The sequence below is a fragment of the Ictidomys tridecemlineatus genome, chromosome 6, assembly GCF_052094955.1.
Source record: "Ictidomys tridecemlineatus isolate mIctTri1 chromosome 6, mIctTri1.hap1, whole genome shotgun sequence".
In the NCBI taxonomy this organism is placed as follows: Eukaryota; Metazoa; Chordata; class Mammalia; order Rodentia; family Sciuridae; genus Ictidomys; species Ictidomys tridecemlineatus.
In genome coordinates, this window is record NC_135482.1 from 28,606,595 (window position 1) to 28,750,773 (window position 144,179).

The 144,179-nt window shown below is 38.3% G+C and overlaps 1 protein-coding gene and 2 pseudogenes across 7 annotated transcripts; 1 reads left to right on the plus strand and 2 right to left on the minus strand.

Moving 5' to 3' along the window:
* Positions 1-1,434: 1,434 nt before the first annotated feature.
* Positions 1,435-83,068, plus strand: Poc1b (POC1 centriolar protein B). Of its 7 annotated transcripts, none has more exons than XM_078053034.1 (12): positions 1,435-1,587; positions 2,259-2,343; positions 23,456-23,627; positions 27,548-27,727; positions 42,872-42,979; positions 43,368-43,483; positions 44,842-44,975; positions 46,927-46,995; positions 47,771-47,923; positions 54,014-54,094; positions 77,607-77,825; positions 81,821-83,068. In XM_078053034.1, the coding sequence occupies exons 1-12, from the start codon at positions 1,573-1,575 to the stop codon at positions 81,923-81,925; spliced, it is 1,437 nt and encodes a 478-aa protein (XP_077909160.1). In that variant the 5' UTR covers positions 1,435-1,572; the 3' UTR covers positions 81,926-83,068. The 7 variants fall into 7 exon arrangements, with proteins under 7 accessions (XP_077909160.1, XP_077909161.1, XP_077909159.1 ...); XM_005324428.5 differs by lacking the exon at positions 1,435-1,587 and adding an exon at positions 1,664-1,989; XM_078053035.1 differs by lacking the exons at positions 1,435-1,587; positions 77,607-77,825; positions 81,821-83,068 and adding exons at positions 1,658-1,989; positions 53,745-53,772 and having other exon boundaries at positions 54,014-54,098.
* On the minus strand, positions 14,912-15,037 carry LOC120888821 (U4 spliceosomal RNA; annotated as a pseudogene).
* Positions 35,143-36,195, minus strand: LOC101957813 (nocturnin pseudogene; annotated as a pseudogene).
* Positions 83,069-144,179: the final 61,111 nt, after the last annotated feature.

The following is a 144,179-nucleotide window of genomic DNA, read 5'->3' on the forward strand; positions in this document are numbered from 1 at the left end:
TTCTTCTTCTTTTTTTTTTTTTTTTTTTTGGTACTGGTGATCAAACCCAGGGCCTGTATATGCTAAGCAAGTGTTCTCTGTATCAATGCTCTAGGCACATGCCACATCATCTCAAAGATTAGAGTAATGTTTCTTACCATTATAGCTGACACTAACACAGCAATAATCTAGGGAGCTTGTTACATGTGCAGAGCCCTAGATTTCACTCCATATATGCTCTATCAGCATCTCTGACAATAGAGCCCTATATCAGCATTACACGTACTAAAATATGAGTGAGATTCATCAACCTGGACTGTTGAGTTTTTTAGGTCAGGGAAAATATTTCAGTCATACTTGTATCCCTCAAGGTTGAACATACAGCAAATGTTTAACAGACATTCTTGAATTAAACTAGTACTGTATTGCAATCTAAAGCCACTTTCTACCTGTTTAATCGCTAAACTCAGTCACTACGCAACCAGTTAAGAGAACTGTAATTAAAGCATGTAGCATGCCTTTTGTTTGCACAGAATATGTACCTTATCATGGTCTATCATGTCATTTTTTTTTTTGCCAAGAATCTTTGTTCTATAATTTTCAGCTGTACCCTTCATCCTTTGAGGCAGTTTGTTTTTTTTTTAAGGTATGTACTAAGAGCTATCTCCGTATGGCCTATAAGATCAATATCTAAGAATAAAGTTTCAAATTTGCTAACATTGGTAACATTTTGTAACTGTGCCAACTTCATAATGTTGCTGAAGTACAAATGATACTAGGTGTAAGAAAACTTACTGTAGAAATTGTTATAGTTACTATGTGGTCTAGTAACTGAAACCAAAAAACACGCTACTAAGTCATTAAAGACTTTAAGTATGTGTAATTTTATTATTCTAAACATACACAAACGAGCAGATGAGAATAGACACAAACAGCAGGAAAACACTAAAATGGATGAACATCACAGGTGTCCGGTTTCGGGATCTCTCGTAGGGCACGGCGGGTGGAGAAATGTGATTAAACTACTTCAAATCTGTCCTCCAGGGATTTAGATACTCGGACTATACTAATACCTAGCAAGCTGCTCCTCTTCATATCAAAGCTCCCTCTCCTGTCATAACAAGCTGTAGGGGATGAGTTGGAAACCCGTGGGCGCGCGCGGTCTCTTTAACGTGTAATAGAACACTGATTGCATCGATAGAAGGCTCACAGCCCCTTTCCTTTTTCGTTCGTTCTCATTCCGGACCTGGTTACTATCCCCTTCCTAGCATCAAACCCGGGAGAACGCTGGCGTTAATAAAAGTGGTTGCCTAATAAACGTTGGCTTTAGTGTGTGGCAGCACTCGGTCCCGGAGCGGCCCGCCCGGCGACAGGGGGCCCGCAGTCCTCGGCGCGGACAGAGACTCGGGGCTCGTCTGGCCACGCCTGGAGCGCGGGGTTTGATTGGGCCGCCGTTGTTGTAGTGACCGGGAGGCGCTGCCGCTCAAGGCAGACGGTTCCGGGCGCCGCACGGTCCCCCCCCCCTCCTCTCCTACCCCTTCCCCTCCCCCGATTCCCCACTCCGGCAGGAATCCGGAGCTAACCGCTACACCCATGGCCTCCGCTCCGGTAAGGACCGGCTGGCCGGCACTTCCCCGAGTCGTCCCCGCGGGCTGCGCGGGCCAGGTCGGGAACATGCCCACACCTGGCGGGAGATGGAGGCAGGTGTCAGCAGCCGGCTCTGCCGCTGGCCCCTCGCCCTGGGGCGTCGGCGTCTCGCTGCGGCTGAGCCGCGGGAATGCCGAGCTACAGGGCGAGCTGCCCGACGCTCCTCCCCGCGTCCCGAAGCTCTGGGCAGAGACCCGCCGGCCCATGGCCCCCCTAGAATTCTCGGAGGGTCTCGGTGGAGCGCCTGCGTCAGAATCACCTGGGAGGTGTCGGAGAGCGCGGGAGCCGGGGCGCCGACACGCACCTGCGGATTCCGCGCCCGAGGGCGGGGCCGGGGAACGCGCGTTTCGAATGAGCCTTCAGGTGGTCCTCCCTCGGATGCTCTCCAGTCTGGGAAGCGCGGATGGAGGATTTTGCCAGCTTTGCCGGGGCAGCCGGCGCCCAGCGTCTCCCCGTCGGGGTGCTGGGTGCCGCGCCCGAGCGAAGGCTGCTGCCGAGCGCTCCGATTCTGCGGTCCGCCCTCCTGCGGCGGTTCCCGATCCGACCCCCCCGGGAGGGGCAGCCCAGGTTCCCCGACCCCCAGAGTTTCCGATTAGCACCTGCTTTCTGAACTTGACAACTTTCCTTCCTAGGAGGACCCCGTTCTGGAGCGTTATTTTAAAGGCCACAAAGCTGCAATCACCTCTGTGAACTTCAGCCCCAACGGCAAACAACTTGGTAAGTTTTCTTCTTCTTTTTTTTTTTTTTCTTTTTGTGATGAAACAACAGTTTAGTTGGCCATAAACTTTTCCTTTTGTCCAGATTGGCCCCCAGGAGAACCACTGAGAACCTCTATGGGGGATAAGAAGGGCTGGAGATTGGGGAGCCTGGGGCAGCTGGTCACCCCACTTGGGTCGGACCAAGAGCCGCCTGCTGGCTGGGCCTAGCAGACGACTTTCGCAAAGTAACCACCAGGAGGAGTGAGTGGGAAGGGGAGGGGTTTGTCCTCGGCCCGGAGAGGGTGGGGTGTTGGCTGGAGAGTTTGTGAAAAGTTCTGAGAGCAGCAGGAGGAAGTGGGAAAGAAGAGTTGCGCTGTGCCGGAGGCTAAGGACCCAAGGGTCTCAGGTGGCCTCTGGGAAACTCTCGGTGGCTGGAAAGAAGCCGAGCGCCTGCATGAAAAGAAGGACCTGCTGGAAAACTCACCCCTACCTGAGCCGGGCATTCAAGTTGCGGGTTTCGCAGCGCTTCTGCGTGGTGGCTTGGTGGCCGGGTCTACGTCCTAGCCTGGAGGATCCGGATGGCTGTGAGGTGGACGTGGGCAGGCAAGAGCTGCCTGCTGCTGGCGCTCTTAACAGTGGCTTATATCCTGGTGGAGCTCTCGGTCACTACCTTCCACGCTTCCTCAGGAGCCGGCCTTGCCAGGCAACGGGGGTCTAGAAGGCACTCAAACTTTGCGGAAAAGACTGAGGATTTGTCTCGACCTCTTTATGAAAAGCCTCCTGCAGATTCCCATGCCCTTGGGGAGTGGGGAAGAGCCAGCAAACTCCAGCTCAATGAGGAGGAACTGAAGAAGCAAGAAGAACTCATTGAGAGATATGCTATCAATATTTATCTCAGTGACAGGATCTCTCTGCATCGCCACATAGAGGATAAAAGAATGTATGAGTGTAAATCCAAGAAGTTCAACTATAGGAAGCTTCCCACCACCTCTGTTATCATTGCTTTCTATAATGAAGCCTGGTCGACTTTGCTTCGCACCATTCACAGTGTTTTAGAAACTTCCCCTGCAGTCCTTTTGAAGGAGATCATCTTGGTTGATGACTTGAGTGACAGAGTGTATTTGAAGGCACAACTTGAAACTTACATCAGTAAGCTTGATAGAGTTCGCTTGATTAGAACCAATAAGCGAGAGGGACTGGTTAGGGCCCGCCTAATTGGGGCCACTTTTGCCACTGGGCAGGTCCTCACTTTCTTGGATTGTCACTGCGAGTGTAATTCTGGTTGGCTGGAACCACTTTTGGAAAGGATTGATACAGATGAAACAGCAATTGTTTGTCCTGTTATAGACACTATTGATTGGAATACTTTTGAATTTTATATGCAGACGGGGGAGCCCATGATTGGTGGGTTTGATTGGCGTTTAACTTTTCAGTGGCATTCTGTCCCCAAGCATGAAAGGGACAGGCGGCAATCAAGAATTGACCCCATCAGATCACCTACCATGGCCGGAGGACTGTTTGCTGTCAGCAAAAAATATTTTCAGTACCTAGGAACCTATGACACTGGAATGGAAGTGTGGGGAGGTGAAAACCTTGAGCTGTCATTTAGGGTGTGGCAGTGTGGTGGTAAATTGGAGATCCACCCATGTTCTCACGTGGGCCATGTGTTCCCTAAGCGGGCACCATATGCTCGCCCCAATTTCCTACAGAATACTGCCCGGGCAGCGGAAGTATGGATGGATGAATACAAAGAACATTTCTACAATCGAAACCCTCCAGCACGGAAAGAAGCTTATGGAGATATTTCTGAAAGAAAATTACTACGAGAACGACTTAGATGCAAGAGCTTTGACTGGTATTTGAAAAATGTGTTTTCTAATTTACATATACCAGAGGATAGAGCAGGGTGGCATGGGGCTATTCGCAGTATAGGCATCTCCTCGGAATGTTTAGATTATAATTCTCCTGACAACAACCCAACAGGTGCTAACCTTTCATTGTTTGGATGCCATGGTCAAGGAGGCAATCAATTCTTTGAATATACTTCAAACAAAGAAATACGGTTTAATTCTGTGACTGAGTTATGTGCAGAGGTTCCTGAGCAAAAAAACTATGTAGGAATGCAAAATTGTCCTAAAGATGGGTTCCCTGTTCCAGTAAACATTATTTGGCATTTTAAAGACGATGGAACCATTTTTCATCCACACTCAGGACTATGTCTTAGTGCTTATCGGACACCTGAGGGCCTACCTAAGGTACAAATGAGGACTTGTGATGCCCTAGATAATAATCAGCTTTGGCGTTTTGAAAAATAGAAGAGCACAACAGCACTTTTATCTTGAGCTGACAGTAGCCTCAGTGAAGATTATATTTTATCAGAAGTCACTCAACAGACATCTGTGAGAGCACTAGAAATTCTGTGGCTCATTTTGGGGTATTACACTGAAACTGAGTACACAAAGTGCTGCTGTTTAATATTTCAAAGTGCCTTACTTATGAGTTGTTTTACTTAAGAGATTTGTCTATATGGTCTCTTCTCCTTAAATTGACTGTGAATTGAGATATACAGAACACTTAAGTGCCAGACTTAACATTACAGAATGTAAAAGTCCAAGCAAAATTGGGTATGATTTATGTTGATGGGTAAATTCACTGCACATTGCATTTTTTCCCCTAAAAACTCATAAATTGAGCTATTGCTATTTTGATTGCATAGAATTTTAATTTCTTTCAGCCAGCACGTTAAATTTTAGGTTTTGTTTATTGTTTAAACTAATTTTCCTTTAGTCAAGTAGAAATCAAAGAAAGTTGATCATAAGAAGAAAAAGGTCTAGTTTAGATATATTGTCATTGGAAGAGGGCATCAGAATGTGAATTTGGAAGTCTTTTTAGCATACAGCATCTCAGAAAACCATACCCACATCTGAATGAAAGGGGAGATATTTACATTCCTCTATTTGTAAACTTGAGCTGTTGGACTTAACTGACCTATACCTCGAATCATTAGTTTTGTAAGCTGTCCTTTCTGTGAATTTATTTGTGAGTCTAGGGCGTTTTCTGATTGCACTTCCTTAAGTTATGAATGTACTAGAAAGGGACTCATTCAGAATACCGTGTTCCCCTTTGTTAATGCTTAATCATGTAAAGCAAACAAGTTGAGGCCTCCCTGAAATTAAACCCGAGTGTGTTTACTGAAATGTGTGAAACTGAAAGCAAGCCAGGTTCTGCAAAAGCCTCTACGATCTCTTGCTGATCTAAAAACTGAAGAATTTGTCTTAAGATCACAGGTTAAAAAGACTGTCTTGACAATTATGAATGTTGCCTTCTATCTCATTTTCAGCACCTAGCAGCCTGGCACTTAGGTATCTTTTAGTAAGTGAGTAAATGAGTGACCGAATGAATGAATGGCTCAGACAACGCACGTAACTTTGATCAAGTCATTTAACATGCTTGGGCTTCAGTTTCCTCATCTGTGAGTACTGAACTGGAGCTTGATGATCCCTTCCAGCTCTGAGATGTTGATTGTACATTCTCCCTTTCTCAGACTCAGTCACTGTGCAATTTCTACAATACTTTTTATGTCTTCGCTTAACATAGGTAATGTTGAACAGTTGAGCAATGTTCAGTCCAGGAGTGAGTCTGGACAAAAGAAAAATTTTTTAAAGTGAACTGAACTAGTATATATAAAATAGTATATTTTTGTGGATATAAAGTTGTTGTAGTTTGAGTTTGTAGTCATTTCATTTTGACAGTTGTTGAACCAATTTTGTTTTTAAATCTTTTAAGGTCTAAATGTAATCTTTTAACTAATAACAAACATTTTCCAAACTAAATTACTTCAGAATTAAACATACATTTGTAAAAGTATTTTTCACTGATTTTGTACCAGTGTTGTATCTAGACATCACAGACAGAATTTAGAATTAAATCTAAATTTACTTCACTTTGGTCTAGAATTATTAAAAAAAATGCATGACATTCCATAAAAAATTAGTCCACAATATTCATAGATGATGTTGTTTTTAGTGTTTGATGACTTGTCAAGTAGGAACTTTACAAAATCTGAATTTAAGAAAATTATTTAGGATGACCATATAAAAAATTATAATTGTTGTGTAATTGTGACTATTTTGTTTCTCTTTTGCCTGTTAAAGTGAAAATGTGTTGATAGTTTATGTGCATTATCCAACAATCTTAAACTTAATCAAAAAATTGTTTAGATCTTATGTGCAATGTGTTCCACCTTGGGTTTAATTTAAGAAGAATTTATAATAATAATGCTCTGAATTTTTCGAGTTTCTCCCTAAATCTACCCTCTTCCCTTGCCCAGTCTCTTTTTTAAAATAATTTTCTTTATTTTTAAACTTATTTTAAATTTTTTTCTCTTTTTATTTTGTGTGGTTCTTTTTAGCATCCTATAATATGGGAGAACTAAAATGGTTATATTCTGGAAGTACTTATTGAAATTATTTTATTTCAGTATCCTGATGCTCATATCAAAAAGGAGAAAGAGTGTTTTATTTAATTCTTTGTTTACCTTTTACCCTAAATTGTGATCTTTTGGTAGGAACATTTGGGCTGATCCTTTATTTATACCAATAATTCAAAAGAGTTAGCCTGTTCATTCCTCAAAATATTATATGTAACAGAGAAATAAGACTTTGATTTTTTATATGTTGGTATGTTTCAATTTAATTCCAAAAATACACTCTAATACTACATATAAAATACATTTTGATTCCCTAATTCTAATTTATTGGTACCAAAGCATTCTCACTATAGAGAATTTAAGAATTGACTTTTAAGTTAATTTACATACATAGTAATAATATTATGAAACTACTTAGTGGGCAAGGAATTTCCACTTTAAATGTTCACTCTATTAGTGACCAATTCTAGGAATAGATTGGCTAAGTAAGCTTTTTCAGCAGTCATTTTTATTTTTAAGAAAATGATAATGTAGTCCTTAGAAGGATCTCTGTAACTCAAAATAACTTGTTTGTAAAAGAAAATTTGTTTACTCACCCAATAGTAGGCTTTTGTGTATACATTTTTGTTAGTAAATCAGAATTTTCTAGATTAAAAACAAGAGATTTATTTCTAAGTTGTATAATCTTAGTTGTTTGGGGGACTCAATTATAATTAATAAAATATTTAGTTTTGACTTTTCTATTTGAATGGCTGTTTGAATAATATTTTTTGAATGAGCACAGATAATGTTGAGGTTCAGATTAATCTCTTTTGAATGATGAATTTTTTTCTGTGTGATGAGAAGTTTTCATCCTTTTTTCCTTTGTTAAATGGTATTTGTAATGTTGATTAAGACATAAAATAAAACGTGTGCCTAATTATTTTTGCAAATGCATTCTGATGACTTTAGTCTATGGTATTACTGCTCCTGTGTACACATTTATAATGACAAGAGAGGTAAGTTAAGCTGTTAGTTTTTTTTACTTATCTGAAAATGCAGACAGAATATTAAAATTCAAGGTTCCTTTTTTTTTTCAAGGTGTCATTAACCAGTAAGTATTTTGAAGTGGTTTTAGTACTCTTATTGCATTAACTCTTCATGAACAAACTAGAAACAATCTAAAGATCTATAAGACCCTGTGGGGCAACTGTATAAGGAAACAAATAGTAAATGGACTCCTGGGCATAAGACCACTAATTTCTTCATCTCTCTCTCTCTCTTTTTTTAACTTTAGAATGAGTTTTAATTCGTTTGTTTTTCTCATGTGCATTTATAGGAGCACTAATTTCAAAACCCTTGTTTGAAAAGACAAATGTTTGCCTTAAATCACATAACCTCATACTTTCCCTGTTCATAAGTACAATTCCCTTCGCCCAGTAGGATCTCTCTTTCTTTTTAGTGATTCTTGTCTAACATCTTTGCCTGTCCCTAGCGAGACAACAACTAAGAATGGCTGTTGTAAGAACTCTGCTTTTATCGGATGTCTTCATATTCTAGATATGTATAGGTACAATAAACATTTTCACTTTGTTTTTATACACTTAGAAATATTGTAAGTAGGTGTGCCATAACCCTGCTTTCTTACTAAGTGACTCTTGCAACCCTATGCAAAATTACCTCTCTCTGTGTTTCAGTTCCATGAAAAAAGACTGGAAAATCAAAAGAGATAATCTATTTGTGGTGTTCATGGCTTAGGGGAGGGAGAAAAAAAGAACAATTGCTAGTGCGAATGTTTTTTTTTTGTTGTTGTTGTTGTTGTTGTTTTAATGGGAGTCAATGACAGTGTTCTGGAATTAGTGATAGTAGGTGCACAGCTTTGTGCAAAACACTGAACCAAAAATACTTTGTTTATTTTTGTAAAAATACTTTGCTATTTATTTATTTATTTATACTGGGGATTGAACTCAGAGGTACTTAATCACTGAGCTACCTCCCCAGTCCTTTTTAATTTTATTTAGAGACAGGGTCTTGCTGAGTTTCTTAGGGCCTTGCTAAGTTGCCAAGGCTGGCTTTGAACATACAATTCTCCTGCCTGAGCCTCCCAAGCCACTGGAATTATAGGCATGTGCCACTGCACCTCGCTGAATTTACAAGTTTACAAGGGTAAATTTGATGGTGTGCAAATTATATTTCAATTTTAAAAATTCTTCAGGAAAATAAAAAAGATGCTGAGAAGTTTTTCTCTTCATGTTTTACTTTATTTATTGTTTTTCTTTTTTTGATTTACATTTTGCTACCAGGGATTGAACCCAGGGGGCACTCAACACTGAACCACATCCCAAGTCCTTTTTATTTTTTATTTTGAGATAGGTTCTCACTAAGTTGCTGAGAGTCTCGCTAGGTTTATGAAGCTGGCTTTGAACTTGTGATCTTTCTTCCTCAGTCTCCCAAGTCGCTGGGATTATAGGCATGTGCCACCATGCGTGACTAGCATGTTTAGAACAGCCAGTGGGCTTTATTATTAATAATACTTGAATCAGTTTGTAGTTTTCAGAATTAAGAAAGTTTGATATGTGTGTGTACTCTTCAGCTTAGTTTTAAGTGGAACGTGGAATCAATTTATTGGAGTTTTTCCTAAAATTTCTGAGAAACTTCAGTCAAAATGTTTGGACAGGAGAGAGACTATTATAAAAGGTGAAGTGAGTTCCTGAATTGTGTAGTTTTTCATGACATAATGAAAGAATAGAGAAGTCTTTCTGATTTGCTAATAATTGGGTACACTTTTTTCCCTTGGGTACCAAGCCTTCACCCGAGAGATTAAGCACTGCAAACTGGTGATGTCCTCCTCAGCTATCTGGTCACTATTCTTGCTCATTTATTCACATTTATCTTATCCTTTTCAAAAGAGATGAAGGGTTTTGTTTTGTTTTTTTTTTTTCCTTCTCATTTCTCCTTTACTAAGTTACTGCTACTGGGTACCAGATACTATACTCTGGGTATACATACAGAGGTGAACAAAACAGATGTGCTTCCTAAAATTATATGTAGAGTTCATGGTCCAGTCATGCAGGCAAATATTAGCAAACAAATCTGTAAATCCATGTATTAAGTGCAATTTGATGGAACAAAAAAAAAAACTAAACAATCAAATGTTGTGAAGTAAAGAGAAAAAGGATGTATTGAGGAGTTAATACAGTGAAGACATTCTTAAATGATTGAGGTCAAGGAATAATTCTCTGCAGAAGTTAGGTTTAACTGAAGGCTTGAAGACTGAAGGGAGAGTAACATAAGCAAAGACCAAGGGTAGAAAAGAGCTTATCCTAGATCAAGGAAGAAAAAGGATGCCAGAAAGACGCAGAGCCTGATGAAGGAAAAGAGAGATGAATTGCAGAGGCAGCTTGGGCAGGGCCACAGAGGCTGCACTGGGTTAAATGGTGGCCCTCCAAATGATGTATGCATATCCCAATCCCTGGAACCTGTGATGTGAGTTTATTTGGGGAAAAATATTTATTTGGTACTTGTAATTAAGGATCCTGAATTTAGGGTAGACTCTAAATTCAATGGACAAGTGCTCTTAAAAGAGAACCACAGAGGAGATAAGGGAGACCAAGTGAGGCCAGCCAGGAGATAGTGATGCAGCCACAGAGCCACCATTGCCTGGAGGCACCAGAAGCTGGAAGAGGGAGAGGAATCTACTCTAGGGCTGTTGGAGGGAGTGCCTCTCTGCTAACACCTTCATTTGGGACTTCCAGAACTGTGAGAGAATAAATTTCTGTTGATTTAAACCTCTAAATTTGTTATGGCAGCGATAGGACACTGGGACATGTTTGAGAATTTTGTTCTGAGAGTTGTGGGAATTGTTGAAGTGTTTTAAGTAAGGGAATGACAGGATCTCATTTAGACCTCAGAAAGGGCACCCTGGCTACTAGGTAGAGACTGAACTATTAGTAGAGAAATCTTCTAGGAACTTTTATAGTAATATCAACAAGAGATAACAATGATTCACACTAGCGTGGTGGCCCTCAAACTAGAATGGTTGTCTTGGGGCAAGAGAGAGATTTGGGGGTTCTAAGCATTGTTATAGTTTAGATATGAGGTGTCCCTCAAAAACTCATGTGAGACGATTCAAGAAAGATTAGAGGTGAAATGATTGTGTTCCAAGAGTATTAAACTAATCAGTGCATTAATCCCCTCATAGGGATTAACTGGGTGGTAACTGTAGGCTGGTAGGGTGTGACTAGAAGAGGGAGGCTATTGGGGGGGTATATATTTTGTCCTTGGTGAGTGAAGCTCTCTCTGCTTCCAAATTATCACATCCTGAACTACTTCCCCCTACTTCTGTCATGATGTTCTGCTTCACCTTAGGCCTTAGAGCAATGAAGCATGCAGTGTATGAACCTCTACAATTGAGGTTTTCCTCTAAAATTGTTCTTTCAGGTCTTTTGATCATATAGTGGCAAAAAACTGACTAAAACAAGCATATGGGTGATATTTAAAGTCATGGGAAGGGATGGGATCACTCAAGAAAAAATAGAACATTAACAGCAAATGGCCCATGTCTAAGTCCTAAATAGATACAACCTTCAGATCAGAAAAGGAAATAGCAAGAGAATCTAAAAAAATAATCAGATAGGAGGGAAAGACATTTCACAGGATCTTTGAAAGTCAAAGTCTAGAGTGGGATAGAAATGCTGAAGAAATAGGAAAAGGTATTAGTTATTAGAGAGTGGGGCAGGAAATTTATAGAGAATTGCACCACACTTTGCCTTATAGAAGATCTTTGTGAAATGAGTGATTGTGAGTTTACAGTGTTTCCAATCTGTCAAATGAGAAGTGTTCAGCAAATTCTTATTGGAACAGTCTGTCTCAGAAAAAGTAGAGTGATTGGGATTTTGCCAGGGGAATTTGAAGAAGGGAGAATCAAGGGACTGAAGGTATGTGTAAGAGATGGGCTGTAAAGTGAATAGTGAGATGAGTGAAGTTGATGAGAAGGGAGCCTTGAAGGAGCCTTGAAGGAGAATACAGGTCTTTGGATTGGAATTCTATGGAAGCTATGGAAAAGGAAAGCAAGTTGTAATTGGGAGTTTTGATTAGTGATTTGCAAAGTGTTCAGGTGCTGCTGGTGACAAGGTAAGGTTGCTGAGTAGGCATGAAATAAAAGTCGCTGGAGAGATAATGTTTCTCTGTTCCAACTGTTCACCACCCCACCTTTTGCTCCTTGTCCTTCATGCCTCCCCCTAAAATACCCCTGATCACTGTAGCTACATTAAGTATTCCACTCCCACACAAAATTCTCATTATGACTTCCTGCTTTATCTTCCAGTTCCCTTGATACAATTTAAAAATTTAAATTGAATACTTAAAAGTAACTAAAAAAGAGGACTTTGAATGTTCCTAACACAAAGAAATAATATATCTGAGTTGATAGATATGCCAATGACCCTGATCTGATCATTGCACATTGTATACATGTCTGCAAGTATTTACAATTATATGTGTCAATTTTAAAAGTATATTTTGAAAAAATAAAATAAAATTATATATTTATAATTTATATTTATATATTTTCCCTACTTATATATGATCTGTTTGCCTGGTTCTCCACTTGAATCTTAGCTCCTCATTTGGAGATTTGATACTGAGCATTATGCCCTTCCCCCACATGTCAAAAAAGTCAGATATCTGTTGAAAGAACTAATAATGCTAGCAGATGGAACAGAGAGAAAGACTGTGACCTGAAGTAGGTGAAATGTGGAAGAGAAAATTATTGTTGCTTGAGAGAAGTTCAGGAAACTTGATGTCCCCAAGCAGAGTCAGAGTCAAGATGTGAATAGCTAAGAAAGAGGAGGAACTTTCAGAGAGGAATATGTTGGCTGTAAGGGAGGTCATCCATGTGGGGGTTCCTCTGGCGCAGTGGTAGCTTTTGGGAAGAACAGAAAACATGCTAAGGGAATATGGGAGTGCAAGTTTGCACAATGATTATGACCACAGAGACAGAAAACTCAAACTTCTGTCCATAACTGTGGGAAATGGAGTGTGGAACATGGTAACCCCTGCCTCTCCTTGGCCTCTTGGAAAGTGTGGGATCTTGGATTTCATAGGCTGGGGAGGGACATGATGAAAAGGAAGAAATGGGAGAAACAACTGTTTATGGAGATATGGTCATCACTTTTTATGGATGCAGAAATTGAAAATTTAGTAATTTGCCCAAAATTATATAGAATAACAAGTAGAGGTGGGTTATGTGTGGTTCAGAGTCTGATTCTAGAGTCATACTCTTCTCTTTCCCAGAGAGCCACGTTCAAGTTTAAACAAACATTAAAAGATTTTCACATGGTTTGCAGAATCTGAGCTGGACTTTGAAAGTTTCCATTTAAAATATATAATTTTAATATTGACTTTGTCACTTTTTCCCCTTTTCTCCTTCAAGTTTCATCATCATTGACTCAATCTCTGCTTTACCATGTGGGATGTTTGTAGAAAGAATGATGGTAAAGAACAAGTCAGTCTCTCCTTTTTTTCACTGAATAGCAGCAGAGTCAGATTTGGGATTTTAAAAGTTATTTTCCCTACTGTGAAATCATACTGAAAGTTTCCTGAAATTCTCTTTCTTTATGGTTCTTGAAGGTAGCCTATCTGTGTAATAGCTTTGTTGAGCTTCTGTTTTAGCTTTAATAATTACATTTAGGTGCTAAAGAAAATCACACAGTGAGAAGCAATCTCAAAGTATTTCAGTCAGATTTTGTGCTTCTATGACCAAAAGACCTGACAAGAACAATCAGAGGAAAAGCTTATTTGGGGGCTTACAGTTTCAGAGGTCTCAGTCCATAAGTGACTAGCTCCATTCCTCAGGATTTGAGGTGGAGCTGAACATCAAGGCAGAAGGATGTGGTGGAGGGAAGCAACTCACATGATGATCAGTAAGCAGAAAAAGACTCCACTCACCAGGTACCAAATGTAAACTCCAAAGGTTCACCCCCAATGCCATACCCTACCTGCCTTCAGTTACCACTCATTTCACTTTCAGGCCTTCTTGCACTGTTTCACACAAGAGCTTTTAGGGGCTACCGCACATCCAAACCATAACACAGAGTGCAGTATTTCTCGTATTTCAATGTGCATCAGAAGTGAGAAACTTGTCAAAAATTTATTTATTTATTTATTTATTTATTTATTTATTTATTTATTTTAGTTCTCGGCGGATGCAACATCTTTGTTGGTATGTGGTGCTGAGGATCGAACCGGGCCGCTCGCATGCCAGGCGAGCGAGCTACCGCTTGAGCCACATCCCCAGCCCCATCAAAAATTTATATTCCTGGTTTTCACTTTGAAGAATGTCTGACTTTCCTAGAAATGCACATTGTTAACAAGGTCCTCAGTAATTCTAGTCAAGATAATCCATAAATCCTCTGTACTTTGAGAAGTATTGGCTTCTTGGGTGAAAGCCCAGGCTTTGGAGTCTGATAGGAGTGGGTTGAAAGTTGAGCTCTACTACTCTCCATCTAAAGATACTTAACCTCACTAAGATCCTTTCTTTATCTATAAATAGGAATAATGATATTTACCTGCCTTGTTGTGAGGATTAAATAAAAGAATGCCCATGAAGTATTTAAAAGTACCAGGCCTATAATAATAACTCAGTGAAGTTCTGTATGCGAGTCTGCAAAGACATGTGGAGCTTGAATAAATTAAATTCATTTTCTCTAGATTGTCATTACCAAAGATTATTTTTAGATTGCCCGCGGTTTCCTTTAATCCTACTTAACACTAGCAAGCTAATTATAAAGTATTAGCTAGAAAGAAACATGCATTTTATTTCCTCATTCAGGGTACATTAATTGTAAATTAATGCCACCACTAAATTGTTATACAGTACATGGATAGCACAAACTAATTCTGACAGTATTAGAGTGTTAAAGTTTATCTAGTTCAGATTGGAGTATTGTCATTTTATTGTGCAACCCTCTTTCTTAGTTCCATCCTGGTTTATAAAGGTGTTTGCCTGGGGATTACGTTTTATTTTTCTTTTCTTAAAGTGTTTATAGAGATCTCCTTTCCACTGATTTCCTTAGAATTCCTCATGTATTTGTCCCTGAAAAAGGCAGTCCAGCATCTCTTTTGTAACCCAAAGACCAGCAGGAAGCTGGAAATGCACCAGAAAGTATACACCTCTAAACTAGAAAGCTAAGTTTCATTCCAATAGTGGATTTTATAGTAGAATGTAATGGGAAAAGTTTTCAATTAGCAATAGTCATGCCTGAGATAAACCTCATTGGCTACGATACTGCCACTGCACAAAGCTTATAGTAGCACGGAATGGAAAAATAAAACATATAAGAAGACTTCTGATATCCTAGAAACACCCAAGGATTTCTCTCTGACGGTAGTGGAATTATGAGGATTCTATTGAATGAAAAGGCCTGAGAAGGAATAGAATTCAAATTTGTGAGGTTATGTAAAGTACTTCATTATGGACATGAACCTTTTCAGCAAATTCTAATGTATATGCTCTTGGACTCAGCCCCAGCAATAATTCTTCTAGGAACTTGTCATAATGATATATTTATACATTGGAAATCACACTTGCACATTGCAGCATCATTTGTAAAAAGCTCAAGATTGCAAACAACCTAAGTACGGCGAACTGGTTAAATAATTTAAGGCATAGCTACACATAGAACACTATACAGCTATTAGGAGGAGTGAGTCAGATTTATGCCTCCAGCCACGACAGTAATTGGTATATGAAACAACTGTAAAACTAGGCAAAATATATGAGACAGCTGTTTTCAGGCATTGAGCTTCAGAAAGTACAAAATGATGATCCTTGCAAGAAGACGAACATACCAGGTGAGTCTCTGGATCACCTTGACTTTTTTTAGAGGGACACTTTTCCAGCAACACAGTAGAGAAAATAAAACTGAAGCAGTGACAGCCTAGCTGAGCTGAGGAGGCAGACTTCAGAGTTCTGGGACAACTGATGAGGCTGAAATTTGTATGGCAGGATTCCTGAGAAGCAGCCACAGAAGTATGTATGTGAGCACACACATGTATGCCCATGTGTGTAGGGAAGGAAGCCTTCACAGTCTTCAAATCACTCATCATCCCAGATGCTCTTAAAGGACCTACTACCTCTTTAACACTCTCATGTTAGGCACCAAACCACAGCATGAGTTTTGGTAGGCACAAATCACTTAGTAGTAAATGGTGTTATGTTTCTAGTTTCATTGAAAATTGTTATTAAAAAATACACATATGTAAAAGTACTTATGTAGGGAGAAAATGATAAAGAAAATGAACAAAATGTAAAACATGGCAAAATCTAGGTAGGAATTGTGTGGAAGTTTTTTGTGCTACTTTGTAATTTTTATTATGTATGATTGAAATTATCAAAATTATCAAAATAAAAAATTTACCAAAAATAGAGGAAGAACAGACTAAGGGAGTTGTACAAACGAAACATGATCTCCAAAATATAAGTGGTACTAAGCAGGCAGAGGGAGGGGAGAATTGAAAGGCTAAATGCAAAAGAGCAAGTACAGTTTACTGTCATTTGTGTAAACAGTACATAAGAATGGACACACCCATTCTTAAAAGCTCAGAGAGATTCCCAAGGAAATGATAACGCCAAAATGGTAATGTGGGTTGCCTCTCAGGTGATGACCATGGAGTGGAAAGGGGTTTCATTATGTACGCTTTTGTAATACTGGAGTTCTGTGTCAGGTGCATGTTTTACCATTTGAAAAGACAAATAAGTTATTTAACAAAACTCACAGAAACTGAAGGCAGTACTATTTCTTTTTTAGAAAATAGTACTCCAGACAGAGCAAACTTCTAAGTAATTGCAGTTGGTTTCAGTTAAATCAAGGAATGAGAGAGCTTGGGTTAACTAAATTTATTGCTATTCAAGATAACACAAAGCTTTGGGGACAGCATGGATAGAATCATGGTTCTCATTAGTAGGTTCTGTGTTGTCACTTCCAGCACCAAAGCAGTAGGCCAGGAGAACATGGGATTTGTTCTTTCAGATGTCCTAATAAGGATTTCTTGAAATAATGCACTATTGTTTCAAGAATGTATAAGCATATACAAAGAAAATATAAAGTTTTTTTTTTTGATTGGTAGGTTTTCTTGCTAATCTTTTTCTTAACTTCCTTCTTTTGATATTTTATCTCAAAATAGACCAGTTGGGTGATGAATGCTACAAGCTTTGACATTTCAAGTTATGTGGTAATGTTTATATAGGGTGTGGTTCCATGGAAACATGAAAGGAAATGCCACGTTGACACGGTACACCATTCACATCAGAAATCAAATACCTTTTATCATAATGGTATTGAGTTTGGTGGGGTAATTCTTTTATAAGAGAGAAGGTTAAGGAACTAAGTAGGAAAATTCAGCATTGGTCCTTCATAATTTTTAGTAAGAATGCTTCATGGAGTTTTTATATATTAGTAGTCTTTTTTTTCTCCCCCTTCAGTGTTCCTGTAATTTAGAAGAAAATATAGAGTGTGCCCTGGGCTACACTTTTGTAACTGGGACATTTTTGTTTCAGGTGTCTCATATTTAGTAGGTCTCTGAAATGCCACCTTACCTAAGTCTAATTCTATAGTTTGTCCTTTTAATTACCATAGTGTACAGTCAAAACCTCTCTCTGAGCCCCAGGTGGGTATATCCATCTTCCTACTTGATGTTTCTACTTGTATGTCTGGTTGACATCTCAGACTTACTATTTCTAAAACTCTGATTTTTACACCATCCCGCTTCATTCCAGACCCCTTTCTCTTCTGGCCCTTCCTATTTCATTAAATGGCTTTAAGATTTTTCTGGGTGTTCCTTCCAAAAGCTTGGCACTTTTGCTGCTTCTCTTTTTCTCTCCCTCACTACTAATTCCATAACAAGCCCCCAGACTCTACTTCTACAATGTGTCTTGCTTTTAACTATCTCTCCCATTTCCATGTCCTCAAACTTAGTTTGGACTCTATTATGATTTGGATATGTAGTGTCCCCCAAAAGCTCTTTTGTTACTGCAGTAATGTTTGGAGGTGAAATGATTGGATTGTGAGAGCTGTAACCTGATCAGAATGTTCTAGTTCAAATGGACTACCTGGGTACTAACTGTAGGCAGGTGGGGTGTGGCTGGAGGAGGTGGGTCACTGGGGGGGGGAGGGCGTGCCTTGGAAGGGTGCGTCTTCTCTGCAGCCGCCTCTCTTTTCTCTCTGTGCTTCCTGAACAGAACAGCTTCCCTCCACCATGCCCTTCCACTGTGATGTTCTGCCTTACCTTGGGCCCAGAGCAATGAAGTCAGCTCCCTATGGACTAAATCTCTGAAACTGTGAGCCAAAATAAACTTTTCTTCCTATAAGTAGTTCTCATCAGGTATTTCTTACAGTCACAGTAACACAAACCTGATTAACACAGATTGCTACCTTACACTGACTAGATTATTGTAAAACCTCTGAGTTGATTTCCTCCTTCAGTTCTGTCTCCCTATCCTCACTATATTCTCCACACAATAGCTAGAGTGATCATTTTTATATCTTTTCTAACTCTTTTTTTGAAAAATAGATATGTGCCCAAGATTTGCACAAATCATAAGTATATAGCTGGATAAATTTTCACAGTGTGACATGCCCATTGAACAATACCTAAAACAAGAAAATAGCATTACCAATATTGCCGTGCATTAGCTTTGTGTTACTATGATAAGCAACTTTTAAGGAGGATAAATTTATTTTAGCTCATAAGCTTCAGAGGTTTTCATCCATGGTTGGTTGACCCTGTCACTTTCAGACTTGTGGTGAGACAGCATTTCGTGGTGGGAACTACTCACATTGTGGCTGCTGGGAAGCAAAGAGAGACAGGAAGGGGTTGAGGTCCCAATATCTCCTTAAGGTCATATCCAGATAACCTAACTTTCTTCCCCTAGGCTCCACATCTTAAAAGTCCCACCACTGCACTATAGTACCATAGGCTGGTGCCCAAGCCTGTAACATGTGGGCCTTTAGGGGACACTTATCCAAACTGCAACATTATAGAAGTCCAAATAATCTCTTTATTTACTTCTGACTTCATAGGTTAGTTTTGCTTCTTCTTAAACAGCATGCAAATGAAATTTAATCATACGGGAGTTATACAGCATGAGTGTAGGCAGTTTGTTTTGATGGACAGTTGGTTTCTAGTTTTGATCTGTTTTGAATAGTGCTGCCACCGATGTTATTGTGCATGCCTTTTGCCAAACATGAATTTCTGCTGCTTATGTGTCTAGAAATGTAACTGTTGAGTCATATGAGAGTACTAGTCATTCTGCATCCCCACCAAGGTTTGAGGATCACTTTCTCATTAAACTAGGAATAAAATGGCTACTTTTGATCTTTTTCACTATGACCATTCTGAGTGAGCATGTAGCAATATATCATTGTGATTTTGTGTTTTATTGATCACCAGTGAAATTGAGCACCTTTTCATATGTTTATTGGCTATTTGGATAGCCTCTTTTTATGAAGGCCTGTTTTAAGCCCTTTGCCTATTTTTCAATTGGATCATGTACTTTTTTATAGATTGGTAGATTCTGTCTAACCACACTTTATTATATGTTGGATGAATATATCATCTCTGTGGCTTTCTTTTTCACTTGGTTAGTATTTCTTTCAATGAATAATTTTAGTTATTTTAGTATTCTACAAATTGTTATTTTTTTCACTATGATTAGTAATTTTCATGTTCTTCTTAAGCAGTCTTTGCCTAACCTAAGGTCATGAAGATAACTTGTTCTCTTCTAAAAGTTTATTGTTTTACCTACCACATTTTTTTAAGAGACAGAGACAGAGAGAGAGAGAGAGAGAGAGAGAGAGAGAGAGAGAGAGAGAGAGAGAGAGAGAACGAACTTCAATATTTATTTTTCAGTTTTCGGCGGACACAACATCTTTGTTTGTATGTGGTGCTGAGGATGGAACCCGGGCCGCACGCATGCCAGGCGAGCATGTAATTTTTATTTATAATACAAAGTCAAGATTCATTTTCTTCTTAAAATCTAGTTTACCCCACATGATTTTTTGAAAAGACTCTCTCTTCCTAATAGCAGAATGAAAATATTTTCAAACTGTATCATACAATGGTTTTCCATTGCACTTAGAATAAATAATTCACTTTCTCATTAAACTTAGAATAAAATAGCTACTTCCCTTCCACTATTCTCTCCCCTTCCCTTCCACCATGGTACTCTGGCCTCCTTACCATTCCTCATTCTCCCAAGTTCATTATTGTCTTCAGTTTTCCACATGGGATCATTCTTCATTTCACTCAGCTCTTGACAGAGATGTACTTTCCTTAGAAAGGACCACTTAAATCACCTCATCCACTATTCAAGACTAAATAATACATAAAAGTCCTCTGAATGTGTATGATATTAGCGATATCTCCCCTACTATATTGCGATTCTTTGCTTATGTATATCTTGTTGCTGCATGATACTTAAAACTCAGTAGAGTACTAAGCATGACACATATGATAACTCATTGTTTCCCTGTTTTGTCTACATTAGTCCCAGATAATTTAGACCCTGGTTTGAATATTTTATAATTTGGATGAGCTATAATGGAACATCAACTTTTTGTGTTTTTTTAAAGGTTGCTAAGTGGCATTGTAGTTTAACATTTATAAACTCATGTTAACTGTTTACATGGAAATAAGTTTAAGCTAAGTCCATGTGAACTTTACATATTGACTAACAAACTTATAGGGCTTCAGTAGCCTTATAAAGCCAGACCCTGTTTCTCCTCTACTAGTGATGCTAATTGTAGTTTACAAAGTTATATCCTTTCTCAGCATTCTATAGACTTAGTGATTCTCATTGTCTGATTCCTATTATTGGGACTTTTGGGGAATTATATGCATATCATATATAGATCTGTCTTTCATTTGTTTATTTGCTCATTCCTTGCTAAGGCATTTATTTTCACCATTGATCACATTCATTTTCCTTCTCTTAAGAGCTTTTTAACTTTTTTGATACATGTTGTGTTTGTGTAGTTCAGAAACAAACCAATGCAGAATGTATACAGCATGTATTTTTTAAATTTTTAAAATTTGTTCTAATTAGTTATACGTGACAGTAGAATGCATTTTGACACATCATACATAAATGGAGTTTAACTTCTCATTCTTCTGGTTGTACATGATGTAGAATTACACAGGTCATGTAATCATATATGCACATAGGGTAATAATGTCCTATTCATTCTACTATCATTCCTATCCCTATACCCCCTCCCTCTGTCTAAAGTATCTCTAAAATTCATCCCTAGCCTCTCCCCTCCTTTATTGTGAATTAGCATCTACATATCAGTAGAAACATTTGGCTTTTGGTTCTTTGGGATTGGCTTATTGCGCTTAGCATGATATTCTCCAGTTCCTACCATTTACCAGCAACTGTCATGATTTCATTCTTCCTCAAGGCTTAGTAATATTCCATTATGTATATATACCATAATTTCTTTATCCATTCATGTGTTGAAGGGCATCTAGGTTGGTTCCACAGTTTAGCTATTGTGAATTGTGTTGCTATAAACATTGATGTTGCTGTGTCACTATAGTATGCTGATTTTAAGTCCTTTGGTTATAAAACAAAGAGTGAAATAGCTGGGTCAAATGGTGGTTCCATTCCAAGTTTTCTGCAGAATCTCCATATTGCTTTTCTTAGTGGTTGCACCAATTTGCAGTCCCACCAGCAATGTATGAGTGTACCGTTTTCCCCACATCCTCACCAACATTTATTATTGCTTATGTTCTTGATAATTACTCTTCTGACTGGAGTGAGATGGAATCTCAGTGTAATTTTTTTTAATTCCCATTTATTTATTTAAAACTTATACATTTATTAAAATGTTACATGTTCCATGCCCATCCTATGCTGCTCAAGGGGATTAAACATATTACTTGCCAACATTAATAATAATAATAATAATAACAACCTGTACAAATGGAGAATCAAATCTAAATGGAATTCAGAACACCAAAAGAACACATCCAACTAAGAGCAGGAAGACATAGAACTTGATAAATTCTATGTTGAACAATTACGCTAAATGAATGTGCTTTCTCTAGAAGATAAGGATTGGGCTAGAATTCAAGATTACTGCATTTTAAATCAAAAATTCAACTTGTTAGGGAAATTCATGGCTATAATTAGAGTATTAGCTTGATTTTTGAAACATTTCAGTCTGGCCTGATTCAGAACTTTATTTTTTTTTCTTTTTTCTTTTATTCTATTTTTTTTTTAAAGATTTTTTTTAAGAGAGAGTGAGAGAGGAGAGAGAGAGAGAGAGAGAGAATTTTTTTAATATTTATTTTTTAGTTCTCAGCGGACACAACATCTTTGTTGGTATGTGGTGCTGAGGATCGAACCCGGGCCGCACGCATGCCAGACGAGCGAGATACCGCTTGAGCCACATCCCCAGCCCCAGAGCCACATCCCCAGCCCCCTATTTTCTTTATTAGTTACACATTACAGTACAATGATCTTGACAATTTATACATTTGAATCAAATGGGGTATAATTTCTTATTTTTCTGATTGTACAGGTTGCAGAATCACATTGGTCATACAGTCACCTATATACATACAGCAATAATAATGTCTATTTTATTCTGCTGCCCTTCTTATCCCCCCTTCCCCTCCCTTCCCCTCCCATCACATCTCTCTACCCAATCTAATCAGTGTAGTTTTGATTTGCATTTTTCTAATTGCTAGAGATATTGAACATTTTTTCACATATTTGTTGATCAATTGTATTTCTTCTTCTGAATTTCTTAGAGCTAATATGTGACATTGATTCTTTATTAAATATGAAATGTCATAAAATTTCAGAGTAGAAGACGACTTTTAACATCAGCTTGTCCAGATATAAGAGCTTTCTGGATTGATTGACAGAAATAGGATATAGTTGGTAGATTAAAGTATTGCATCTGATTAATTTTTTAAACTGACAGTTGTTCTATGGGTAGGCAAGAATAGGTCCTTATTCTTAGGAAAACACAAAACCATTGAGGAATTAAGGTGTCATTATTTATATAACTTACTCCCCAATAGTTCATGAAAAAATTTATATGGGTTTTTTTTTTTGTCTGTGTGTGCATATAAGTGTTCATGTACAAAGAGAAAGGGGAAAATTATAAGCCAAATAGGATAAAATTTAACAGAAGTATTTGGATAAAGGGCTTTTTTATGTTACTTGTTATTCTTATAAACTGTCTGTGACATTATTTCCAAATAAATAGTTTTTTAAATTATCTCATCTCACCGTCTCAGAAACAAAACAAAACAAACAAACAACAACCAAAACCACACGCAGCCCTCATCAGGAAAATCAGGTAGCTTCCCAGTTACTCAGAGGGTAAGAGACAGAGCTGACCCTCAGTGTTGAGCACTCTGTTCTGTTGTGCTGTCTTCCTCTAGTAAATAGTTTCTAAGCTCTTATTTAATCCTGGGCACAGTTATTCTGTTGTGTGGTAACACAGGACACAGCCAGTTTTGCATAGTCATGATGTAGCTTTGAGTATCTTTAAAAAATAATTTTGCTGTTACCTGCTCAGCCCTGCAGCCTGCCCCTGCCCACTTGTTACCAGGACACCTTGTTATTAGACGTGTCTCCCATTGTAATGAGATCTGCCTATGTTTGCATTTTAACAAACAGTGGTTTTATTCTTCTGTTTCTTGATAGTTACTGCTTCTTGGGATACGTTTCTCATGCTATGGAATTTGAAGCCGAACGCTAGAGCTTTCAGATATGTGGGTCATAAGGATGTTGTAACCAGTGTGCAGTTTTCTCCCCTTGGAAACCTACTCGCATCTGCCTCAAGGGACAGAACCGTGAGACTCTGGATTCCTGATAAGTAAGAGAAACAAATGCTTGATATACTTTGGATTTAGGAATGTGAAAGAAGGCTGGAACGTGGCTGCTCCCAGTGCACTCTTTGGGAAGGCCTCCACTCCCAGCTACTTGCACTGAATCTGGTCACATACCAGGTGTGCTGCCCTAGTTTCAAAGTCAAACTATTTCATACAAGTTTTTCCTCTTTAGTTCATGTCTTCTTTTTGAAAATTGTTTCTGATATGGAAATATGCATAATATGTTTCAAGTGTTTTGGGGGTGGTGGTGGTTGTTAGCAATCTCTTTGTAAATCTGATGTAAGTTTTCGATTATCTCCCCAGAAAGCTATACATCAGCGTATGTCAAAAGTTCATGTTTTTTGAACTTCCTAATGCCCATTCATGAACCCTTCAGGTCTTGGATCTCTGTGCCAGGACTATTCTTTAATCAGTATCATTTATTTTGGGGCTCCAGAATTTTTTAATTAAAAAACATTTCTAACAAAAGTGTCAATTGTGTTTGCTAAGGTCATATCCTGTTATGCCGAATCTCTCTGTAAGAAACTTTTCAAGCCATAGCTGATTGCCCAGTTATTTTAAACAATTATGAAGCCATGATTTTTTTTTAAGTTTCAAATTTTTAAGTTTGAAATTTTTCAAAAATACAGGAAAAAATAAATAGCATAACTTTCCCACCATACTCATCAGCCAGCTTCAACAGTTATCTGCCAAGCTTGTTTCATCTCCCCCCACTTTTTCTGAAGTATTTTTAGAACAAATCTCACACATCATATCACTTCCCTCCATAAATATGTTAGAGGATAAGAATTTGAGGACTTTCCTTGACCCTTTTGTGTTAGAATTTGATTTGTAGCATGTGACTGAACAGGCCTAGGTACTACTAAATGAAGGAAAGCTCACAGGGCTTTCCCTTGCCAGTGGGCACATTTTTCTGCCACCACCTAAGGGAAACACCATGCTGAGAAATCTGATGGTAGTAAAAACTATCAAAGAGAAGTGACATGATGAAATGATAATGTGGATGATATTGTAGAAGAGGGAGAGACTGGCTTGAAGTCCTAAAGGAGAAGCATGTTCCAAATCCTTAACTTTGGGGATTTAGGACTAGTTTAATTGTTGCTATTTGTTTTTGTTTATTTGTTGTTGTTGTTTTTTTGTTGTTGTTGTTGGGTTTTTTTTACTATGTTGGGGATTGAACCCAGGGCCTTGTATACACCTTGCCCTACCACAGAGCTATATCCTCGATGCCTTTTCTTATTCTTCTTTATTTAAATCTCCAGTACAGCATAGCCTCAATTTCCTATTGCAAATTCAAGGAAAACTAAACAAACTGTATATAGATAAATGAGATAAAAGCACACTGAATCATTAGTTTGGAATACCTAATCTAAGTACAGTTATTATGTTTGTGTAGATGTCTGGTTGCTCTTTCTAAATGATGTTGCAGTGGGGTTAGAGTAATGGTGGATCATGGCAACAAGAAGAAAGCTGATGTATCAATGATCAGTTGTCTATATCTGCATAACAATCCCTAAAGCCTAGTAGCTTAATATACAAGAACTATCATTTCTCACAATTTCATTGGTTATTGGGTGGTTCTTCTGCCCCATTTGAAGTATGTTGAGATTACTCACACAGCCTTGTTAACCTGGAAATATATGGTTAGATGGGTCTAAGGCCTCCCTCATGGGCCTCAGGCCTTTGGGCTTGGTGGCTGCTTTTGGCCTGGGTGCCTTGGGTTCTCCCCCTCCAGCAGGAGGACCTCAAATTTATTATAAATGACAGGTGAGTTCCTAGAGAATAAAGGGAGAAGCTGCAGACTTTTCAAGGTAGGCCTGAAGCACACAGTGTCACCTCTGCCCTATTTTCTTGCTCCTAGTAAGTCATAACTCCAGCCCAGATTTACAGGGAGGAAAAACAGCTGTGATCACAGCACTTCTATCTTTGTTTCTCATTTGCTTACTGTTGAGACAAGATGCAGTGGTCAGGTCAGCCTGCAGCATAGAGGAGGGCCTTCAGAAAGAGGCCCTTCAGAAGGACGGCCAGCAGATGGGCTGCTAGAGTAGGGGGAGATTTTGATGGTACTAGCTGGCCATCTCGTAACTTCCCATTGCAGATGCCAAGTCTTGTCTTTGTTATCTCCAGGATTTATGCTTGAATTCAGGCCAAACTATACTTTCGATTTCTGTTCATGGAAATCTACTTGAGACCTCACTGAACTAGTCTCTGAATGCTCCCTCTTAACTTTTTTTTTTTTTTTTTAGTTGTAGATGGTCACAATACCTTTATTTTATTTTATTTATTTTTATGTGGTGCTGAGGATTGAGCCCAGGGCCTCACACATGTGAAACAAGCACTCTACCACTAAGCCACAACCCCAGCCCTCCCTCCTAATTTTTGTTTATACTGATTTCAGTTACTCCTGATGGATTATCAGATGTTGGGTGGTAGAGATTAATAATTAAGTCACCTTTGCCTTCTCTAGGGCACTAGACAAGCAAGCCAGGTTAAATCTAAGAACCTTTAAGTGTTGATTCTTCCCAGTGGAATTCAACAAAAGTATTGAGTTCTTTTCAATGTCCCACATTGTGCTAGGTGCTGGTCTTAAGGAGATAAATAGATCATCATTTTTGTCCTCAAAAAACCTACTGCTTAGTAAACAGAAACAGGTCGATTTTTTAGAAGTCTCCATATAGTGTAGGTATAATAGTTACAGCAGATGGGGAGCAACTGAACCTGTGCAGCTTGGTCAAGGAGGTCTGGGGACAGGGAAAGAGTCTTGCCTGAGAAGGCAGAGGTGTGTTTGAAGCACTGTGACCATTCTGAGTACAAAGTTCAGTGCAATGGTAGGATGCCTTGCCAAAGAGCTCGGTGTTGCATTTTATGATGGAGGGAGCCAGTGACATGTTTACACTGGGATTTATTTGCTTGGAGTGGCACTTTTAGCAAGGTAATAAGCACAGTATGTAGGTGACTGGAGGAGGGGATAGAAGATTAGAGCAGAGAGGCCAGTTAAGAGGCTTTTGCAATAATCTAGATGAAGGGTATTGAGGATATATATGTACCTGAAGGCAAGCAGGGCCAGGATATAAAGCAGAGGGTATTCAGAGGATATTTAGGAAGTGGTAATTAACAATAATATTTATTGACTTACTGGGTATAGGAGGAAGTGGGGAGTGGCAGGAGTTGAGAGTGACTTCCAGGCCTCTGGCTTGGAAATAGGCGGATGTTGCTCTAATCAGCCAAGGTAGAAAAATACAGGGTGAAGGTCAGATGATGGGACATCAAGGTGAACATTTGAAAATTCGAGACAGATGTATATGTTTGACTAAATTCTGTTGCCCGACCTTTTTCAAACAGTTATGGAAATATTCCCATCATGTATCATTAATACAAATATGATTTTCTAAATGGAAAAATTGTTAAGTCCTGGATATAGTGTCATCTGAAGATGGCTTGAGAATTTAGGAACACTGACACAAAGTATTATTTCCCAAACCTATAACTCCAATACTATGTAGCCTGATCCTTTTAAACTATTTTTATGTTTCTTTTCAAATGCCTTAAAATACTTCTTCCATTTATTATCTTTTTGCCTCCCTATACCAGAAAAAAAAAAATCTGAAATTTCAGAGTGTTGATGTAGATTTTTGCTGTTATCCTTTTGTTTTGCTCGTGCATGTAAGATTGCTCCTACAAGGTAAGCAAGGCCTTAGGTATATACTGGGACTGCAAGTTGTGTTACCTCATCAATATTAGATAATATTTATGAAGAATACAGCACAACATAATTTTCTCATACTTCTGTTATTTTTTTTACAAGAGTTAATCTGTTTTGTATGGTTTCAAAGTCTATACACCGATTAAATATTTATTATAATTAAGTTGAATGAGTTATTAATATTAAATGGTCTCTTTCTAGAAAAGGGAAATCTTCAGAATTTAGAGCTCATACAGCTCCAGTTAGAAGTGTGGACTTTTCATCGGATGGCCAGTTTCTAGTTACAGCTTCTGAAGATAAATCCATCAAAGTATGGAACATGTTCCGTCAGCGCTTCTTATATTCCTTGTACCGACATACACACTGGGTACGCTGTGCCAAGTAAGTACAAAAAGTTTCATAATAAGACTTCTACTCCCCACCTTTTTCTGCTGCAGCCCATGTTTGCTTCTTAACCTTGAGAAAGAGGATTGAAGCTATATTCATTCAGTCACTCAGCAAATATTTACTGTGTGACGGCTCTGTGCCAATAGTAAACAAAGCACTCAAAATCACGTGCTCTCTGGGGCTGGGGATGTGGCTCAAGTGGTAGCATGCTCGCCTGGCATGCGTGTGGCCCGGGTTTGATCCTCAGTACCACATACAAACAAAGATGTTGTGTCCACCGAAAACTAAAAAATAAATATTAAAAATTCTTTCTCTCTTTCTCTCTCTCTCTCTAAAAAAAAATCACTTGCTCTCATGGAACTTCATTCTAGACAGACAATTAAAACATTAGGACACTAGATACTGTATGTCAGATGGTGGTATATAACATAGAGGGAAACAGAGCTGGGATGGAAGTGGATGTGAAGTTTTAAATAGGTGTTCAGTGGTGGCCTCACAAAGCTAGGGGAAGGGAGGGGGTGAAGCCTGAAGAATTTTGTGAAAGGAAGGGGGAACCTGGTGTTTGTTGGAGGAAAATCAAGGAGCTGGGAGCATGGAACTGGAGTAGGAAAGCCCTGCACAAGGACAGCTCTGACATGTACCTTAGTAGAAGAGATGCCACTGTAGCATATTCCTTTCTCAGACTTCTACTTTCATGGGATGGGATCATCCTGACAGCTACGTGAATAACAGACTGTCAAAAGAAGAGACAGATTGCTAGGGAACTGTTGCAGTACAAGTCCCTACCTGAATCCTTTTGGGGGGGTAGTGGAGATTATGAGAAGTGGCTGGTTTGTAAATAGTTTGAAGTTACAACCAACAGTACTTGCTATGACATTAATGTGACTGAGGCAAGAAGGACTCCAGGATCTTTGGCAACAGTCTGATGATAAACAAATGCTACTGTAGACATTATTGTTAGCTGTCTGCTAATGGCCATGAAGCCCTTCCTGTGCATAAGGTACACTGCCAAAGTATTTCACACACCCATCTCATTTCCTTATCAGAACTTCCTGGGCAGGAAGGGCTCTTTTATTCACCTCACTTTGCAGATGAGGAACATGAGTTTCAAAGTTAAATTTTGTAATCATCTAGTTGAAAATAGTAGAAATCCAGATAAATTCAGTTTCTCTTCCCAAGGTGGTTAATTAATTGGCTAATGTGTTCGATAATCTCAGAGTGGGGAAGGAAAGACTAGAACCAGGGACTTTGTATCCTATCTCTTGGCCTCTCCATATGGAGGCTTCATTCTGTCAATCACACCAGTACTGAGGCCACAGCTAGCTCCAAATCCTCATAGCTTTGTGACTAGAGAAGAAAAACCCCATCCTCTCTGCTTCTGCTAGAAAAGGGCCCTGGTGACTGGGCTCAGGTGGCGTGTTGTGCCCATCCCTCCACCTGGAAGTGAGATGCTGAGGTTTCCTCAATTCATCTCCACTGCCTGACTGGGCCAGTTTCCTTGGCCAGAAGCAGTGTGGTACCCACTGTAAACTCTGGGTGTTGGGATAAAGGACAGTCTTCACAGAAGGGGTGCTTCACAGGCATGGTCACTGGGAGTGTGGGGGGAGGAATTCACCCTTCACCCTCCCTGCTTGTGCCTGCTATGTGAAATAGCATGCCAAGTGTCCCCAGGTAGGAAGCAGTAGAGTGGGAGTCCAAGTCCAGCTGGCTACCTGTTCTTACAGCCTATACTCTCCTCTGTTGTTTTGGTCTCAATGGGACATTGTTGCTCAGGAGGTGTTGATTATAACTTAGGATAATGAGCTGAGATAGAAAAGTATACTGTTAGTCAATAGATTTTTTTTTCCCTAAAGATCTCACCCACTTTTTGGCTCTGGCAATCTCAGTGTAATTTTTATATATAACGTATAAAAGTATGTGGTTAAGAACATGGATTCTGGACCTCAATATATAAGTCAAAACCCAGGCCTACCACTTATCAGCCATGTGACCTTTGGGGAAATCACCTAACTTCTTTGTGTCTCAGTTTCCTTCCCTCTAAATTAGGATGATGATAACAGTAACCTACCACATAGGTTGCTAAGATATTTAAATGAGAAAATATAGAGATAGCACCTAGAATAGTGCCTCCCACATGCTAGTCTCTACACAACTCTTAGCCATCTCTCTCATCACTATCACTGGACATCTTCCTGAGTTTTTAAAGACATTATGTAACTTGAGTTGATCATGACTTATGTCCCTCACCCGAGCGAGTTCTTGGCAATAAGGAAAAACATTGAATATTGACTTAACTAAGCAAACAGAATGTTTCATTTACACTCTAATAATAGGTGCTATTTATCAAGTATATTCCTTCCAGAAAGAATGAAGGTAGTTTAGTTTATGATAACTCTCAGATCTATGTATATATCAGTCATTGGAAGAAATGGAGAAATGAAGCAGCCTCCCTGGAGGAATGTTCTTTGGTAAATAATTTGGTTAAATTTAATGATTAGGGATTTCATCTTTTTGACTACTTTATATGTGCCCTACAGCATTCTTGAATTCTTTCTTATATGTTTATTATAATCTTTCTTCTTGACTCCTCTTATTGTAGTTAGGACAGGACAGTACAGATGAATGACTAGTTGGCCCAAGTGACCACTCAGACCCCCAGACTATTTATTCATCTTCCTTTGAGAATTTAACCTTGATGAAATCATCCTAATCCAGTACTTTCTTCTAAAAATCTACAAGACTTAAAGTCCTTTTTTCAGACTGCATCCAGAGGTGAGAAAACTCAGCAGGAACTGAGTCATGCTTAATAAATTTAGCAGACTCTGAAACAAACCAGATGCCAGTTTACTTATTTAATGATAGTGGTAACTGCAAGAGGGCCTAGAACTTTTGCATGCCTTAATTAGGGCCTTCTTACTTTGCCAACAGAGTCAGAATGTAGAGGTTGTTTAATGAGGCCTGGAGCTATAAAGCAAGAGGAGTTTGTTGAAAAAATCTTGATGGATAGTTTCCTCATGTTCAAAAGTGAGATGGGCCCACCTTTCCCCCACACCTGCTAGAATGATGCATGACTGTTTCTGCTGGTCAGGTACAATCCAGTGGCCAGAAGGGAGACCTGCCCACTGACTCTGCCTCCTGCTATTGCTGGACACCTCCTTTCTGTGGATATAGTATCTTCCATGGATTCAGTATCACTGTCATGTGATTCTGGCCACTTAGCTAACCTCTCTAGGCCTTAGTCTTCTCCCTTATAAAATAGGTATGAGGAGGTACTTTCATTATGTAGTCATTTTGAAGATTAAAGTTAATGAAGAGTCAATTAATGTTAACTATTAGCTTCTCTCATGTTTCAGATCTTCCTGATAGATATTTTGTAGTTCCTCGTAGGTGGTATTCAAGTCATTTCACACATTTGCACCTAGTTTTGGGAATTTGCTACTATCAGTAGCTACTATCACCTGTTGAATGCACTTTATGTATTTGACTGCCAGAAGGTAACTTTATTAGTAAGTAGTTGGATCTGCAATCTCTGCTATTTAATTTGAGTTCATAGTCATTTAAATGTATGTAACTATGATTAGACATAAGTCTACCATCTTACTGTTTTCTATTCCATTTGATTGTTGTTTCTTTATCTTCCTTTTGTACTGAGTATTTCTTTGTATCCCATTTTATCTCTTCTACTGACTTTATAGCTTTTTTCTTTGTCCTATTTTTGTGTTCAGTGGTAACCTCTAGAGGTTATAGTATGCTTTCTTATCACAGTCTACTCTTAAATTAATTTTGTGATATTTTATATATAATATTTCAAAAAATATATTCACCAAAAAACAAGTCTGCCAGCCCCTTGAGCTTGGATTTCCTGGCCTCCAGAGCTGTGAGAAATAAATTTATGTTGTTCATAAGCCCAAGTGGTATTTTGTTATACAGCCCAAATGGACTAAGACTTTGTTCTATTCTCTTCCGCTTTGAATTATCTTTTTTTGTGAGTCATGTTTACTGTAATGTATATGTATCTTTTTATTCTGATGCTCTAAGATCTTTTGTTTTTAGCAATTTGACCACGATGGACCTAGGAATTATTTTCTTGCAGTTTATTGAACTATTTGGATCTAAAAATTGTTATTTTTCATCATATTTGGAAATATTTTTGTATTTTATTCATATATTTTTCTTCCTTAATTTGTTACCACTTTTTGATATTCCAAATTCACATATTTGGACCACTTGTCATCATCCCATAGTTTATTGAGACTTGTTCATTTTTTTCAAACTTTTTTTTTTTCCCTGTGCTTAGTTTGCATAGTTTCTTTCACCTCTCTTCAAGTTCACTGGTTCTTTTTTATGTAGTGTTCAGTCTGCTGTTAAGCTTATTCATTAATTTCTCTGGTGAGATTTCCAATATATTCATTCATGATGCCCATCTTTTCCCTTAAATTCTTGTACATATTTGCAAAAATTATTTTACATCCTCATCTGCTAATTCTAACATCTATGTAGTTTCCAATTGAAAATTTCCTTTTTTGTATGTCCTGTGATTTTTTTTATTGTGTTCCCAAACATTGTTAAATGTTTGAGAATATATATTCTGCTGTCATTGTCTAAAAAGTATTGTTTTGTTATGATAAGGAACTAACTTTCTGTTGACCCAGCTAGATTCTGCTGAAACATGGATCATTGAGCTTTTGTAGGAAGGATTTAGAGTAGCTTTTATTTGTGGGGTATAGTGCCATTGAACTTTCTAGGGTCTCAACTGAATGCCTGGTGGTCAGCAAACTGTGGATAGAACTTGAGCATCAGAGCGGAGATGTAGTTCTTCCATACAGCACTTGCCTAACATGCATGAGGCCTTGAGTGTGATCACCAGCACCATGATAGAGAAAAGAATGAATGAATTTGGGAGTTTTGAATTCTGATTTCTGTTTCTCTGCCCAGTAAGACTTCTATTTTCTTGGGCTCTACTTCCATGTACCATAGTTTGGAAAGTACTCCCAAGAAAGAAATCTGGTATGAAATGGATTTTATGCTCATTTCACACATTTCCTGTCTTTCAAGATTCACAGTTCTAAATCTCTTCCCAGTGCTTAAAAATAGTTACTTCATGTATTTTGCCCAGTTGTATGATTGTTTATCATTGAGGAGCAAGTCTGATAACCATTGCTCTCCCCACCATGGCCAGAACTGGAAGTTCTCTTAAAGGAAATTAGTGGAAACTAAGGAGCTAATTTCAAGTTTACATGGATGTAATATATAAGTGTGTAAGATTAGCCATGAAAAATATTGACAAGAACAAAAATTTAAAAGAAACTTGTTCAACCAGTTCTTAAAACATACTATAAAATTATAGTAATTAAAATATGGTCATAATGGTGCAGAATTTAAAAAAATAGGTCATGGAAAGCTCAGAAGCAGACTCATGTGTATATGGGAACTTGTTTTAGATAAAGATGACACTTCTAATTAGTGAGGAAGTCTACAGACTATTTAATATTTTTTTTGTTTTGTTTTGTTTTCTTCAGTGCTGGGGATTGAACCTGAGCTTTGCACATGCTAGGCAAACTCTCTACCACTGAGCTACATCCCCAACCCTTAATATGTAATGAAGATAACTAGATTTCTATTTGGAAAAATATAAAGTTGGGTGTTTATTTCATATCATGTATTTTACAAAATTGTATATGAATTAAACAAGCAAACATTAAAAATTGGCTAAGTGATACCACTCCCAGGGAATGTTCAGGGTATCTAAATGAATGTAGAGGATCAGCGGAGTCATTTCTTCATTTAGTATGAGGATTTTAAATGTGTGCCATGGGCTTACATAATTAAATTTCTGTGTCTGTCTGTGTGCCCAGTACTTACCCTCCTCCTCCTCTTCTTCATCTAGCTTTAAAAGGCCATTTATTAATCTTAAATATTTACAATTCATACAATAAAATATTTACCAGTTTATTACTGATGAATTATGTTGTTTGGAAGAGGATTCACCTGTTACCTTTATCACTTTTATTTCTGATGGTTGAGAATTACAGGTTATTTTTTAACTTCTTACAGTCTTCTTTGTAGATGTTTTAAACCACAGTCATTTGGCTTTCTTAGAAACTTTCTATGACAGCCCAATTACAGGCTTTCTATAAAGTTTTCCATCTCTGGCTGAGGGTGGTGGTGCCTGTAATCCCAGCAGCTCAGGAGGCTGAGGCAACAGTATCACAAGTTTGAGGCCAGCCTGGGCAACTCAGCAAGACCCTGTCTCAAAACCAAAAAAAGAAAAAGGGCTAAGGATATAGCTCAGTGGTAAAGCACTTGAGCTCAATCCCCACTATCAAAAAAAAAAAAAAAAACAACCTTCACATCTCTGAAAAGAAGTTCCTGGCTTTGTTAGCCACTGCCACATAACAGCTCCTAAATAATTATTGTGAAAAGCACATTCCAACACAAGTGATAATGACACTGAGTAACTTTCAAATGTATGCCAATATTATCCCAATGGAAAAAGTACAGTACGTAGCAATGATTATATAATGGAACACTAACTAGAATTTCTTCAAGAAACATGATAATGGGAAACATGGAGGCAGAGTGAGGAGTATTGATGAAGAATTTGTCAGAGTTATGATATGTAGACTTAAATAACAAAACCCCCTCCAGGCTGAACAGCTGCTGTGTACACAGACCACCAGATGAAAACTTTTTAAAGCTTTAAGAAAATTACTATAAATTACTTTATAGCTTGTGTTTTGTATGGTTCAAAAATGTTCATAAATTGGGCTGGAGATGTGGCTCAAGTGGTAGCACGCTCGCCTGGCATGCGTGCGGCCCGGGTTTGATCCTCAGCACCACATACAAACAAAGATGTTGTGTCCGCCAAATACTAAAAAATAAATATTAAAATTCTCTCACTCTCTCTCACTCTTTCTTTAAAAAAAATGTTCAAAATGCTATAATTTAGTTTTACATGAAGATATAAAAATAATAAATATTGCCATGCATACCTTGGTGACATTTTAAAAACTCACAAATAACTTGAAATGTGATCTAGGGAAATTTTTCTACATACTTAATGTTAGCTACGGAGGACTCAAGCTTCAGTCCACAGGTTTTTAAAGTGTCGACAAACTGAAAAAGCTTCAAAACAAGCCCAGCTGAATGCCTTAAATGGCAGATTGAAAATGTAATGATAAGGGAGGGAGAATAATATAAGCTAAAACTGGAGTGCAAACATCTTTTTCACTACAGGTTTTCTTTGAAAAGGTTTGTGAACTAACAGGATCCTTTCCCAAGGGCATGCTGGAAATGTAGGAAGGGACATGACAGAACCTGGGAACCCTTCCTTAGGCAACTTCCTATATTTCAGTTTCCTGAAACATCCCTGGGTAAGATTCCTGTGATTAAAAAGACCAGATCAGCTTTTAGAAAAGTCTGCCAGGTTCCTCATTAAAGCTAAAGTTATATACTTGAGAAAGGTGGTCTGAGGGGTAATTGAATGATGGAAGCCAGTTGGGTCACTGTTCTTCAGTGAGAGCCGACTGCAGGCTCAGAGCAAGTTTGGAATACCATATGCAATACAGGGCATGCCTGCATTCCCCCCAGGTCCAGATTTTCAGGTCATGTACAGAGGCACTTAGCAGCTTGAAGGCGCCGTTCAGATTGAGGATGGAAGAAGCAAAGTGTTTGTAGACCTTTTTGTTTGGCTCTGTGTTGAAGTCCCCATAAACTATCAGGGGAATCTTGGCACCTTGGGTGATGTTCTGCAGGTTATGGAGAAGGTCACAGCCCTGAGCAGATTGAAACCGCTCCCAGGCAGTGCATGCTTTACATTAGGTGACAGCAATGCAGAACTGTGCTCCTGATTCCTTGCACTCTAGGGTCTGAGCAGTGGCCACCTGATTGGTTTTCAGCATCGTGGCTATCAGCCTGATTGGCACTATTGACGGAGTTTGAATCGGTTTTGGAGTAAAAATAAGGCACATCCATCTGGTCCATTGTTGTGTTTGACATCTAGACAAGGTGACTAGGGCTTCAGGAAAAAGGTACCTTGATAGCCCAGTCGACTGAGGAGCAGATGAAAGTGTCAAAATAGCGGTCTACCTCTTGTAGGCACAGTATATCGGGCTGGTAAGCAAGGATTTCCTCCAGTCTAAGATAGTTCCTCTCTTCCCACTTGAGAGCTTCAGCAGGGCATTGTACAGAGTTGTCCTTGCCTTCTCCAAGAGCTTGGGTGAGGATGTTCCATTGCATGACCCTAATGGGTGAGTGGCTTTTGGGGCAATCTGTCCTCAGATCCACAAAGTCCCTCTGGAACTGGGAAGATAAGTACAGCCCTGCACTCCTAGCTCTTTAGGATCAATGGGCTCCAGATGTTCTGAGTCAGGTGACACCAAATACTCTAAGTGCTGAGAAGCAGTGCTGCTGTTCAGTGTCTTGGTGAGAGCACTGAAGAGTCTGCTTATGCCGTTTCCCATCGAACATGCTGTCTGGGAACATGACCTCTCAGTGCCAAGGGTCTTGGGAGCGGGACAATCACAGGTGGGGGAACCCCAGTACTTTCTATGAAGTTATTATACGTGGCTACAGAGACAGCAGCCATTAGTGCCAGAAGAAATGAATAGTTGAGTTTTCTGGACTAACCATTGTTTATGACCATGTATCTTAATTTAAATAAGTATTTAAAAATAGTTGTCCTACTGGGAAATATACTCACACTTTAAAAATATATATTAGTGTTGGGCTGGGGATGTGGCTCAAGCAGTAACGCACTTGCCTGGCATGCGCAGGGTGCTGGGTTCAATCCTCAGCACCACATAAAAATAAAATAAAGATGTTTTGTCCACCAAAAACTGAAACTGAAAAATAAATATTAAAAACTTCTCTCTCTTCTCTCTCTCATATATATATAATTTATAAATGTAGTTTAAAAATGTTTTTCTGAAATTCATTTGTAAAAATATTGGAGTTTTGTTGCAGTCATTCCTCAACTAGGAATTTATATTGAATAAGTCCTTTTTTGTAATGAAAGTTATTGTTGTCAGTGTAATTTCAATGACAAGAAATTAGAAAGAACCAATTTGCCAAATTAAAAAAAAACAGTTAAAAATACTTAAGATTATTATGAAGCCATTGAAGTGGTGGTATATAGAAGTTATGGCATGAAAAAGTGTTTACGAGGAGCACAATTCAGAATTTATGATTATAGTATAAAAGACTATACATGAGCAAAAGATAAGGTGCTGATCATTCATAAAATATAAAATGTGATTGGGTTTGGGTGATGAGATTCTGAACTTTTAGACTTTTTAATATTTATCAGTTTTTTTAAATGATTTTTCTTTAATGAAGACATTTATGATTTTAAATATATGAATAGGTACAAAAATTATCTTCTTTTAGTTGCATTAGACTCAAAGTTTAAATTACTGTAGCCCTATATTTTTTTAAAAGAGAGAGAGAGAGAATTTTAATATTTATTTTTTAGTTTTCGGCGGACACATCTTTGTTTGTGTGTGGTGCTGAGGATCGAACCTGGGCCGCACGCATGCCAGGCGAGCCCACTACTGCTTAAGCCACGTCCCCAGCCCTGTAGCCCTATATTTTTTAAGTGGTGTATATTGTGACATACATGTTTCTTTATGATGTCCTTAGAGAAAAACAAGTAGAAATTAATGATGAGAGAACTTTTCCAACATTATTGCTTATCCTGTATTAATTTTAGGGGGAAGGAGATGGGCTTTTGATTTTCATTTGGTAGTATTACAAGTGAGCTTTTGACCTTCTGAATTACAAAGATTTTTTTTATTATGGTAAATATATAGAGATGCTTCTCTGTTTTGATGGAATTACATCCCAATAACCCAACATAAGCTGAAAACATTAAGATGAATATGTCTGTAATACATCTAACCTACTGCACACCCTAGCATCACAGCACAATATGTTGTAGATTGTCAGTTGTTGTTCCCCTGATCACTGCATCGATGCCTAGGAGCTCCAGTGAACTGCTGCTGCCAAGCATAGAGACAGTTTGTACCTCATATTTCTAGCCTGGAAAGAGGTCAAAATTTGAAGAATCATTTCTGCTGAATGCATGGCCTTCACACTATTGTATAGTTGAAAAAATCATAAATCCAGCCATCATAAGTTAAGGACCATCTATATAACCATTACCATTTACCATTTTAACCATTTTTATGCATACAGTTCTATGGCATTAAGTGTATTCACATTGTTGTATCCAACAAATTAAAAATATTTTAAACATTAGCTTTCATTGGCTATATATAATATTAAATTAGTCTCTATTCTTTTAAAATACTTTTTAATTCCCTAAATATTTACCAAGGAACTTTTCAGTGCCAGGTACTGTGTTGGGATATAACTATGAATGAAGCAGGTATGGCCTCTCGTCTTCTGTTGAAGGAAGCAAACAGAACACTCAGTGGCGAGTGTGATGTAAATGTGAATCTGGGCCACTGTGAGACCACATCCTGGAGAGCTAACCTATTTGGGGCAGGTGCTAGTACTGAGAAAGGCTTCTGAAGAAGTGACACTGAAGGATATATAAAATCCTATTGTGTATTTTAAACTATATGAAGAATGAGGAACAGGGTTTGAGGCACCAGGAACAGCATGTGAGGACCTAAGAGAAGATGGCACAGTGCCAGGAAGAGTAGGGCAATGAAGATGAGACAAGAGGCCGGTCCAGGAGGACCTATTGCAAGTCAAGGGAAGGATGTCAGACTTTTGCTCAAGGCAGATATGAAACCAATGAAGGGTTTAAGCAGAAAAGTGACCCAATTTTAGATTTAAAGATTACTTTTGTTGCTGTGGAGATCAGAAGACTGAAGGGCCACTTATGGTAAAAGGAGTCAAGACCTGATAATGGATTGGGATGTGGGGAATTGGAAGAAACAAACAGAACTCCTCCTAAGTTTCTGAATTGAGAAACCCATTCACTGAGAAAGAGAATACTGAAGGAGCAGAGGGGTAGGAAGATTAGGACTGATTGGCTAGTTCAGTGTTGGAAGCACCTGCAGGATACCTGAGAGGAGATGCCCAGGGGTCAGTTGTACTCATGGCTAGAGATCCCAAGAAAGAAGTCTTTGCACATAAACAGTAAATGACCCAACAACCTATTAGCATGTTTCATGGTACATTTGTTCTTTTTATATCATTTTCATTTGCTTTTTTGTCCCTTAGCTGTTGTAGGAATTAATCCTGTTAACTACATTCAACAGATGGTTTCTCTTCTAATACTGACCAACACTTTAAAAAAAAAAAATCACTTTGTTGATTGCCTTGAATTTCACCTTCCATAAGTAAACACCAAATTCTGTTAAAGCAGACTTTGAGACTGCCAATTTTTTTAATGCATATATGAAAATTTTAGGTCTGAGTACAATCCAGACTCCCTCATTATGCCTATATGTTTGTGAGTTTCACAAGATTTCATAGTTGGCTGGTTGTAGTTCCAGCCCTAGAATTCAGGACTCTGCTTACTGGGCCATCTTATTTTACTACCTTTGACTGTTTCTCTTCCTATTGAAAACCTGTTGGCTTCAGAGTTCTTCATGCTCATGATTTGTTTCTTATGAGACATGGAACAGTAACTGCCTTGTTTCATCTTAGAATCCTGAAGCCTGGAAATACGTTTTCATAGAAAATTTATTTTAATGATAATAAATTTCCAAAGCAAAATTGGGACTGTCGCTCAGTGTTAAGAGCTCTGGTCTATGCACATAAGCAACATTTTCTATGCTGTTTCAGGAACTTCATAGACTCCAAGTTAAAGAACTTGTGTTATATAATTTGGGATACTCTCAAGGACATGTGAACCAGTTTTTCTAGAAAAAAAAAAAAGTACAAGATTGTCCTAATTTCTTGAGGGATTAGTTCAGTTGACTTCACAGGTGCCTTTCAGACAGTCCCTGTCTGCTGATCCGTTAGTCACCATTGACTAATATCCATGTCGGTGACACACTCTCAGGAAGTTTTAAAGGCGTCTGGGTGGTACTGAATTGGATAGTCAGAAATCTGCTAATTCTTCATAGAAATTTTATATCTTAAATTTTATATCTTAACATTCTTGAAATTAGCAGCTCTATGAGAAGCCTGGTTTTTGTTGTTGCTGTTTTTTATGCTAATCTATTTTTGATGTCTCTGATTAAAAATAAAAGGGAAGAGGAGATAGAAACCACCATTTTTACTTTCAACCCCTCCAAAGGTTAAGAAACAGATGCAGGAATTGTAGTATATAGAGAAGGGCAAAGGCCTTAACCCTGACACCCGCTGTGGGTGTATTATGTTGAACATGGAAACTCACTCCCTCTGGTACGGGTTTCTCTCAGCCTCCACCTCCGCTCATCTCATTCTCATCTCTGTCTCTGGGTTGGATCAAACCCAGGGATGCTTTACCATTGAGCCACATCCCCAGCCCTTTTTTTATTTCTTATTTTGAGACAGGGTCTTGCTAAGTTGCTGAGGCTGGCTTTGAACTCATTAGCCTCCTACCTTAGCCTCACAAACTGCTGGGATTACAAGGGTGCACCACCATGCCTGGCCCCCACTTATCTCTTTAGTGTGTGGAAATTACTCCCAGACTTTGAACCCTTCTGCTCAGAATGATTTTTTAGCTAATCAAGATCACCTGCTTTTCCTTATTCACAAGTTTCTTTAAAATTCTGTTTCTTCAGAGAAGCTTCTGTTGACAAATTACAACTTTTTTTTTTTTTGGTATTTTGGGTTTTTTTGTGGATTTTGTTTGTTTGTTTGTTTGCTTGTTTTTAAACTGGGGATTGATCCTAGTTCTGAACCACATTCCCAAGTTCTTTTTATTTTTCATTTTGAGATAGGGTCTTGTTAAGTTGCTTAGGTCCTCGATAAGTGCTGAGGCTGGGTTTGAACTTGTGATCCTCCTGCCTCAGCCTCCTAAGTTGCTGAGATTACAGGCATGCACCACCATGCCTGGCTTGGTACATTTCTTGTATCACTATCTAAATTATATCTTTTATATGTCCTTCCACCTCCCTAGAATGAAAGCTTCATGTGAGCAGGGAGCTTATTAATCTTATTCACAACTATATTTCTGTTATCCAGGGTCCTGCCGGTGCTGGCTACTGGCAGGTGCATAGTAAATCTTTGAATGACTCAGTGAATGAATATCTCCCCCCTAAAACTCCTCAAGGACAGAAACCATGCTTGTTCTCCTTACAGCTTGTGGCAGCACACGTGCACTTTTATTAAAGTATGGTTTGGGCCCTCTTAAGCTCACTGCCTCACCATATCCATCTACTTTAGAGCAATCTATGGTTTCCACAGAAGCCACCTGGAACTTTCAGTGTTCTAGATAATTTGGGCAGTAGAAAACACTTTCTTTTTTTTTTTTTTTTTTGTCAGAGACTTTAGCAAATTAGTTCTGAAGTTGGGCTATGGAAACAGCCTGGTTCAAACCTCGTTCAAACTCTCCTTATTGACCACATGACTGGCAGTTCCCTAAACTTTATGTGCCGAGTTTATTCAAATGTAAATCCAGGCAAGCAATAGCACCTTGTTTTATAGGATTATTTTGAAAATTAAATTAGTTGCTATAGGTAAAATATTAAGAACCATTCTAGAACATGTGCTCAATAAATGTGAGTAGGATGATAATGTGATGATAGAGGTAGGATTTGCTCTGAAATTTCTATACTTTGTTATTATATAATCATTCCATTTTATTAGACATTTTTCTTTATTGTTTTCTCAAAATGGCATCATTTAGAAATATTTTTATGATTCAACTATTCACATTGTCATTTTTTAAAAAGAAGAGACAATTTGATTCCTGCATTAGTTATTTATAGTTATTATGCTAAGTTTATTTTCATGTGGCTATTGAGTAGATTTTTCTTCCCCAGTTTCTGTAAGTTTCCTCTGGTTAGTGCATTTCTGTAATACTATTCTCTGTATTTCTTTTATTTTTATTTTCTTATACATTTTCTGGAGAAAAAGATTAATAAAATACTATCAGTTATAAAATAAGATGGATTTTATACAGCACGGAAGATTAACTTACAAGACTATTTTCATGACTTTTGAAAGATTATTTCACATAGAACTTAATTATATTTCTTTCTTTTTATCCTTCTTCTTACATGGTGAATCATAAATGCCAGATTCAAAGTTTCTCTCAGGAAGAATTATTTTTAGGTCAACCTTAAGAGTGGGATGGGGGTGTTGGTTCGAGAAGAAACTTCCAATTATGTTCCACACCCTTAATTAATGACTTAACAATAATCTGGACTCTGGGTGTAGAAGGAAACTATAAAGGAAATTGAAACGTGATCAGCCTAAGGCTTAAATCTGTTTTTTTGTTTTGGTATTGCTGAATGTTAAAAGTAAACATACCTATTCATAGTTTCCTAATAGTCAAAAATTTCTTTCATTTTCTGTTTGGCCCTCTTTAAAAAAAAAAAAAAAGGATCTGAGAAGAACAGACAGCTGAAAAGCAGTAAGCAGTAGAGGAGGTGTCTGAGATCTTCCTCGTGTTTGCTAATAGAGCCTGGGGGATAGGTTTGTCCATGGACGAGCTTCTCTCCTGTCTACACGAGTTGTCCTACTTTCAGTCCACTGGAGCTCTCTGGCCTCCCCACATCCTGGAAGTTATAGGCTTGAGGAGTTAGGTTCTTTTTTGGTTGATGTCACTTAATTTAATTCTCACCAATCCCTTTCTTATAAAAAGCTTTGCTGAAGATTGGTAGGATGAGTAGAAAAGGCTCTCTTGAGTCATATGGATAATACTGAAAAATGACAGAAAAAGAAGAAAGAAATACAGTACTTTAAAAATACAAGGTAGTTGGCTTGGAAGCTGTGCAGAGTTGAATAAAAAACTAAATACCATAAAACTAAATTATTTGAATAAAAGAATAAAAAGAAAATTGGTTAGTCTACATAGCCTATTTTGACCTTTCAGGGTTTGTTAATATTGTTCATCATATGATATTTGGTTAGAAAGATGCTGGTTGCAAAATATGACTTGGCCCATGGTGTGGTAAAAGTAGCCTGGTGTGCCATATGTACAGCGTGATTTGCATATGCTGTGGCAGTGTAGGGTGGTAACTGTTGGGAGCTTTTTACAAACAGAATCTTATTTCCTCTGCTTTCTAGATTTTCACCTGATGGAAGATTAATTGTATCATGCAGTGAGGATAAAACTATTAAAATATGGGATACCACAAATAAGCAGTGTGTTAATAACCTCTCAGATTCTGTAGGGTAAGTCCCATCCTTTGTACATGTTTGTATGGATCAGTTTGCTAAGGAGACATGTCATTGTAGCATTTTTAAAAAGAAATGAGGATAGGGAAGGGAAGTATAGAAGCTCATTAGATTAGACAAAGGAGAATAAAGGGAAGGGAGGAGTAATAGGAATAGGAAAGATAATAGAATTAATTGGACATAAAGTTCCTATACTCATTTGAATACACAACCAGTGAAACTCCACATTATGTTCAACCACAAGAATGGGATCAAAATTGTAATGGGTTGCACCCCATCATGTACGTATAATATGTCAAAATATGCCCTACTTCATGTATATCTAAAAACAACAAATAAAAAAAAAGAAATCAAAATATTGGTCCATCTTAATCTTTCCTCATAGATTTGCAAATTTTGTGGACTTTAATCCTAATGGTACATGCATAGCTTCAGCAGGTTCTGATCATAGTGTAAGGATCTGGGATATCAGAGTGAACAAGTTACTCCAGCATTATCAAGGTAAGTCAGCTAACAAAAGCATGCAGGTTCTGAATGCTGCACTGGGAAGCACCCATTCCCCTCTTTGGTGTAGTTTGGCTCTCTACATGGGCGTCAGGGGCTGCCTTTGAATTGGCCATGAACTGTGTAGTAGCTCCCATCAATAGTAGAAGCAAGAGGGAAGAGGGAGGTAAAGGGATTTTAAAAAACAATATTAGGGCTATTTAAAAAGAAGAAGTTACTGTAGAGTTTTTCAAACTCTAGTTTGCTACTTTGTGTGAGAAGTCAGGTATAGAAACTGACATTGAATTCTGAATCTCAAAAGAGTTATATGAGTCCAACTAGATATCATAACTGGTAGAAAACGATTTCCTATTGTGCCTATGTATTGAAACTAAAAGAGAAGTGAGTGAGTTTTCTTGGCTTATATTAGAATTATATAAATCCACAATGTTATTGCACCTGAGTATAATAATAGCTATTGCTTACTCATTGTTCACTATGTAGCAGACACTGTGCTAAGTCCTCACAGTATTCCTAATAGGTATCATATTTCCTCCATTTTAAAGATAAGGAAATTGAGTCTTAAAGACAGTAACTTTCTTAAATAATTGCTATAACTGTCTTAGGTCTTTCTGCTGACAAAGTGCAAGGAAGAACCAAGTTTTGATCACTGCATTGTACTGCCTCCTATTGGAAGGATGGTATCTAGAAATGAATTCTCAGACTCGGTGGCAGGATTTTGCCTTTCACATATATCTCTACACTCTGTTACCCTTAATCCCAAACCCCTAATTGGTTATTAAATTTAATTTGAGGCTAGGTTATATACCTTATATGAGCTGTTTGCAATTAACTCTTAATTATATAGGTGATATAGCCAAAGACTTTACAGTTATGTGGTCAATAAGATTATCTTTATAACTCACTTCTCTTTTAGTTTCAATACATAGGCATGGTAGGAAATCGTTTTCTACCAGTTATGATATCTAGTTGGACTCATATAACTCTTTTGAGATTCATAATTCAATGTCAATTTCTATACCTGACTTCTCACACAAAGTTATTCTGTCTCATTAACCGGAAGCTTAATGTTGGGTATGGTCAAAATATTTATCTTAGGTATAAAAAATGTTGGTGTTATTGGAAAATGGCCTGTAATTGATTCTTGTTTTCAAACTAAAATTGATATAAGGTAAAAAGGGCCTTCTTTTGCCTTGTAACATACATATAATTATGTATGTTATAGTCCATATGTATAATTATTATAAATAAAAATAAATTGTATTGAAATGCAACTATGAAGTTATTAAAGATCATATGACATAATAAAAAAATAATTGTTAACTGAATTTTTGCTTTGATTTTCTACAAATTAGTTCACAGCTGTGGAGTTAATAGTATATCATTCCATCCTTCCGGTAACTATCTGATCACTGCCTCTTCAGATGGTACACTTAAGATTCTGGATCTCTTAGAAGGAAGACTCATATATACACTTCAAGGACATACGGTATTATTAAGATTTTTGCTTTTTAAATAATATGTATTTTAAAATCTTGATCCATTTTATTATATGCCTTTATTGTTTTTCTAGGTTGTAGCATACTTTGCCATTATCACCAAACCAAAAAAAAAAAATTTATTTCCAAGACTATGTTTTTTTGCTCTACAAATAACTCTTAGAAACACCATTTATTGTAATTCTTGTCAAAATCAATATCTTTCAATGACCATTAAGTAAATGGCACTGTCTTCATTAGAATGTAGCACAGTGTGATTAGTTAAATGGTGGTTAGTTAAATGGTGGTGGGTAAGTTTATTTATTACTTCTGATCTTTCTATCATGTGGAGCCTTTTTCACTAGCTTTAATAGCCTCCCACACCCCTTGCTTCCTCTGATTGGTGAATTTAGCAGGAGAACCCTGGTAAGGTAGCCCAGCATTTTCACTCTCCAGCCTTAGTAGTGAGCCTGACTTCACTGTTTTTCTGTGATACTTCTTAGGAGAGAGTTGTCCTTATCCAGTGTTGCCTGTGACTCAGTCAAACCTGGCTCATTGTGGGCATCAGTTCTAGAAAGCCTTACATAAAAGCCACATTCTCTTTCTATAAGCTTTTGTTAGGTTTTTTTTTCTTTCCTTTTTAAAAAGGTAATATTTTTCCTCCCATGTGCCTCATTTATTTCTTATTTCTCAATGTGCTTAGAACCAAGTAGGGAAGAGGAATTAAGAATTTTTTGAAGTATATAAAATATTCCTCCTTTATAGGTAAATATTCAGACTTCTCTGATTTTTTAATAATATTCTCTCTCTCTCTTTTTTTTAAATTATACTAGATATTTCCTTTTAACCAAGTATAAGCTGTTTAGGTAAAAAAATAGAGTGAACTTTATGGGGTTCTTTCCACCATTGTATTTCCTGCCTTGCTTTGCTTTATCGTTTGTTCTGTTAAGGGGAAGCATAAGTAGACTAACCAGCTCAGATATATGCATACATATAAACTTAAGCTGAATAAACACAACCCATGAAAGTGGACAAGGACTTAAATATTCATGAAAGAAGTACAAAATAATGAAAAAGATAAACTATTTAAGAGAAAAACACTATACATGAAGATGGAATTTTTCATAATCTGAAGATGAGGATGTTGATGAAGCTTTAATATTCTTAAGTCTGGAATGGTCTATTGAAAAATACCAAATGTTTTTCCCCCAAACTTGTCTTATATAGGTTAAAGGCATATTAAAATGAACAGAACATATTAATATTTGAGGAGAAAATAATCCCTCTTATCTTGACTGAAGACTGACCTGGAGGCCATGCATCTGACGGCTATGCTGAATTCAGTGCTGAATGCATCCCTCACCTGTGAATCCCTTATTCCTCACCTAGGTGGTGGCAGTAACTGCCACACTGGCTTCCAGTCATTCACTCTTGCTCCAGTTCTTCATTATCACAGTTGTGCTATTGATTTTCAGAGTCACATCTCCTATCTATGCCCTGCTTTTAGTAGCTCACAACTGCCTACTTCAGAAGGGAGAACTCATTTCCCATTGTGTTCAGGAAATGACCTTTGTTTATGTAGGCTCCTTCCCATCCCCTATAGATTTATCATTCAATTTCTGCTAAGTTTTCAGTTAGTTGACTACAGAATATAAAGGCAGAAGATCTTAGCAGAAATTCTGATTAACTTACACATGTACAAACTTGTCTTTAAAGGAGATTTTTTTTTTTACTAACTGTTAGCATTCCTTTTTTGTTTAGTATTATTTAATTGGGTTTTAATTGAGTTGGTTCTTTTACTGTCTTTCCTCTGTAAGCATTAGTTGCTAGAAACTAGATATGTTCTGTCAGACTTACTGCATAAGTACTCTATATAAATTGTGATGAAAAATTGGTACTCACAGTCTTCTTTGCCATCAGGAAGCATTACCAGTGTTTCTTTTGTCTCCCTTTATGTCTCAGGGACCTGTATTTACTGTTTCATTTTCCAGAAGTGGAGAGCAATTTACATCAGGAGGTGCAGACACACAGGTTTGTACATCTTTCCGCTCTCTCTTTGATGGGATAGAGGAATTTGATTTGAATAAAGCAATCTTTGACCTCTGTTGGGATTTTTATGGCCAGCTAGTTTGTGTATGTTAAGATGATTAGCCATGGGTTTATATTTCAATTTAGTGACAGGAAGTCTGCTATCTCATAGCTGAAACAGTTCCAATTATAATAGTTTTTGGAATTCAGCAGTTATTTTCTTTTTCTGATTTCACACTTAATTATGCATGTAACTGACATGGAATGTGTAGTTTTATGGTATAGTGCTTTTGCTTGGATTATTTCCAAATCTTTTTCTATATATCTTGTTTTTGTGGAAAACAAATGTTAAGCTTCTTGAGGGTGATAAGTATTAATCATTTATGAAGCTTATTTGCATTTATTTGAAATGGCCAAAATTATTTATAGTCAGATTTATTAAATAAAGTAGATGACCTAATCAAAAGCATGGTTTGGACTTTTGGGAAAACAAGAGAATTTTAAGTTAATATAATATTATCTTATTATGAATTTTAAGGCAGACATGAAAGCAACTTGAAATACTAAATTTCTCTCCCCACTATGTCTAAAAAAGTATGGAGAAACAGTAACACTGCTGAAATATACATGCATGTGTATGTGTGTATGGAGATAGACATATATCCTTTTTGACTAATTTGAGGGACAATTCTGTATATTTGGTTTCTTATAAATAAGTCATTTATGTTGTTTATACATTACAAGCAAATAACTACCAACATTATTGACTTTTTTATAGGTCTTATTGTGGAGGACTAACTTTGATGAATTGCATTGTAAAGATATTAATAAAAGAAATCTCAAAAGACTGCATTTTGATTCACCACCACACCTGCTTGATATTTACCCAAGAACACCACATACTCATGAAAGAAAATTAGAGACTGTTGAAGTGAGTATTTTGTGCATATTTGTCCTAAAGTTTGGAGCTTTTATTCAAGTAGGTGTTTGAAATTATATTTAGTTATATAAAACCTAGTCCTACCCTAAAATAAAGAAAGTCTATTGTTTTCACTAATAAAACTATATGCATGTGGTAGTGTATAATAATGTGAAAGCCTTTTATATTCATTTCTTGAAGGCCTTGAAATAAAGCTAAAAATTGTGTGACAATACTATAAGATAAGAAATGAAATCTAAGGCCTCAGGTGACTGTGTGGTCTGGCTGGCCTCATATTCGAGACATTTTTAGGGAGGTCATCATATGAAGTACGTCAAGGGACTGGGAATAAAGGGTACAAATTTTCATTACAGTTGTTGAAATAGGTATCTTAAAACCCTTCTGTAGTTAAAAAAAAAAAAAAGAAAGAAAGAAAAGAAAATCTTATGACCAGAAAAAAAAAGAGAGTTAAGCATAAGCCTAATAACTAAAACCATTTTATTACCTGCCTACATATGTTTTTGGATATGTAATTATTTAACTCTAATTTTGTGTTGTTTGTTTTGTTTTTCTCAGTACTGGGGGTTGAAATCAGGGCCTTGCACATGCTAGGCAAACACTCTACCTGCCACTGAACTTCACCTGAGCCCTTTACCTTAGTTTTGTTTATGTGTTCCCTTAGGTCATATAGATTTACATATGCTCTCATCAAAGAGAAATTCTTTGCTGGATATTTAGCTGGTGTTAGCCTGCTGATTGCCATTTTGTATAATTCTTCTTAATCTCTTTTCTTTTCCAAGAGCTAGTATCAGAAATCACTATTGCCTGTTTATCTTTTTATCTGATTCTTTTTCTTTTTTTTTTACCATTTAAGAGATTTTCTTTGCATTTAGAGTGGGTATTTTGAGTTCTGAAACTTGTTCCTGAGTGGCAATGCACAGTAGCTTGTCACTATTTCAGGCTTTGTTCTCAGGTCTGTGGTCTTCCACATCAATTTCTTCTCCCTCCTCTTCTTCCTCTTCCTCTTTCTCCTCTTTCTCTCTTCCTCCTCCTCCTTCTCTTCCTTCTCCTTCTATCCCTCTCCTCCTTCTCCTTCTTCTTCTTCCCTCCTCCTTCTCCTCCTCTTCTACTTCTTCCTCTTTCTTTCTTCCTCCTCTTCTTCCTCCTCCTCATCCTTCTTCTCTTTCTCCTTCTCTTCCTCCTCCTCCTTCCCTCTTCCCCCCTCCTTCTCCTCTTCATTTTATTTTTAATATTTTTAAATTGTAGATGGACATAATAACTTTATTTTATTCATCTATTTTTATGAGGTACTGAGGATCAAACCCAGTGCCTCACTTGTGCTATGTAGACACTCTACCACTGAGCCACAACCCCAGCCTCATCAATTACTTTCTTAAATTTTGATTTCCTTAGTCTTGATCCTCTCTGTTACCTCAGGCATTTCTGTTGGCCTCAGTTGTACAAGTGTATATATGTTTTTTTCTTTCATAATTTTTTAAACTATTTTTAAAATTTTGTTTAATCCATTTATATCTTTGGATTTCTGTCATAGTTTTTCCTTGATTGTATTGGTTTTCAATTATTTGCTATAATTTTCTTCCTCTTTAGTCTTTCTGTTCTTCTAAAGAATTAGCCATTGTGCTTCATTACTACTTCTTTTTTTTAAAGAGAGAGAGAGAGACAGAGACAGAATTTTTTAATATTTATTTATTTATTTTTTAGTTTTCGGTGGACACAATATCTTTATTATTTTTTATGTGGTGCTGAGGATCAAACCCAGCACCCCCTGCGCATGCCAGGTTAGCGCGCTACCGCTTGAGCCACATCCCCAGCCCTTTATTACTTCTTTATGCTACTTCTTTTTTTTTTTTAAAGAGAGAGTTAGAGAGGAGAGAGAGAGAGAGAGAGAATTTTTAATATTTATTTTTTAGTTCTCGGCGGACACAACATCTTCGTTGGTATGTGGTGCTGAGGATCGAACCCGGGCCGCACGCATGCCAGGCGAGCGCGCTATCGCTTGAGCCACATCCCCAGCCCCATATGCTACTTCTTATATCATTTTTTTTTCTGTTTTTTGAAAGAAAGAATATAATTTGCTTATTGTTCATCTCATTTTTTATTCAATGTCTTCAGCTGTAGGTATGTTTATTGATCCCTGCAATTACATATGTTAATATAAAATAAAGGTGAGCTATATTTTAATTTAACTTGAGTATCCTTATGTTACTAAGGCTGATTGTATTGGCTTTTGATATCTTAGCATTTCTGTGGCTTGGCTGGGCATGATCAGGAAAGAGATACCCTATTCCCCTATCATCTACTTAGCCACCTCACCAGAGTGGTGAGGCCAGGCCTAGATCTCCTCACTCCTATTCAGTATTTTCATGACACAGTGCTATCTCAACATAGAGATGCAAGCCATTTTCTCTGTGATTTACTGGCAGCCCATGTCCGTTTAAGAAAGCTAGACTTTCTTTAAAATGTCAATAAGTTGTCTGAGTAGCTCTGACCTGACTGTACAGCCAGAAAGCTGAAAAATCCACCTGGGTTATTTAGTATTTCGAGGTCAGGATGACCCAGGCCATGCAAAGCCTCTCTCAACTGTATTTTTCAAATATAAACTTAAAAATTCTATTAAAAACTGACTTTTCCTTCTGGAATTAGAGTTCACTTGTACTACAGAAAGAGCATTGTGATTGAAGGGTTTTTGTTATTGTTCTTTTTGTTTTACCTTAAGGAAGTCAACCTTATATATACAGTTTAAATTATCGTCAAACTCTCATTACTGCTTGAATTTAAGTATATGGCTTAGTTTTGTAAATCCTATGATATGAATTGCCAAGGAAATAGTAAGAGTCTGCATATGAACATCTAATTGTTCAGGGTTTTTTGTTTGTGTTTGTGTTTTTGATAAAAATTTCATAATAAAGCAGAGGATAATGATTATATAATTATATATTATATAATTATAATATTATGAGAAAATTATTAATTGCTAAATTTTTTTCTTTTATTTTGTGATTTTCTATCTATTTATTTATTTATTTTCCTTTTTGCTGTGTGTGTGTGCGGATAGGGGGTTGGGGGGATGGTACTGGGGATTGAACCCAGGGCAGTCTGCCCTGAGCCCATCCAAAGCCTTTTTAAAATTTTATTTTATTTTATTTTTGAAATAGGGTCTCAAGCCTTCTGAGTAGCTAAGATTACAGGCATGCACTACTGCCCAACTCAAACTGTTTTTTTAAACACTTTACTTCAAATTAAGGCATATGGAAATCTCCAGAGCCAAAAATCTATTTAATTTAAAACTTTCACTTAGAATGAAAGAGTATGAATCAGGATAGAAACTGTGCAGTGTCAATTTATGATTAATAAACTATAGTGCTTGTAGAAGGTCAAGGTTTTTACTATGAGGTGCTTCTTCTTTTCATGTGATTTAATTTTTTTTAATTTTATTTTTTAGTTGCAGTTGGACACGACATCTTTATTTTACTTATTTATTTTTATGTGGTGCTGAGGATCGAACCCAGGGTCTGATTTAATTTTTTTGAGCAATTCCAATTTCAAATGGTTAGACCAAATTGTATTTTCATTGGTAAACGTCTTACTATTTACGCTAGGTGGCAGTAGATAGAAGAGAATAAAATGTCTGAAAGCAATCTCTGGACAACTAAACTAAGACTGAAAGGAAATTAAGTCACCCCCAGGTTACTTGTCTTTGCCTTCGATGCAAACTCAGTTTACAGCTGGAGGCTTGGTTGCTTTCTGCTTTATGGAACAGCCAGAAAGAAGCAGAGTGCCGGCTGGCTGGACAGTAGTCCCTCATGCTCATCCTACACAGATTTTTCCCTCCTTTACTGTAACAAGGCAATTATTGGACACATGCAACTCCATGCCTAGCACTGTTTGGCTGGATAATTATAAAATGTTCTGTTTCTGAAACGACAGTATACCCATCAAGACTGATAAGTGTCTTAAAAATCATTCTAGTCTTCTAACTGCCAGCTCAGCCTTTCTTGCAGCAGTGTTGGACTACCACAGTAGTGTCTCCGCTGCTACACCAACTTATTCTTTATATTCTACACATCCCTCCCAGATTAACCTTTCTAAAGTATACTTTAGATATCAACTTTTTCTGCTTTGCCAAATCCCTTCACCCTTTATAATTTGACCCTTGCCAACCTCTCTAATTGTCTCTTTTTTCTACCCCGTGCAAAAAGTACTGTCAGCTTTCTGCCACTGTGCTGAGAAATGCTCTTTAACTCATCTCTCTGGTTTTGTCTTCTAAGCCTTTTTAAGGCCGCATTCAGCCACATTTCCTCCATCGGAAGCAGCTCTCACTGTCTAAGCACTTGGGCAACAGATTCTTCTGGGAGGTTCTTTAGTGCCTTCCTGTTAGGACCATTCATTTGACATAAAGTTCTGCATCGGTCTTTTCCTTTGTTTACTTCTTTGTATTAATGTTGTTTGAATTTTTGTTTGTTTTTGGTCTGTTTGGATTTTGAAATAACTTTCCTCAAAGGTAGTCATCATTGTAGGTAATCATTTCCTTGTTTTTCTTTGTGTTTTTTCTATATATGTTTAAAATATGTTATTCACCTATAAATGTTTTTGGACTTCATATCGATGAAATCATATTGAATATTTATTTCTGTAACTTGCTTTTTCATTTAATATTAAGATTTTTAGATTTATATATATGAATTCTGAATTTATATTTTCAGATGTTGTACAGAGTTTTTTTTCATTCATTTTTTGCTGTGTAGTCTTGCAGTTAGTTTGCCACAATAGTAATCCTCATAATCTATTTTACTATTAACAGACATTTGAGATATTTCTAGTTTTTTGGGTTTAAGACATTTAAACAATATTAAAAACAAAGGTGATATCATTGAATTTTCTAGTTTTTGTAATCTGATAGGTGTTAACTGATATTTTCCTTTAATTTTATTTAATTTTCTCATTACTAATATTTCTGAGCATCTCTTCATATGCTGATTAACTGTTACATTTTTACTTCGATTTTTTTTCTTAGGGTATAGCCATTTGTCACAATGATTTGTTTGTAGATTTGTGTATTTTAGATATTTATCCTTTTTCCATTTTAGGCATCATAATATCTCCTCCTTTATTATCTGATTGTTAACTTTGTGGTGTCCATTGTTAAAAAGAAATCCTGATTTTTTATATAACCACATCCATTTTTTTCTTTATGGTTTTGCTTTCTCAGTTTTTAAGATGATTTTCTCAGCCTGTCTTTACAAAAATATTTTTTTACTTGTTTTATAGCTTTAGCATAACAATGAGTTTTCTGATTTATTCACTGCCTGCCTTTATAGCCGTATTACTTAGGGATTCATACAGTGACCTGTTTTTCTCAAGTATAAATCCTCTGTCCTCTCTTATGTTCCCAATGTCTCTCACTAAATTTATTTCCCATATATATTTCTAAACTCTTTATAGCATAGCTTTGTATTTATTTGACTCTTCTTTAATGTCAATATAAGTTTTATTCATTTTCCCCCATAAGGTCTTATATTTTTGTATATTTATTCTGATATATTTTAAAATATTTATGTTATCATAAATGGTGTCTTTTTAAATGTCATGTTTTCTAACTGTATGCTTGAATGCAGAAATGCAGCTGATCTTTGTATCATGATTTGGGGACTAGTGGTTTTGTAAAATTCTCTTACTAGTTTCAGTGATTTAGCAATAGATTCTTTTGGGATTTCTTCCTAGGTAGTAATTTTATATATCAGTGAAAATTTATTTAATCTTTTAAAATTCTTATATCTTAATATTTTATTTCATTTCTTATCATAATGAACAGACTAGGATTTTTTCTTCATCTTTTTGAGGTGGGTCATTTTATTTTACTTTTAATATTCCCTTATAGGTAAATTACATTGATTTCTAATGTAAAAATTACCTTGTGTTCCTGAGATAAATTCAACTTTTTAATAGTCTTTTTTTAATGGATAGATTTGGTAGACTACTATTTTACAAACGTTGTATGTATCCAGTTTCTGTACACAAATAGCATCCAGTTTCTTGTGGTATCAAAAAAATTCATATTAACTTTTTTATGTATATGCACAGATTAATCCAAAGCTTGAGGTAATCGATTTGCAGATTTCTACTCCCCCTGTTGTGGACGTCCTTTCTTTTGATTCTACCACAGTAAGTTTTTTGTTTATTTGTCTGTTTGTTTTACAGTTAACTGGAATTTAATCATTTGACACAATCTGTATCCTTAAAAAGTATATAAGGGAGAAGATAAAATGTGGGCTAAGTAGCCTGACATTTTAGCCTAGAACAATTTTGTACAAAAAGTCACATGTACAATGTATCTTAACAGCCACAAGGGGGAGAAGTGCCAATTTTCAGAATAGCTTTTACTTCAAAGGCCTTGTGCTCTGTCTAGTTGGTTACCTATTAAGGAACCATGCAGTTACTTATTACTGCATAGTAACAGGTACCTGCATAGTTACCTATTAAGGTGACATTTCATACCTATTAAGGTGACATTTCACTTGCTGTGGCAGAACATATCCCCCACTTTGTTTCCAGATGTGCTAAACTTACTTCTAGACTTTTCCTTAGAAGCTATAGGAATAGCAGTCATTTTGTTTTATTAATCTCTCGATGTATTATCCAGAAACTAAATATATCTAATTCTTGGAACTTATTCATTTTGTCCAAAGGCTCCAAAGATTGAAAGTTTGAGCCTTTCAATTTAGAAGTCAGCTTAATCTTTTTGAGGCAAATTATTGCCACAGTCAATCCCGCTAGTTAGTACAAAACTAGTGTTAAGAACAAATGGGAAAAGCAGCGTGGCCTTTGGTGACACTGCTGTTATGATGTCAGTGTTGTTAAATATTTGGGATAAATTTTCAGTGTATGGCCAAAAGAGGAAACAAGACTAAACAAGTAAACAAACAGAAATTCCTGACACTATAGCATGGCAAACTCTCCAGTAGATCTCAAGAATGGTCATTTCTGTAGAGGAATTCTTTGGATTACCAATCCATTTTATAGACTCTATCTTATACCAGAAAACATTCTAATCATTCAAGGGTCTTCTAAGTACTCTTTCAGCTTTGCAGGTCCTCAGGCCCCGGGGAATGCAGATGTTCTTGATAGGCAATGTGCTAGGGAGGTGGGCAAAACTGCCACCCGGAAATGAGCAGTGCCAAAGTCAACTAGTCTACATCTTAGTACCCTAACCCAGGGAATGTGGTATATGTGAGACTTTGAGAAGACTAGTTTGAATAACAAGCACATGACAAGTTTAGCAGTTCTCTTATAAAACAGAGTGTGATTATCCACAGAAGGGATAATATTACCGTGCATATGTGAATTTCACTGAAAGACACATAAATTGACAAGTGAGATTAATTTTTTAAATGTTTGCCTTCCCATTAATGTACTAGAAGTAATTCTTGATCTGTAGTGTTCTGTATCCATTGACTGTTTTTCTTTTGCTTCTGAAAAACAAATCAGACATATCTATAAAAGAGATTTTTTTTTCTGCTTTCACATGGAGCACAATTGTACTAAATATTTTTGGCATAAACTTTGTATGTGATTTAATTTAAAAATCCAGAGAAATATTGGAAACCAAAAAAACAAACAACAATAAAAACAGTGTTTATAGATAGTTTTTGTTGTTGTGATTACTCTTTCTCTTGAGGGTTTGTTTGGTTTTTGTAGACTGGAAAATTTTCCTTAGAAGTTCATTTCATTAAGATAGGACATAAAAAGGTAATCTTTAGCTGGACCTGGAGGCACACACCTGTGATCCCCAGCTACTCAGGAGGCTGAGGCAGGAGGATTACAAGATCAAGGCCAGACTGGGTGACTTAGCAAGACACTGTCTCAAAATAAAAGATAAAATGAGTAGGAATGTAGCTGGGTGGCAGAGTATTTGTCTAGCATATACAGGGTCCTGGGTTCAATCCCGGGACACCCCCCCACACACACACACACACAAATTATACTGGGGCATTTAGCATTAGCATTGATTTGGCTTCATGGAATATCCCAGGCTCCTTCTTTATTCTCTCCCAAAATGGATGAATATGAAGTAGTTTTGTTTTTTGATTTTTTGTTTATTTTTTATGCTGTTGGGGATTAAGCACACAGCTACAATCCTGGCCCAAGAGAAGTTGTGGCGGTTCTTTTTTAACTTACTATAAATTATTTGGAAATACTCTAGGACTATTGCAATTTGTTAGCTTTGGGTAAATTGTTTTCTAAGTTTTGATGTATTAATTTTAATAGTTTGTCATACAAATGAACAAAATGAAGTTGATAATCTTACTCTTCCTTTGATTGTCAAAGCACCAGGCTGTTCTTAAAGAGCTGACACAGTGTTCTTATCTCTATCCCGGCAGCTGTGCAGAGTGTGAATGTAATGTATATACTTTTCTTTAGAATTAGGAATAGTGTTTCAGGTCCAATTGATTATTTATAATACATTGGAGTCCTACATTATAGAATGAAAAATTCAATGATCTACAATGCATTGTTATTCCATTATCAAAATAAAAACGTACCTCATGAAGACATTACCTGAGATGCTAAGGAGGGTGTTAAGATGGTTGCCTGAACTCAAGAAGCATGCAGCCTAGCCAGGTAGAAATAATCATGTAGGAAAGAAGTCACTTTCAAGACACTTGGTGCCAACAGTACATGATTGTCAGAGAATGATTGCTGTGGGAGTATTCAGAAGAGGTCATTATTGGACTAGAGGAAATGGGAGGACTTTTATAGAAGAAAATTGTGGTGAGTCCCTGACCTGACTCATTCATTAAAAGTAGATGCCTCCAAAGAAAATGAAAATATGTACCATGGTCATAAAAGTGTGTCATTCCAGGTTGGGGTCTTTATGTTGCTACCTCAACAAATGGCAGATGTGATAAAACCCAGGAAGGATACCCATTCATGTACATCTACACTTATCAATAAATATTTATTAAGTAACGGTTCTGTTCTTTAAAGAAAGGAACAAAACAAAGATACCCGCCCTAGGTGTTCTAGTCAGGAAAGAAGCAGTTTACTAATCAAAAAATAAATAAACAAACAAACTTTATAATATAGTGGACCAGAAAAACATAAAGGTAAAAAACGTACTAAAGGCAGATGGGAAGAGGACTGCAGTTTCAGATGCGTGGGCAGGCCAGGATGTATATGACAGGTGACATTTAAGTAAAGAACTACAGGCATGAAGAGAGTGAGTAGAGTGGGTATCTGGGAACAGCACTCCAGGTGAGCGGGTACAATGATAGAAGGCCAGACCTAGAGTGATATAGGAGCTACCAGAGGGTTTTCTGTAGAAGAGAAACATATTTGACTTATACCTTAACAGGTTCACTATGGCTGGTGTGTGAGAACAGGAGGCTGCAGGTGGTGATGGAGGGATAGGTGACTCATGAAGAAGTTAATAGAATAATCAGACAAGAAGCCAAAGCAGCTTGACCCAGAGTGGTTGCAGAGAGGAGGTGGTGATAAAGGATCTGATTCGGGATATATTTTGAAGGCAGAGCCAAGAGGATTTCCTGACAGATTGGTTGTCAGTTGTGGGTTTCCCTATCTCCTTTCCGCAAGGACAGCAAGGTGTAGCCCTAAGTAATCCCAGGGTAGCTGAGAATATCTCCTGGCTCTTCTTCGTTTTTGCAAAGAGGCTGCTGGGAGAGAAAGAATCGTGGTTTTCCTGTCCTCAGTTGTAGGATCAGGAAAAGCAATCAACTAAGTCGGCGCAAGAGATATTCTGCCTTTTCCGTGACTTCGGGATATACACCCCTTCCTAAATGTCATTTAGATTTACATTTTTCAGCAAAATTTCTATTTTGGAAAGATTTTTGCAGTGGCCTATTTTTTAGGGAGAAAAGGTCATTCACTTTCATGGAGATCATTGTGTGGTATATGCTGCCTGAAAAATATTAATGTATTGACAAACTGTATGGACACACAAAGAGTAGACTTGCAGATACAGAGAGAATCCGTCCATGGATGTTGTGGCAACAGTGCATCCTGGTTACCAGACAACATTGCGTAACTAGTTCAGTTATTTCAGTTCCTAACTGCTTATGTAAGCAAAGATTTGGAAATACTTACTTGAAAGAACACAGTGTATGCAAACTTAAATGTCTCAAAACTAAAATTTATAACTTTAAAAGTATAAAATGGCATATGCAATTTATCGTCCCTAGATTTCCCCTTTATTTTTCTAGGAAAGTTCATAAAAATCTTGCTGTACAAACCTCCTGAATTCTATACTTTTCCATATGCTAACTTTCCTGAATTTACATAGAGACATTTAAATTTGAGGTATATAAGATTCTTTTTAAAGTTTTTAAACATTGTAACAGCTTATAAGGCTACACTGATTTATAAATTTAGTGCACAATGAATTCTAAAACTAAGTGTGTTTGTAACTTTGTGGCCGCTTAGTAAGCTTTGGGAAACAGGCATTTTTATGGTATCTTCAAGCATTGGGTCAGTGGTCCTGTACTATCTTTCTCCTGCCCCTGTTACTGTGTGGGTTAGGCATTTGTAAGATCCAGGCCTTTGGACTCACTAGTAGGTGCCTCCCTCAATTTATCCTCTTTCACTAAGAGAATGTTAGTCTTATAACTTCAAATGATAGTAAATATGCCATTAATTTTTTATGCATTAGTTCAAAAAGTTAAATGTTATGTACTAAGATACTTGACGGGATAAAGGAATTCTTAGAAGATTTAAGAAATAGTCTAAAAATATGGCCTTTTGAGATTAAAAGATGTGAAGTAATTGTCAAAGGCATTTAAAAATTAGAATATACATGACATTAACAGAAGTAAGTAAGGAAAAATACATTTCATAGCTCTCCTGCCATTTGGAAATAGAAAACACATTTAATATTTCCTCAGGTACAATCTTTAAAATAGATGAAATAAAATATTAGGGATGGGGAAGAAACTATTTCCAAATTGGTTAGATCCTTGCTTTTGAAGCACATATATTATAAAAACTACCAACAGTTGTGAATGCAAGGCTGACCTTTAAAAAAAAAAAAAAACATGCTTGAAATTTCAACAATAACAACTAAAATTGTCAAATTCATTAAAGGAACATGGCACCTTTTTTCAAAGAGATGTGTGTAGCTGATGCTAGCTGTAAAATTTATAAAGTTAGTGATACCGAAACCGAAATAAGTAATGGATCAGAGGCTTTCTTTTTTTTTCCTCCAAATTAAATGTGCTCTTTAATAAAAGTGATGACAATAACTAAGTCCTAAATGTTTAATTAAGATTCACTGAAACATTTACTAATTTGAGTTTCTTTCCCTTTAAGTTTCAGAGTCACAGGGAAAGAAAACTTATTAATTTACCAAAAATTTAATATGAATTCAATTTTTAAAAAATTATCTAGTTAACAAATACTTTATGTAGTGGGACTGGTCCTTATTCCTGCTGACAAAAGTGATTTAGAACTTAAACTTCTCTATATGAAAGGTGTTCTTTTTTTTTTTAAAAAAAAAAAAAAAAAAAGGAAACTATCCAAAAGGATTTTATAAACCTATTATTTGGAAGTCCAACAGAATAAATACTTTTTTCAATTTCCTTTAGAAAATTAGCATCACATCTGGGAACTGGAGGTGTTGAAGTTTCGGGCATTATTTCTGCCTTCCAACTTCCTGAGACACTATATTCCTAAACTGTAACTCTTGACTGCCTCAGCAATAGTGAGGGTTCCAGGCCTGGGAATCTAAGCCACATCCCGGGTTCCCACAGCTGAGACTGAGGCATGCTGAAAATGCCCGACAGCTCTCAGCCCACACATCCAGCAACAACTGGTTCCTTCCTCTTCCTGTGGAAGAGCAACATCCTCTGAGATGAGAAGAAATGCAACCTGAGGAATGCAAGAACAGCAGTGAGCTTTTCACACAGGAAATTATGAGGGTGGCACTCTGGAAAGTGCTGTCTCCCGGACCATCAGCGCAAGAGCTTCCTGCTGACCCAGAGCACAGTTCACTAGGGAGTCAAATGCCATTTGTGGGCTGTTGGAGTTTCAGGAAAAGGTGTGAACTTAGCTTTCAGCTCTTGTGTTCTTCTCTGCCCGGCTGGTTTTTAATTGTTTGGTACTGTGTAGACGGTGAAGCGGATTGGCTGCTCCTTTTTCATTTGGCCACTTGAGAGTAAATTAAATTATCTGGTAGAAATACTCCGCAAGTCTACTAAACAAACTTTCAGTCAGTTCTTTGTGCTTTATGAAATCAAGTCATGTAAAATATATTAGGGCTTCAGAGAAATTAAAACTTTATCATCTTGGTTAATTGGCTCTTAAGGCCCAGTGCTGGTCCTTGCCTCAGCCCTTCTGTCTTTTTCAATTTCCTTTCTTTTGCTTTCTAAGGCAGTCAGACATTAGTAGAAGCCATCATACTATGAAAACATCATACATTCTCAAACACAAATAAAACTATGTTAAAATTTTAACAAAATTTAGGTTGACTCAAAGTGACTTTTACATTTAATGAATGTTTTAAAATAACTTAATTTCCTATTTTTTCCTAATTTCAACAGTATTTTGATTTTCATTCACTTAAGATGATGTGACCACTAGAAAACTCAGGTTTTATAATCATATGTACTCTTTTTTATTAGAGCTTTATGGTTATACATAGCAGTTGGGAATCATATACTTTTAAAGCTTTTCTGAACCACTGCAGAATTTTGGTGTAGGTTTCAGTGTTTATGATGACAAAATTCTTTTGCTTTTTATGTATTTCTTTGGAGTATTTTGCTAGAGCACATAAGAGTTCCTTGTTTGTTTTAAATTGAAGAGGAGATGAAGAAGGAATGCCAGGCATTTCCTTTTCCTTTTCAGAATGTCTTTTTAATGAACATTCCTCTTTCCTCCTTGTGAACAAACCATTTCAGTTCAGCAAGGGCCCTCCAACCTTTTTGTTTAGTTTCCTGGCCCCAGGGAGGTACTTGTTTCATGCATTTACTATCTCTTCTCCCTGTTTTTACAGACTTCTAAGCTTATTACTTATTAGTAAGTAATAGTAACAGATGGACTAGTATATACCTCATTCTTTGTTTAATGACAACTAAATGCATTGGAAATTGACTCTGGACTAATGGAAAAAATGTTTTGCAGGATATTATCCAAATAAGTGGCAAAAAAGTTAATATAGATGGAAGAGTAGTATCATATTAAATTTCCTTATTTTCATAATCATACCATGATTATGTAAGGGAATGGTCTGGTCCTGAGCACATACCCACTGTAGTATATGAGGTTAATGGGCATGGTGTCTGCAACTTCTCAAAAGATTCAGGGAAAAAAAAAAAATTACCTAGATAGGCAATTATTTCAAAATCAAAAATTAAAGAAAACAAAAACTGTATTTCCCTATGTCACAGGTAAAAATACCCCATGCATATGAATATATATACCATCATATGAAAAAAAAAAGTATATAACAATTTTCTAAAGAGAAAGTGTGTTTATTCATTCAATAGAATTCCTCTACTACCCAGGCATTGGAATTTGTCCAAATTCATCTAGCCAATAAGTAACAGTGCTGGGTTTTGAACTCTATTTGGTTTTGGAATATGTGCTTTTAACTTCTGTGTGTTATGTTTCTGAGGAAGTAACTTCCTTAATTTTACAAAGAATAAATGCTAATTTTAAAAATGAGAACACATACATATATCCTCTCACAAAATGAAAAAAAAAATGTATTGTCAGGAGACAACCATTATTAACTTTTGAAATGTAGTCTTCCAGGAAGAGGTGGGGGTTATTAGAGTCTAGAAACTAGGACAAGAGGCCTTGTCCTCTAGTCCCACAAACTCAGACTCTATGGAACTGAAACCAAATGTACAAGGGGCAGCAGCTAGGTAATGCTGGAATATCCAGGGTGTTAAGGGCTGCTGCAGGAAGGGGCTGAGGGAAACAGCAATCAGACAGGGAGAAACAAGTCTCCCCTCTCTTCTCTGGCCTCTGGTCTCCATCTCATGCCTCCCATTGGCAGATTCTGATAGGAAACCAAATGACAGGAGGAGTCTCTGTGACACAGAACAGAGACTGGTAGAGTAGATTTGGAGTCAAGAGACATATTCTGTATTACAGGTAGGCATTTTTTAAAAAAGCTTTATAAGGCAAACTCCACTTTAGAATGAGCAAATAAATATTGATTCCTACTAGTACCACATGAAATTTTCTATTTCCTACACTTTTAAATATACTAGGCATTGTATTTAATTTTTATTATTAAATGTACTTTAAAAGTTTCAAAAGCTTCGTAAGAAATATTATCAAGTGAATCCCATTTTTTTTAGTTACTTGGCAATTTTAACTTTTCTCATTTTCCTATTGCATTGTGCATTTAAAGATTCGATCTTCAAGTCATTTTAATTCAAAGCATTAACCGTTGGCCGTATTCTACAAATATGTTTTTCTTGTTTGTCATTTCTATTTGAATTTTGTTTCTGAACATTGATAGATTTATCTGCATTAACTATTTGAAAACAATATATTTTGTTTCTATTCGAAGAAAGTCCCTTCCTAAATCCCAAACATACCTTTAGCTATTCTTTTTAAGAATTTACTTTTAACAATAAAATCTTTTTTTAAGAGAGAGAGAGAGAGAGAGAAAGAGAGAATTTTTAATATTTATTTTTTAGTTTTTGGTGGACACAACATCTTTATTTTATTTTTATGTGGTGCTGAGGATCGAACCCAGCGCCCCGTACATGCCAGGCGAGCGTGCTACCGCTTGAGCCACATCCCCAGCCCACAATAAAATCTTAAATTCCAATGTGAATTACCTTCATTATACATTATATACTATTGGAGACTGTCTGCCATCTTCTTATTCTGTTTGTCCTTGATCCATTCTTAGACATTGTTAATTGTTGTAGCTTCTGAATATTTCTTTAAAATATGCAGTTTTGCCTTCAATTTTAAAATATTTTTGCCCTTTATTTATCTATGTGAACTTGAGAAATATTCCATTCTCAAAAAACATTCCATTGAAATATTGATTGGCTTGTCATTAGACTTATAAAATAATTTAAGGATAACTGCACACTTTACCATCTTGAGTTGCTCATCCAGGAATTGTAGCATATAGATCAGTCTTTTTAAGTTTTACTGCATCAGATTTAGGAACACTCTCATCACATACCTGTGGTTCCCATAGAAATAGCCACCATTTTTCATATTCTACTTAGCATTTTACCTCCTCACTTGAACATGCACGCAGATTCTCTCACTCTGTAATTTAGCCTTCAAGAGGTTGGGCACCCTTCCCAGAAGTGAGGAAGTAAGGAAGGTAAGCAAGGCCTGGATCTGACTAGCATCAAGACTAACTGACGGGCCCCACCAAACAGGTAAAGACACCCAGTCTGCATACATGCCTTGCCACGTGCCCTTGTCACTTGCCCTTGTCAATGTGGTTTAACCCAAGTAAATATTTCTTCACTATAGTACAGTGGCTAAAGAGGCATGCACAGTACAGGAGAAAAAGAAAGAAAGAAGGAGTGCTAAGGACTTCTAGTGAGGAAACAAGTGGGGAAATCAGCCCCAGAGTCAAACGCTAGTAAGTTATTTGTCTTGAGGCAACTTTGAGATTTTACATTTTGCCTACTCCCATTTGCCAAGTAGGTAAGCCCTAGACATGCACTGTACTTTAGTGGGCACAGATCTTTAGCATAGTGTTAAAATTCTCATTTAAAAAAAAAAAAAAAAAAGACAACTGTGTATAAGATATTGTCTCTTATTGATTATCCGAAAGATGTGCCACTTGGCACGTTTCTTACAGGTACTCAAGCCAGATACATGGATATAGCTTCCTGGTATGAATAATTATTTAATTGATCACATCTTTAATCTATATCATAATGATAAAATGACCTTACCTATGTTGGCAGGCTTATTTGTTACTCTTCTAGTAGTTCCCCTGGCTTCCCACCCCTGTCCATCGCTAATTTTATTTTATTTATTTTTTTATTAGTTGCGCATGACAATACAATGGTGTTGACATATCATACATTTGAATCAAATGGGGTATAATTTCTCACTTTTCCAAATGTACAGGTTGCAGAATCACATTGGTCATACAGACACGTACATACATACAGCAATACTAGTGTCTGTTTTATTCTGCTGCCCTTCCTAACCCTCCTTCCTTTCCCCTCCCCTCCCATCACTTTTCTCTACCCAATATAATGTGACACATTTATTTTTTTCCCTCACATCATCATACATGTATTTTGTATAACAATGAGGGTCTCTTTCCATCAGCCGTGCAATTCCCCTTCTCTCCCTCCCATTCCCTCCCACCTCTCTTCCCTATTTAGTGGTAATCTTCTTCTCATGCTCTTCCTCCCTACCCCATTTTGAGTCTTCTCCTTATATCAGAGAAGACATTCGGCGTTTCATTTTTGTTTGTTCAGTTTTTAGAAGAGGAAATTCTATGTGGCAGGAACGTGTGTGTGTATTTAAGTTTTATTTGGTGGTGTTATTGCTGTAAGTTCTGGTGGGTGCAGATATATTTCCTGTATGGAGTAGATGAAAATATTAGTTTACATCAGATTTAGTTAGTGTGATTTTTATAAAGTTAACCCTATTTTCCATTGGTTTTTATTTTTAAACAGAGGTATGTTTTCTTGGTAAATATCCCCAGCTTATTGTTTTGGAAATCTTGTAGGCAGGACTCAAAAGCATGCCTAAACCCATAATATTTTGGTTGTTTTTGTTTTGGGTTTTTTTCCCCTAGTGATTTGAAGTGCTTTTACAATTATGTAACTGTTTGCAGAATTCAGGCTATTTATTCCAGCCTTTCTCTTCCTGGCTGTTTCTATTGGTCAGAGCATGAGTGGCCATTTTTCCAATGGACCCAGGCTCCATGTTCACAGCTTCTCAGTCTCAGTTTACATGTTTTGGACTGATTATGTGGCAGAACTGTGTGTGTTACAGTGTAATGCCTTGTCCTATTTGGAACGTTGAAAGAAATTTTGTAGTTCACTTGGGCAGTTCTTCTATTTGAAACTTTAGGTTCAGTGAAATAATTTTTAACCTACTTTTCCCATTTTCTAAGGGTAATATTGCTATAAAATTTAAACTTATTTTAAATCCAGCATCAGGCAAAGTGCCATGATATTCTAAATTTAGAAATATACATTCCGAAGATAATGATTTAATAAAATTTCAGAATGTTACATAATTAAAATAATTCATTATTTTTTAAATAGAATTGTAAATTTTTTATTAAGATCAAGGGAAGACAATTGTGTGCTTTGGAATATCAGTTGAAATCTGAAAAATTTAAGAAATGTACTCTTCCTGTTTTGCACTTTTAGAAAATTCTATATAATTTTTGTACATTTGAGTAGCTGATAAAATTACTAAAAGAAATTTAAGATGTTAACACTATTTTAATTTTATTTTGTTCTTTCCTTTTATAGAAATTATTTCTATAAAGTGCTTTGTGAATTACAACAGTAATAAATACATGGCTATTTATACATTTGTGGTACTGATGTATTAAGGATCCTGGCCTTCTCAACTCGCCTGTGGGAAAAGCAATCTATGTCTCATATACAATTCAATGACATAAGAAAATTTAAGCATATGATTGTCTTTAAAAATTTTTTAAATTGAGTATGTGGACAGGTTTACCACATAGAATAGGGGAAAAAGTTTTAATTTTAAAATAAACTGTTACTCATAACAAGTGTACTTGAAACTGTTGATTTAGAGAACAGATATTATATTATGAATATTTAATTGTTAAGATCTGTTTATCTCTGCTAAGTGCTATGATTATTTTTATGTATTTATTAGTCAAAGGAAATGACAGTCACAGGTTTTACATCGCTATGACCATTTTTGTGAATATATTTGCTTATTTTTAGTTTCTACTTTAGCACTCTTTCCAGGCGGTTCTCTTGGCAACAGTAATATTGCTTCTGCCTGTCGTGCGGTTTGTGCTTAATTGCTCTTTCATTCTATCTCCCCACTACTACCCATTATATCTTTCATACAATGGCTCTTGCTATTGTGTCCAACCATTAACTCAGGTAATTTTTTTTACTGTATTTTTAGTCAATTTTCCCTGAATGTAAGGAAAATGGCAATTTTTAAGGATTTAAACAGTTTTTTAAAGGGGGAAAAAATAATGTACTAAAAATTTGTATATCCCCTCTTGCCACCATTTTTTCCTGAACTGTTTTCCACCTCAGGGGAGGAGATTTGTATTTGACCACAATAGCTGGCATTTGCTTATTTCCTCTGTTTCTTATATACCTAACACAAGAGAATCTAGAGTACTCATAGACTGCTATATGGAGATTGAGGCCAACCAGCTGGTTAGACTGGAAAGACTGTACATAGGGAATCAATTACTCTTCTGCCCAGTACACTTTCAACCCCAAAGAGTGTATCTTGGCAAAAAAAGAAATGCACTCAGAATGCTACCAAGAGATGAGCTGGGTTTCTGTAGGAGCAAAGCTCAGGACATGGACTTTGTGGTGTCAGCATCATGAAGGAAAGTGACTCAGCCTAAGTCAGGGGACAGCTCAGTGGACACTGCTCACTTGTGAAAAACAAATGTGCCAGATTCTAGGTCAGAGTGGGGATGGGGAGACTGTGAGTGGACTAATGTAATTTGCAAAAGCCATCATGAAGGCTCATCTTGTATATGGAGAATATAAATTGAAGGACTGACTAATAATCACTAGAGTGCATCAAGTGGGCTCAGAAAAAGGTTCCCTGTGAGAGGGGATACAGCTGAGATCTAAAACCTTGCTACTCCAAATGTGACCTGTTTGCTAGAGCACCACCTGGAAACTTAGTAAAAAATGTAGATTTTCAAGTCCCACACCAGACCCAACCACAAGATACCTGCATTTTAGTAAGATTCCCCAGGTGATTCATGTATATTAAAGTTAGGAGAAGTGCTAATCTCAAGCTTCCATAGTGTTGAAATAAGAGGATTGGAAGTATTAGAAAGTTCTCATTAGAGAAGACAGGCATGTAAAGGCTGTACTGCTTGGCATGGTCTAGGAATTGGGCCCAGGGATGGACAGGACATTATAGTGAGCCAGCCTGGAAAAGCTTGTAGCGACCAGGCATACAGGCCTTTTAACCATTTGGTTCTTTTCAGCTTGAAAATATCTTCCCAGCAACAAAATAGACTAGTGGAAACCAGTTCAGAATTAAAGTCAGTAGTCCAGACAAAAACTAAAGATAACTGGAATTAGAATTATTTTAGTGGAGATCAAGAGAATGGAATTCATTTAACAGATATATATAAGTGGTATAATAAGATTTGTAGTGAATTGGAGGGAAAGGAGGATTATTAAGGATAATTCTTAAATATCTACCTTGGACAGTGATGTGCCATTCACATCAATGTAGGTGGTTTCCAAAAGTTCCCATCATGAGTTTCAATTTGGACCATGTTGAGTTGTATATGTCTTTGAAATATCCAGGAGTACATAGCAGGTATGTCACAATGCACACATATCTGGAGCTTAAGGAAAAGATCTAGACTGGAAAAAAAAAAAAGTGAGAGTATTCTGCAGGTATGTGGTAATGAAAGCACCAGGCTTAGATGAGATTGAGAGTACAGGGTAAGAAAGAGGGTTTAGCAACATAAATGATATATGTCTCATGAAATAGATACAATTAACTTCAATCTGACTGTACATTGTATACATGCATTGAAATGCTACACAAGTGTGTGCATTTGCTATGTGTCATCTAAAAATATGTGTATTAATAAAATTATTTTAAAAAATATTTAGGATTGGGCCTGGAGGAATTTAAATAAAACAGTATGATGAAACAGGATAAGTTTTCAAAGGAATCAGAAAGGATAGGAGGAAGCTGGGAAACTAGAGAGCATGGTGTCATGGCAGGCAAGGGAGAAGGAATGGTAAAAGTCAACATGATTCAAAGTCCAGAGAAGGATTGAAAAACTCTTGTTGAATTTAGCCAAGATTATTAGTAACTTTTTGTTTGTTTGTTTGTTTCTGGCACAGTACTAGAGATTGAACTCAGGAGCATTCTGCTTATGAGCTACATCCCCAGATGTTTATTTTGTTTTGAGACAGGGACTCTTTAAGTTGTCCAAGCTTACTGTGAACTTATGATCCTCCTTCTTCAGCCTTGGGAATAGCTGGGATTATAGGCAAGTGTCCCCAGCATTAGCTATTGGTAATCTTAAAAAAAAAAAAAAAAAGTTTTTTTTTTTTACTTTTTATTTTCAAGTGAACACAATATCTTTATTTTATTTCTATGTGGTGCTGAGGATCAAATCCAGTGCCTCATGCTTGCTAAATGAGCACTCTACCACCGAGCTAAAAACCCTGCCCTATTGGTAACCTTTTGAAGGGAGAAGGGGTGAGCTAAGGAATCAGCTAGAATAAATAAATCCAATAATAGTGATATATGCTTAAATTGCTATGAGACTAATTAGTGGAGTAATTAAATAAGGAAAAGGTGTGATGTGTTTGGGGGTACATGCATGAGCTCTGGAGAATGAAGGTGAGGGACAGAAAGCATCTCAGACCTCACTGGTCTGGTACAAAAGCTGATTCTGTAAGAATTTGCCTGTAATGAGGGGAACAGAAAGCATTCAGAAAGTTCAAAGACAAAGAGAGGGGAATGAACGCAGAGAACCGTGGACATTTCCTGTTGGCCCCAGCACTCAGTGGAGTTAAGGAATAGCAAGAGATGAGACAGGAGAGAGAAGATGAAGATGAAACATGAATATCTTGAATGCCATTTGAAGGTGTTTGGATTCACCTTAAGAACTTTGGGAAAACCTGAGAAGGATTTTAAACCAGGAACATGACAAGGAAATTTGGATTTCTGAACAATTACTCTAGTGAAAAAGAAGGGTTTGAAGGAAGGAGACCAGAGAAGTAGAGAATTAGAATATTGTGGTAGTAATCTAGATACAAAGTAGTAAGTGCCTGATCTAGAGTATAACATAGGAAATGAGATAATGAAGAGAAAGTTCATAAAGTTGTTTTCTGATTACACATGGGAGGAGAAGTAAGAGTCTAGAAGATGCCCCAAATTTGGGGCTGCTAGTAGATAATGGCACAATTTGCTAACACAGAGTGAGCCGGGCATAGTGGCACACACCTATAATGCCAGCAGATTGGGAGGCTGAGGCAGGGGGATCACAAGTTCAAAGCCAACCTCAGCAACTTAACAAGACCCTGTCTGTAAATAAAATATATTTTTAAAAAGGCTAGGAATGTGGTTTAGTGGTTAAGCACCCCTGAGTTCAGTTTCAGGTACCCCCCAAAAAGAAAGAGAGAAAAAGATGAGGTTTGGATATGAGCTTCTAGTTGGACATTAGAGAGTTAAGAATCTTTATATGATCAGTCAGGCCATTGGGTCCCAAATGATGACCCCTAAACCCCACAGTAAATGAGATGATTATGATGAACATTATTTGCATCTTGTTTATCAGGAAGATCATTATACGACTGCTTATTTGAATAATACTGATAACTTGGTAAATCGTGGGACTGAAATATGAAATAGAAAGAAATTCCTTATGTTTACCGGCTGTGCATAATGAACATGCTTTGGGTTGTGTCGTGACTTCCTCGTTGAAACTTCCTGCTTACTCATCTGAGTTTGAGCATGAAGATAAATTGTCATAATTCTATAGCTTTCCTGTTCGTATTCTTTCTGACTCCTGGCATCTGTGAAAAGAATTCTTTGAGGTTTATATTTAGTATTTAAATGTCATTTTTCCCTGAGCTGTTTTCCCCCATGGTAATTGTTAAGAAAATAGTCTTTTTAAAAAATAGCCAAAGTCATTATTTTTATTGTCTTTGGTTTCACCAGCAAAATAAGAAAGGAAAAGAACACATCCTTTTACATACAAAAAGCTTTTGAGGCAGGAGAATCCCAAGTTCAAGGTCAACCTAAGCAATTTAGACACGGTCTCAAAATAGAATGTAAAATTTAGTAGGAGAGTACTTGCATGGTATGTTTGAGGCCCAGTGTTCATTATCCAGTACCCCCACCCCTCCAAACATACACATAAAGTATGGAGGGAAAATCTCTCTCTATTAAGCAGCATAGTGTTATTATTTGATTTTCAGTTATATGATGATACTCTACTCATGAGCCATTTAAGAATTCTGTTTTTTTCTGGAGAGTTTTATGCCATAGTTTTTCAACTGTGTCCTGTTACATGATCTTTAGTCTTTATCAAAGGATTAAACATTTGAGATAAAATTTATATATCTAACTGCTCAATGTTAGATTGACTTTCTTTGCAATTATCAGAAAATCATTTTTCATTCATTAAGATGATGGAACCAAAATTTCTATATGAATATCTGAATTTTGCCTGTTAAGTTTCTTTTTCCAAAGTGTTATAAACATTTTTTTTAGTTAGCTGCCTGGAAATTGAAATCATTTACTCTTTTTCCAATTACATTTGAAAAATGTCTGGGTTTTTTGTTTGGGGTTTGTTAACAGCAGTTTTCATTTTAAACGTATACTTAGAATACTATTTATGTCTCAGAATTTATTAAGCATAGTTCTTCTATTTAATTAAATTCCTATCTGCCTTTAAATAGCTTAGTATTTAATTCAAGAAATGTATTTTGACCTGCCAATGTGGTCAGTGTTTTGTATATATATACAGTGGAGAAATTTTAAGTGTGTGCTAAGGCACATGGAAGACTGATTTATTTGCACAAGGTACTGAGATTTTTTTTTTTCCAAGAAACAACTCTCAAATCTAATGCACTACTGAAGTTTAAATCTGTGGCACAATCATTGTAAACATGGGTTTTGTCTGTTTCCCAAAATTGATTTTTTCCTTCTGATCTGTAATTACTGGAAAACTATTCCCATTTTTGCCAAACTTAATTTCTGAGTTTTGGTACATAAGCCATTATTCAAATTTAAAATTACTCTAATTTTACTGCCAACAAAATTGGTTGTAGTCAAATTTCAAGATAATAATAATAATTTGCCCCCCTTTAAAAAATATATATATATATATATGAAAGATTTTTAAAATGTGGAACCTAATAGATATAGAAACATCTTTAAAGCGAGAGTTTTATTTACTACACTGTGTGTAAGCCTTATGTAGATACTTAGCATGTCATCAGCATGTCCGAAGTTATGACTCTCAACAGGTCAAAGTATTTTGACTTTCAGTGCAGGGGAAGGAGGACAAGATGTGATGATACTGATGTTGATGATGATGGGTAATGAAAGCCAATTGTAGATTCAATCATTACCTACCTTCTGACAACAATCATGCAATGTAACCCAATATTATTATCTCCATTTTACAAAAAGGAAACTGAAGCTTAGGTCAAGTAATGTGTCCCAGGTTATACTCTTAATACACCAAAGAGAAAGGGTTTAAGCCAAGTCTGAGTGACTTGATATCCCATTTATACAACCTTCATATTATATAATGTCACAGATAATCATGCTATTTATACAGATAATCATAGCAGAAATACAAGTAAGAATTAATATTTGTTTTAACAAGCAAAATTGAATTGTAATAGAGATTTGGAGGAGGGGTAAATTTCATCTATTTTATAAAGATGAATAAAGACATGATTGTTTTATAGATATAAATTGAAGTCAACTAAGATAATATAAAGTGTGTATAATGAATCCACATAGAAAGCTTTGGCTCTCTGGTTTTTAAATGACTTAATGAATAATAGACAGAAGACTGACTCGATACCAAGCTGTGAATGCACTTTACTGTTACTCCATAACCACAGTTATCATTAATCCTGCTAGAATGTTCACATTATACATGATGATGAACAGAACAATAAACAAATGTTATGTTTGTCCTCTAAAGGATGATCTATACAGCTTGCCAGCTTTTTGAATGTATCTTTGTTGGATAAATTTATGCCTTAAAGCTGCCTCTTTGTAGTATTAAAATAAGTACAAAAAGGAAGTTGAAGTCTTAAGCAAGCAAAGCATGATTTACTTTCTCCATATAATTTTTAAAAATTAAATCATGACCTTTAACACATAGCTCTCTTCTTTTGAACTTGGCACTTGAAGAGTTTTGAGGAACAGAAAATAGGACCTTTAAGAAAGACTAAGGAATAATATTAAAGAATAAGCAAGCATAGAAAATAATTTTCAAAAATGTATTCTAAATAACACTTCTGATTGTGTGGTAAGTTTATGTCTCATAAAAATGAAGACAGGTGGATGGTGGAGAGAAAGAACATCCCCTCTCTCCTGTGATTGTCCTTTAGTACTTCTACCTCCTGCACATTCTGCTCAAGGTAGGAAAATCTGGGTTAATAGGGTAGTCTGGCTTGGGTCTGAAGTCATTCTTCAGTCAGAAAGCCTTTGCAATCAGCTGGGTGCAGTGTTGCTGCCTGTAATTCTAGCAACTCAGGAGATCGAGCAGGAGGATCGAAAGTTTGAGGCCAGCCACAGCAAATTAGTGAAGCCCTAAGCAACTTAGTGAGATCCTGTCTCAAAATAAAAAGGACTGGGGATATGGCTCAGTGTTTAAGTGTCTCTGAGTTCAATCCCCAGGTACGAAAGGAAAAAATAAAAAAGCCTTTGCAGCAACACAGCACCCTTTTGAAGTACAAATTTTGAGCCATGTGTGGTGGGACAAACCTGTAATCTCAGCTCAGGAGGCTGAGGATCTCAAGTTCAAGGTCAGCCTAGGCAACTTAGTGAGATTTTTGTCTCAAAATAAAAAGGGCTGGGAATGTAGCTCAGTGGTAAAGTGCTCCTAGGTTCAATTCCTAGTACCAAAAAAAAGAACAAAAAAAAAAACCCTGACAGTTATGGAGGACATTCTTTGACTATTCACTTGGTTGACTTTCTAGCATAAAAAGCTAGTGATATAATGTTTGATTTTACAGCACATATATTAAAATTGAGATATAGAAGATACCAGAGTGTCAGGATAACATGAAATTTATCAAGTAGTCAATGTTTTTGGAGCTGTTTTTATAAATAGGCTTGGCATCATAAAAGTGTTACTTCTTAGAAGTCTATAAATTTGAGAAAATACCAATAAGCATCCCAGTAATATGTTTAATGAAACTTAAAACTTAAAAAGTTAATTGTATAACTTATTTGACAAAGCAAAGAACAACAACCAAAAAAAATGTCCAGGGTAGTTCTGAAGGTTGAAGACTTCTTAAGCTCCAGGTATGATATTGCAAAGAGAAAGTAAGAATCCATGACTGAAGGCATATAACAGAACCACACAGGTGTGGACAGTCGCTGTGTGGAAGGTGACTGCAGATCCATAGAGAAAGACCAAATGCACTCTTCCTTGATTGTTGCTGTGACAATCATCCATTTAAAAATAATAATCAATTAAAATCCTATTCTTTGCGGTACTTTTAGCCAGAAACAAAAAAAATCAATACCTGATAGGTTAAAGCCTTAAATGTGAAAAGTAATACTTTAAAATCTCAAAAAAAAAAAAAAAAAAAGGCAATGTGAATTCTGGGTATGCAAAAGTTTCTTTTAAAAGAAATACAAATTACACAAATCATAAAGAAAATGTCTGATAAGTTTGGCTACATTAAAAACAAAACTTGTACTTTAAAATTTCATAAATAATAGTGAAAACAAACCACAGAGGAGGGAATGTATCATACACATAAAGAACAAGTATCATTGTCCAGAATATATAGAGAACTCTCAAATTAGAAATGAGAGAAATAGAGCAATTGAAACATGGGTGGGAGATTTAAGTAGGCAATTTACAGAATAGTTACCAATATTCACATAAAATATGTTCAAGTTACTGGTAATCTAAGAAATGCACAATGAAATTCAAGCCATTAAGTGGGATTTTCTGCCCATAATTTTTGTAAAATTTGATGTGTAATAATACTCAATTATTTCTGACTTTGTAGATAAAAGTGACTTCTGCTAGTAGGAGGTTAATTCTAGTATTTGAGCAATAATTATAAAAACTATGATTTAGCTATTCCACACTGTTGAGGGCCACAGCCAAGTAGGGATGATGCATGGCACTTTTGCCAGAAGTAGTGGTTGAGAGGTGACGCCAGCAAGCCATTAAGATGATGACTTTTGAGTTCTCGAAGAGTTCCCATTGAGTTCCGGTTGAGCTCTTGTGGGGATTCCTGAAGAGTTCTCATTGGTTGGGGAAGTACCAGAGGAGGGATTTCCGATTGGTGGTTCCTGGAGGAGCCGCGTGGTGTTCCAGAGGGTTCCTGGGGAGCGTGTGTGGAGTGTGCTGGTGGGGTTCAGAAATAGAGTTTATTCCTGCTTCAGGAGCTCGTGATTTGTGCCCAGCCAGACTGCGGCACCACACTAGCAAGAAATCTTATACCAAGACATTTACAAAAGTGCTCACTATAGCAGTCATTGTTAATTAACAGTAGAAAGGATAGTTTGTGGAATATTCAGAAGAATACTATTTTGGCAATATAAGTAAGTAAACTAGAATCCCATGCATCACCGTGGGATAAATCTAACAATGTCGATTAAAAGAAAATACCAAAAGGTTCTACTATAATATGATTTTATGTAAAGTTCTAATGAAAGCAAAATCAGCTCCTTAGGTGTAGACTCAAAAAGACATTCAGTTGAATTTCCTGATCTGATGTTTGTGTTTTTCTCACAATATCCCTGACAAGTGACCATCCCTAGGCTATTAAAATCATCCATGATGGGAAACTCACTTTGAGTAGAAGGGTCAAGACCACTCTTAGATAGACTCGTCTGCCTTTTGTCTGTTTTGTTCTCTACTTACAGAATGAAAGCGAATCTAGAAATGTTGATTGTAAACAAAACTGATATATTCTAATTAGTTTATTAAAGATATATCTGAAGTTAAGTCACTGGTTGTCTTTACAAGTGAAATGCTTTCTTTTGCCTTCACATTTGTTGGAAAAATCATTGTGTTATTCCACCAGAAGCCATCAAATATGCTATTAGCAGTCAAAAATCATGAAGTGATTTGTAGTTAGGTAATAGATGCATGCATTGCTCTGTCATTGTGCTCCAAGCCATTAAGGATAGGAATTTCTAGCAGAGAGTAGCATTGGCTTTACCTTGGGTTTATACTTCTCTCCAAATACTATGTTATTAATATTTTTTTTTGTATGTGGATGGCTCAGCTCATGCAGGACAGTCAATTGAATTCAGTTCAACAAATGCTGTGAACTGAACTATCTCATATACTGTGCTAGACACCTGAGAGCAAAGATGATAAAGTTATGACTCTGTCCCTCAAAAGAGGTTCACAATCTGCTAGGAAATGCCAAGATGCAGACACAAATACATCAAGAAGTGACAAACGTTCTACTCATGGCATGAACAAAGTGAAGAGGCACCAGTGATTAATTCTGACTTACTGGTCCAGACAGTGGGTGGGTGGGAAGGTTAGAAGGAAGAGAGGAGAAAAAGGAATAAATATATAATGGGTGAATTTTGAGAATACAGAGAAGTAATTGAGTACCACAATATGTTGAATGTTCCTTTGCTAATTACATAAGTAATAATAGTTTGGACTGCAAATCTTCATTTTAGCCCAGTCATCAATTGTCTGTTTTGCTTGCTCAGCAGTGACAGAGATGTGGCAGGTGCTGGGAGGGAATCTAGCTCTGTTCTATCTTGGTTCTCTCCCACAGTAGAGAATCCTTTGAGGGCAGGCAAGATACCACACTCACAGGTACAACTGGTAGGTGCTCTCTGTGAAGTAGGTGCTCAGTGAATGTGTACTCAAAAAGAGAAAAAAAATGAATACTAGCAACTTTAAAATAGGACCAACTCATTTGCTGGAATTCTGTCAGCCCAAAGTGTTAATTAAACACCAGTAACTTTTTTATGAGTGTAGTGATATCACTATAATATAGTGATATAGTGGCTTAATTTTATTAGAATAGTGAAACTTCCCCAAGTCATGCCTCTCACTCTTTCCCTGTACAACAATGCAAAGGCAAGGTTAGTTGGTGGGAAAGAATCTGCATACATGCAGGTCCCAGTACCTTTGAGAGACAGAAAGGCAAATATGTCGGCTGACTGATACTGCCAGTTGGAGATCTGGTACTGGTTTTCTCAGCCTTTACCGTTCTCTATTTTTTGTTCATCTCCATAAGTCATTTGATAGCAATGTATTTGCTGGCTGATCCCAAACAAGAAGTTTATTGTTTAGGCCGTTAGAGCTCTTTTATCATTTAGACAGTCTTAAGTCATTTGCCCCCATTTTCATTTTGCCCTTTCTTCACTTACCACCTTGACTACAAACCACCAGAGATTAAAGATTGATTTGTTAATTAGGTTGAGTCCTTTTTCCACAAAGGGCTGGAGCTGTGATTTCAGTATGACCCATGATATTTGTGGCCATGCGTGTATGTATTTACGTATATTGTGATATGTGTTAAAAAGTAAATAAAACTCTTTGGTTATAGAGAATTTGGTTTTCATCTGTGAGAACAGTGATGAAATCTGCATGTAAAAGACATTCAAGTTTCTTTTAAGTACTAGACATGATACTAGCTCCAAGGGATACAGTTGTGAGAGTAGTAGACATGGTACATCCTACTGTAAAAGACAGTAAACAAGGAACAGATATATAAATGTAAACTCTGATCGGTTACTGAGGAAATCATCAGGATGCCCAGCTAGCAAACAGAAAGTCCAGCTTTATTAGAGTAGACAAGATTACTTTTCTGAAAATGTGACAATTATTCTGAGACATGGAGGCTGCAAAGGGCTCAGCCACACTAGGGTATCAGAGATGTTCATTGCAGACAGAGAAGAAGCAAGGAAGAAAGAAAAGTTTGTTCTTTCAGCAGAAATTATTTACTTTGGGGTGAGAAAGTGTGTGCATGGGCAACCATATATTGTCCCCAGTGAATGAGGTGCTTTCCTAGGATCAGGAATAATGTAGGCTATGATCATGAGAGAGGAATTCCTGGTGAGTCCTTTGTGTTTCTATACTTACCTTTACATTGCTATTGCTTTCATCCCAGTCTTTGCTGCCAGCCCAGGGGCTGGGGGCCCATGTACATAAACATAAGGGCTGTATGTCTCTTCCCAGATCCTCTGCTCAGAGTATGAATAGATGGCAGTTCATAGATGCTTGTGAGTACAAATAATGAATAGCATTAAAAGTCCTCTACAGTAACTTGTTCTTGCATCTGTGACTACCAGGTTTTCTTCTGGACATTTTCAGTACAATTTTAGCTTTTCTTTGTCATATGAAGTTGAGTAGTTCAAAATGATAATAATGGGATTGTTTAAAGGGTATGGAATTTATTCATACCCTAAAAGTCATTCTCTCTCAGGTATTTTAGATTTTTTTCTCCCACTGTGGTACTGGAGATTGAACCGAGGGACTCATGCTGGCAAGCACTCTACTACTGAGCTGCATCCCAAGTTTGCAGCAGTTTTTTTTTTTAATGGCATAACACTTGATCTTTCAGACAGACATATGTACGGGTGTCTTTCAATGACAAGGAAAGATGTCATATTTCTGTTCACTGTTAGCATTGTATCCTGGTTGTAGTTTCTTTAATTTATTATAATTGAGGATAAATTATTAAACCTAAGCTTGGAAATTTTAGAGGAAGAATATTTAAAACTTTTGTATACAGATATCATTTTAAAGTTTGGAAAAATAACTCTTCCTATCTTTTCTATGACATTAAAGATAACGGAAAATAGTGGTCGAAATCTGCCAGACAAGGGTGAAGATATCTGTGGATATTTCATGAACCCTTCCTTAATGTCAGCAGACTGTTCAGCAATAGCTGTGAAAAATAAAACAGAAGAATTTAGTGACTTTCCCTCCGAGAGCCAAAGAAGCATACCGCTTGCTGTGACAGACGCTTTAGAACACATCATGGAACAGCTCAATGTCTTGACACAGGTGGGTTGGCATGCTTTGCCTCAAAGGTAAGATACACCAAGCAATCCTGGTCAGAGCAGATTGCAAAACCAATGGAATAGCAGATCGGAGGCTGAGGCAGGAGGATCACGAGTTTAAAGCCAGCCACAATAACATCAAGATGCTAAGCAACTCAGGGATATCCTGTCTCTGAATAAAATACAAAAGAGGGCTGAGGATGTGGCTCAGTGGTTGAGTGCCCCCAAGTTCAATGCCTGCTACCCTCCTCCCGCAAAAAAAAAAAAAAAAAAGGAACAGGAGGAAATTTTTACTAGCAAGCATACCCAAGGTGGCAATCACGTAACAAGTAAGATCGTGTGGAGAAGCTCAGAGATCATGTGCATGAATGCATGCATGTGTGTGTGCAAACACATACACACGTTTACATAAACATACTGAGGCCAGAAAAGCAATGTGTGTTATTAAGAACAATAACAGTACTTCAGGCTATGAGCCTATGAGTGTGTTTGGTTTTAGGCATTAATCTTTTTTTTTTTTTTTAAATGATATGTTTTTAGTGAATCATTGTGCTGGTTTTTTTTTTTTTTTGAGAGATAATTTTTAATATTTATTTTTTAGTTTCGGCGGACACAACATCTTTGTTTGTATGTGGTGCTGAGGATCGAACCTGGGCCACACGCATGCCAGGCAAGCATGCTACCACTTGAGCCACATCCCCAGCCCATAGGCAGTAATCTTTTGCCCTTAGAATTTGTGATGCAGTTTGTTCACGTTGAGCCACTCATAAAGAAATATTTAGGGCCATAAGAAAAATGAATTGGAACAAACATTTATGGTTAATATGAAACATTGCCAGTTTACAGTTTTTCACTCTGAAAACATTCTGTCTGTCCTATGGAGCAGTCTCTCATTCCAAAGCTACTTATTTGAATACAGTTTTTCTTTCCAGGGTGTTAGCTTTGCATTCCCATTTTGGAATCTTAACCAGTATTTTCAGGCTAATTCATCTTTACAGAGGGCCTTAAATGATATACCAAAGTCTTTCAACCCTTTATCAAGAACCATAGATGTGATATAAGGAGAACCTAATGGATATTCCAGAGGTTTCCTACAGCTCTGCTAATACCATGTTTCTTTTGGAGAAGGTTTCTGTTGTTCCTCCTTGATATGTACAATATCTGTTGCAATATTTGTCAGAGTGGACATTGTCCCAAGTTATAAGAGAGACTAAAGTATGAACTAGAGAGATGTCAATTAGAGAGATGTTCAGAATTAAGTATTTCAAGTTGAAATAACTATTTCATAGAAATTACCTGAGTCTGTTCTCAAATCTGGCCAAGCATTCTGTTACTGGGTCTGCTATCATAGGTCTTACCTCCAGACTGGAATGGGACCCTGGCATCAGTCATATAAGCACCTGATATGATTCTCTCTTACAGCCAATGTGTAGAACCACTAATTAAATGAGTATTTCAGTCCTGGGTGTACCATCTCAGGGGCTTTGAAATTAAGAAGCATATCTGTAGGTTCAGAGTCCTGACAGACTCTGGGAAAGAGTCATGTGAAAACTTGGGAGTCATTGTAGGATTTGCTCAATGAAAATCATATTATGAATGTAATGCACTCCACTATTTTCATGTATGTAAGAAATAAATAAAAAAAGAAAGAAAAAAATTCTGACAAAACTATCCATTTTGAAGTTTCAAAAAAATCATATTAAAATCACCCATTTTCATTTCATAATATTAGGAAAGAGGTGACTTTCTCTGTATTTATCAGACATTTCTTTCCTTTCAAAAGCCATTGCCCTCTCAGCTTTGTTGCAAATTTAGTTATAATTGATTTGTTTCCCACATTACCATGAGCTCCCTATCTAAACTATCATCAGTGTCAGATGAGCATTAGGATCTCTCCAAAATGACTCTTTCCATTCCCATTTCATGACCCATTTCTCCTTTTACTTGATTCAAAGTTAAATGAATCATTTTAAGCATTATTAAATTTCTCTATGATTTTTAATTTTGAAGGGCTTTATTCCTTCTACATATGAAAGAAATTAAAAGTAGATGGCACATTTGCAAAAGGGCAACAGTGAATTTGTGGGCAAGTAGCAAGTAAAATAAATATCCTTTAGGGCTGGGGATATAGCTCAACAGTAGAGCATTTGCTTAGCATGTGTAAGGACCTGAGTTTCCCAGCCCTACAAAATAAATAAGCAAACAAACAAACAAATAAGCTTTGATTCACTTTAATTACAGGTGGCTTAACACCACCTAAGGTTCAGAGTATTTATAACTGAACTATAATTAGAAATAAATAAAAATGAAATTATATGTTATATAGCAGATAGAGTTTACCAATGTTAAAAGATGTCAATAGCATGCATAAAGTATCTGGCAAATTGTTTAGTACATAGTATGTACACACTCAAGAAATAGGAGAAAGTATTATCAGCATCATTAATTTTAGTTAGTTGCCACCTGTTCTGTGGAATATGAAAGCAAAAGGTTTAAATAATGATATACTGATTACCTTCAAAGTATGATGAGAAATCAACTTTTTCCATGAAATTTGATGACTAATATAACCAAGCATTTATCCTGCTTTTCCTATGTGAACTCTACCACTGGGTAACCAATTAGCAGATGATGAAACTGACTCTTATTATAAATTATTTATAATTTTTTTTTCTTGCCATATTAGGGATTGAGCCCGGTGGCATTCTACCTCTGAGCTACATCCTCAGAACTTTTATATTTTTTATTTTGAGATAGGGCTCACTAAGTTGCCCAGGCTAATAAACTTTTTAAGTGATAGAATTACAGTATTACCATTTACATTCCCCACAAATTAATAGATCTAGGCACTGAGTTGTTACTATAACATTACTGAAAGGGAAACAACCAAACATTTTTAACATGTCCTCTAAAAAAAGAATAAACTACCACACGAAGTCTTAGCAAGGGATCTACCCTGATCAAGCCTTAGGATCCAGCTGCCGATTTTTAGAATATACAGAGGATGGAAGCACAGGCTGAACACACAATCCCTAAAATCCAGACTTGGTGGAAACTCCACACGTTAGAGTGCCCGAGCTTGTCAGCAGACAAACTGTCAAGAAAAGAAAGGGAGAAAGTGGGCCCCTGCCGATTGAAAGTCATGTATCAGATCTTGAAAAGGAGAAATTACACTGTCTAGAAGTGTGTATCAGGGAAATAAAACCATAAGGAAATACATAACAGTGATTATGAAGGTCAAGGGTAGTGGCTGTTACAGAGGGAGGGAGGGGTGGTGATTGTAGGAGGCTCACGGAAGGCACTCTGGGGTAGCTGGCAAAGTTCTAGTTATTGAGTAATAGCTAGGAGGGCATTGTTTAATATGCATTCATTTTTTAGTGACACATGTGTTTTATGTGGTTTCCTGAATAGTCTATTTTAGCTTCTAAGGAAGTTTTTTATATAAAAAAAAAAAGATTGAAAATAGTCAATATCACAGAGAAATTAGATGTCCTAAGTGTAACCTACACATGTATGTCTGTTCTAAATGGAGCATATGCATCATTCCCCAAAGGAGGAGGGATAGCCAAGGCCCGGGTCCTGCATGACCAGCACTTGCCTACCCACTGCACACATGTGTCTTTACTCAATGCTTCCAGCCACGCTGTGAGCTTCTGTTGTACTGCGTGAGGGACTGATGGCAATCATGGTACTTTCAAAGTCTTCCAGTTGTCCATCTCTCTGGGGTGTGATGGGTTTGATGCATCATGGATTGGATCATGACAGAATGATGAAAATGATGTTTGAAAAGCACCTACCTGGACCAGGCATGTGTCACCCCCACCATTCCCCATACTACCATGTAGCCCGTGACTCCACTTGGAATGCTGCATGGGGCCTCCTCCCTGGCTTTGAGGCTTCATAAAAGGATCTCCTGTGCAGAGGTCCACCGTCCTCCTATCTCCAGGTTACCTTCCAGGTTACCGTTGGGCATTAATTATTCTGTCCTCCCTTTTGTAGACAGTTTCCATTTTGGAGCAGCGACTGACTTTGACAGAGGATAAGCTGAAAGACTGCCTTGAAAATCAACACAAGCTTATCAGTGTCGTCCAACAGAAAAGCTGAATAGGAATGTGTGAGCAAGGCACAATCAGCGGACGCGTCCTCAAGAAGGCCGTGCAGGGTGCTCGGCACAACACACCATGCACTGATTATCATGGCATTCTTCAAAGGGTGAGCAACAGAACAAAAGGCAAAAAGGCATATTTAAGGACTAATTTAAACACACAAATCAATGTCAAGGACTAATTTAAATCACTACTAGTTATGATTGCAGTAATAAAGTGGAAGCATCCAAGTGACTCTGTATTTTCCCACATGTTATTTTAAATGTCAGTTTTCATTTATAGTACAAATCCTGCCAGGAAAATAACCAAATCTCTGAATTTCATTGCTAAATCATTTCAGATTGACCATGTTTAGGCAACTCCTTAAAGTAATGAATGTATTTCTTTAGTGGACATTCTTGAGGTGAAATGATTCACTTGCCTCTAAAACAGCGTCCTAAATGGAGAGGATGAATTATTGATCTGACTTGCATTTCTTTCAGTTAAAAAGAAGAATCCTCAATGTCTTGAAAAGATGATCTAATAAAAATTCCCAGGCCACAGAATTTCCACAGCAAGAATACACTTATTTTTGTTAGCAATAGAACATATATGACATACACAGTAGTGGGGTTTTTTTTTCATTTATGATGGACATTGTATTTCGTTTGGCCAACCTGAGGAAAATGAAGAGTTAAAGCACCTATCACAGGTAAATGCAATGAATGGTTTGGGTTGTACTGAACCTATGGTCACGATTCACAAAGATCATGTTAGTGTGATTTCAACATACTAAAAGCCAAAGATGCAACAGCTGCATTTAAAAATATAGACATATATAGCAAGTGAATAATAAGTCCTTTTTTATATAAAAAAAATTGCATCATCTATTTTTTAATGAATTGTGATTTGAAATAAAATGAAAATGAGCCAGATATTCTAAAAGATCTTGAGTACCATTTAAGAATCCTGTTTTACCTTAAACAAAATGGAAATTAAAATGAAAAAAACCAGGCAAATCGATTGTAGCTGGCTTTTCTGTTAACCTGCATTAAGAGCTAAGGTGGGAGAAGGCAGATCACATGTGTAAGATCTATAAGATGGGGGAGATGCTATCTGGGTTTTGGGAAGGAAGAAAAAATAAAGCCCTATTTATGTGCGAGCCTATTTTTAGAAACTTTCCTCAATCGTACCTATGAGCAGGTTTTATTTTTTACCATCTCATTGTGTGTTGTGCCTTTTGATCCTCTAGACATTCTCAAGAGCTTACAAAGACCAAGTGACATTGTATTTTTATAACTTTATTGAGAAGGTTAAGGAATGAAATGTCGTACGATTTTTGTTTACTCTTTTTTATGCTTCAAATAATAAAGATGTTTTTTCTAAAAAAAAAAAATTCATTTTTTTTCTTAATATTTAAAACCCAGAAGTAACTAGTTTGCTCATCATATAGCCCACTCAGGCTTCAGTGAACATAATAATCTGTGGGAAAGCTTGTCCACACCATTTCCTGGGCCTTACCTCAAGTTTATGACCTCCCAGGTCCAAAGCCCCTTCACTCACATCTCTAACAAGCTCATCTGTGGTGCTGCTGCTCTTGGGCCGAGGTCCACACTGTAGGAATCACAGGATTATTAATTGTTTAAAGAATCTTTAGCCACTTCTTACCACATACTTTTACAGTCATCATAGAACTTTATAATCATGATACAAATGAAAATACCTGAAACTTTTTCAAGAGGGTCATTGTATATCACCCCCCCCATACCCCTTTCTCCTAGCTTTTGAGGATTCTCCTTGGTCTTCATCACACCCCAGATGTTCTCTCCTAACTTGAATATCCAACTGTCTGGTTAATGTCTCTACTTAGAGGCCTAATATACATCTCTAAATATGTCCAAAATTAATCCTGCTGCCTCAGCCACCAGCATCAGCAGCACTTCCTGTCCTAGTCTTCCCCATCTCAAAAAAAAAAAAAAAAAAAAAAATGGCAACCTTCTTTCCTTCTTTCCAGTTGCTCAAGCTGAAGACCTGGAGACACCCCACTCTCAAAACCCACAGTTCATTCCTTCGAATCTTTTCAGAAGCTATGAAATGCGCAACCACTTCTCACCATTCCCTCTTCCCACCATGGTCCAAGTCATCATCATCTCTTGCCTGGCTGACCACAGGTGCCTCCTAACTGGTCTCCCTCTGCCACCCTTGTATAGCAGGCCAGAGTGGTTCTTGAAAAGCCTGGGTCAAAGCCTGTGGTTCTATGGCTCCCCATTACAGAACCATGGTTCAGGACCTCCCACCTCACTTGGAGCAAATGGCTCCAATCTGTCTACACATCATCTGTCTCCCTACCCCTGCCCTGCTCTTAGATCTTCCCTGCAGGTCACTCTCACTCATTGCCCTCTGGTCATAGGGACCTCCTAATGGCCCTCTCCCTGACATTGTCAACACTGCTCTCTGCCTTTTCAGAGGTGTCCTCCCCGACTCCCCTGTAAGAAGTGGTAACCCACACACACCAACAGAATATAACCCAATCCAGTAGAGTTTCTCAAAGCCTGTCTTCCTAGCTGCTGCAGACAGGATTTGTTTTTCATGCACATAAATATTTCCCTTGGACTTACTCAGGTTGCAAAGTAGATGTTAAAGTTTTCACAGGCCTTTTTAAAAAGGTAACTTCTCATTAGTCTGATGTATCTGTTAAAAGATAAACCAGGAACATTAAAAAATGTTCAGAAAGAGGCATGCAGTGGGAAAGAGCCTCTGAAAGGTATGACTATTTTTAAGTTAACATGTAATTGTACATATTTATGGGGTTCAGTGATAATTCAATATGAATATACAATGTGTGATGTCAAATCAGAGTAATTAACACATCTTTTACCTTAAGCATTTATTATTTCTTTCAAGCTGACAGCAATTCAAGAATCAGACATTGTTAAACTACAAGTTGTCTGGGCTTCACCAAGGAGCACAAGGGGACACTTACAAGGTAGATGAGGAAACAAATGGAAAATATTTGATTAAAGTGGAATAGTAATTGTGAAGTGCCTGGTTAGCAGTTAGAGGGTAGTTAAGCTTAAATTGGGTTTCCCTGCATGATCCTCTACTCAGAGTTAGGGTTCCCCTCTCAGTTGTTTATCAGAGACTCTCAGGGTGCTAGAACTGCCTTAGTTGAGTGGCATCCCAACTAGTAATTTTAACACACCAAAATTTAGTTTGCATCTCATTTACAAATGGATTATTTCTTATGTTACTCTAGAACATTGTTTTTAAAAATGATACAAAAGAAAATAGGAAGTTCAATTAGTGAACTTGGTGAAACATGGTCTGAGGAAAGACTTTTATTTGCTCAATAATTACTGTTTACAGTACACTTAAAAACTACACCGTAAAGAAGGTGAATTTATGTTTTACCTTCCTAATTATACAAGATTATTTACATGATGGTATCTCTAGATTTTACCAAGGATTTGGAATTTAATGATAAATGAGCTACTGGTTGCCTTCAGAGACACAACAAGGCTCTTGTCTATGAGAAGAACTCAAATCCAGCTGCTAAGTTGTTTTGCTGAAGTCACTGATTTTTTAATTTTTTTTTTATTTTTGAGTTAACTCCTGATATTTAAAAATTGGGGATTTAGATCTCTGGCTTGTCTTGGCAAATCAGAAGATCTACAAATGTTGGGCCTGCATTCTTCCACAGCATCAATGTCCAAGAGCTGCAGAGAGAGTTCCCCTTGTGGGGCAGACATACCCCTCTCCTGCTGTCTTCACCCCTCTCCACAGTACATTACTCATGATCCTTTAGATATTAGGGTCTTTTGCATAATGTTCTCAGGCTGTCACATTCTGTCCCCAATCACACCTTTCAGAGGCTCTTTCTCACTGCATGCCTCTTTCTGAACATTCTTTACCTCCTGTCCCATCATGGTGCATCCTAACCTTGGCTCTGCTGAACTTTTCATCATTATTGGGATAAAACATGTCATCCCTCTGCCCACCTCCGCTCACAGTGAGCATAATGTTCCTGTCACCCAACCTGTTTCTTCTCTGAGCATATTGTTCCTGTCACCCAACCTGTTTCTTCTCTGCCTGGAAAACCCCTCTTTTCCCCTTAAAAGGTACCTAGTGTGTCACTGCGTGCTTTTCCCACCATGCTTCCATGGTTTTCTATGCTCATCTCTGCTACAACATAGATTGCAATACAGCTCCAGTTCTTCCTCTTCTACTCTAACTTAAACTCAAAAGGCAGGCACAGTCACCTTTAGATTACCACCTCTGCGCAGCATAGTGCCTGTTTCACAGGAGGAGCTCAACCAAGTGTTGCATAAAAGAACATTTTCATTTTTTCAAGTGTTTTTAAAACATGGCTCTTTACTTCATTTAGACCCCAAAGCAGTTAAAACTAGGATGAGCAGACTTGATGAGCCTGGGTAAAAATCTAGATGTGTGATATTTGGACTGAGTGGGCATTACCATGGCCTGGTATTTATTGTGTAGCTCAGTAGCTCCCTGCATAATCCTTGAAACCAAAAAAAACTTAGGTGCAAATTCTGCCTATGCATTGTCTGGTACTATGACCTTTAGAGAAGGCAATTCACAAAGCTTAGTTTCTTTAATGATAAAAAGTAAAAATAATCCTGTGAATGATTTGTGAAATGATCATCTCAATAGCTGTCACAGAGTAAACGATGGATAAACTGTGGCTATCATTGCAATTTATTAATCATTTTGTGTGTCTGGACTGCATTACTAAGTAAGATGACTTCAATTATAACTGTGAATGGCATGCAGAAGCTAGTATTAAGTAGTAGCAGATGCAAGTGTGATATTTAATACAAAATTAATCTTACATTAAAAATTTTTTAGCAAAAGGGATAATTACATGATAGAAATTAGTTTTTCATACACTAATACAGGGTTCTGGCCAAATGCAGGCCATTGAGCAACTTCTGAGGATTCCACCCAAGAATACTAATGCCATGATTATCCTAAACAAAGGCTAGGCAAGCAGGGGAAGTGTGTGGGAGGGGAGTGGAATGTGAATCAAGTAAGTGTCATTAAGAAAAAGACTTGCACAGAACTCACACACTCCTGGCTCTTTGACCATTTGGAGAACAAATATAGTTTGCTTTACTGCCTTTTCTCTAAAGACAAAACAGCCTGTATCCTCACTTACTGTTTCATTCATGTATGGAGCACACTTGGAGATTCTTATATGCATCTAAGAGGATTGGAAGATAAACCATCTGTCCCTGGATAGAAATATTTAGCTGCGGAGAGAAAAAAAGTGATTTGAATATGTGGGGGTGATTGACCAATAATTGTGATTAAGTCATGAGCAAATTTAATAATTAAAACAGATGGGTCTATAATAGATTTTTAGGTAAAATGGTACCACAAATACATTATAGGTTTCATTTTTGCCTCATGGCTTAGAATCAGTGAGCAGGTCAAAAGGTTTTAGACTTCAGGCACCAGAGGATTTATGAATGCACATTGACTCCAGGAACACAGTGTAATTGCCAGGTTGTCCTCCATAAGCCCCAACTGTGACTCAGCCAGGTAACACAATTGGAGCCCGGGCTTACTAGGAAAATAGGTCAATGTCTTGCCAAGAGGCCGAGGTTAATGAGGAGGGTGTATGGGGAGGGTGTGTGCACCGCTACTTTTTTTTCACTGTAAAGTACAACAGTTGTATTTTCCTTTGGGTCAAATCTCAAACATGTAAACACAGCATATCAAATTAAATAGGCTACTGCCAGAGCAAAAATGTATTAACAAGCATCTCTCTAAAAATGTAGAGTGATTATTAAAATGTAGAATGATTATAATAAAATATAACAAGGCTACAATAAGAAATGTGGGGAAATAATGGACTCTGAAAATGTTAACATTAATCATTTATCAAAAGTCAATAAAAACCTTGTTTCACTTTGAAAGTGACTAAAAGCATGGGTACTTTAGAAATGGGTCATTCAGGTTATCAGTGAAGTTTTTAAAGTATATAGCCACAAATGGGAAGATAAAAAAAATTTGAAAAACTAATTTAATAAAAATGTGATTTATGTTATTTCAAGAATTTGTAGTGACTTTCAAGTGGTAGCTAAATATGTACCTTTTATTGAGTCTTACGTTGACAGGAGATGAATGTGTCAGAATGCCTTTAGTGGAGCTGCTTTCACGTAAGTTCTTATTCTTTAGCATAATACTGAATCCTTCTGAAGACTCCTGGTTTGCAATAAAAAGTATGAGTAGACAAATTTATAGAAAAGCACTTTGGGCATCTTGAAAACCCAGAAGCCATCTGTAAACAGGAGACTGCCTGCTCTTTTCTCATTCTTTGTACGATAGCATCTAAGAGTTATCATTAAGAAAATTAATCATCTGTGTCTGCCCTCTTATCCTTTCATTGCCCTGGAACTAAGACATGGCAGGATTGAGAAGAGACATCTATTGATTTTTTAAATTATTTCAAAAGTATATATAGTGTTTAACAAAGTAATGCATGTAAAAACTTTTGCAAAATACAAAGAAGAAAAATAAGCATGTTTCACTTTTAGATGAGACACCTTCATGCCTTGCTTTAGAAATCACTACTGCCAGGTACAGTGGCACACATACCTGTAATCCCAGCTACCAGCAGGAGGCTGAGGCAGGAGGAGGATCCCAAGTGTGAGTCCAAGCTGGGAAATTCATTGAGACCCTGTCTCAAAATTTAAAAAGAAAGAATAGGGTTAGGGATGCAGCTTGGTGGTAGAGTGCCTGACACCTGACATACTGGAGGCCCTGGGCTCTATCCTCAGAAAGAAAGGAGGGAGGGACAAAGAGGAGGGATGAGGGAAGGAGGGAGGGAGAGAGGAAGAAACCAGGATTGCATGCCAGGGGTACCCCCTGCAGCCAGGAGAAAGAGACACCTCCACAGGGCAAGGATTTGTGACTCTGGAAGCTAGGTAAGAGGAGCAGCCCAAAAAGGTTGGGGAAAAGGACTTCTTCAGGCTTGGGGATACTTTTGTGACTCTTAATTCTAATGAAACACTATCCCTACCTCAGGTTGTTTCCTCTGCTTAATCCTCTGAGGAAATCCCTTTGCTTTTCAGAGATAAAAAAAAAAAAAAAAAAAAAAAAAACATGTTAGTAGAACAAAGAGAAAGGGAAGCTCCTGGCCTCTTGCTATAGAATTTCACTGAAGCCTTTCCAAGCCCCAGGATAGAGCCCAAGGGCTCTGCTGCTTATTCCTACACCTGGATTGAATATCAAGGTCTGTGAGATGAATCATTTAGCAACCTGTGTTCTTACAGGGGGCTGCTTCTTCAGAACCCTAATAACATCTATGTCAAAGGCGAAAATCACAGGAGAAGTTCAAAGTTGTTAAATCCCCTCTCTGCAGCGCTTTCAGCAAGTGAGTCAGAATCTGGTATCTGGTGATGTTGATGATTCTTTGTCTGAAGAGATTAAAGAGGAGGAGGAAAAGAGTAAACTGCTTGAGGTGGCAGTTCTCACTCAAGGGAACACCTGTCTGAGACTTTCATCATTTTCGTTTTTTATTTTCAGCTTAAACTGAGTGATTAAGGCAGAAGACGTAGGATTTTATATGGATCCAAATGTGGTCATGAAAAATATATATAAAAGGAGCTGAGGCCTAGGAGGATCCTGACTTCGTTGTTTCCAATACAGTACATACTTATCCAAGAGAGCACATCAAAGCTTAGCTAGCTCGGTCCCAGGGGCATTTTGGAATCCACAAGAGAAATAAGAGATGATCAAACCCTAGACTGCATTTATTCACCATTAATATAAGCATTAGATGGTTTAGACTCATTAAAATAATTCGGTTGCTGCTTTAGCTGGAGTGACAAACTGATTCTAACTAGACAAGTTTTGTTTGGCCTCTGCACTATTTCATTTTGCTTTGGTTTTCAAATTAGATTCTAAATTTTGAAAATTAAACAATTTCACATGAAAACCTAGATTTCTAAAACATTGCAGGATCCAGCATCTTGTATCATATTTTGTCTATTATTACATATTGGGCATCCAATTTCACATGGCCACTGCCTAAATCCACCCAGCCTGCTTGTCTTTGTGGCCCTGCCCTGCAGTGTTGAGTCAGTGACTGAATAGTGGGACTGGAGCATCCCAAAGGCACAGATCTCATCATCTTGCAGACTTGAGAAAGACTCAGGGAAACTTACCTCTTATTTTAACTTCCTTTTTTTTTTTATTTTGAGGAAATGGAAATACAGTGATGGGTTTGTGCAGAACCTAGGCTGCAAGTACCAACTCTCACTCTCTGGCCAGTGTGCTCTCTATGCTGCCTCCCTTAGTCCATATTTTATTTCAAAATTCTAAATCTATTTCAAAAAACCACAGAGCCTTAAGTAGTCAAATGGAAAAAGAAAAATCACGTACGTGCAATATGATTAGAACGGTGTTAATGCATCAAGAACGTCTTTGGGTAGTGGCCTTAGGGAATCCTTTTCTTCTATTTTCCAAACATTAATTAATAATTACGCATTAACTTTTATGGTAAAATAGAACTTTATTTTTTAAAAGTCCCAAACACACTGTAGGCCGCTACAGACTTTGCCCAGTCATGACAGTCTCACTTCCCTCTGCCAGATCTGTACTTCTCTGCCACCCTTGTGGCTCAGATTGGCCATGTGCCTGCACCCGGGCTGAAACAGAAGGGGAAGTCTTTTGGTGGCTCAAGAAGATTTCCAGGACTTTCAGTCTTAGACATAGTTGTGTGAAAATGCCAAGCAGAATTCTGGAGGCAGAATTACAGATTCTAACCCCAAGTAAAGAACAAAACATGAAACTTGTACCCATTTCCAGATACCTCATTAAACATTATCCCTATGATTTAAGATATCATTCTGTTTTCTATGACTTGCAGCCCTCCCCCAAAAAAAGAATATGCATAAGAATATCTACATTTTCATTCAGATAATACATTTAATTACATTATCAGAAGTTTGGAATTTTCCTTTCATTCTGTTTCTAGTACTACCTCTGTAACTTGAAATCAGAGTCGGTACTTTTGATTATTTTGTCCAAAGAGGGAGGCTAGTGAAGAGATCAGTAGATGATCACATCATATCCCTCCAAGAACACACCAGTGGTTATCTATTTTCATAAGTCTTATCCTAACAATTCTTGAGTTCCATAAATCTGATTAGGAAAAGAAGATTTTACTCTGATCATTCACAAAACAGAAAGATACATGTCTGATTTCAAAGAAGTTTTCCATTCAGGTTGGTATTTGCTCTGCTTCATTGGTCATGCTGATTATTGGGGGAAAAGAGGTAATATTGAAATTTAGAGAGCATAGGAGAGAGAGAGAGAAGGTGCAGATGCTGGAAACCATCTTAAGACCCTGGTCTAAAGGTTGGAGACCTTCATCATGAAGAAGAGAAGATGCAGAGAATATGAGAACTATTAGTTGAAGATTCAAGGATTCAAGGGTTCAAGGATCAGGGATCCATTTGGTGTACTTTGGGTGAAGGAGAAAGTTTTAGAAGAATATACATAAAAATAAGGAAGGCAAGATCTTGATTATGGCAACCCAGGAACAGCGATGGAAACTTGTGGGAAAGTTGTGCGTTGTGGTCTAAGTGGGCCCAACTGAGCCTGGAACTCAGATCCAACACCAGAAGCCACTGAAAATTATTACAGAGTCCATCAAAAATACAGGTCACCTGGTTCTTACTCCATATGCTCAGTAGCAGAACTCTGCTCCTCGTGCTGCGTCATCAGCATGGCCTGGCTCTTTTTGCCCCTACTGTGCTAACATGCCTATCTAACTGACCTCTCTCCATTTTTCCAGACCAAATTCTTGAGAAAAAGAATCTCATAATGAATTTAGTCACCATCATCCCTCATAAGACAAACACTTGTGCTGAGTGTCCCCATAGGCAACAGCCCATATCGAGCAGGAAGGAGCACATGGAACATGGGCACTTAGGGACAAGGACCTGCGTGGCATCCCACCTGCTCAACTGTAAAATTCCTGTTCAGGAAATAGCTGATGTAGGTATTTGAAAGGCTGCCATGTAGAAACTCTGGAAATGGAAAAATACTGTTTCAGTAGGCAGAAGGGGGGTAGAGGTTATAGAAATGAAGACTTTAACCAAACCTAATGAAGACATTCAAGCGTTTATATATTATCTGAAAGCAGAATGGACCTCTTTAGAGGCCAAGGGCAGTTCATTCCTGGAGATGATTTGGGAGAAGGCTAGATTGCCACCTGGCAGGAAAATTATGATGTGGAAGAGAAGATATAATATTTGTGATCAGTACACAATGGAATATTACTCAGCAATAAAGGAGAATAAAATCATGGCATTTGCAGGTGAATGGATGGACTTAGAGAAGATAATGCTAAGTGAAGTTAGCCAATCCCAAATAACCAAATGTCGTTGTTTTCTTTGATATAAGGAGGCTGATTCACAGTGGGATAGGGAGAGGGAGCATGGGAGGAATAGACTAACTCTAGGGCAGAGGGGTTGAAGGGGAAGGGAGGGAGCATGGGGTTATTAATGATGGTGAAATGTGATGATCATTATTATCCAAAGTACAGGTAAGAAGACACAAATTGGTGTGAATATACTGTGTATACAACCAGAGATATGAAAAATTGTGCTCTATATGTGTAATAAGAATTGTAATGCCTTCCACTGTTGTATATAAATAAAAAAAAAGAATATTTGTGATCATCTTCTACCTCTGGGAGCCTGAGATTTACATCTTCTCAACTGGTAAAGGTAGAAGGAATTCTAGGACCAGAGGAGACTCACAAGTTGACGATGGCACTGAAGAATTTTGAACCTCAAGAAACTCCAAGAGATGTCAGGGTCTGACTCTTCCCTGAGGCAGATGTTTGTTTGAAGGTAGGCTTCGAGGGTCACTAGCACTTCAGAGGGACTTTCTAACATTTCAAACGTAGCAATTCTCAGTTTGTCACTGTTTGAATGAAGGTGTCAAACATCCCATATCTTCATGAGAGAGAGAGAGAGAACATGCCTTCTCACATAATTTATCAAATGAATGAGACAGTAACCTAATAACCAGGGCTGATGGTTTCAAGAAGGGCAATTGGAGAGTAGTTACAAGGAATAATTAGTTACAATCATTGTCAGCAGTGGCTTGGATCTTCTCCTCTGGGGCAGTGCTTTGAGGGAATGAAAGAAAGTGAAAAACAAGAAGAGAAAGAAGGAGAGAGAGGACCCTAAGTGGACATCTGCTCTAGGACAGGAGCTGGTGCTTTTTAAGGTTTCCTATAGTAAGCAACTGAGCTCTAAGAATCTGACATCTACTTTGGGTGATGGATGAGTGATGACCCATGTTCAGGGACCCTGCTGTGATCCTGTTAGAGCACCATACATGTGACATTGACATTAACCATTTCACAGGAGAAGAGGGAACATTCAACTTGCATTAATTCCCGCTTATTGTCTACATTCGATCAACCTAAAGCTCCAATGTTAATCTAAAGTTGTAGTTTTCTTACCGTGTGGCTGACCCATGCAAAGTTACTTATAAATATTCAAATATTCACCAGTGCCGTTTGGAAATTACTGCAAGTGTCTTTATGGTGCATCATTCAGTTCTTAGCACTTTGAAAGGACCTGTTGAGAAGGATTTAACTATAAAAGTACGAGGCAAAAGTTTTAAAGAAAAGAATCTCTGGACCAGGTATGGTGGTGTATACCTGTAATCCCAGCAACTAAAGAGGCTAAGGAAGGAGGATTACAAATAAGAGGCCAGCCTCCACAACCTAGCAGCATGCTCAGCAACTTAGTGAGACCCTGTCTTAAAATAAAAAAGGGACTATGCAGCTCAGTGGGAAAAGTTTCCCTGGGTTCAACCCCCAGTAATACAAAAAAAAAAAAAAAAGAATGAGAGAGAGAGAAGAAAAAAGAAAGATAAGAAAATAACCTTTGGAATGCAAGTTCCAGTGAAGGAATTGGTGAGTAATCTTTGTTCATTTCGTAAGTGTCCTGAATGTAGGTCAAAGTAACCAGTGTGCTACACAGCCAGGGCTTACCGGAAATCTGGGTGGGGTTAAAGAAAAAGAAAAGGCCAGTTATGAGAAAACACCAGAATTTAAAATATTTTTATATATTTTATATATAACATATAAATAACTTAGTACACTGGTATTCTCCATTTTTATTTATTTTTTTTGCAATGCTAGAGATTGAACTTAGGGCTTCACACATGGCAGGCAAATGTCCTACTCCTGAGCTCCACCTCATCCCAGTGTACTGCGATTTGTGTCCTCTCCTTGGTACTCTGCCCACACCTCTGCCCTCATCCTCTATATTCCCACAGAAGAGGAAGGGACTCTACTCAGGGGCCCTTCCTTGCTCCAGGAGAGATAACCAGTGAGACAGAAAAGAGCAGGATGCCCGGCCAGTTTCAGTGTCATCTGGTGGAAGACGTTCTGATCACCACTGCCCTCGGATCACCACTCCACCTCTCCCCGTTATGTAGCCACCATGTTGGGAGGGAACCTAGAAGCCATTGGAGGAGCCCAGATGAGCGCAAGCCAGCAGGGTAGTCCTGTTTCCCTTGAGGCCGTGGTCTTCTGAGGAGTCTTCTGACCAGAGTGGGTGCAATACAAACACCCAGCCCCCCGCCGCCCCCGGCTGTGAAGGGTGAAGCCTTAGACACTGTCATTGCTCACAGCATCCTGAAATCTCAATAGGGAAGAGCTGACACTGAAAGGAGACTCAAACAGGAGCCCCTGGCAGAGTCCACCCAGGCCTGATCCCCTTTAAGGTGGTTCCCTTGCCTGTGCTACATGATCCCTGCAGCCTTCTGGGAGACGTAACCCTGGAGAACAAAAGTGTCACTGGGAGTTATGTGACAGGTGTTAACTGGGGAAAGTGTTCCATGGTCAAAAATGTTTACAAAGAACCGAATGAAGCAAGATAAAACAGGCTATTTCAGAGCCATTTATAAACTAATGTGTGTTACAGATTTCCCCCTAGGAGCTATCATGGGAAGTATTAGACAGACTTAGTCAATCCAAGAACCACCTGAGTACTTTTGTTTTTGTTTTCATTTGTTTTCTGGTGACACATTAGTATTTTGAGGAACACAGTTTGGGAAGCTACACTGAATCATTATCAGGTATTTTACACCTTAGTGTGCGAAGCATCAAGACAGAAAAGATAGTACACGGTGGGCATGGAATGTGAGAGAGAAACAAGGCCAAGAAGCAGAATTTCCTCTCTCCCTGTTCTACTAGAGAGTTCTGGAACCCAGAGGCCTGGTTTAAAGGGCTGTTTGTCACGCTGGCTGTGAACCAAATCACCTCTGGTACTTCCAGGAGCTCAGCCACATTCTAGTTCAGCAAGTCTGCAGGATCACACAAAGTATATGAATACGCATATATCAGATGTAGATAAACAAGTTATCTATATAATACACCTATCTATATCATATATTTATTGATATCTACTATCTATAGACATAGATAATTGCAATTTGTTTTATGGCGGTCATGAGCATTTTTGTTTTAGTCATCTAATGATTCTTCCAAGAAACACATGAAAGTTCTCAATTTTTCACTCTTTATTTTGAAATAATTTCAAGCACACAGAAAATATTTAAAATATGATACAAAGAACCATCATACCAGGTTCCCCAATTGTTAACATTCTGCCATGTTTGCTCTATTATAATCTACCTACCTACCTTCCTACCTAAGTATTATTCCTCTTCCAGAAATAATTGAAGGTTGTAGACCTGATACTCTAGACCTTTCCTAAAAAACAAGGGCATTCTCCTACATAACTACAGTTCAGCCATCAAAAGCAGGAAACTGACATTTACAGAATCACCATCTACTGTCACCATCTAATCCACACGTCCATTCAAATTCACCTGTTGTTCCAACATGTACAGGAAGAAAAAAAACTTACTGTTATTTTTGGATCTAATCCAAGATCATGTGTTGCGTTTACTTTTGATTTCTCTTCAACCTGAAATGATTCATCAATCTTTCTTTGACTTCTATGACCTCAATATTTTTGTCCGTGCCAGTTATTTTGTTTAGAAATTTCCCTCAGTTTGGGTTTGTGTGAAGTTTCTTTATGATGGATATGTGTATTTGTCCAGGAATCATAGAAAATCTGTGCCATGTTCCTCTCAGGTGTTATATCAGAGAACATATAATGTCGATTTGTTCCCTTATTGCTGATTTTCACTTTGATCTCAGGTCAGAGTCAGGCAGGTATACGTAACACAATAAACTAAAGGTTAAATGCCACCATTCCAAATATGAAAGTTGTTTTTCTCCAGCCCTGCACAAGAAGATGAAAAACAAAATGGAGGGTGAAAAGAACAGTCCAAAAAAGAACCTTACTGTGGGCAACCAGATTTTCTCAGTTTAATAATTTCCTTGTTGGGCTGGGGATGTGGCTCAAGCGGTAGCACGCTCGCCTGGCATGTGTGCGACCCAGGTTCGATCCTCAACACCACATACCAACAAAGATGTTGTGTCCGCCAAGAACTAAAAAAATATATATATATAATAATAAATAAATATTTTTTTAAAAAATAATTTCCTTGTTTATGAAGAGGAAGAAAAATATGATTTTTTTCTCATCTAATAGAAAAGGGTGTGCTATGGTCAACACATTTGGGAAGTATTGAGTTTGCTGTTAAACAGATTATAAAACATGTTTATGCAATACCAAACCATGGGTTTACTCTAGGTCATGTCCACTTCTTACTCAGATATTCATACACATGAATCAATTTTAACCTCCAAGTTTATCTGGTGCAATCCAAACATTAATAGTGCATAAGCAGCAAGTGGATCCAAGAAATGCCAACGTAATGCTAGAAATCTGAATTCTGGAGAAGCTGTTTCAAAGGGAAGTGGCACATTGTGGAAACAAGGCAGATGGCCTTCTGCAGAACACTCAGAATCCCTGTGGGATGGGCAGTGCCAGAGACTATACAGCAGGGACCTGGGGCATCAATCTGGTTATAGGAGAGATGGCCAAGGACTGTCTAAAAACTATGTCATAGGTGGCATACCATTGAAATGTAAATAATATATAACATGCCAATAAAAGTAGCAAAATTCTCTAAATATAATTTTACCTCCACTTACAGACCACTAAGACATTGTCAATTACACATATTAAAGAATATCATTGTTTTATTTGCAGTAAATGGGCTAAGCCAGTCTGGTCAGCAGACAATCATGAGGTTCTTTCTGGTAACTCTTGGAAGGTTCCTCTACTAGGCCAGTAGGTGTTATTTGATCTAAACCACTTGGATGTGTCATGATACACACAAGTCTCAGATCAGATAGGTCCAACATATGAAGGTTGTCGGCAAGCAGGTGGGCACAGGCACACATTATGATTCTAGACAGTTCCCTCTCTTGCTGTGTAAGCAAGAGACACAGCCAGAGGCAGACTAGTTCATGTGCTCCCAGCAGGATTTTTTTAGACCATATGAGTTGGATCAAGCAAGGAGTGGAGGCACCCAAACCTAAGAGACCCAAGACCTGAGTGGGTATGGGCTGTTGAAATTAGCCAGTCTGTGCTCTTGCCCACAAAAGGGCAATAGAGTCCTATCTCATCATTGCTAACTCACCCAGAAGAGATTTCTAACATTTCTTTTGTGTGTGCATGTGTGTGGTACCAGGAATTCAACTCAGAGGCACTCTGCCACTGAGCACCATCCCTAGTCTCCTTAAAAAAAAAAAAAATTGATATAGGGTCCCACTAAATTGTCGAGAACTTCTTGAACTTCTCATCTTCCTGCCTCAGCCTCCCAAGTAGCCAGGATTACAGGAATGCATCACGACACTTGGCCTGTTTCTAACATTTCTTGATGCTAACTAACTACTCTCAAGTGTTGATTAATGTAAGAGTATTCCATATGTAAAATAGTCAAGTGTAAGAAGTTGATTTCTATTTTGTCACTTTATATGCTAATTAATTACACCTTGAGTTGTTGATTAGAGTTAATGCCTACCCGTTATTTATTTATTTATTTATTTATTTATTTATTGGTTCCAGAAATGTAACCCAGAGGCCCTCAACCACTGAGCCACAGCCCTAGCCCTATCTTTATGGTTTTTGTTGTTGTTGTTGTTTTAATTTTAAGACAGAATCTTTCTAAGAAGCTGACTTTGAATTTGTGATCTTCCTGCCTCAGCCTCCTGAGCTGCTGAGATTACAGGCGAGGGTCACCGAGCTCAGCAATGCCAGGTATTCTACAGCATTTTAAAATAAATAATCACACAGGTAAAATATGGAATTACTTTTGCCAAGTTGGTTTTAGCAGTAATGGTGTGGCATCTTGGCATTACCAGGGCATTACCAGACAGGCAGTACACAAGGCAGGCCACAGCACATCTGAAGATCACCGAAACCTAATGAAGCCTGCAGCACAGAACACTGAGCAGGTTCATAATGTTGTTTTCTCGTAACAGATTTCTCATTCTGTTTATTATAAAAAAATCAAAAAATATAGTTAATAGAAAGAATGAAAAATCTATGATCCATCCTGACAAAATTAGCTGTTTTAAACATGTAGATACTTATGAATAAATATAAATATACATTTTTTTTTAACAAACACAGGGACTTTTTCTTCCAAATGTATGACCAATAGCTTTCAATATCAACGTGTATACTAAATACAATGGAAAGGTTGCACTGGTTAATAAATTGATTAGCCAAATGTTTCTAATTCTTGCTTTTACAAAATGTCCTGCCAGTGAACAGGACAAAGTTCCTTAATTATTTCTTTAAGAAAAATTCCCCGATGCTGTGTTGCCAAGTGAAAATTCTTGCATCTTTTTCTTTCCTTCTTCTTTCCTTGTCCTTAGGTAATACCTGATCGACTCCTTCGGACTTCCCAGTAATCACATCACATTTCCCCAGTGGATTCATTCTTCCATTTCTTTCGGGCTTCCCACGCTCAGCTGACGGCATTGCTTCATATTTCTGTGAGAAAAATTGACGTCAATGGAAATTTCCACAATCCCCACCAGGGCTCCTGCCCACCTTCCAGTGTCTGCCACTGTACACCCAGCCTCCCTCCTCTGGAGGTGGAAGGAACTGGCTTCCCCCTTCTCCCTGGCTCCAATGCATCTCCCTTGCTTATCGGAGGACATTGCTCCAGCAAGTCTCTTTTCTCTTCTCCAAACTATCACTTTTTTTCGTCTCTTTCCTGTGGATCATTCTCACCAGCATACGAACAACTCTTATTTTTCCAACTTTATAAATAAATAGATAGGACCCTTCACTTGGCCCCATTTCCACTTTGAGCTACAGGTTCATTTCTCTCTCTCTCTCTCTCTCTCTCTCTCTCTCTCTCTCTCTCTCTCTCTCTCTCTCTCTCTTGCAACAAAACTAGGAGTCTTCATTTGCTGTTTCCGCTTCCTCCCACTCTTTGTTACACACATTCCAATCAGATGGTCACCTGTTTTTGTAGAGGTCACCAGTGACCTCCTAGTTCCTATAGCTAACAGATGACCTTCAGTCTGATCTTGAAGAGTCAATCAGCAGGGGCTGGGGCTGGGGCTCAGTGGTAGTGTACTTTCCTGGCATGTGTGAGGCACTGTTCAATTCTCAGCACTGCATATAAATAAATCAAATAAAGGTCTATCAACAACTAAAGCAATGTTAAAAAAAATAGATGGATTAAAGGAATAGACCTGTACATTCAGAATAAACCCCTCACATTTGTTAAAAAAAAAAAAAAAAGAGTCAATCAGCAGCCGACATAGGGCTTTCAATTCTTCTTCCTTGATTTTTTTTTTTTTTTCCCCACTAAGCAGCATAACACCATGAGTTTGTGGTTGTCCTTCTCAGCATTCCTTGCTGGCTCCTCCTCATCTCCATGGTTTAACTCCAGAACACCCCAGGGGAGGTTTTGACACCGTTTCACTGTTTAAGCTATGTATTTTAGTTATCTCCTCTGGGTTCATGACTTTAATATCAAAGATGTGTTGACATACTCTCCAGGCCAGCCTCCTTCTCTGCCATTCTTTTTCCTACATTCACATGTATTTAGGTGGAACCACTGTATACATAGTTTTAAACCCTATTTACATTTTTTGATACAAACATAATTTAGACTTTGAATCCATACCCCACTCTCCAAATAGCCTTTCAAAAATACCATGTTACTTCTTGCTGACACTGAATGAGAGTAAATTTTTGCATCTTCTTCACAAAACTTGGTCTTATGAGATTTGTTCTGTATATAATCTAACTAATATTATGTTTGAATTTGATCTTGAAATCTTTGTTAGCTAACTTTACTTTCTGGGCATCTTTCCAAATTCCCCTGTCACGTTAATCACTTATCAATATACACATGCATCTCCTTCTCTGCTAACAAAGGCAAGGATTCAAGGAATGAAAAACCTCTCTCTTTCTCAAAAAAACTGCCAGTTTCCCAAATTTGAGAAGACAGCTTGTTAAAAATAAGCAATCCTAATAGTTTGAATTAGGATCTGTCAATCGGCCAAATGTGAACACAAGCTAGTATTGGCTGCTAGATACCTACAGGGCTATCATAAGAGTTGCTGCCACCTGCCAGCAACTGGTTGTGTATTCCATGATTCCAAGGGATACTGTTTACATAGGCTACCCCCTGGAGTTGTTCCATGTGGCAGTCCCCAGGGATGTCTGACTGGATTAATTCAATTTTAGGAATCTTTTCTAAGATATTTTCTTTCTCTGACTCTGTTCTTTTCCCTCCTGGTTTATTAAGCATTTGTCTAAGGAAAACAGACTATTGTGAGAGTCAAATTTTAAAAATTCTCCTTTTTGTTCTCCTCTGTGGTGAACAAAGAGGGGACACAAGGAAGTCATTTGGTCCAGTAAAATGTCCAAATACATCTCTCAAATGAGTTTGCTGACAGTTTTGCAGAGAAAGCTTGGAAGGAAAGCAAACAGCTGAGCTCTGAAATCTGTCACGTCTTTGGCGGGACAGTCAGCATCAAGTACACCCCTTCAGACACTTATGCCTCGCCTACTTCATGTAATCATTCTCTCAGCTTGCACACTTGAACTCCATGCTGCATATGATGGCCTTGTGTATTTGAATCCGATCTTTTCTCATGACTAGAAGAATTTTTCAAATATTTTTTTAAACTTGAGAACCTCATTCTTGCAAGCAAGGAACATAACAAACCCTTACACAAAATGTTAACAAATAAATCAAGGCTGAGCTGCTCTTAGGCTTCTTGGAAACAGAACCTGAAACTTGGCACCTCTTCACTTTCCTCCAGCTTCACCCCAGCCTCTGTTAGGTTCTCCTGGAGATGAGAGGGAGGCTCTGGCCTAAGTCGAAAAGTTTTGAGGAGAGGGAACCAAATAAAACAAACAACAACAACAACCAAAAAAAAAAAAAAAACCCCACCTCAGGTGAAAATAAAGAATACTGCACTATTTTAAGCAATCAGAATGAAATATTAAAATGTTAAATAAAAGGCAGTATTGGAACTAGTATCTTGCTGAGCCTGAGCCAACAGGAAAATTTCAGTAATGCTGATTTTGTCCTTGTTGGGATAATATTCTTTATTTTGATTGTTGAGTTTTGGTGTCCCTTCAAATTCTGGGCTCACTGTAGGTGCCTCACCCTCCTTATCCTTACCCTCCTTGCCCTCACGGTGTCCTCTACATTCATCACCTTACATTGCTATATAAATGATTATTGCTCATTTTTCATTCCTTCTTAGAATGTATGGTTCCTTAGTGAAAGAACCATGCCAGACTCATCTTTATATCTCAAACACACTAAGCATGTAACAGGCGTTGTTTAATACACTCTTTTTAAGAAAATAAATGGATCAGACTAGAAGCCATTAAATGTGGATCCATTCAGCTGACTCAACCTCCACCTAGCCATGTGACCTTTGGCAGATTAAAGTTCTGACTTTTGCTTGCTCATCTGTGAAATGAGACTGGGAAATCTTCAATGCCTTTTTTTCTCTCTATGGAATTCATACATCTATAAAAGTTCCCTGCCTGGTGGTTGATGGTATCAACAAGGTTCGCGCAAGGTGCTGGTATTTTGCAACAGATCAGAGAACTGTATACAATAAAACTATGGAGTTATCTGTAAAATGCACTCTTGGCCAGATAATTGCTTTGAACTTACATTTTGCTGGGACTGTACTTCAAAAGCCATTTAAGGGATAATCTCACTAGTAATCCTGTCCTGATTGAGAAATTCAGGCATTGTCCTTTAATTATCTAAACATGTGTTAAGAAATACCATCATTGCTTGGAATTCCATTTGTGTTGGTCTATTGTCTTCAAAGGTGGGAAAAGGCCATTGAAATCTGGGAAAGCATTTCAGGCTTTCCCAATATCCCTTGTATATGGAGGAGGGAGAAAAGAAGTCAGACAAGAGTGTAGCATTCCTTGCAGGTACAGAAACAGGTGTCCATGAAGCACCCACTGTCCACCTGTGTGTGGCTCTCCATGGGAACAGCAGCATAGGAGACAGTTTCCGTCATTAGTGAGTTTTCAAGATGCTGCCAGAGGCAAAAAGATGAGTAAAGAGACACCACAAGTAGGTTATATAGTCAGCTTCCAAGATGGTGGGGATAAGGAGTCCGCATAGGAGAAATGAAATTACCTTCAGGTGTCTACTGTGTGAGGACTTGAGAATCTTCTCTTGAGGGTTTTTTGTTTGTTTGTTTGTTTGTTTTCAGTACTAAGGATTGAACCCAGGGGTGCTTAACTGCTAGGCCACATCCCCAACCCTTCTTTTTTATTTTTTATTTTGAGATAGGGACTCACTAAGTTGCTTAGGGCCTCACTAAGTTGCTGAAGCTGGCTTTGAGCTCACCATCCTTCTGTCTTAGCCTTCTGAGTTACTGAGAATACAGGCATGCCACTGTGCTTGGCTTGAATAATCTTTCTAGTTACCTTTGGAGTTAATTATTAATATCTCAGATTAAGAGGACACAGAGGCTTAGAGTACAAGTCACTCAGAAAGTACTATTTGCTTTCCCAAAGTATTTGCATCCAAATTCTTCTAAGATGTTTGAAACTGATCACTCGACTGGGTCGCTGTGAAACTTAACCAAATAACGAAATATTGCTTGCCCTTTTTCATCCTCAGTGACGCAGCCTTGGGTTTAAGTGGCTTTTATTTAACCATCTCATCAGGGTTGTTTGCTTATTAGGATACTGCCGGGGTTTGGCAATACTAGCTGAAGAAATGGAAAACAAGTCAATAATTTCATTTTCACACTAAAATATTATTTAGGCCCTTCCTTTGGGTCATTAGAAGCAAAGCCCCCACATCCTTTATTTGGTAATTCTAAAAGCTTTGGGCCCAAGGACCACAGTTCCCCACGTAGCTTTATGCTCCAAGGTTTTCTTCGTTCCAGAGGCAGGCTGGAGCCTGGCTGTTTCCATTAAGGAGGGCGCAGGTGGAAAGTTGCCTTCTGTTATTTTAAATCCATAACCTTGAAATGACAGCTTTGGAGTAGCAAAGCCTGAAAAACTTGCTCAGTGCTTTTTTTTCTGTTTGAATTTACCCTGTTGTTGTTCTATCTCTCCTCCCCCTGACCTGCAACCCTGACCCCAGGCAGTGGGAGATTGGGATTTATCCAGGCATGAAAGATGGCAATTTGGCAGCCTTGGAATGTGGAGGTCTGTTTAATTAGGGGCCAAATATCCACCCTCCACCTCCATCTCAGGGATTCAACCTTCTCATTGTAAAGCATAGGACTCGACAAAGCTCTCAAAGTCATGAAGCATTGGCCTCTTGCCCATTAAGTATTTCCCCCTGCAAAGTCAGATAAAAATAAGGAAATATCACTAATCACCCAGCACTGGCAACTTTTGGGGTAACCACCACGTTAATATAAAGTACCAACCACATCAATTTAAAATCTTTTTTTTTTTTTTTTTTTATACAGGGAATTGAACCCAGGGGCACTTAAACACTGAGCTACACTCCCAGCTCCTTTTATTTTTTATTTGTCCACAGGGTCTCATTGAGTTGCTTAGAGTCTCACTAAATTGCTGAGGCTGGTCTCAAACTTTTGATCCTCCTGCTTTAGCTTCCCAAATCACTGGTATTATAAGCATATGCCACGATGCCCAGCTAAAGATCTTAATTTTAAAAAATGATTAATTTGTTTCTTTAAGATGGCTAGAACTTCCATTCCATACTTGCATAGTGACATCTTGAAATTATTCAATAAATATATTTATTTATTTATTTATTTTTTATTTATTTATTTGGTGGGGCATGCTGGGGATTAAACTCAGGGGCATTAGACCACAGAGCCATATCCTCAGCCTTATTTGTATTTTATTTGAAGACAAGGTCTCACTGAGTTACTTAGTGTCTTGCTAAGTTGCTGAGGCTAGCTTTGAACTTGCAATCCTCCTGCCTTAGCCTCCTGAGCTGCTGGGATTACAGGCATGTGCCACTGCACTCAGCCCAATGAAATCTTATTGGAAATAGTGGTACAGATTTTTTTGAATACAAAATTTAAGTTATCACAGCAAGGCTAAAAGAATATGAAATAGTAGAAATATGGTATGTGATGGGGACTTGTGGGATTTCTGAGTGCATGTTTCAAATGACTGCTTCACATAGGACCTGCATGTTGTCCTGGGTCCATCCTGACAGCTGATAAAAGGTGTGCAGCTGAGAGCATGGCTTCACAGAGTCTCACTGGCACTGGTGGCCAGTGCGGCTAGGAGATGAGCAGTGACGTTGGTAATGCATTTCCCAGGATGATGAAACACACTCTTGTAAAAGTTGTTGAGAACTATAATAGATCCATGGGGAAGAAGGCAAAATAAGTAAAAAAAAAAAAAAAAAAAAAAGGTCCCTGGAAGAGCTTCCAATCCAATCAGAGGAAAAGAACCCAAATTTAGAGAACTTCTCATCAAGAGAAAATTACTCACATGCCCAAGCATAACATGGGACAAAGACCTATCTCATCTGTTTCTAGCCAGTACGACCTACCCCAAGTACCCTCTTTGCCTGCCCAACTTTCCTCTACCTCCCCAACTTTTACTCTTCCCAGAAAATTCAGCTTTTCCAGGAAGCCTTCTGACTCCCCAGAAGATGAATCCATTCCTCTTATCATATTTATTAGGATGTCTTTCCATGTGAACTGTGACCTCCATCAGGGCAGTGACTACAGGTGACTCATTGGTGTGGCCCCAACACCAAGCCCAATGTCAGGCACAAATACAAGCACAGTCATAGTGAACAAATCAATCCACAAATAACTGCGGAGGGTTTGCAATGACAAGAAATGACTGTAAGGTCATCAGGCAAAGCTTCAGATGAGTGGAGTTTGGAGTAAGGTTGGAAGGAAGTGGAATTAATTGGATTGGTAGGAAGAAGATCCAGTACATCATTTATGGGAAATGTAAGTAGCTGCTTGGATTTGGCTTGCACAGAACATCCTACAGGGGATTAATGAGAAATGGAATTAATAAAAGAGGAAGGAGAGTAGTTGAGCGCTGAAAGTGTATTGAATTCTGGATTTGATAGGCAGACCATGTAATTCTTTCTACTACTGCAGATGAGATGGTGAGCCCATGCCAGCAGTGCCATGATCCAATTCTCACCAGAGAGTCTATATTCAGCTTATTTAAATCCCACTGTGCTTTCAATTTAACACAGTATATTCTTCATTCCCTGTCTGAAATCTGTACACATGGATGTGGGTTACTTCCACGAACTACAGTAAACCTCCTCCCACAGAAGTCCAAGCAAACTCTGGGTTTTCCTTAAGGCTGCAACTTCCTTATCTCCAAGTGACTTTAATCTCACATTTATTTTGAGTTGAGCATCGTTTTCATGCATTCATGTGTAATGAAAAGCTTTTTCTTGAGTCCTACAAGCACAGCAGCACCATCAGGAAGAGGAAATGAGCAGAGTCCTTAACCAGAACATGCTGTACCTTTTTAAACATTAACCATTGTTCAAGTCTGTGGACCTGGCTGCAAAGGCAATGGTGGGTATTTGGAATGATATGCCAAAAGTCCTACCTATGGAAAATTTTAGAGTTTCCTTCTCTGCACTGTTCCCAAAGTGGTATTTTTTTTAAATATAAGTATAGCTAAATTGACATATCTCTTATCTGAAAATAGCTCTATCTGACCCATCTTATGATCAGAAAAGCAGTCATTCTGTCTGACAGCATTTGAGCTGGGATGATATCACACCATTAGAACATCACTATAGGAGGAGTTTCTGTCCTAGAAGGAACTTTGTGTTACTGATTAGAAGGAAATTGATAGTCTCTTTTCTGGCATAGCCTAGATATATATGAAGTATCACTGATTTTTTAGTTTGTGGCAAAAATTTTGTTGCTCTTTTTTTTTTAAATATTTTTATTTTTTTATTTTCGGCGGACACAACATCTTTGTTTGTATGTGGTGCTGAGGATCAAACCCGGGCCACACGCATGCCAGGCGAGCATGCTACCGCTTTAGCCACATCCCCAGCCCCTTGTTGCTCTCTTGATTGTGTTTTTCCATAAATATGAACCATAGAGAATGGATTTAAATAATTCTATCAAAAATTTAATGTCTGCAATCATCATCATTATTATCATTTCTTTATCATATTATTATTATAATGTTATTTTGTTTCTTACTAAAGTGTCAAGTACAGTTCAAATGACTTTTGTACATTAGCTCATAGGATCTAATACTTACTTCTATTATAGCACTTCTCAAGATGACTCAAAATACATGGTATAAACATCTGTCTCACAGGGCCTATATCTCATTCATTTAGTTATCTCATCACTTTATATCTGTCAGGTGCTCCATAAATATGTTATGTAAATAGAAACAACTTGAGATAACAAAATCATAGCATTTCCAGGATCTTAAATAAAGTTTACAGTGGTAGAACTATTGACTCAGAGTTATTTCTAATAGCAAAATCTAGACACAAAATAAATTCCAACTATAGGGGAACAGTTTGGCATAAGCAACAATATAACTACTCAATGTGATATTAGTTTGAAGCTAACAAGGAAGGTTTTTAAAGAGAAAATTTGTAACCTTGAAAGACCTTGTAACAGTGTTTTCTAATAATATATTGTATATGCAGTTTGTTTGCAACCATGTGTGATAGCTTTCTGTGGCTGTGACCAAACATCTGAGAAAAACAACCTAAAGGAGAAAAGATTTATTTTAACCCATGGTTTCAGTCTATGATCACTTGGCCCCATTGCTATAGGCCTATGATGAGGCAGACATCATGATAAGGAATATCTGGCAAAGGAGAACTACTCAACTTATGGCTGCCAAGAAGCAGAGAGAAAGGATGGGGGGTGGGGGTGAGTAAGAGACTATATAAAAAAATATGCCCTTCAAAGGCCTATCTCCAGTGACCTTCTTCTTTCAAATAGGCCCAACTTTCAAGAGGTTACACCAGCTCCTACTAGTGCTTCAGGCAGCAACCAAGCCTTTAGCACCTGGAATTTAGAGGATATTACAGATACAAACCATAGCATTCTACCCCTGGCCCTCAAAGGCTCATGTCCACTTTATAGTGCAAAATTCATTTAATACATCTCCAAGAGTCCCCAGAGTGTTAACAGTTCAAGGATTGCCAAAAAGTCCAAGTCCAAAGTTTCCTCTGAGACTCAAGGCAAACCCTTAACTGTGATCCTTTATAAAACCAAAAACCAAGTTATATACTTCCAACATTCAATAGCACAGGGTAAACATTCCCATTATAAAAGGAAGGAATAGGAGGATACCAAGGAAGAACTGGATAGAAAACAGCAGGGCAAAGATGAAATCTTGTATTTCCCTGCCCAACATGCAGGGCATATGGTGGTGAGATGTGATCTTCAAAGGTCTTAGGCAGCCCCATTCCTCTGGCCTTGCAGGCCACAGCTCACATGGCCACTCTCTTCAGTTGCTTCTTCTCGTTGCCTGCAGCCTTCCTTGGCAGACATTTTGCATTCCAGTCATCTCCAACTTCCTGGGGTCTCCATGGCAGCTTTGACTTCACTTCCACATCTTTATGTCCTACTCTCTTGGGAGATGTTCACAGAGACTCTAATTCTGCCTACAGAGATTCCAAATCTCCCACACACTGCCTCGTCACCCAGGCCTTCCTTTGAATCTCTGCGTAGAATCTCCTGTAACCCCACAACTCAAACCGGCCTCGTGTGGACAATGCTAAGGTCTGTTGCCAATGTGAACAGGATCTAGGTCTTCTTGGACCATGGCTGCAGCAACCTCTGAGTACTTAGGTGGTTGAGCATAGTAAAACAAATCCTGGGGAAACAAATTCCCAGGGAGCTCTGAGGGAGCGGGTAACCTGCAAGTTCTCTTCTCAAAGAATCTCTTTTAAATGAGTTTACACTTTTACTCCCTTGAGACTGCAAAAGGGTGGGTTCTGGAAAATTCCTGGGATGCCCTCAAGGTATTTTTGCTATTGACCCAGTGCAAAGAACTTGGCTTCTTTTTACGGATGCTAATCTCTTCAGCAAGTACATGCTCCTTGACTGCAACTTTAAATATGCTTTTCTTTTCTTTTTTTTTTTTTCTTTTTCTGACCAAACTGCAAATTTTTCAGATCTTTTTGAAGCAAAAATGCTTTTTGCTCATGATTTGCATTGTGAAACTGGTAAAAAGCAGTCAGCAATATCCAGGCCACCTCTTGAATGCTGTGCTGCCTTGAAATGTCATCTGCCCTGTAAACTAGTCCATCACCTTTAAAACCAGTCCTGAACAAAATCTCAGGACATGGACAAAATATAGACAAGTACTTTGTCAAAATGTAACATATGTGGCCTCTAGTACAATTCCCCAAAGAGTCCTCCTTTCCCTCTGAAACCTCATCCACATGGTCATTACTGTTTATATTCCTATCAGGATTGTGATCTTTTGAGTTTCCACCAGAATTGCCCATTAAGCTTTGCTTGCAGCATTTTAAACTTTTTCTAGCTTCTAAAAATTTCCAAATTCTTCTGCAAACCAGTTCCAAAGGCTAACGAGCCACATGGTTATATATATTCATAATAATGGCCCCACACCTTGTCCCATTTTTTTTGTGTGTATGGTAGTCAGCCTTCTGTCACTGCAACAAAATACCTGAGAAGAACAACTTACAGGAGAATTTATTTTTGCTTATAGCTTCAGAGGTCTCAGTTCATGGACGCTTGGCCCTCTTGCTGTGGGCCTATGGTGAGGCAGAATCATGGTGGGGAGTACATGGCAGAACAGAATTGCTTACCTCATGACTGTGGGGAAGCAGAGAGAGAAAGAGAGGAAGGGACTGGGGATGAAACTGTACCCTTCAAAGGCCCAATCCTCTCAACTTACTTCCTCTAGCCAGACTCACTTCCTAAAGGTTGCGCCATCTCCTAACAGCCCCACAGGCTGGCCACCCAGCCTTCAGCACATAGTCTTTGGGGGACATTTCAGATTCAAACCACAACACTATAAAATAGAAGGAATATTATTCATAGAGATGGAAATATAACCCGAGGGGAAAAAATATACCCAAATTTGATAGTGGTTAAAGATAAGACTTTTTTTCTTCTTCTTCTTCCTCCTTTCCACATTTTCCATTTTTTTTAATATTGAAAACGTGAGCGTAATTTCAAAAGAAAACAGCTATGTTAAAAGCCTTATCCCTGGTTAATGAGATCATGGGTGATATTTATGGGTGATATTTATGTATTTAGCTGAAACTATCTTTCAAAATTTTCCATCACAGCATGTATATTTTATTAAAAGATTTTCAAAAGGGCTGGTAGCTCAGGGGAGCCGAGTGCATGCTTAGCATGCATAGGCTAGGTTCAATATGCAGCACTGAAAAAAAGAAAAGGAAAAAAACCCAAAATTTTCTAAAATAGCAGAGCAAAGAACACTTGGCAGTAGAACCATCAAAATTCATATCTTGGACTGGGATGTGGCTCAATGGTGGAGCATTAGCCTAGCATGGATGGCATTCTAAGTTCAATCCCCAGCACTACAATAAATAAGTAAATAAATTTAATGTCTCCCCACCACCACCACACCCTCATGGTTTAGAAGATCCTTTGAGTCAAATATAGAAGGTTCTCTATGGAATTGCTCCAGATCTTGCTTGGTCCAAATGATGGATTATCTGACAGGTATCATTGTTAGGTTACGAGGCAGACAGACTGTGAATAATTAAAGCAACAATAAAGTATAGTTATTTCATTCTAATGCTGGTTTGGTTTATAGGAGGCAGAAGCTTTCTTACATCTGTTTGTTGTAAGCTGTACAATCCAGGCCACACTGTTAGACCTAACAGCTAAATTTGATCTATTTAGAATTAACAGTAAAACATTTAGCATGAAGGCAGCTGTCAAAAGTCTCCACTCAGGGTTCCCTATGGAATTTTTCTAGCTTTTTCACCTCCTGACCACCTCTGAAGTGAAGGGCACTCCTGTTTGCCCTGCCTGGTCACTTGCTTTTCCCTCTGTTTCTGTCTCCCCACCACTTTTAGACTTCATAGGCGCCTTACTTCTTGCTTGGTTGTTTCCCACAATTCTCCTGAGATCCATTGGCATCCTTTACTGCAGGGCCTCCTGTGAGCAGACAGTTCCTGTCTTGTTTTAAACAATCCTCTTTAAGTGTCTACTTTGCATAGCTCCTGGGTTCAATTAACCTTAATTTTTCTGGCAAGAAATCCACCCAGATCATTTCTAGTGGGATAAAATGGAACTTTTCCACTGAATAATAACAGAATAATAAGAAGGGTATACCCTAAAAGAGCATTAAGTTCTTGATTCCGCACAAAACAGAGAAGATTATTTGCAAACTTTAGGATTAATAATCAATGAATTAGAAGAATTCCTGATCCTACCAGAAATGCTAATCTCGTGAGAACAGAGAGAACCATTTAGGAAAAGAGCTAAGCTGCCAGCCTGTGCCTGGTCCCAGTGTCCTCGCTCTGAGAGCAAGGAAGGGGGAGGGGGAAGAACACTCACTGGGCACCCACTGCATTCCAGACATTGGGCCAGGGGCTCTCACATTCTTCAGGAAGTTAATTCTCCCTGCAATCCCTCGAGGCAGCATTATGATTAGCCCTTGTGTTTCCTGATGGAAAATGTAAAGATCCGTGAGATTAAGTGGACTGACCTGGGCCACACAGGCAGGAAATGGCACACCTGGAAGTGAGGACTTGAACTCGGGACTTTATGAGTCCAAAGTCTTTCATGGTCTTTCATTACAGCAGTTGCTGAGCTTCGTTAGATAGCTGACAGCAACATCTCAGGCTATAAAAGGTCAAAAAATGAGGTCCAGGTTATTTCTCAGAGGTTGGTTCCTGCTCTCATAGCCTCCGGATTCCACCCCCTCCCCAACCGTATCTCATACACCTGGGAGGAAAAGGTTTGTCATCCCTGATTGATTCCAGGAAGTCATAAGGTTAAGAATCAGAATTTATGGCCTCTGCCTTAGTCCTAACTGGCTGAGCCCCTGTTGTGTGAGTAGGGACTGGCCCCCATGAGTAGAAGGGGCTTGAGGACCAATGGCACTGTTCTCTATCCCTAACTGTGTCTCCATTGGAAATTCCATCATTAAAAATCATTCCTGAGCACCCACTTTTTCCTTTTCAAAATAGCCTGTTGAAACACATAAACCCTTTAAAAGGCAATACTGGAAACTTCTTTTCCACCCAGCGACTTGCCAGAAGACAGTTGGGTGACCATAGCCCAGGTGTTTGAGTGGGGAACCAGGGGAGTGAGTTCTAGAAGAGAGATTCTCCACGTTACCTTGCCTCTCACCTTGTATTGAGGCCGAACTTAACGATTCAATTTTCCTCTTGATAAAATACAATAATAATGAGACATCAGGAACAGGAGCATAAACCGACCATAAATTGAAACCTGAAATGAGCCCAAATTATTGGTTTTGTAGAACCTTGAGCCAAACCAACTTGGGCACTTATTACTAAATAAACACCTAAGTTAGAATACTCAGATTTCACAGAAAAGTTGTGTAGCCGGCACTGAAGGCTTCCATATCTCCACGTCCAATCTGCCTATTGCTAACCTCTTATGAGTATATGTGCATTGGACACCACTAAAGAACCCAAACTGACACACTATTAAAGATGACAGCCCATATTTTATTCAGATTTCCTTAGTGTCCTTTTCTGTTCCAGGATCACATCCAGGACTGCACATTACACTCAATGATCAGGCCCTTAAAGCGCCTCGGGACTGTGACAGTTTTTCAGACTTCCTTTGTTTTGGGTGACCTTGAGGAACCCGGGTGAGGTAATTGGTAGAATGTTTTCCCATATGGGTTTATCAGATGTTTTTCCTCACAGTTAGACAGGGGTTATAGGTTTTTGGAAGGACAACTACAGAGGAAAAGTGACCTTCTAATCACATCCTATCAAGTGTATATTCTTATCACTGTTGATTTAACATTTATTAAAAAAAAAAAAAATCATGGGAGCAAACCAGTCTGAGCCAGAACTGGATCTGTACATTTTCTCCAATAATTGAACTGGCACAAAATCAGATTGCCCAACTATCTTGAAACAAACCGTGTTTCATTTAGTCCAAGTCCCTGGTTGTAAGGTTGATGCAAACTTCTTTTACCGAAAACATTTGGAGTTCCTTAGAGAAAACGGCTGTCTTAAATATAGAATGTAGTTAGGAGGCCATGTATGAAGAATTTTACTGAACCGAGAGGGAACGAATGCTCAGTCATTGCACAATACCAGCTGTGGAACCCTGCCTGTTCAACCTACAGGCCCCAAATCCCCGGAAGACAATCTTAGCAATGAACCAGACTCACATTTCCTGCCTCCCCTGAATTCATAACATTTCCAAATGGCTGGGCTGCTCCTAGGAGCCTGCACCATTCATTACCTTGTAGGGAAAGCACTGGCAGAATTGCTTTCCATTTGTTGCATAAGAACATCATCTTCATTTCAGTGATTTAACCCTGATTAAATTTAGCTGTCAGCCTTTAAAGTTTTCTAAGAAGCATTCCAACTCAGAGGGAAGAGGCATGCCAGCAGGTTCTCTGAATCCTTTCCCTCCTACCTTCACACAAGTTCCTTTCCAAGCAGCTGGGCCACACGTCATTGAGAGAGCAGTTCTTAGCCAGGCCTGGAGGTGCCTGGTATGAATGGATCCTCCCACGCTTGCAGCCCCACTGGGGAAAGTGATGGGGGCTCCCTGGACCGCCTGCCACTTTTATACCCTCCTAGTTTAAATTGCTTCCTTTATTTTCTTGTTTCCCAGGTAAATGCAGCCCATGGTATTTTGTCTTGTATTTTATTTTTATGTTTCCATTTTAGGGAGGCTGTTTTCTATTTTTGCTTTTTGGCTAAACCACCTTGTATTTTTCCCCTGTCTTCCTATTCTCTCTCTCTCTCCTACCCCGAGTCCTTTCACTGAATGTTCAGTTTTAAACATTGAGACTGAAAGAGCCGTTTCCCTAAGGAGTGTCTTTTTGTGTGCTTTCTGCTGTCCTCCAGCCACGGGAATAAGTGCAGGGAAAAAAGGACAGGAGCTGGCATGTGGTGGGGCAGCCTTCCTGGAGAGGGCTGAACAGTCCCATCGAGGGGAGGCATACACAGTTCTGCAGGCCTTCTATCACATCCTTTTGAATTTGTTCTTTTAACAACTCCACAGGACTTACTGATGCAAATTTTGCATTTTTATTGTTGTTGTTGTTAACCCAGGTGTGCTTTGCCACTGAGCCACATCCCCAGCTCTTATTTATTTATTTATTTTTAAATTTTGCGACAGGGTCTCGCTAAATTGATTAGGACATCTCTATATTGCAATTTTAATCACTGGGATTATAGGCATGTGCCACCGTGCCCAGCAAGGTTTTCATCTCATGCTGTCTGTGTGCTCACTTTCTGGAAAATCAAGCTTAACAACTGAATGACCTCAACAGAAGTTCCAGGAATCCTTGAAGTGTACTATGGCCATTATAGACAACACTGTGCTCCACTCAATATCCAAAAAGAATTTATAAGATAGCAGTTTGTAATCAGGTCCAGGCTTGGTTGGTTATCAGGGCCTATCTTAGATGTTACACAATCACCAACTACTTTGATCTTCTCTGTTCTGGTCAGGATACCCAGCTGAATAAATAACATTAGTCCAAGCACAGCTTCTGAACAAATGGTAAAAATTGACAATGTCCTTCGTTTCTAGAAGGATAGGTGCTTCAGATCAATAGGGTTCATCTTGTGGGAAAACCCATACAAGACCTTTTGTGCTTACAGATTCAGATTTGAAAACAAACAGGAATTTTCTTGGGGCTAAAAACGTTTCCTTCAGAGCTCATGGATTGTTAACATTCAGTGTGGTTTATTGAGCTGTTAAAAAAAGAAGAAAAGGGGAAAAAAAACAATCAAAACAAAAGTAATAAAAACCTGAATTATCCCCATCAGCTTATTACAGCAGTTAACTTCCCGCTTATGAGTTTTTCAACTCCCCTGAAAGCTTGAGATAAATACACTATTATGAAACAGATAATCGTTCTCCAAGTTTGCTCTTATCAGAACAGGCCCAGGTGGAATTGGAAGCTTCTACTGGAATATGGCCAGTTTTCAGTCTTTTGGAAATGTTTCCTAGGATTAAATAGATAACCTCATAATTGAGTTTGTGAGTACAAGTTGGTGAAGATTCTACTCTACATTCTCTACTCAAATTCTCAGAAAATATTCCTCTGTACATTTACAGGCAAATAACCAAAAGACCCATTGTAGCTTCCCTCTGGTTGGGAGAGGTAATGTAGAAGTCAGTCTTTCTTTGATGATTAAGATATATCATGTGACTTTAAGTAGACCTTTTACCCACTAGCTAGTTCCTCTGCTCTGTAGTGTATAAAATAGGGATTCAAACTAAAGTTTGACCCTACAGAATGGCAATTATCAAGAATACAAATAACAATAAATGTTGGCGAGGATATGGGACAAAAGTACGATCATACATTGCAAATTGGTGCAACCAATCTGGAAAGCAGAATGAAGATTTCTCAGAAAATTTGGAATGGGGCCACCATCTGACCCATTCCTTGGTTATACCCAAAGGACTTAAAATCAGTATACTACAGTGATAGAGCCACATCAATGTTTATAGAAGCTCAATTCACAATAGCTAAGCTATGGAACCAACCTAGGTGCCCTTCAACAGATACATGGATAAAGAAAATATGATACGTATACACAATAGAACATTACTCAGCCATAAAGAAGAATAAAATTATGGCATTTTCCAGTAAGTGGATGGAACTGGAGACTAAGTGAAATAAGCCAATTCCCCAACAAAACAAAGGCCAAATGTTCTCTCTGATGTGCAGAGGCTAACACACAATAAGAGGGAGGAGGGAAGGGAGGGAAGAATAGAAATTCAGTGGATTAGACAAAGGAGAATAAAGGAATGGGAATAGAAAAGACAATAGAATGAATTGGACATAACTTTCCTATGTTCATATATGAATACATGACCAGTGAAACTCCATACCACATACAACCACAAGAATGGGAAGTTATACTTCATGTATGTATAATATGTCAAAACACACTCTACTGTCATGTATATCTAAAAATAACAAAGTTTGACTCTAATATGAAAATGAATAGGAAAGAGGATTCTGCAATCAGATAGTCCTGGTTTCAAGCCCCAGTTTCACCAGTAATTTTTCTCTTACAAATAATAATCTCTGAAAAATGATGGTAGAAAATGTCAGGCATGTGTAGTTTGTATAGGTATGTGTATGTCTATTTGTTTCCTAATCAAAATATTATGGGGACTGGGGATGTAGCTCAGGGTAGAGAACTTACTTAGTGTGCACAAGGCCGTGGGTTTGATCCCTAACATTGTAAAAAATTACAAAATGCAAAATATGATAACTAATACCAACCAAATTCATAGCAGCAGATCATTTAATTATAGATGAAAAAGATGGAGAAGAAGTAAGTGGAAAGAGCTTCTAGTTATACTAAGGCAGCTGAGTGCATTTGAACCAGTCATTTGAGTCTTTTTTCTCCTCCGTCAAATGAAGATAATACCTACTCAGACCTTCTCACGGGACCAGATAAGATTATGTGCAGGAAGGGGCCTTCCGCAATCATAGAGTATTGCACAAATGCAAGCTATTCATTAAAAATTCCAAGTGAGAAGAGGAAAGAAATACTGAAGTCCACAGAAATGAATGTTTCCATAAAAGATATTCTTTCTGTGAACTTACTTGAAATTCGCAATTTCCTGATTTGATTTTTCCTTGTCTGAAGCATGTGTCTAGTTGCTATTGTATACAAACAAACATTTCTACCTGGAAAGTAAGAATGTCGGAATCCCCTGCCCGTGGGTTAGGCCCAGGGGCCGCCTGTGGGATGAGCAGATATATAATCATGATCTTTCGGTCTCCCTTGCTTGGAATGGAAGCTCCTTGAAGGCGAGGACTTTGCCTGCTTAGGTTACCAGTGCCTGGCACAAGAGATGGTGCCCGCCCTTTAATAAGCATTCAATAAATGTTTGTTGAGTGAAATTATACACAGGTGGCTTCCCCATCAGAAACCTAGAGTGGTGCTCACAGCAAAAACAAAGAAGAGGAAGAAGAAGGAATGTCAAAGATGAAAGAAAATTCTAACGAATGCTTCGGGGACATCCATTCCTGTGTGTGCCTTCCCCTCTCCCATTTATTCCCCAAACTCCATGGGAAGAGGGCTGGAGATTGCTGATTTAGGATACTTTTCAAAGCAAAACTGAAAATAACTTCCAAAGACGGTGACATTCTAGGAATACAAAGTAGTACAACCTTGAGCTGCTGCTTAAAATAAAAGTAAAAAACATTCTATTTTTTTTTTTTTGGTTGCTTTGACAAAGACGGTAATTTCAGTTGATTTTAAAAACTGCTGCCCCAAACAAAAAACTGCCACCTAAATGAAGGGATGAGGATCTTCAGGAACATGTAGAAACCTCATGGAGGGTTGAGATCTGAAAATTTCCCATGCAGTGATTTTTTTTTTTTTAATGTCTGTTGGTCTGACTACAGTGGTTGATTCTCCATCATAATTGGTTCTATAAATACTGTGTAACTTTGTCACTGCCTCTTACAAGACTTATTGAAACTTACCTACCTAGGCCAACATCACTGATATTGTTCCAGAATATGGGTCTCATTATAATTGAATTGGCAGAACCAGGAAATCTGGCTATTACAACTGAATTATTCCCAAGAAAATGAACTCAGGGGTTCCTTTTTCTTCCCAGGTTTGTGCGGCCACCACTCTGTAAAGCACATGGTAAAGCCAACATTTGAGAGACAAATGGCTGGAGAAAAATTGAGTCTGGTGCATTAGTTAATGTTTCACTCCTCTCCCCACCCCTGAACTTTGACCTTTAGCCTTGCACATTGGAGCCAGGAACACGTGAGAAGAGAATTCTGGAATGTGAGTAACAGAAGCAGACTCTGGATATGTTAAGCAAACAAAAGTATTGAAAGGTTCTAGAGTCACTCACAGAGCAGCAGAAGAAGCTAGAGTCTGCTTTATATAAAAGTACAAGAGAGGGGCTGGGATTGTGGCTCAGTGGTAGAGCATTTGGCTAGCAAGTGTGAGGCACTGAGTTCGATTCTCAGCACTACATATAAATATATGAATAAAATCAAGGTCCATCAACGTCTAAGAAATTTAAAAAAAAATGTACAAGAGAAGCTAGGAAATTGGGTTTGGAGAGCAATGCAGTTCCTTTCCTACCAGAGTAAATGAGTTCCAACCATTCTTAGGTTTGCGTCACTTTGACATGAAAATTCCAGGTCAAGAGTATCTGATAGGCTATCTATAGTTAGGCATCTAGCGTCCCTTTGTCCAAGATAGTGGAAAGCACTGTGATGGACAGTGGCTTTTCCTAGGGGTAAAAGCGGGTCCCCAATGAAAAATCAAGTCTTTCTTTCCTCAGCCTGTTGTGGCATGGTGGCTGCCTGGAGGCTCTGTGCTGAAGAAAGAGGCATGGAGGTGGGAGACACTGTCTTCCAGTTCTACCTCTTACCTTCCTTCTCCTCCAACTGCTAATGAGCATACAAAGGTATTTCACTCTGGGGAGAAGAACCAGAAAATCTGTCTCATTCTCCCCAAGAACAATCTTGGATGTGTGCACAGCTTAGAATTTTGGAGATGCAGAGGTAGAATGGGTTAAAGGTGTGGTGTGGGTAATGAGAGAAGGGTGGTTATCATGGCCTCCTTCTGAGCAACACCTGGTTTTACTTTTCACCCAGGACAGCATGGCTTTTGACTTAATGGAGAGAAACTTGAATTAGATTTCTGCTGATATACCTTGTTTGTGAGTTTTTTTTAAGTGTGAAGGTAAAGCAAAGACATGATAAGAGCAGACACTATTTCTCTAAATTTTTTATTACATCATGTAGTATAACTAATTTAACATGTTCTTTTATCGACTGCACAAACAAAAGATATTCAAAGGCAGCAGAGGAGCTGAGAAAAGTTGTTGGGCAGACCCTACCCCCACCCCCACCCCCCACCCCCCACCCCGGGCAGTAAACTCATTTGCTCATTTGGGTGCTTCCTGACTCTCAGATCCTGGATTTATTCTGTCCCCCATGTTCCCATATAAATGACATCTCAGGTGATTACAAACCAACAAATCATAACACACCCAGGATTTCCAAATGCATCTTAGAGTGGGACAAAATGGCAACCCTCATTAGGGAAGAAATGTCTTCCAATTAAATGTCACACTTGTGCAGGTTCTAGTTTAGAAATATATAATTCTGTTGTTGTTTTAGAATATATATATATATGGGTTTGTTTCTCTCTCAAACCTATCTGTAACATTCCTAATTTGGTATAATTTATATAATCAGTAAAAAGTTAATAATTGATTCAGCCTGGTACAGTGGCACACACTTGCCATCCCTTTGGCTCAGGAGGTTGAAGCCGGAGGATCCCAAGTTCAAAGCTAGCGTCAGCAATTTTGCAAGGCCTAAGCAACTTACTGAGACACTGACTCCAAAAAGAAAAAAACAAACAACAACAAAAGGCTGAGAATGTAATATCTCTGTTGTAAAGTGCCCCTGGTCTCAATACCTAGTGCCCCCCCCCAAAAAAAGTTGAATGATTATGTAAGAGCAACTTAGTATGTTTTTTTTTTTCTTTTCCTTAAAAAAAAAAAAAAAAAATCCCCCTTTCAGTTCCAATCACCTAATCTAGCATGCAGATTTCCCTCACGCCTCTATCTGTAAGCCACCAAAGCAGAATGGACCTGACACTCACCAGACCCCTGTTATTTGTCAAGCATTATGACAACTGTCTTTGCATATGTTATTTCATTAACACCTGTGGTATCTTCAGTGGACATATGTGTAACCCAAGACTCAGAGAGGTTAAAAAATGTACCCAAGGTCACAAAGCTAGTAATGAGTGTGTTCATATTAGAACCCACATCTGTTTTCAAAGCACATTCTATTACATGTGAGATTGCCAAATAAGAGAGATATTCGTTCATCACGAACTTCTAAACACCCCAGGAACAAATGCACATTAGGAGTCTATAAAATAGTGCTGGAAGAGAGAGAAGAATGTTATTGTAGGGCTCTTGTATGTGACTTGTCTCGCTGAACAGCAAGAGGGAGGAGGGAAAGAAGGCTGCTGGCCTCAGTGTGGGGCAGTTCCGAGGAGAAGGGAGGATGACTGAAAGCTGAGGTTGGGGGACCAGAAAGTAGTTCTGAAAGCTTACAGACTGGTCAAAACAAAGCGTTCTCTTACAGGAACATTGACTCATTCTTTCATACAATGAATATTTATTGTATGTGTCTATGAGTGTTTACGAGAGACCAGGCATACAAAGATGAACAAGGCATCATCTCATGAAGCCTTAGGAAGACCTTTCCTTCTTCGCTATTGAGAAATAAGGGAACCCACAATTGGAATAAATGAGATGAAATATTTTTTTTTAAGAGAGAGTGAGAGAGGAGAGAGAGAGAGAGAGAGTGAGAGAGAATTTTTAATATTTTTTTTTTAGTTCTCGGCGGACACAACATCTTTGTTTGTATGTGGTGCTGAGGATCGAACCCGGGCCGCACGCATGCCAGGCGAGCGCGCTACCACTTGAGCCACATCCCCAGCCCCAAGATGAAATATAATGTCTACTGCACTTAGACGCCCCTTTCATAATCAACATGTTGTGGGCATGTGCTGATTTTTGACAATTCAGCATCTACTCCACGTTGATTTCTGATGACACTGTTAAATGGAGGTCCCCTCCACGTTTCACTCATCAACAAAGAGCCGTCTGACCCAAACTGAAGAAACTGTCATTTCTCACAGGGAGGAAAGAAGAAAAATCGGTAAATGCCAGGAGTGGTGGCGCACGACTGTAATCCCAGAGACTGGGGAGGCTGAGACAGGAGGATAGAAAGTTCGAGGCCAATTGCAGCAATTTTCCTGTCTCAAAAAGGATTGGGAGCACTGCTTCTATAGCTCAGTTTAAAAAAAAAGGATTGGGGATTGTAGCTCAGATGGTAAAGCATCCCTGGATTCAATCCCTAGTACCAAAAGACAGAGGGGGGGGGGGATACAGAGTGGGGGGGTGGGGGAGGGAGGAAAGAGAGAAACAAACAAACTTAGATTGGGGACAGGAAACTGGCAACACTGTTGAATGGTCCCTAGATCTATCCCATTCCTACCCTACCAGTTTCTCTCTGAGTCTTCTGGTGCATCCTGAGAGCTGATGAAAATATCCCCCCTGCAAATTTCTATGGCTAAACCATGGAAAAATATAAAGATCCTCTTGGTGAGAAGTCCACTGTTGAAGGGAGACTGAATGCAAGGAGAGCAGATAGCGGCTATTGCAGTAGTCCGGGTGCATGATGGCAAGAGGCTGGACTCCTTGGCTGGAGAGATGGAGAAGGGAGGAGACTCCACAGTCAGACCAGATGGACCTAGCCAGTCTTGGGGATTACTGGAGGCAGCAAGCCAAGGATCTAGACAAGTAAGGTGAGGAGTTTTTCAGTGAAACAATACTGGACGGCTCCCTCGACCTCCTGACTTTCAGTCGGTCTCAAGGTGCACACTGACCTGGCCTTGGTTTGGGTGGTGCTTTCTCACTGGCTCATCCGTCTTCTTCCACCTCCACCCTCCCAGCCCTGTAATGTACACGTCACTTCCTCCTAAAACATTATTTTCATTCCCTAGGAAACTTGGCAGGGACACCAAATTACTCTTTTATCTTGTCTCATAGGGCCCAGGGATACATGTTCAAGTAGATTCTTGGAAGCAGTCCTGACCAGCACATAGCACTCCAACATAAACACGCATGCTCTAATGATGACTGTGTGTCACAAGGAGACTGAGCGAATCCATGATCCCATTTATACGCTCACCTTTGTGACCACTGCCCACACAGTTCGCACAGCCTCTTCCCGTCTCCATAGGGATTCCCAGGGTGCTCTGTGCTATCAGCTCTGCCACAGAGCAAAGGTGTTCGGGTACTTGTGGTCATGTGGAAAGAATTCAACAGTGCTTGGGCATGCAGAGCTGGACTTGGTGAACTGTGTTTTTCCCACCACAGAATCTCACAGGGCACGAGCAGACAGCAGCCTCTGTGAGTCAGAGCCCCCTCTGCCTACTTGCCCTTTGCACCATGTCTTTTGAACCAATAAATACAGTAACACCCATATCTACAGCCTTTTGTCTGCAGGAAAATAGTCCCGTAGTCTACCTGTGTTAGTCATTGAACAAGCATCCACAAGAACCCAGGACTCTACCTTTCCTAGAAAGTCCCTAAACCCTGGATTTGAGAGACTCACCTTTGAGATCCAAAAGATCCATTGACCATCTGTTTGGGTTTTTCTCTAGTTTGTTATCTTAGAAGAGACCTTGGAAATTGGGTGAGTTAAAATAAAACACAACAACCAAACATTTCAACAAACACATTAGGGATATTTGGACTATTACATTATTTTTGGGGGTGATCTTTTGAAATAAAAGCAAGATGTTAGCGTAGTCTAGTAACTTTCAGAATCACAACATTGTCAAAATCATGTTGTTGAAAATCATATATATGGTTGCACAAGTAAACAATATGCTCTGGGTATCCAGGTTGTAAAGGAAATCTTGATGGATGATAGGGGGGAAAATTAAAAAAGAAGCAAAATTTGTGCTCTCACACAATTTTGGTAGATGAGTAAATCATTGTATTCATTCCATTTTAATCACCTGTATTTCATCTTAAATAAACTTTCTTCACTTTCTTTGCCAACAAGGCATATTTGTTGCAAATGCCTCAAAATCAATTTATGCTGCTTCACCAGTTTTATGCACGTTAAAATTTAAGGAAACAACAATTAGGATATTTTCAATGATGAAAAGAACTCCATTAAGCTGCCACAAATGTCAAAAGTTCCTGGCTATGCTAACACTTATGTAATTGTTCTGGAAACCCCACGCACTGGAATAGACCTACAACACCAAACATGACTCACTGAATATTTCTATGCACAAACTCTCTCTAAAATTCTCTCCAGTTGGGTTTTTTTTTTTTCCAAAGAAAAAAAATTACAAAATATGGTACATCAAATCCAAAAGTTCTTTCTGTGATTTTTTGGGAAGTTCTGTTGCCTCACACAAGAGCATTAGAAGATGCTGCTGTTTTCATTAATAAAGCAGCCAGATGGGCTAGCCTTAAAACAGGTTGAAACTTTGAAATTCTTTAAAAAAAAAAAAAATAGAGAACATGTGGGTTCTCAGATTTCCAAATGGTCCTCATTTCCTCTTGTGACTTTATTCTAAAGTTTGTTTTTTAAAAGTTGTGGCTGGTAGCATATGACTGGTGTCCCAATCTCCTGAGGAATTCTAAAGAAAATGATATGCCATAAAAAAAAAAAAATGCTGATCAGCACATGCAGGCCTGGACCTACAACACCAAGTCTCATGGGTAGCATGCCCTCTAATAACTTTTATTAAATACCTTCTATATGTCTAAACACTTGGGGGGAGGGCTCACCCAATTATTTTGGCATTCTGATAGCCTGTATTCCCAAATGCATGTTTGGTGCAACCTCCAATTCTAAGGAACTGCATTTTTCATTAGCAAGATTCAGAATGGAGCTCAGAAATTCCATCAGTGGTGAGTCAAACCAGGCTTGACAAGGCAGTTCCGACAGGCAGCTGAAACAGGTTATAGATGGGAATTTATGTCTGGGCAGTAACGGAGGAGTTCGGCCATATGGTTGTTATCATGGACTTGCAACAAGAAGTCATCAGCCTGGGCTCCACCTGCAGAAGGGCGAAGAAAAGGAATCTGGCAGGCAGAACCAGCACTGGACAAACCAGTCCTGATGGGGCTCCTGGGACAAGGACTGGGTTCCATGCTGGACCCAGGCTCTAGGAAGGATTGATTTAAAAAAAAAAAAAAAAGGCAGAATTCCAGGCTTAGGGAAATTGAGAGGTAGCATGTAGAGGAAGAAATAATCCTAAATCCCAATTACGGAACTAGAACCCAAGGAAGAGCTGTGGGGACTCAAGTGCAAGCCTTGAAGCTAGCAATGAAGAGGAGTCTGGAGCAGACTCCAGAGCCTGGCTGACCCAGGACTGAGTGATGTGAGCTGCTGACATTTTCTGGCACCAAGAGAAGCTGGACTAGCACTCAGGGTAGGACTAAGCTGCAGGTAGGTCTACATACCCCCTCCCTGAGGTTGAGCCTGAGCTCAGGAATTTCGGGGGTTGGTTCCCGGAAAAATGGCCAAACACCACCCACACTAAAGTCCTCCTGGTTCCCAGCCCTGTTTGTCACAACTTAATCACTTTTTGCAAACGAGTTTTGTTACTTGGAATTCCCCAGCCCCGTTTTTTTTGGGGGGCTGCTTATCCTTCAAGATCAAGTTCAAAAAGCACTTTTGTTGGGAGGCACTTCCTGGTTCCTCTGGTTCCAAGAGTTTTTCATATACATCTCTCTGATGACACTTGAACATCTTATCCTGTCCTGTTTCTCCTCATATATCCCTTTTCCTGCTTGGCCTTGAAGCCTCTTGCCCAAGCAACTTCACTATCTCCTGAGTCTACCTAGCACCAGCATAGAAGAGGATCTCAAAAAATGGCTGATGATTGTCATGGTTTGGATCTGAAATGTCCCCCAAAGGCTCAGGTCTTGAAGGTTCTGTCTCCAATAAAGCAAGGTTCAGAGGTGGGGCTCTTGGGAACAAGGGCTGTGACCTCATCAGTGGACTGATCCATTGATAGCTGAGTGGACTATTGGGAGGTGGTGGAAATTGGAGATGAGACCTAGTTGGAGGGAGTGGGTCCTTGGGGGTCTGCCTTGGCTACTACATGTAGTCCACAGCCCCTTCTTCTCTGTCTGCTTCCTGGGCCCCATGAGATGAGCCACTTTCCTCTGCTCCATCTTTCCACCATGATGTTCTGCCTCACCTCAGGCCTAGAGCCATGGAACCAACTGACCTGTATTTAAAGTTCTAGTAAAAACATACCTTTCCTTTCTTAAATTGTTTTTATCAGGCTTTGTTTTCATGGTGATAAGAAGCTGACTAACGCAATGATAAGTAAATGAATGGAGTGGTTGAGAAAACAAATGGTCATCAAATGAAAATCATTTATTGAAAAATCCATTTATTATATGAAAATCTGTCAATTAGCAGGTTAATCAATACCACATATTGACACGAAGTACAAAGTAATAGCAATAGATAACAATGTATGGATTATCGGCTGTCCTGGGCCCTGGGCTCAGTCCTTTCCATAGGTTCTCTCATTTCATCATCATAACAACCTAAGGCAAGGGTGCTATTCTTACACCCATCTCACAGATGAGAAAATGTAGGCATCGTACCGGAGTCATGAGGAGCTTGGTCCGATCTGGGATCTGTGTGCTCTCCTTAGCAATAAGACCCATCCCTTGCTTTCGGCAAGTGATATGGTCACTATTGGGAGGGATAGTGAGGGTGTTATCTGGCTCTGTCTGTTTCTGGCTTTTTTCCTTCTCCCCTGTGTCTTGGATTACAAAGGAGTGTGTGTCCCATGCAATTCTATTGTCAGGTCCTGCATATTTGCCTTTCCTCTGATAATGATAGAGGCCATTCTAGAATGGGACAGAGACCCCAATTCTCCCTAAAGCACTTTGCTAGGCTCAGGTTGTGGGATATGGCAGAAACTGAAGTGATAAGGAAATGAAAACACACACACACACACACACACACACACACACACACATAGAAAGAAAAAAAATGCAAGATTGGTGTGTAGCTCAGAGGTAGAGCACTTATCTAGCATGGTACAAGTCTCTGGGTTCTACCCCAGAAACAACACCAAAAAAAAGAAAAAAAACTCATATTCACCTGATAGTTGCTTAACTACCTTGTTTAAAGGACCACACGAAGCACTTTACATACATTATCCTCTTTAGTTCACTCCATTAACAGAATAGGTTTCCTTATCTGACGGCCTACATAAAAGGCACTTGATGTCCCCAGAGATTTTGCAACTTATCTAATATCCTAGAGGCTGGAAGCAGAACTAGGATTTGAACTGAGGCCCATTTGGCCCCATTCAATGCAATTCAATACCTACCAAAAACCTTCTCATGGATATACTCTTGTTCCTTCCACACAGAATACTGTCACCAATAATCCTTAGTGCCGGAGACTGGGCCAAAATCACCTTTTCTGACTTTTGTTCAAGATTTCCTTTAAAAGCATAATGTTAGTGGCACATTTTTGGTCTGGTTTTTTTTTTTTTTTTTTTAAAAAAGTCACAAAGACCCCATTCATTGGTTTCAGCATCAGTTAGAGACAGAAGTGAGAAGAACAGCAGTTCCACTTGGAAAATCCAGGATCCTTTTGCCTTGCTCTCTTTTGCTCTGTAGCAACTCAGGTGCTCAATTTACATGCAGCCATTTTTTGGTGACCTGTTCGTGATGGATGCTAACCTGTTGAAATGAGGCACCTGTAGGAGAGACAAGAACCCTGTCTGCATCCTACGCTGTTTGCTTTGTGAAATTCCAGACTGTTTAATCTGCTCTACCTCATCCTAATAACTCCAGATTCCTCTTTTCTTAATGACTTTCCCCTCCTTAAATGCCTACACAGTTATCTTTGAAGAAGGAGAAAAAGCATAGATGAATCATGAGCAGGAAATGGGGGGGGGAGACATGTGGTTGGAACGGCAGATGGCTGAGCGTGTGGGCACATAGCTGTCTCTGTTGTTCCTTCCACCACCCTCTGGAAACAAGTCCTTTGGAAGTGTATATTCATTCCAGGGTGGGGGCTGCATCCGCTTTCAGGTACTAACATGTAAATCCACATCCGTTCGGATTCATCTTAGACATCCAAACTCCAGACTCCAGCCCAGGTTGGGCTATTTATCCTCTCCTTGAAGTTTTGACACTAAGCCTTCAAAAGATAAGGTGATAAACTACTTCAATGAGTGGTGACAGAATTTCTTATGCTGTCTGTTTTTGTTCCTACAGGATATGAAGTAACTATGTGAATATTCTTCATGTGCCACAAGCAAGCTTCTTGACCACATAAGGGCTGGGAGGTTCTTAGAGAGAAGCCAAAGGAGAGAGATGGTACATTCAGAGAAAAATATGGTTAAGCAGGAAAACAGATTGTTCTTGCTGGAGCTTTTGGTGATGGGAGTGTGAAAAGGACATAAAGAAAATGTACAACAGTCTTGGGGACAAGTGTCCATGTGTTGTTCCCCTAGGTTAGCTTTTTGCTACTGGGGCAGCAATAATTATGGTCATTTTGCTCAAATAATTGAAATAAATTTCTAGAATCTAAAAGAACATGAAGTTCAAAAGACTAACTTTCTCAGATGGTTTCATTCAATTCATTTAGTTTCATTTAAATTTCCAAATATTATCTGATTGTATTTGCTAAGAATTTGTTATCTTTACATGTATGAAACCTGTTTTATTTATTTATTGAAACTTGTTTTATTGACAGTGTTTCATTGGTTTTTTTTCCCCATCATAATCTCTCAAGACTGCTGTCACAGCACACAAATATGCAGAAGAAGCATTGGTGATTTTTATCCTTAGTGCAATAGGTGTTTTAGTGAAATACGTGCCTAGCAGTTGGGATACATGTCTTGGCACAAGTTATTATATTTGAGTTGGAATAAAGCACTGTGGTTATGAAAATTTTTTTTTATTAATGAACACTCCTTTAAAAATCACTTATAATAATAAACACTGTCTGAAAAAGCATGAGTAAACTCAGCCCAGAAATCAATCTGAAGAATCGTAAAAAATATTTAAGCAATCATAAATCTTGTTAATAATACAATTAACACCGGTACCTATTATGAGTTGGTGATTCTTTTCATCTGAAAGTCATTCATGATAAACTCCACAAAACTTCCAATCCTTGGATCTTAAAAGGTTTTAAAATGATTCCTTATTATTTTAAGATAAAACTATGCCAGACCAATTTTTGTGCCTCTCAGATTTCCCAACTCCAGGGTCTGGGGATATAGCTCAGTTGGTAGAGTGCTTCCCTCACCTGCACAAGGCCCTGGGTTCAATCCCCAGCACCAAAAAAAAAAAAAAAAAAATTTCCTAGCCGCACCTGCCCATGAACCTTAGCCACTTCCTATGTAGACCTCTGCCCTGAAGGAGAGGGTGATAAGACCACATCTTACTTGCTGCAAAAGGAACCTCAGTGGCTCTAGGCCACAGGCCGACCTGTACCTTCCACTATGGCTGCCTTCTTCCCTGCTCCTGAAGGCAGTTTGGAGAGACATGGAATCTAACTTCTCCACAGAATCCCTTATGAAGTGACTGAGTTACAACCCGAAAGTGCAGGGAAGTTAAATTTTGCATCAAAGAGCTGGTAGCCAAGAAGATAAATCTTTCTTTGTTTCTCCATTGCCCCTTCCCATCCAGTGGTTGCTGCAAGGCCACATGCAGGAACCAGCAAGTAGCTGTTTCCTTGTGAAGTTATGACCAGTTCCTTAACACACCACCCAGTATTTGCATTCCTTCCCTCCTGCCTCACCTCTCTCCCTCACTTTTATAGCCTTGAGAGACTACACCCTCCCTACTTAGCCTTAGCACATAATCTTTGCCTCAGGTTTTATTTTCTAGGGAATTTGGCTGAGATATATATTTAAAACCCAGGTTATACCTTCAATTTGGCTTCTGGTCTACAGTCTTTTTTCTTCTTAATCAGACAGATAAATGAAGATCTACCCATCTTATGAAGGGTAACAAGAGTGGTTCCAATGAAGTGTCTCTGGGTTAAGAACAAGTTCCCTGATTCTCATCTAATTTTCCTGAATTTAACCTCACTACAGTATGATTGGATGTTTGCTGGGGGTGTAGGTCAGTGGCAGAGCATGTGCTTAGCATGGCCAAGGCCCTGGGTTCAATTCCCAGCACTAAAACCAAACCAAAACAAGAAGATCAAACATGATTTGATGCTAGCTGTTATTTTCTTGGATTGGTTGCTTTTGTCCAGTCTGGCATGGAAGCCACATCCAACCTGCAAGGGGTCACAAAACTGTCTCCTGATCTCCATCTTGCTCTCTGTGTCACTGTCCTCTGTCTTCTTGGTGTCCTCACCACTCATTTCACACTCTTTCCAGATAGGTACCTAAGACAAAACCAGTTCAAACTAATATTCACAAGCCTTTCCATGCAGTATATTCTACTTTGCGTAAAATACATTATCTGTTAGTCACCAGCTGAGAAATATCAGCTGCCAAGAGCAATGTGATACTTAGGGGTTGTAAACAGGCACTTTAAACCATCCCCAGACTGACAAAGCGGCAAAGGGACTTTTCCACTTCTCTCTTTAATGGGCAAGATAATCTCTCCTAATGGAGGGTGGGAAGTAGGATAAAGGCTTTCAGATATTTAGTAGTATCATTTTCTTTTTTTCTGTTCATGCAAAGGCAGAAACTGTGATACCATGAAGGAATACTAAGGCTACTTTTTTCTTTCATAGCTTTTTATTATTCATCAGAGAACCACTTTTTACAGAGATGGCACTTGCACAAAATAGCCTTGGAATTCCACTGAATGAATTTTTGTTTGTCTGTTTGTGGTGCTGGGATTGAACCCAGGGCCTCATGCATGCTAGGCAAGCACTTACAATTGAGCCCAAGGCTTTATTTTTTATTTTTATTTATTTATTTTTTTAATATGGGGGATTGAACTCAGGGGCACTTGACCACTGAGTCACATTCCCAGCCCTATTTCGTATTATATTTAGAGACAAGGTGTCACTGAGTTGCTTAGGATCTTGCTAAATTGCTGATGCTGGCTTTGAACCTGTGATCTTCCTACCTTAGCCTCCACGGGACACTGAAGCTACAGGTGAACTATGGGTGTGTGCCAACTTGCCTAGCCCAAAGTTTTATTTTAATCACTCAAAATTCCTCAGAAAATGTGCTTAGATAATCTATTCCAGAAACAGTTTACCACAGATAACTCTTCTGGGATTAAAATAAAACAAACAAAACCCACATTCCACCCCCATGAGGACAGTTTTCTTTACAACTTAGAGGTTTAGAATAAGTTGAGAAAGACGATTCGGGCATCAGTACATTCTGTCTGAAGGTGTGCTTTTAGTCAATTGAGTGACTCTACACTTTTTCTGTGTGCAACTACTAACAAAGGGTACTTGAGTTCACTGGCTATAATGAAATTAAAGTTATTGTTGAAAAATAAGGTGTGAAAGTAGGATGAACAATCCGCTTTAAAAATGGGTCAAGAATGTAAATAGCTCACAGGAAAGGAAACTTGAATAGCCTTTAACCATATGGAAAATGGTCAACTTGACCCCTTAACAATGCTACCAAAATCTTGGTCCTTGTGCCAGATGCCAATCCTTTTACTCAAAACTAGGACATGGTTTTGAGTAAAAGGAAAAAGAATGCTTATTGCTTTGCTAGCAAAGGAGAAGCACAGAGGACTGACTCCTGTCCCAGGTGAATAGGGGGCTTGAAAGAGAAGATTCAAAGGCTACATTCCAGTATTTTCTGTCCAGAGCTGTAATTCACTTGTTAATTTGGAAGATAATCATTTCTGGGAATCTTCTGGTGCCATGCCCAAATTACTTCATTCCTGTGCTGGGTCTGTGCTCAAGGACAGATAACTCTGCTTAGAATGAGGAAGAAAGGTAATCCTGTTTCCCTGAGATTCAGGGTGGGGGCAGGGGTGGGGGTGGGGGTTGGGGATTAAGGTGGAAGAGAAAGAAAGCTAGAAAAAGAAACCTGGCCATTTAAAAAATAAGTTGCAGTAGCAGAGCAGCAAGGGCTACTTGCAAAACAAAGTGGACCACTGTTACAATAAAAGAAATGCAAACTGGAGTTGCCATGAGGTATCAATATTCACCCACCAGATTAGCAAAAGAGTTTTGAATACAGTGTGTCACTAGGGTGTTGAGGAAATATATTACTGGCGGGATGCGAACCAGCAAGTTCCTGAAGAGGGCTCTTGGATGATACCCATAGCAATTATAAACTCACATGCTCTGACCAAACAATTCCACATTTAAGACTTTATCCTAGTAATGTTTTGAACGACCAACAATAAAAAAAAAAATTAAAAAAGAAAAAAAAAACAAATATAAAAAAAAAAAAGACTTTATCCTAAAGATATACTTACATTAAAAAGTGGATGAACATGGGGCTGGGGATATAGCTCAGTTGGTAGAGTGCTTCCCTTGCATGCACAAGGCCCTGGGTTCTAATCTCCCACACACACACACAAAAAAAAAAAAAGTAGATGAATGTGTAAAAATGTTGTTTTTCTGTCATTGTTTGCTGTAGCAAAGCAGATTATGAGAAACTTTAGTATCCATCAGTAGGAAGACCGGGTAACTTTTACCTTTAATTGACACAAATTAATTGTCCATATTTATGGAGGACAATGTTATGTTTCAATGTTGCTCTGGTTAAATCAGGTAATTAGCAAACCTATCACCTTAGACATTTATGATGTCTTTGTGGTGAGAACATTCAAAATCTCCTCTCTTCTAGCTATTTCAAAAATAACATTTTTTTAAGAGAAGAAAAAACCAGCATTATATGTGAAAACATTTAAAAGGGGCTTTCATCTAATTTGTGGGTAAATTATATTCTGTAGTTCCAAGTATCCTGGCAGAGCAGCAGATATATTAAAAAAAAAAAAAAAAAAAAAAAGGAAATACCTAACTTACCTTTAAAAAAAATGTGCTCTCTCCTTATAACTGATTCTTCTTCTTAGCAGTACCATGTTTTTAGTTTCTTTCTTTCAGCTCTTTGCAGTAAAAAGGGATCTGTTAAGCTCATGGAAGAGTACATGCATATGTGATATTCAAACTGTCCGCAAATTAAGAACTGAAGTGTGGAAGGATTAATAAAAGGTTTATTTTTCTGTACTTTGTAATCTCTCAATTGGTTTGTAACAAATTTCACCAGTAAGTTTTCCAAGAAATGCATGATGACAAAATAAACGAGAATCAGAATAATTTATTGCCATAGAGCAAATATTTCCATTTGAAAGAACTAATCATTCATTACTCATGGAAATGTACCTCAGAGAGGAGCATTATTATCTTCTTTGGATGTGTTTCTGGCACATGTCCTCTTTATATCACTGTAATGCATTTTGTTATTTTATTTTATTATTATAATTTTGTGCTGGGCATGGAACCCAGGGTCTTATGCATGCGAGGCTTGTGTCCTACCACTGAGCTATACTCCCAGCCCTGTATCCATTTAGTTTTTTCATATATAAAATTAATCATCCCATATAGGAAGGAAGGACTCCATCAGTCATCCAACACATCACCCTTGTGGGTTTTGAATATTGATGCTGTTTTAACACGGCATTGTGTGCTACTCTTATAACTTCTTGCTTAGATACAGTCCTACCTGTTACTTTCTTGATGGCAGTATCCCCATATGATCTGGATTTTTTATTTTTTATTTTTTTAATCGCTCAGAATATCTTTCCCCAACTCAGAAAATATGTTGAACAGTGATTTTTTTTTTTTTTTTTTTTTTTTGGTGGGAGAAAATACTAGGGATTGAACCCAGGCTTACTTGACCACTGAGACACACCCTCCCATCCCTTTTTATGTATTTATATTTGAGATTAGGTCTTGCTAAATTGCCCTAAACTTGTGATCCTTCTGCCTCAGCCTCCTGAGTCACTGTAATTACAGGGATGCTCCACAGTGCCTGGCTTGAGCACGGATCTTTTAAAAGGTAGATGACAAAGTCATTTTGGCAAAACTTAAAGCAGTTGCAGTCTGTTGCACATTTTGCAATAGACACGGATGATACTTTGCCAAAAAGAGGAGAGAATTCCAATGTGGTCCATGGCAGTGAAATGGAGGTCTAGTTGTGGGAAATGGCAGCAGAGGGCAAAGGCATGACCAGCTGCCCCTGGCTGTCAGAATGGACTCCAACCTTAAGGCCAAAGTGCGGTCTGAAAACATTATGGCCAACTCAGTGTGCGAACCTCCTTCTAATACATTCCCTCAACTCAGCAATAGGAATAACAGAAGCAATATCCCCCATACTGTTTTTTTTTTCCCCCAGCAAGGTCACTTAAAAAAATATTTTCAAATATTTTTATTAGCTATAGATGGACACAATGCCTTTATTTTATTTGTTTATTTTTTACGTGGTGCTGAGAATTGAACCCAGTGCCTCACACATGCTAGGCAGGTGCTCTACCATGGAGCCACAACCTCAGCCTCCAGCCCCCACACTTTTGTTCGTAACGGAAAACAGCCCTTTCTTTTTTCTTTCTTTAATTTAATTACTTTTATTTTATTTTTTACACAAATGGAGCATAACTTTTTATTTCTTTGGTTGTACATGATGTAGAGTCATACCATCGCGCATGCTGCAGCGATGCACCCACCTCAGTGTTTATAGTAGCTCAATTCACAATAGCTAAACTGTGGAAACAGCCTAGATGCCCTTCAATAGATGAATGGATAAAAAAAAAACAGTGGTGTATATACACAATGAAATACTACTCAGCCTTAAAAAAGAATGGAATTATGGCATTTACAGGTAAATGGACAGAGTTGGAGAATATCATGCTAAAACAGTTCTTTCTTTACAAAAGCTCACTTTGGAGAGCAGTATTTCTAACCAAACAGACTATACTGGCACTTTCATCCAAAAGGCAATAGGCCCTGGGATTGAAAATGCTACTTCCCAGGTGGTGAGTACTGGGTATTTCTGTTCAAGCTCCTCTGCAAAGAGTTTCTTTGATGCTTTTACTTCCGTTGAAATTTTTTTTCTGTAAGTTTGAAATTTTTATAATAAATATTAGTGGGGAAAGCAGTTTCTTTCCTCTGAGCAGAATTACTGGGACTGGCATTTACAATAACATTTTCCCTCTTTTCCTGGCTGTAATTACAAGCATCTCTCAGTACCTCTCTGCATGAGGTAAGATAAGTATTTTGTCATCTCCTATTAATAGGGAGGGATTCTGAGTCACAGAAAGGCTAAGTGATTTTTCTAGCCTCAGAAATAAGAAAACAAAAACTAAGCAGGTTGATTACTAAGTGCCAATGTCTGGGCTTGGCACAAGATTCAGGAGGCACCCACACTTTGTAGATTCAAACAGCAATTCTTTATTCCCGCTCTCACACCACCTCCACACAGGTCCAGGGGCAATCGCGTTCTGCCGTCTCCCGCACAATTCACCTACTCCACGAGGCTATCTCCAAATCTCATGTTTTTCTCACGAGAACTCAACGGGAACAAGCAGCAGGAACACCCTAATCCCAGCAATAATCTTCAACTTCCAACTTCCCTAAAACCCATTATCTTAAACTGGCAATGCCTTAAACTCAAGGAGCCGGTTACTTCCTCAAACCTGATCAGCTCTAAACCCGGATCTGCCTAGGTCCTTGAGCAAGGTCACCTCATTAAAGCATGCATGCAATGTCCCATCAAATGTCCTCTAAGCAGCATGGGGTACGCTTGGCAAGGAAATTTCGATGCGTCATTCCTACTTGGTAATGGCCCTCAGCATCTCCCCCCTTCTGATTAATTAAATAACAAGCAATGTGGCTTAGGACCGTGCCTGGTAGGTTGTCCAATTCAACATGTGGTTCTTACCCGTCATGGGAGAACTGACCTTTACACGTCAATTTCCTGTCTTAGGTTGAATCCACTGCAATCAGATCAACCCGTCGCTGACTACCGGTCCAGCATTCAGCCATGCTTGTGGATAGGCCTAAGCACCAGTGGGGGGGTGAGGTTCTTGCCTCACCTCTGTTGGCCCCCAAATTTAACCTTGGTGCCAGTGGGGGGGTGAGGTTCTTGCCTCACCTCTGTTGGCCCCCAAATTTTAGACCATCACTAGTAGAAGGGAGGAAGATACAGAAATGCCACGACACCAAGCCAATTGACGGCTCCTTTGGAAAAATTGCATCACTGGTGACACCATCAGCAAAGATGCCAGCATTACCACAATTAACATGGGGTGCGCTGGCAAGGAAATTGCATCACTGGTGACACCATCAGCAAAAATATGCCAGCAGTACCACAATTCGCTGCACCAGACGATAGTTCAAAATGCATGCAACTGATATATAGTCCAGGCAAGTTCTGTAGGCAGTTCAAAGTGGAAGAGTCTATCAATATGTCCATTTCCTCCCAAAGTAAATCAAATCCTTGATTGAGCATTACTTGTTGAGTTATATTCATTGATGCATCAGTTTATACAGTTTACTGTGGTAGCTATCATAGAAGCTGTAGTTTGGTTTTCTTAGTCTTCACCGGCACTGGGATGGAGATGGGAATTCATGGTTAATCACTGTCGCAGATGTAAGAATAGCCATGCTGGAGCTCTGGATATCAGCTGTTATGGATTTGAGTCAAATTATCTTCTTTTTCTGTAGAAATTGCTTTGGTTAACCTCTCTGGAATCCAAATCGGCTGCTGTTCTCCCTGTGGGAACACACAAACGGAACCCCGACTCCAGACAATAACTGGGTCGGGACCTTTCCATTGTCCTGTTAGAATATCTTTCCAAAGTACCTTAGGCTTATGTACATTTTTCGGATACATATGTCTTTCCGCAGCACTAAGTCCTGATGAATCCAAATTTAGAAAGTTTAGAGTAAAAAGGGTTATTTTAATTTTATCTTTGGGGGATAAATACCTCTTTAAGATCCTTTTAAATTTAAGTCTTTCAAAAGCATTCTGCCTTACTTTTTAGAATTATTTTAGTCCTTATAATTTTTAGATGTGGTTTTAAACCATAGTTGTCTTAGCCTTTTGCATTTTCTATCTGAAATACCTTTACTTGACATTTTCAACCATTTTTTCTTATTTCTATCTTCTACTTTTCTTCTAAGGTTTTTATATTTACCCTTAGTTGCTTTTTTCTCTCCTAGTTTTCTTTTGTTTCCTATTTTGTGGGCTTAAAATTCTTGTCTTTCTACATCTTTTTTATCTTCCTATATCTTTTTTATCTTTCTACATCTTCTCTTTCTTTTTTTTTACCTTTCTGTACTTCTGTTTTTGAAGTTTTCCACTTCAAATTTTTAATCTTCTTTATCTAAATCTTTTATCTTATCTTCCCATTTTCATGGTTTTATTTATTTATTTTTCCATCATGAAGGCATCTTAACCACCTTCAATTTAATCTTTTAAAGCCTTTTGCAATGTACTTAGACATTTTACAACTTTTTACTTTACCACACAAAGATTATCTCATCTCCCTCTTTTTGGTTTAATAAGTACATTTTAATAGTTTGATGAGTAAAGCAATCTTTTTTCTGCCATGAAGGTATCTCAACCACCTTCATTTTAACCTTTTAAAACCTTTTAATTATCATCTATACTGTACTTTTTCACCACCTACAGCTTCACTCTTTTAAATGAGGCTTAGATTCTGTATAAATCGCTTTAATGTTAGTTTACATGGCTGCCCTTCAACCAAAGGCTCCTTTTTACTCCATTGAGAAGCTTTGTCTCAATCTGCCATGTACAAATACCTTTTTTCTTTTCTTCTTTTCTCAAGCTTTTAAAGTAAGTCTAGTTTCCTCAAAATCTTTTAAAATGGCATTTTACAACTTTTTACTTTACCATACAGAGATTATCTCAACTAGAAACATTTCTTTTTCCTTTAACCTTTTATATTAAAATATATTTCCACATCTTGAATCTTTTTCTCTTTTTTAACCATTAACCCTTTTTATAAATTCACATTCTAAAACAACCCTTATAAAATTACTCCACTTTAATAAGATGAAATACTTTCATGTTTTTAAGGTACTATTATACTGTAATTGAAACCCAACTGAAACTTCTTATACTCTTTGTATATAAATTACACATGATAGAATCTTAACTCTTAGTAACCTTGTTTTAGCAAAGACACAGACCAAAGCAATAAACTTTTTTCTATTTACCAATTTATGAAAACACACATAATGTTTAAATATATTACCTTATGGAACTTAATAATTAAAGAGTACTTGATTTTATATTTAGTGGTTGATATTTTAACACTGTAGCTTTTCAAATTAATCAGATGTCTCTAAAGACCAAGATCTTAGACAAGTATAGTAAACAGAACTAGCCATCTCTTTCTTGTTGAAGAAAAATCCTTCTACAGGATACCATGATTGTCCCATTGATATACTTAATAACCCGTCTTTAAAAAGCCATGGGCTACATTTTTGTATTGTATCAACATATGCCCTAGCTGTTCTTGGTCTTACTGGGGTGCCTCCTTCCTCTAACAATTTCTCTTCCTTGGAGGCGAACAACTTCAAACCGTGAGTCAACCATTTTCCCCAGTTTGCCTGAGAAAGTTCTAGGAACAGGCAACTTGAAATAAAAACAAAATAAATCAAAACAAGAACACGTTGTTTTTTGAAATGGTCACCCATTCTCTCGCCTTCCCTCAGGGGCGAGCGATTTTACTCACCTCCAAATTTCAGACGTTCCGCGTACGGGCCACCAAAATGCCAATGTCTGGGCTTGGCACAAGATTCAGGAGGCACCCACACTTTGTAGATTCAAACAGCAATTCTTTATTCCCGCTCTCACACCACCTCCACACAGGTCCAGGGGCAATCGCGTTCTGCCGTCTCCCGCACAATTCACCTACTCCACGGGGCTATCTCCAAATCTCATGTTTTTCTCACGAGAACTCAACGGGAACAAGCAGCAGGAACACCCTAATCCCAGCAATAATCTTCAACTTCCAACTTCCCTAAAACCCATTATCTTAAACTGGCAATGCCTTAAACTCAAGGAGCCGGTTACTTCCTCAAACCTGATCAGCTCTAAACCCGGATCTGCCTAGGTCCTTGAGCAAGGTCACCTCATTAAAGCATGCATGCAATGTCCCATCAAATGTCCTCTAAGCAGCATGGGGTACGCTTGGCAAGGAAATTTCGATGCGTCATTCCTACTTGGTAATGGCCCTCAGCAACTAAGTACATTATTTTAGGAGGAGGACAACCGTGCCAAGATAGCCTCATTTTCCTGGACAATTACAATTGCTTCCTAATTGGCTTTCCTACCCTCAGTTTCTCTCTCCAATCTTCCCACCCCCTCATTACCAGTATTACATTCTGAAATCATGTCACACCCTTGTATAAATCTCTTTGATGATTTCTCCCTGCCCAGAAAGGAAGGAAGGAAGGAAGGAAGGAAGGAAGGAAGGAAAGAAGGGAGGGAGGGAGGGAGGGAGGGGTCTTCCCAGGGCTCTAAACCATCTTGCCCAGGCTCAGCTGTACTCCAGTGGTCATGCATGTCCATCACTCCAAACCTTGGCTCATGAAGTCTCTCTTTTTTGTGGAGAGTACATTTCTTCTCTTATCCCTCAGTGTTATGGTTTAGATCCTGAATGTTCCCCTAAAGAGCATGAGTTAAAGGCTTAGCATCCCAGCCTATGGTAGTACTGGGAGATGGTAAAACCTTTCTGGTGGGGCCTAGTGGAAGGGAGTTAAGTCAACAGTGCTTTTGAAGGAGATACTGGGGTCCCCGCATTGTCCCCCTCTACCCGCTCTCTGATTCCTGGATGTCCTGAGGTAAGCAGTCTCCTCTGCCCCACACTCCCACCACAATATTCTGCCTCACCACAGACCCAAGACCAAAGGGGCCAGCTGACCATGATCGGAAACCATGAGCCCAAATAAACCTTCTCTCTTTTAGTTGATTTTTCTCAGGTATTTTGTCACAGTGACAGAAAGCTGACTAATACTCAGGGATGGGGAATTGGTATCTGCTTACTAATAGGGATCCAACTCAGATATTGCCTTCTCTGGGTCACTTCCCAATGCTACCCTGACTTCCCCATGGTAGATGAACTACTTCCTCCTCTTGTCCCACAGCACTTCCTTTCTATTGCAATTGCCACATACTATGTTACATTCTAGATACCTAGGCATGTGTCTAACTTCCCCAATTAGACTTTTTTTTTTTTTTTTTTTTTGTGACAGCAGGGCCTGAATCTTACTGATTTTCATTTGCTCCAGGAGTCAGTCACTTCAGTCCTAGTCATCCATTTGGTTCTCAATAAACATTTGTTCCTGTTATCTAGAGAGACTTTCTTTCAGTCAAACACCACAGGCAGATCTGGGTTGTTTTAGGCTTCCGGAATGAACTCAGAGCACATGTCAGTTCCTGAGCTGTACCTTCAAGGACAAGTGGATGACATCTGTTTAGCACTGTTTTCCTGTTATGAGGTTTTCAGGTACTTCTGATTCATTTTTCAGTGGACCTTCAAGAAAATTTCTATACTTGCTGACCAGAACTGATGGGCGAGGAATCCTAATGTTGGGGATATCAAAGTGTGGGCCACCTGTATAAATATTTCTGGCTGCTGGATAGGGGCCCTCCCCAGTTCTTCCAAATCACAGCTCTTGTGAGGGAGGCCAGGATGTGGACTGGAAGCAGGTACCTCCAGGTGCTGCTAGATATTTAATTTTGACCCCCACTTGAGCCCCATTACTAGGAAGCTCTCATGCTCACTGGAGATGTCCCCCTGGATAAGAAATGAATGTAGATGAGTATCATGAATCTGCCTCAGTCAATGGTCTCAGCTCAGATCACATTAGCATTCTGCAGGAGCTTCTAAAAAGTACCTATATCTAAGATCTGCCATAGAACAATTTAATCAGAATTATTGGAGATGAGATTTGGGCATCTTTATTTTTTTTAAACGCTTTTCTTCTGAGCTGATTTGGATGTAGGATAAATATGATTCTTCTAATCAAATTCAGGGTCCTTGAACTGAAATGGCTAGAGGTTCCAGATTTAGGTTATGCTCCACACTGTATACTGCCTCACTCTAAAAGTAAATCTCATAACAAATTTAATTGAATTTTTAAAAATTCCATCAGAAAGGTACGGCCATATAGGTGGCTGGGAAACTGTCCTTCTCTGTGCCTCAGCACTCTGATTAACAGCTCTTTGCACAAAGAGCCCTGCTGAAGCTAACAGAGCAATGTTCCAAAGTCAAAGCTGAAGTCTTTTGGTCTCACTGGGGAAGGAGTCTAGGCTCCAAGGCCAGAGGCTACATTGTTATTAACATAGGTGGACTTACATCTGGTCGTGTCACGTGTCATAAGCCCATCTATTTCCAGCAATAGAAATGATTCTAACATCTTTTATGTTAAATTCAAAAGCCCTCAGGTCATCAAGCTGATTCACATTAAAGAATGTCATAGCTGGACTGGGGTTATAGCTCAGTGGTAGAGTGCTTGCCTAGCACATGTGAGGCACTGGGTTCAGCACCACATAAAAATAATAAAGGTATCGTGTCCATCTACAACTGAATATATATATCTTATTAAATATTAATAAATATTATTTATTAAAATATATATATATATATATTTGGTGGCCTATGTCTATAATTCCAGCTACTTAAGAGACTGAGGTAGGTGGATCTCAAGTTCAAGGCCAGCCTGGGCATTCATTGAGATCTTAAAAAACAAAGGTGGGTTCCAGGTGGGGTGTTGGGATGCAGCTCAGTTGTATACTACCACTAGGTTCAACCTCCAGTACCACAAAAGAAAAAAACAACTTTGAATCACATGAGTAAAAATTATTACAGAAACCACACGAAGCAGGTGGTTTGTGTACTTGAGGTTGGGGAAGCTTTAACATCGTGGCTCCCAGCAGTCTTCTTCACCCACAAATGGAGAATTCCTTCTAGTCATGGGAGAGTGGTTCTCATACCCAGCTCTGAACTACCTCTTCCCTCCCCACCTACACCTGAAAAGCTTCTGAAGAGTATGAAGTCAGAGGAAGGAAGGAAATTCCCAGAGGGTGAGATTACTTATTGGCAGAACTAGAAAAGCTTTGTGTGCTCTCACAAGCAAAGGCGAACCCAGATCACTTAGAGAGGATGGACGCTCGGTTCAGGCCATATTTTCAATTTCCCTCTTGTAGAACATAAGAGTTTACAAGAGCATCTCTGAGCCAGCAGTAATGGAGGAGGGACAGTGCCTGCTACTTCAGCAGGCAGTTTTTTTTATTTTATTGATTTTATTTTTTTAAATACACAACAGTGGAATGTATTACAATTCTTATTACACATTTAGAGCACAATTTTTCATATCTTTGTATAAAGTATGTTCATACCAATTCATATCTTTATACATGTACTTGGTTTTTTTTGCATAATTCTTGTTACACATATATACCACAATTTTTCATATCTCTGTTTGTATATAAAGTAGGTTGACACCCAATTCGCGTCTTCATACATGTACTTTGGATAATGATGTCCATCACATTCCACCATCCTTGCTAATCCCCTGCCTCCTCCCTTTCCCTCCCTCCCCTCTTCCTTATCTAGAATTCATCTATTTGTCCCATGTTCCCCCTCCCTACCCCACTATGAGACAGCCTCCTTATATCAGAGAAAACATTCAACATTTGTTTTTTTTTGGATTGGCTAACTTCACTTATGATTATCTTCTCCAAAATCCGCAGGCAGTTCTTAGACAGACAGCAAATCTTTGGGTTCAATCAGCACTCTCATTGTTCCCAATTTCTAGGCACACTGAGAAACCCTGATTTCCAGACTGCTTACCTTAGCAAGTAAGAGGGATGGTAATAAAGTCAATGAGTCTGTTCTTTCTTTCCCCCAAATTTAATGTGGATTGATTTTCTATTCCCAAGAACTAAATTGACACTAGGGTTTTTCATGATAGAATCCTTTCCAACAAGGTTTATTAAAATGTAGTAAGAGCCATGTGTGGTGTTATCAGTAAAAACAGGTAGCAATCAACAAGTTACTATTTTAGGACTGTTCACTGTACAACTATAACTTATCAACTACCAGTACTTCGTGGAGTCATATTCCCATTTTACAGATGAGAAAACTGAGGCATGGGGAGATTAAATAATTTCTTTTAGGGTCATATAGCTAGAAAGTAGGTGAGCCATGACTGGAATCCAGGTTAGTTTGACCCCAATTTGGATTAGCAAGAGGAAATTTAATGAATTTTATAGAAGCTGCCATTGTATAACAGGTTACATTCAGAGTTGGCTGCACAACATGCTCTAGGTCCACTATTATAGAGGGCAGTATGTACTAAAGAGGCTTTAAAGGGATGGAGGTATGAATTTGGGTTCCAGCATAACTCTCTTGACATTTGAGTGCTGGGTTTTCCCACGTAAAGCTATAGTAATATAAACCCACTTTGCAGGGTTATTATGATCGATTTAACATGTATAAGGCAGGGTTGAATAAACTCTAACCATAACATTGCTATGTGCATGATATATCAAGATATAACTTTCATAATTAATCTACCAATAGCCTAAAGCAGTGTTGCTTAGACTGGGGTCCAGGGGCTCCTGGGGTTCCACCAGTAAATTCTTGAGGGACATGTAGTTAAGTTTGAGAAACTGAGCTAAAGTACCCTTCATTTCTTCATTTTGCGGCACCGTCATTTCCACTGACTGCTGAGCCAGGGTGGCAAGAAAACATTACTTAGAAAAATAACGAATTCTCTTACACAATAGCTGTATGTGTGGCTCACGGATGTATAAAAAAAGGAACAGAAGAAAAGTCACTAAACATGATCCCACAAGAAAGCACTAGGCAAATCTTTGGCCTGTAGATGCAGCACGGCTAATGTCCAGGATGCCACACACATGGTCCATGACCAGGGAAGGCTTTGCCTGGAAAGCATTATACGCCATGTTTCCACTAAGGACTATCGCTGGGGCTTCAGAAATAGGACAATGGGAAGGAAGGTACTTTTCTAATAAATAAATAAAAGGCAAATAAGTTCAGATGTACTGCAGAAATGTCAACATCCTGATGGTTTCTTATATATGCATTTATATAGGCTTTTACATTTCCTACTTTGTGAAAATAAAGGATGAAAGGAAAGAATCAATAAATGTTTTCCCAGTGGAAGAAATGGAACTAAGACATCTGAAAGAAGAAATTAACATTATCTTTAAATGAAGTTCCTTGCAAGAGACTATCCACTTTCAAAAGCTAATTCTGAAAAACAGAAATGTAAGATAGCTGACAAAGACTATTACCTTTAAAAAAGCCTAGTCAAATTGGCTAAGGCTTTAATTTCACAATATAAAAGTCTATATTTTTCTTCAGGCTATACCATCCTAGCAAGGTAGGAACGTGCCATCCTGTTTGTAGGAAAATTCTCATTACTCCTCTTAGATGTGTCTATGGATGGGTGACTATGGCGCAGCTTAGCAGCTACCTCTTCTTCCCTGCATTTTAACCTAACCTACTTTCCTGCCCGCCACTCCACTGTTTGACTTGACATCCCGAACACTGCTCAAGTAAATGCTCAGCAAGAGCACAAGAGTAACTTGTGCTCAGTAAGACCCCGCAGCTCCTCACCAAGATGCACGGAGCTTTCACATGAGAAGCACTTTGATTGTAAAGCAAGATCTACAGTTCTGAGATGTTCTCCTGGTACTGAGTTAGGGGTTATCTGAAACTGTTTTTACTCTTTGCACAGCCTATCAAATACATATAATCAGTATTTCCTATTGTAGTGCCTCAGGCCTCCTGGGTTCCTCTGTTCAGACTTTTATCTTTTTTGTTTGTTTCTTTGTTTTTAGTACCAGGGATTGAACCTAAGAGAGCTTAACCACTGAGCAACACACCCAGCCGGCCTTCCTTCCTTCCTTCCTTCCTTCCTTCATTTATTTGAGACAGGGCCTTGCTAAGTTGCTGAGGCTGGCTCTGAACTTGCCATCCTCCTACTTCAGCCTCCCGAGCTGAGCTGTTGATATTAGGTGGGAACCACCACTACTGACTCTTGCTATTTTCTTGAGGCATTTGTCAGGAGACCTCAAGGTAAAACTAGTACACCCCGTATACATTTAAGTCAGACTGTTTCAAACTGCATCCCTTCAAATACTGTTAAATTTGGTTCTGAGGTCACTTTGAGGGCCTTCCTGAGACCTCCAACAGTAAATCTTAAATAGGCTACAAAACTACTTTTAAAGTAAGACCTTCCAAAACACCCTCCTATTTGCTGAAAATCTGTTTAACTATTTTCACATGATATGTTAATAAATGTCATTCTATTCAGAGATTACTCCAAGAAGATTAAAGGTCATGCTAACTCATGTGGGTCTTGTAAATCCCAGTGTCCTTAAACTCAGAAAAATTCCTACAAACTTGGGCTGCTTCCCAGTAGAAATTCATAACCAAAAGAAGTTTTACTAACAACTTTTAAGCTTTCCAGGGAGAAACACCAGGAGGAATGAAAAATCAGGTATACCCTGCATTCTCACGAATGCAACACAAGGGAATTAGGATCCATGAAACTGCACCTCTGCATTTGAGAGAGTGGGTCAAGATGACTTGCTGTATTCTTTAGTCCTTAAAGACAGCCCCCTACACATGAATGACATCCCAGAAGGAAACTGAAGCCTCTGAAATTATGGAGGCCTGTGGGTCTTCCTATCTCTAGCACCATTATCTCCTGAGAAAGCTTTTCCTGGGAGCATGTCCAGAAGGACCTTGATGGTGACATTCAAAGCAGGATAAACAGCAACAGCTTAATGGAGGAATGAAGCAGTGATTTTTTTAAAAATCATTTTTTGTACCTACTTTGTAACCTACATTTTTGAGATGTCATTGTGGTTGTTTCTAATCCTCAGTCCTTTAGGGTAGGTATACATATTCCCTAGGTTTACACATTTCTCAGTTCCTTTCCTTGCTTAATTTTTCTCTGTAGCACTTTCATTTGCTAACATAATGTATAATGATTTAGTTTATTATTTGCCCTTACTAGAAAGTTAAGTTCCAGGAAGGCAGCTTATTCTTGTCTGTTCTAGTC

What these genes read in the sequence shown, in the direction of transcription:
- Poc1b (XM_005324428.5), top strand. Translation starts at nt 1,831, where the DNA reads ATGGCCCCCCTAGAATTCTCGGAGGGTCTCGGTGGAGCGCCTGCGTCA. An exon ending in AGACTCTGGATTCCTGATAA is followed by an intron (nt 23,628 to 27,547) that starts GTAAGAGAAACA and finishes GTCTCTTTCTAG; the next exon opens with AAAAGGGAAATCTTCAGAAT. An exon ending in ATACACTTCAAGGACATACG is followed by an intron (nt 44,976 to 46,926) that starts GTATTATTAAGA and finishes TTTATGTCTCAG; the next exon opens with GGACCTGTATTTACTGTTTC.